Below are 112657 nucleotides of genomic sequence, written 5' to 3' on the forward strand. Positions count from 1 at the left end.
CCCAGTGTGAGAAACAGAGAAAGAAAGATAGAGAGATAGACAGAGAGAGAGATAGACAGAGAGAGAGAGAGAGAGAGACAGACAGAGAGAGAGACAGACAGAGAGAGAGACAGACAGAGAGAGAGATAGACAGAGGAGAGAATGAGAACGCGTAGGAAGGCTTGGAGGTGACCAGAGTCCAGTGAACGAGGCGGCTGAATCCTTGAAGGAGGCTAGGACAAACAGACAGGGAGATGCTGTTGAGTGTTTCCCAGTTGGTGGGGGTGGGGTGGAGAGGATAGGATCGCTGAGCTTTCGGCATGGTTTGGGAGAGGTGGGTGGGAGGGAGGGAAGAATTGCAGAGAGAGACAGGGACGCAGAGAGGGGAATGGAAAGAGTGAGGGTGAGAGAGAGAGGGATGGAAAGAGCAAGAGAGAGAGACAGAGACAAAAAACAGACCAATAAACGAGTGGACAGAGTGAAGTGCTCTATGTACAGTCTCAGCACCCTCTGTTTCTCTCCAGATGAGCTCCGTCAGGAGTCCAGTCACCTCATTCCCATGTCAGGCTGCCCGATGAGGCATGTGCCCGGCCAACAACCCGCAGGCGGGGGGGAGCGGGGACAGCAGGAAGACCTGCAGAGGGTCCTCTTGCCTGTGAGCAAATCCTTGCGTCACACCCCGCCATAGGAGGACACGCGCAGCAAAATCTTCGTCCTGGGAACCATCTGTGCAGCAGAGGCTCTTGTCTCTCGGTCTGCACCCCCCTCCGACAGCACCTCACTGGTAGGTTGGGTGGGGATCCAGATTCCTTCCTCTCCTTTAAAAACAGCAAACATCGAGACATCGGTTGGGTCTTGTCCTCTCCTGAAGTCCCACTCGTCGAGTGCAGTCACAATCTGCATTAAATAAGGAGCCGCGGGTCCGAGCAATTCCAGCTTGGAGCCGGGGTGTGCGTGTATGGGGGGTGGGGTGTTGTGGGGTCCACGCAATGGCCGGGTGTTAACAGAGATGGGTCCAGGTCCCTCCATTACCGCATCCATTGTCGTCTTGTGTGTGTGTGGGGAGAGGGGGCAGGCAGGAGGGAGGGTCCAGGGGGTGGGGCAATGTCAGGGAGATTACAAAAATCACTGGCCGTCCACCTTCGTTTTCTTTGGGACATTGCTGGATTTCCTGCAGAGAAGAGGAGAGATAGTTAGCGAGTAATAACAAGGGACTCAGAGTGAGAGATGTCACTGTCCTGTGTTGCTTGGCAAAAACAGCTGGCAGTGCCATGGATCAGCTCAGTGGACTGGCATGTTGTGGGAGCTTCACTCTGTGTCTGATAGGACAGTATGGAGGAAGCTTCGTTCTGTGTCTAACCCCGGGAGTGTGTGATGGGACAGTGTGGAGGGAGCTTCGTTCTGTGTCTAACCCCGGGAGTGTGTGATGGGACAGTATGGAGGGAGATTCACTCTGTGTCTGACCCCGGGAGTGTGTGATGGGACAGTATGGAGGGAGATTCACTCTGTGTCTGACCCCGGGAGTGTGTGATGGGACAGTATGGAGGGAGCTTCATTCTGTGTCTGACCCCGGGAGTGTGATGGGACAGTGTGGAGGGAGCTTTGTTCTGTGTCTGACCCTGGGAGTGTGTGATGGGACGGTGTGCAGGGAGTTTCGCTCTGTGTCCAACTTGTGTTCCCTTGCCTTGAGAGTGTGAAGTTGGAGTATTTCCTACTGCTAAATTTCATTTTAGTGGGAAGATTTGGAAAGTACAAACCAGTCCAAGTAACCTGTACTCAGGCAGGTCTGTAACAACCAGTTTCTCCCCACCCCCCCCCCCCCCGACAGATGTTAGCTTGGGGTCAAATGTTGTCCAGGACAGAAATATGGAGGGCAGGCCATAAAACCATAAGACACTGGAGCAGAATTAGGCAATACAGCCCATCAAGTCTGTTACACCACCCCATCATGGATGATTTAATAAATCATTATCCCTCTCACACCGATTCTTGTGCCTTCTTTGAGATTCTTACTAATCAAGAACCTGTCAACGTTTGGTTTAAATATACCCAGTGACTTGGCCTCCACAGCCGTCTGTAGCAATGAATCCCACAGATTCACCAGCCTCCTCATCTCCATTCTAAATGGACATCCTTCTATTCTGAGGCTGTGCTTTCTGGTCCCAGGCACCCCTACTATAGGAAACATCCTCTCCATGCCCACTCTAAGCCTTTCAATATTTGACAGGTTTCATTAAGATTCTCATGCACCTCTGCTGCACCCTCTCCAATGCCCACACATCTTTCTTTAGATAAGGAGTCCAAAACTGCTCACAATAAAGCAGTTATAAGGCCTATAAAGTGATTTGGCCCATAGTATCTGTTCCTTATTCTCCACAGATATTGACTCATCCTCAATTTCACTAACCACCCATCTACTTCAGTTCACTTAGATTTCTCAAATCCACCTGGCTTGAAGATACTCGATGAATGGAGGGAGAGAGGGCAGGAGTGAAGACAATGTTCCAGACGTGGCCTCACAAGGGCTCCATACACTCAGTGGCCACTTTATCAGGAACACCTGCTCATTAATACTAATATCTAATCAGCCAATCACGTGGCAGCAACGCAATGCTTTAAAGCACGCAGACACGGTCAAGAGGTTCAGACCAAACATCAGAATGGGGAAGAAATATGATCTAAGTGATTATGACTGTGGAATCATTGTTGGTGCTAGACAGGATGGTTTGAGTATCTAAGAAATTGCCAGTCTCCTGAGATTTTCATGCATAACAATCTCTAGAGTTTACAGAGAATGGTGCGACAAACAAAAAAAAACAACCAGTGAGCGGGAGTTCTGTGGGTGAAAATGCCTTGTTAAAGAGAGATGTCAGAGGAGAATGGCCAGACTGGTTCAAGCTGACAGCAACTTGAATAACCACACATTAAAACAGTGGTGTGTAGAAGAGCATTTGAACACAAAGCTCTTCGAACCTTGAATGGGCTACATCAACAGAATACCGTGACATTCATTGGTCACTTTATTAAGTGTACCGTTTTGAGCTGTATAATAAATCCACTATCATATGGTTTAATGACCTGTCAGGCACCTCAGCAAAGGTTTCCCGGAAGTCTCGAGACATGACAATTACTGGCTGACCCTTTGCCTACTCTGCCAGAGACCGGTCTTCACGATGGCCTTTATGGTACGTTACCAAAGACTTGAGCAAATTTCTACAGCTGTACCATGGAGAATGTTCTAACTGGGTGCATCACTGTCTGGTATGGAGGGGCCATTGCACAGGGTTGGCGAAAGCTATAGCATTGGAGACTCAGCCAGCTCTATCATGGGCACTACCCTCCCCACCTTTGAGAACATCTTCAGAAGGCAGTGCCTGAAGAAGCTGGCATCCACCACCCTGGACCACTTTACCTTAATGCCATTCGGGAGGAGGTACGTGAACCCAAGTGCACACATTCAACATTTTAGGAACAGCTTCTTCCCCTCCGCTATCAACTTTTTGAACTGTCCATGAAGAGAACCCACTACCACACACACACACCCACCACGTATATCCAGTACTGTGCAAAAGTTTTAGGCACATGTAAAAAAATAATTCTGTAAATACTACTATGTATAAAAAGTTTCTAAATATCAAAAAACATGACTATAAAAAGGAAGGCTGTCTGGGATTACCTGGAGAGACAGAAGCAAGCAAGACAGCCAAAGTATACAGAACAACTGTGGAAAATTCTCCAAGATGCTTCAAACAACCTACTGGCCAATTTTCTTATAAAACTGCATAACAGTTTTCTAAGAAAACTGATGGAGTTTTAATGGGAAAGGGTGGTCATACTAAATATTGATTTGATTTAGATTTTTTACTGATTAATGCTCTTTCTAGTAATTTTTTTAATATTTAGAAACTTTCCATTTTATTATTTTTGAAAGCACCTTCACTTTACAGAGTTATTTAATTAGAGAGACAGTGCAGAATGGACCCCTCCAGCCCAGTGGGCCGCGCTGCTCAGCACCCACCCAATGTAACCCCAGCCTAAACACACAGCAATTCACAATGACAATTAACCTACTAACCAGAACATCTTTGGGCAGTGGAAGGAAATCAGAGCACCCAGAGGAAACCCACACGGTCATGGGAAGAGTGTACAAACTTCATACAGCGGGTGCCAGAATTGAACTCCGACGCTCCGAGCTGGAATGGCATCACACTAAATTCGCTATGCTACTGTGGTGCACATACGCACCCAATCCAATCATGACCCAATCTCTGCTGCTACTTAATAAAAGAGACCAGCCTTTTCTTCATGAGAGAGCACTTGAGACAAAGCCCCAGGTGTGGTGCGGCAACCCTACCTCACTGCTCCCTCGGTACAGCACGACCTGGCCCCAGCCTTTGTCAAAACCCCGATCTTTTGACTCTGATGTGAGATGTGGAGGCAGAGATCTTGGCCAAAGGTGACCAGTCCCGCACCCTGTTACACATGCCACGAATACAGAGCTGGTGGGGGTTGGTGGGAGATGTGAGACGGACCCATGTTGGGAGGGCCAACGTGCAGTAGTCCTCAATGACCGCCCACCCAAAGATCTGACCTGTCCTAGGAGGAGGGGAGACAAAAGGAGAAGTGGCAGAAGGGTGATGCTGCTTACATTTCTGGTGAGGTGACTGGCCGTTTCACTGATGGCTTCACTGCTGTTCCATCTTTGTTGATTTCTGGAAGAGTAGAAAGAAGAAAGGATTTAATGAACACTTCAGATTCGAGTGATGGGGAAGGGAGACGAGAGAGAGAGAGAGAGGGGGGGTGGTGGCAGAGAGCGAAGGGGTGGAAAGAAGGAAAAAGGTGGGGGGGGGAAGAGACTGAGGTAGAGATAGATAGATACGAAGATGAAGGAGGGGAAGCTCAGGACAGAGGAACAAGATGGAGAGAGATGTCCATGGGAGGATAGTCACCTTGGAGCCACCTGACTTGCGTGGCGGGTCCGTAGCCTTTCTCGTTCCTGGCTGCTATCCTGAAGATGATGGCCGGCTTTGTGGTGTAGTCGATGTGGGCATTGGAGAGGTTGGCGGTCTGCACCAGGCACGAGGGGTTGGGGCCACAGTAAACCCTCATGAAGGCTAGCTGGGCAGGGCTGCTGGCCTTTAACTCCAGGGTCTGGCTGCTCTGGATGGCCAAGTAAACGGAGTACTCTATGATCTTGCCTGACGTCATGGAGGGAGGCTCCCAAGTCAAGTGCGCACCATCCGGGCTCTGCACAGGAAAGGGGAGATTGGGTTACAGAGTCCCACAAGCACAGGATCCTATCCTGGGACCCTTCCGAGGATACACCCTCTCCTACCCCGCCCATTCAAACATTACCACCTTCCCTCTCTGTCTCATAGAACACAGAACACTACAGCCCGGGAATGAGAAAGGAATAATAAATCAGCCACGATGGAATGGCAGAGCAGACTCACTGGCCCAATTCTGCCTTTACGTCTTTGAGAATGCTTTGAGAAGTATTTGATAGCTCTGGGCCTGTACTCGCTGAGTTTAGAAGAATGAAGAGGGTGTGAGGGAGACCTCATTGAAACCTATTTAATATTGAAAGGCCTACATAGTGTTTCCTTTTGTGGGGGGTAATCTAGGACCAGAGGGCACAGCCTCAGAACAGAGCTGAGGAGGAATTTCTTTAGCCAGAGGGTGGTGAATCGGTGGAATTCATCGCCACAGACAGCCAAGGAGGGCAAGTCAATGGATATATTTTAAGTGGAAGCTGATAAGTGAGAACATCAAAGGTTAGGGGGAGAAGGCAGGAGAGTGAGGGAGATAATAAATCAGCCTTGATGGAATGGTGGAACAGGCTTGATAGGCCAAACAGCCCAATTCTCCTCCTGTTTTATGGATTGCTTCATGTAGATACAGGGCCATGGAGGGAAATGTGGTTCTCTTGTGTGTGTTTTAGTGGATTCTATTCTGTTCCGCCTGAAAAAGGCGAATCTCAAGGTTGTATATGATGTATGTACTTAGATAATAAATTTGAACTTTAAACTGTGCAGGGTAGTAGCAAGTGTTATCACTTGAGTCTAATGGGTTGTCTATCGTTGGGTCCTCAGCTGCCTGTAGAGGACTAACTGGTGTAGAGTGGGCAAGTGGTTGGTGGTTGGGTCTTCTTTCACAGCTGCCCTGTGCGGGGCACAGTGGATGTTGCTCATACGTAGCACAGCTCCCTCTTGAACAGATTTCCTCCAGGTGAATGCAAGGTTGAATTTCTTTGGGCTGATACTGATGCTGTTTTTCAAGCATTTCCTTTGCTGACTGTCCTTCAGCTGGGCGTAAAGGATCTGTGTGGGGAGACGTGACTTAGGCAGCCGAAGGACATGAACATCCATTAGAGTCGGAGTTGCTTTATCGAGGTGGAGATGTTGTTCACGTTGGCCTCCTCCAGTACTCTGGTGTTAGTGTGTCTAATTCCACATGATTCTCAACATTTTCAAGGCTTTCTGGATGCCTACTGTAAGTGGTCCATGATGTTAGGGCGTAGTCTGGAGTTAGGGTATATAACAACTATTAAGTTCAACAGCAGCTATGTGTCAGATTTGAATGTGGAATTTAAAATGCAGCCCTGAACAACAGTTTTCCTAGAGTTGCGGACTGGACCTGATATCAAACCAGACAATGCTAATTAACATTTATTTTGGGTGTCTGGAGTGTGGGTGCAAAGAAGGTGTTAAAATTACACGTAATTCAAAGGAAGCATTGTAGATACATTGTAACTACAGAATTGTCCAGCTGTCGCCTTTGATCTTTAACATATAAAAATGACATGTAATATTGGGCCAAAAGGCTTTTTCCTTTGAAAGTGTCTCATTTTGTTGAATAAAACACTTTTCTATCCACTAGCTTCAGAATTTCTCTGGTGACTTTGTTCACAAAAGAGCACATGATTCAGCTCCATACAGTAACGTAGGAAGGATGACTGCTCTAAAGATGAAAAGCTTTGTTTGGTCTTGGAAGATATTTTTCCCTTAATCTTGCACTGGCTCCACCAGTACTATTTGGGCAGTGGCTGATTTCTGAGTTGAGATCTGCTTCTGAGGAGAGAATGCCATGTGGTCTACATTTTCAAGGGTGATATTGTTGATTTTCATGGAGGGCTGGATAAATGGCTGATATGGGATCTGTTTTTTTTAAATATTCAAAACAAGACCCTGGGTCCTATATACCTTGGCAAAGGCATTCAGGATACATCGGAGGTCTTCTTCAGAGTGTGCTGTGATGCCATTGTCATTTGCATACTGAAACTCCATGACAGTGGTGGTGCTGACTTTGTTCTTGGCCTTGAACCAGTTGAGGTTGAAAGGCCTGCTGTCCATTGCATACATGATTGGGATGCCCTGTTGCAGGTCTTGGCCAACCAGGTGAAGGATGGCAGGAAAAGAGATGGCAAATAGGATGGGCATAATGGCCCTTCAACCATCGACACTAGGGGTTCCTAACCTATTATAAGCCATACATCCCCACCATTAACTGAAGGGTCTGTGGACCCCAGTTTGGGAACCCCTGATCTACACTAATGCCACTTTGTATTGTTGCACTGATCCCACACATTGCTAGGATGTTACAGGAGAGTGTAGAATCGGGGGGGGGGGGTGCAGGGGGAGAGAGAGGGGCAGAGAAATGGGACTCAGAGGGACACACATGCAACCACTAAGGAGCCTATTAAATCTCTCCCCCTCACCCCAAACTTGTGCCCTGCAGTGTGGCATGTCATTAGTTGGGGGATTGAGTTCAAGAGCCACAAGGTAATGTACAAAGCCCTGGTTACACCACACTTTGTGCTATGCTCAGTTCTGGTAGTCTCATTACAGGAAAAATGTGGAAGCTTTACAAAGGGTACAGAGGAGATTAGTCAGGATGCTGTCTTGATTCCAGAGCATATCCTATGAGGAGAGGTTGAGTAGGCTAGGGCTTTTCACTCTTTGGAGCGAAGGAGGACGAGAGGTCCTTTTTAAACACAGAGAGTGGTGAGAGTGTGGAATGCGCTCCCAGTATTACTGATAGAGGCAGATACATTAGGGTGATTTTAGGCACATGGAAGTGGAGGACAATGTAAGGGGGGTTAGATTGATCTTGGAGTAGGTTCAAGAGTTGGCACAATATTGTGGGCCGAAAGGCCTGTTCTGTTCCAGGCACTGGTTCTTGATTCTCCAACCCTGGGGATAAAGACTCTGTGCTTTCACCCAATTTATGACACTTGCTCCGAGAACCCCCCCCACCCCCCCCGACTCCTCCACACTCTTCCTTTTCATCTTCACCTTGCTGATCTTTATGGCACACGGCGCCCCAGGGAACCCCGGCAGGCAGGTCTTGAATGCGGAGATCTCACTGAACGGCCCCCGGCCACAGGCGTTGATGCCCGCCACCCGGAACTTGTAGGCGGTGCCCGGTTGGAGTTCCTGGCGCTTCAGCTGGCTGTAGTCCGGCACCACGTACGGGTCATCCTGCAGACCGGGAGGGAGAGAAGCAGGGGAAGGGACGGGATAGGGCAAGGAAAAGATACCAGCAAGTCGGCTCAGCAGAAAGTGGCACTGGAGCATTTGACTACCTGCACTTCCCCATTTTTCTGCATTTTGTACTGTCTTGATGTACTTATGTATGGAACCACCTTTCTGGATGGCATGCAATAAGATGGTGGCCTAAGGTAGAAGGAGTCAATTTTAGAGAACCTAGCACATTTATTTTTCAACATAGTCCCCTCCTATTTACACACTTAGTCCAGCAGTCGTGGAGCATACGGATCTTGGACGTCCAGAAAGTGCCCACAGCAGGGGTGATTAATAAGTTCATGGCCTAGGGAAGAAGGAGACGAGTTGTACAGCTCTCATTACATGCACATGCAGTTCAACTCTGAGTGATTATGCAGAAAGTTTGAAGTTAATAATTCATCTCTTTCTGCCGCAGGCCACGAACTTATCAATCACCCCTGATGAGTTAACTTCAAACTTTCTGCATAATCACTCAGAGTTGAACTGCACGTGCATGTAACGAGAGCTGTATAACTCATCTCCCTCTACCTTAGGCCACAAACTTATCAATCACCGCTCGTATCTCAGGTACATAGACTCAAGAGCACGACAAGATAGAAACAGGCCCTTCGACCCATCTAACCCATACCAAACTGTTATTCTGCCTAGTCCCATCAACTAAAGCTCTCCATACCCCACCCATACATGTACTCAACCAAACTTCTCTTCAGTGTTCAAATCGAACCCTCATCTATCACTTCTGCCAGTGACTCCTTCCACACTCTCAGCATCTTCTGCGTGAAGAAGTTGCCCCCTCATCTTTTGACTTTAACCTACGGCCTCTCGTTCTAGCTTTACCCAACCTCAGTGGGTAAGGCACTGCAGACTATCTGTACCCCTCCATCATTTTGTATACCTCTATCAAATCTCCCCTCATTCTGCTACACTCCAGGGAATAAGTCTTAACCTATTCAACCTTTCCAAATAACTTAGGTCCTCGCAACACCCTTATAAATTTTCTCTGCACTTTCCCTCTTCCCCCACACCCACTCCTCTTCCACCTCTCCCCCCCACACCCAGTCCTCACCCCCTCTTCCCCCCACACCCAGTCCTTCACCCCTCCCCTCCATACCCTGTCCCACCCCTCTTCCCCTCTCCACTCAACTCATGCCCCTCCCAGCCCAGCGACACTCACGTCTCTGGGAGAGGTGCTGTCAGACGGGAAGTGGTAGTGCGTGACCACCATACTCGTCCCCTTGATCACCCCCACGTCCATCCACTGGTTCTGGTCCTTCTTCACTGGGGGCTTCGGGGCGATGGGGGCCGCATCTGCTTTCTGTAAAATGGGGAAAGATGCAACAGGATTAAACGAGTATGTCAGGCAGCCTCCTCCACAGGCTTACTCTTGAGCCAGCACCCACTCCCCATGGCCATTCCCAGGGAGTGGTGAGAAAACGGGAACCACAGCTTCCGACATTCCCAGCGAGATCAATCAGCACCGGTTTTCCCACTGCACCCTCGGGAAGGAGGGTTCCCTGAGTTACTGTAGTGTTAGGGGAATACACCCCTGCATCCTGGATCATATATACCCAACACTCCTGGTATCCCAGAAACAGATTCCATTCCCACAACCCCCCCTCTTTCCATTGTCCTAAAGACAACAATCTTCAGACAGGGATTCCGGGATGGGTAATATTCACCCCTCCCACTAGGGTTCTGGGTTGGATACTGATTTCCCCTCCCCCTGCCCAAACCCCACTCCCTCAGAGGTCTTGGGCAATGCTACCCATCCCCCACAGGGATTCTGGGAAACGATACTCCCCCCACCCTCGAAGGCCCCGAGAAACACCACCCATCTTCTGTGGATTCCTGGGCAATGCCAGGCTGCCCCCTCCCACGGGGTTCCCGGGAAATGATAATCCCCCAACTGGGGGAGGGGGATCTTGGGTAATGCTACCGTCCTACCCTCATGGGACCCTGGGCACATTGTCATACCCCTCCCACAGGATTTCTGTGCTTCCAACCCCCAAACCTCTTGCGGGTGTCTCAGAAACAGCAGCTGGCCCTCCCCCACAGGGATGGTCCGCAGACAGCTTACCGCTCCAGTGCCCTCGATGCCGTTAGCCACCTCGGTCAGGGCCGCTGCCGCCTGTAGTTTGGCTGGACTGGGCACTGCCGCCGGCTGCGGCGAGGAGAGAGAGCTGGATGGCACCAGGCCTGTGGACAGGAGGGGAGCATCTCAGAGCAGGAGCCTGTGAGGAAAGCATGCAGAGCCCTTCCCACTACCCAACCCACTGTCAGACAGGGCCCCCACGCCCCTACCGCTCTCTGATTCTTAGAGCATGGCCCTTCGGCCCACGGTGTTACCCTGACCTATTCTAGGATAAACCTAACCCTTCCCTCCCATAAAGCCCCCCATTTTTCTATCATCCATGTGCCTTTCTAAGAGCCTCTTGTATGCCCCTAAGGTATCTGCCTCTACCACCACCCCTGGCAGCACATTCCACACACCCACCAACCTGTGTGAAAAAAAAAACACCTGACACCCCCTCGTATACTTTCCTCCAATCTCCTTAAATGGACGTCTTCAAGTATTGGCCATTTTCACCCTGGTGAAAAGGTCTCTGGCTGCCCACTTGATCAGTGCCTCTTATCATCTTGTACACCTCTATCAAGTCACCTCTCATCCTCCTTTGGTCCAAAGAGAAAAGCCCTAGCTTGCTCAACCTATCATGATTCAAAAGGCAACAATCATACCAGTGCCTAAGAAGAATAATGTGAGCTGCCTTAATGACTATCACCCAGTAGCACTCACATCGACAGTGATGAAATGCTTTGAGAGGTTGGTTATGACTAGACTGAACTGCCTCAGCAAGAACCTGGACCCATTGCAATTTGCCCATCGCCACAGTAGGTCAATGGCAGATGCAATCTCATGGCTCTCCACACGGCTTTAGACCACCTTGACAACACAAATACCTACGTCAGGGTGCTGTTCATCAACAATAGCTCAGCATTTAATACCATCATTCCCACAATCCTGACTGAGAAGTTGCAGAACCTGGGCCTCTGTACCTCCCTCTGCGATTGGATCCTCGATTTCCTAACTGGAAGACCACAGTCTGTGCAGATTGCTGATAACATATCCTCCTCGCTGATGATCAACACTGGCGCACCTCAGGGGTGTGTGCTTAGCCCACTGCTCCACTCTCTGTATACACACGACTATGTGGCTAGGCATAGCTCAAATACCATATATAAATTTGCAGACGATACAACCATTGTTAGTAGAATCTCAGGTGGTGACGAGAGGGAGTACAGGAGTGAGATATGCCAACGAGTGCAACAAAAACTTGGCACTCAACGTCTGTAAGACGAAAGAGCTGATAGTGGACTTCAGGAAGGGTGAGACGAAGGGGCACATACCAATCCTCATAGAGGGATCAGAAGTGGAGAGAGTCAGCAGCTTCAAGTTCCTGGATGTCAAGATCTCTGAGGATCTAACCTGGTCCCAACATATTGATATGTTATAAAGAAGACAAGACAGTGGCTATACTTTGTTAGGAGTTTGAAGAGATTTGGCATGTCAACAAATACACTCAAAAACTTCTAAAGTTGTACTGTGGAAAGCATTCTTACAGGCTGCATCACTGTCTGGTATGGAGGGGCTACTGCACAGGACTGAAAGAAGCTGCATAAGGTTGTAAATCTAGTCAGCTCCATTTTGGGCACTAGACTACAAAGTACCCAGGACATCTTCAAAGAGCAGTGTCTCAGAAAGGCAGTGTCCATTATTAAGGACCTCCAGCACCCAGGGCATGCCCTTTTCTCACTGTTACCATCAGGTAGGAGATACTGAAGCCTGAAGGCACACACTCAGCAATTCAGGAACAGCTTCTTCCCCTCTGCCATCCGATTTCTAAAAGGACATTGAAGCTTTGGACACTACTTCACTTTTTTTAATACACAGTATTTCTGTTTTTGTACATTCTTTTAATCTATTCAATATACTTAATTGTTTTACTTGTTTACTTATTATTATTTTTCCCCTCACTGCTAGATTATGTATTGCATTGAACTGCTGCTGTTAAGTTAATAAATTTCACGTCACATGCAAGTTTCTGATTCATAAGATATGCTTTCTAATCCGGGCAGTACCTGGTAAATCTTCTCTGCATTCTCTCTAAAGCTTCCACATCCTTCCAATAACAAGACAACCAGAACTGAATTCAACAAACCAAGTGTGGTCTAACTAGAGTTTTACAGAGCAGCAACATTACCTCATGGCTCTTGAGCTCAATCCCCCTGACTACTGAAGGCCAGCACACCGTACACCTTCTTAACCACTTTGTTAACATGCGCGGCAACTTGGCACAAGCAATCTATGGACATGGGTCCCAAGATCCCTCTGTTCCTCCACACTGTTAAGAATCCTGCCATTAACCCTGTATCGTGTCTTCAAATTCGACCTTCCACGGTGAATCACTTCACACTTTTCTGGGTCGAACTCCATCTGCCACTTCTCAGCCCAGCTCTACATCCTGATGATGTCTTGTTACCCTGCGATTTAGACACCCCATAGCAAAGGAAGAACGACAGGCTTTCTGGTGGGGCACCTGCAGAACGCAGTGCTCCCCTGCTCCTTGGTGTGAGAGCTGGCTGGTTTAGCAGACAGACACAGGGAAATTTAGGGGCGGACACACAAGGTCTGTGACCAGCATCATTCCGCAGGGATTGGTGCTGGTCTCTCTGATATTTGTGATATCGAAAACGTACGAGGGTGGGTTAGTAAGTCTGTGGACAATAGAAAGATTGGCAGAGTCGTGAAATATGAATAGAGTTGTCAAGGGATACAGCAAAGGCTGTACTTTGAGAGGTCAAATAGAAGGACTCTTTAAGGTACTGATAGACAGAAGGACCTTGGGTGCCAAGTACACAGCTCCCTGAAAATGGCTATGGCAGCAGACGGACTAGGAAAGAGCCTTCATAGGTCAGGGTGTTGAGTAAGGAGATTAAAAATTAGTTTTATTTGTCACACATACATTGAAACACAATGAAATGGAATGTTGCATCAAATCAAATTAACAAAAGTGCCAACAAAGCACGCCCACAACTCACTAACCCTAACCTGCATGTGGGAGGAAGTTGGAGCACCCAGAGGAAATCCACACGGTCATGGGAATGTACAAGCTCCTTAGAGGCAGCAGCAAGAATCGAACTCTGATCTTACAACTGGCTGCTGTAAAGAGTCCTGTTAACCGTGCCAGCCTGTGCTACTGTTAGGAAGCCATATGGTCTCGGCCTGAAACGTCGACTGTACCTCTTCCTAGAGATGCTGCCTGGCCTGCTGCGTTCACCAGCAACTTTGATGTGTGTTGCTTGAATTTCCAGCATCTGCAGAATTCCTCGTGTTTGCAGCCTGTGCTACTGTTAGGAAGCCATGGTTTAGTTGTATAATGTGTTGGTTAGACTGCTCTTGGTATTGTGTGCATTTCTGGTTGCCTCATTACGGGAAGCATGTGGCAGCTTTGGAGAGGGCGCAGAAGATGCTCACCAGCCTGGATTAGAGGGCATGAGGTTTGACTATCTTGAGTCAGTTTCTCTGCAGCGGTGGAGACTGAGCTCAGTGATGGGGTGGCATGACAGCACAGCAGTGACTGTAACGTTACTACAGTACCAGCGACCTGCGCTTCAAAGTTCAAAGGACAAAGTGTGTGTACTATATATAACCTTGAAGTTCATTTCCTTACAGGCAGCCACAAAACAAAGAAACCCAATGGAACCCATTTAAAAAAGTAGACCGTCAAACACGAAGTGCAGAAAAACAAAACAAATTGTGCAAACATTAGGTAACTTCACAGCCATAAAGCCAGTCAGAGCCGAATAAACCTCAGGGAGTTGTGAGCTGAACAATGGCCTGTCCTTTGCCTCCCGCCCCGAAACTATGACCTTTTCAATCCAGCCTGGTGCTTCAATCAGCCAAACAACGAGTCGTTCTATGCTCTCAGATCTGGGCCCTGCTGCTTCGATACTCTCTCGAGACCCGCCGCCTCCATTTGGCCGGTAACCGACCTTTCTAATTAGGCCTAGTGGTCAAATCTTGGCTTGTTCATTACCCTGCCACTGTCTCTGAGGAGTTTGTACATTTTCCACGTGACTGTGTGGGTTTGCTCCAAGTACTGCTGTTTCCCACCGCATTCCAAATACATATGGGTTCGGATTAGTAAGTTATATTGATGCCGAAAGTGTGGAATCAGTTGAGGGCTGCCCCCAGCAAAATCCTCAGGCTGTGTTGGTCACTGATGCAAAAACTACGCATTTCACTGTAAGTTGTAATGTACACGTGACATCATGAGGTGTGTGGGTGTCCAGGGAGGGGTCAGCATCCCTGGTGAAGGGGCTTGTCGTGTCCATTTTGGGGCAGCTCACTCACCTTTGGCCCCTACCAAACACTCAGCTCTCACCTGTGGCTCCAAGTGAGAGCGGCGACACCCGGTACACCGCTTCAAACGCCGGGTTAAACCAGGTGAGGGTAGCCCGGTGAGATAGGGACACGCCTGATCTAACATGCAAAGTCAGCTCCAGCGGACTGAGGGGACAAGATCCAACAGCCAGGGAGGCGATTCTGCAATGCCGACAGCAAAGGTGCCTGACAAGAAGTCATGGTCATCTACACACTACTCATCATTGAACCAGGACTTCTGAGGTTGAGAGAGTAGAAATGCCCCAGGACAACGACTTTTCTACTTCTAAAAACTCTCCTCTCCCCTGTCATTGTTAGATAACAACCAACTGCATGCACGACCAGCGCATGCGCACTAAACCAACTTTTTAGTGCACATGCGCCGGTCGTGCATGCAGCCTGGTACAGCCGTTCCGATCTATTCTTACTTTTTAATTTACGTTATTTTTTGTATTTTTTTTCTCATGGTAACACATCGAAGCTGCACCCCCTCTAACATGCTGGTAGAGAGAGGTTTATTTGGGTTTTCTTTAGCGCTGGAAACGGTTACATCCCAACACGCAGGACAGAAGCAAGGTCGCATTGTGTATTCCACGGACCAGCAAAGGCCGGCCGGCTTAGCGAACAGAGCGGTGGACACCCCTGCTGAAATCCGGAGGAAAACACACAGAGGGGGAATTACAAAGCCGAGGAAAGAGGATCGGGTCGAGACAACATAGACTTTTGGAGAAGAGGAGTTCGGTGGGTAATACCGTTCCGGCTGACCGGAAGTGCACTGAGAGTGGTAAGCGTAAAGGAGCTGGGTGCTTACTGTTCTGGCTAACAACGGATGCTGCAATCCGGGGTATATTATGATCGAGGAACGTGTTTACAGACTGGATATTGAACTTTTTACTGTTGGACTTCGGCCACATTCCACCGTGATACAACACTTGGCGGCACGGGAGGTCGTTCCTGCCTGTGGCCATCAAACGTGCAGCTCCTTCCGTGGAGGGTCAGACAGCCTGAGCCAATAGACTGGTCCTGGACTTATTTTCCATCTGGCATAGTTTGCATTTCGGTGTTTGATTGTTGGAGTTTTTTGTATTGCTATATTTATGCTCTATTCTTGGTTGGTGCGGCTGTAATGAAACCAAATTTCCCTCGGGATTAATAAAGTATATCTATCTATCTACATGTGTGACAAATAGAGCTAATCTTAGTCTTTAGATAGGCTGAACTGTCAGAATCCTAGAGTGCAAACACAAGATATTAGAGAAGATCGAGGACGTAGAGGAAGGAGAAGGGAGAGACAGGGATTGCCGTGTCTGGGAGGAATGGTGGGGAGAGAAGCTACTTACTCTCAGTGGTTCCGGGTGACAGGAGGCTGTGCCCGCCCCCTTCGCTGGCCGCACCACCCAGCCCGTTGCTCTCGGCTGCAGGGTCATTGAGGCTGTCAGCTGGGGCCAGGGCCTCCGTGGGGAGCTGGGGCTGGCTCTTGCTGGCCCCCTCCACCAGTGCAGCCAAGTCCTGGTGAGCAAGCACGGCCAATGGAAGTGCTGGTTGCTGGCCTTCGGCCGCCTCGGTGCCCAGCTGTCTCAGGTCCGCCTCGTGAGGCTGCTGTCCTGTCTCCGGCGTGCCCACTGGGTCACTGGTACCTGAGGGCAATGAGGAAAACAGTGGGGACATAAGTCAGTCAGTGATCTCCCCCAATAATCTGCTCGCAACATAGACCAGTGAGGTGATAGGGGGGCTGGGACCCAGGACGGCACCTGGGACGGCGGGGAGACGCAGGGCCGGGACCTGGGCCCACAAACACAGCCAGAAAGAGTCACAGAGACAGTGACAAACACACATAGAACAAGAGGTGGGGTTGACACCACGTACACTGGAACAGCAAGATTGGGACTCCACCCAGCCCTACTGTGACCTACCCATGGCGGCCTGCTGGGCAGCCTGGAGTACGGCTTGCAGGGCTAGAGCCTGCACCTCCTCGGACACGGCAGCCTGCTCTGCTGCCTCGGCTGCTGCTGTCACTGCCAGCTCCTCAGGCGTCAGCCCTGTCAGCTCACCCGGCCCGCTGACCCGCTCTGCCATCAGCTGTGCTGGCGGAGTAAGCTGTTCGGATGATGGCGGCTCCCCCAGAGGTAGGGCCTCTGCTGGGGGGGCTGGGTCTCCACCAGATGGCGCCAGGGACTCCTGCTCTGACGTAGAGGAGGTGGGCTGCTCAGTCGCTGTGGTGACATTAGTTCCCTCCGATATCGAAGGAACATTCTGAAAAAGAAGGGCGGAGAATAAATTATTTAATCAATGCAACCACTAAAAACCTTTATGTGTCTGATTAGCACTGTTCCCTCTAAGCTGCTTGGGTGTGTGGCCACACAATAACTGAAATGCTCACACACACAGTCTTTTATGTAATATTAATATAATTTTGAAATCTATTTAATACAATAGTGAAAAATTCGGTAATTAATTGTATTAATGAATATAATCGATAAATTTTCTAAATAGTAAACATACTGCATTCTTTACTTTGAAACATTTTAGAGCTTAGATGTATTTACGTTGTCAGTGTTTCAAATTGCAACACTGCTACAAATTGTGACAATAAACACAGAATGGAAATTGGTGGCTCATTCTTAATAAACCACGTCCCAATGAACGCTGACGCTGTCCAGTAAAAACATTTTACTTTTGCCATTGTTTTGACTGCCTGACATCATTTACTTGTGTTGGAAGTTATGGTTTGTGTTTGGTTGTTGTGAAAAATTCTATATTCAGACTTTTTATGTAAGTAATCTTTAAAAAAACCATAATCCAACAACAAATTTTAGATTAAAAATTGTTTAGAGCAAGGTTATAATTAATTTCTATAAAATTTTCTGCATGACTGTGGTTATCTTGCTCAAATTATAATTTTTTGACCTGTTAACTTTTTCAAATAATTATTCTTAGTACTCTCAATTAATAATTATTATTATTTTTAGTTTCCCAAGGATGTCAAAAAAAAGCAGAAGAGTTAAATGCTTTGAGGAACAAAGCTCATACAAATTTAAGGTAGAAACACTTTTGCAATTTGTAGATACTTTGCATCAAAAACAGAAAATAAAAATTGGCCATCTTTTACAGCAAGGTACTGGCAATGTTGCATGCATCACTTGTGCCGAAGCGAATGTTGGGGGCAACCAGTATTGGGGGGGAAAAAAGGGAAGAATGGAAGTTAGATGACTTAAAATGACATCTTAACCAGATAACTCATATAGATGCAGTTACTAAATTGCACAGCCAGAAGAAATGTGGAATTTTGCACATGTTAACTGGAACTCCAAAATAGCGTGAAGCAACATTGAAACAAGATGCATGAAAGAAGCATAGTCAAGGTGGTAATAGACAACATTAACTTAGCAATTAAAATTAATTCTTCTATGTATCTTGTGCAAGAAATTCATGCACACATGGTTAAAGATGTAAATACAGCAGAGAGTTGGCCCAGCTAGAACTTTGCCTTTGAATTTATTGAATACCGTTCCCTCTAAGCTCTGTGGATACACAGTAACTGAAATGCTCCTGTGTACATAGCCTGTGTTGTCATGGAGCTGGAATTTTCTTTTATATGTTAATATAATTTTTAAATTATGTGCTAATATAATTTTCAAATCTATGTGAATATAATTGTGAAACAACCTGGAATTAATTGTGTTATGAATACATAAATTTCTAAATAATCAACATACCACAAGCTTTACTTTGAAACAATTCAGGGCTTCAATGCATTTACACTGTCAGTATTTCAAGTTACAACACTGTTACAAATTGTAATAATAGACACAGAATGGAAGTTGGTTGCTCATTGTCAATAAACCGCCGGCCCACTGAACGCCGACGACAAGTTTAACGTTTTGTAAACTTTTAAAGATTTTCTTTTTGGTAGTCTGTGACACCCTTCAACCAATAAGATCAAAACTATGATTTTTCAATTTTCATTCTAATTATTCATATTACACAGTAAAAACATTTAAAGTGCTGGGCAATTTTTAGGCCGTGTAAAATTTTCCTACTCAGAGCATTGGTTGGTCCGTAGTTGTTGAATTTGTAAAGCAAAATTAGAGGGAATGTTGTTGTTGAATGCAACTGATAATGGAAGATTCCAGAAATGTTTTTCATACACTAACTGCTGATGGAAGTACAGATGTTGCTGTACAGAAATGTTCATTTAGTATTTTAAGTTTTGACCAAAAAGTTAAACTTCGTGTTTGTGAATATTTTGTAAGTAACTGCATGTGATGGTATCACTATCGTAGAATCAATAAAAACATTTTTATATCAACACCAATCCTAAAAAAAGGATCTAGCTCTTCATCCCTGATGACAGCAGAGTTTGTCATCATCAAGTCCAAGAAGAGTTTATTCACCAATCATGATATTGAAAAGATGGTGCGTTTATGTCAGACAGGGGGAAATGTTGTGCTTGGAAGATAATGGTATGGCAGCAATTCTTCGACAAGAACTAAAGCATCTGTCTGAGCTACTGTGCGTTGTACATAGGGAAGACCTGGGATTAGATGATGCATGGAAAAGAGTATCAATTATATAGGATATAGAAATACTGTTATGAACAGTGTAGAAAATGTTCAGCAGGTCATTGGTTAAAAAAGGAAAGCTAGGAGAATTAGCTAATGTCAGAGAATGTGATGTGTCACTCAGACCACTAAACAAAGAAAGATGGCTGTCAAGACATTTTGCCACTATTGCTTTAAAGAGGAATTATTAAGTTTTGATCCAGTATTGCAAAACGCAAATTAATGAATGTTTAATGATCCAATCAGCAACTACTGCCTGAAGATTTTAACCAATCCACAATATTAAGTAGAATTAACTGTCCTGAGTGATGTTTTAGAAGATCTGGCTCTTTAAAAATTCCTTCAAAAAAGCTGTGTGAATACAAGTGAAGCACTGCAGTATGCAAAAGCTAAAATTAACAAGTTACGGTCTCTTTATTAGAGGGACACAGCAAAAGATCTGCTTGCATCAATAATTTCTTTATGTTGATACTGCGCTTATTATTCCATTCATTCAACATCTGTCTAATCACTTGGATAATAGACTTCCTGACAATGAGTTATGAGAATGGCAAGCTTTTGACTCTGTTGCTATTTCAAATGCAACTAATTTTTAATTTGGAAAGGAGAGTGTTGTACGACTGACAAAAAAATACTCAGCTATTGTTACAAACTACAACGAAGGCATTGCCTCAAAAATATTGCAGCAATATTGCAATTTCAAATTTGTCGTTTCTAAGAAAGTTATGACCAGTTTACTTAAGACATTGACTGGTATGTCGAATCATGTGCTTAGAAACAAAGAAGTTGGAGAACTGTCAGAGGTAAAAATAAATTAGAGGGATTATTGCCAAACAGCTTAGAGAGAGCTTCACTCTGTGTCTGACCCCAGGAATGTGTGATAAGACAGTGTGGAGGGAGATTCACTCTGTATCTGACTCTGGGAGTGTGTGGTATGGTGCAGAGGGAGGTTCATTCTGTGTGTGACCCAAGGATTGTGTAATAGGACATTGTGGAGGGAGTGTCACTCTGTGTCTGACCCCGGGAGTGTGTGATGGGACGGTGTGGAGTGAGCTTCATGTGCAGTGGGAGCTTCACTCTGTCAGTCTCCTGGGGCACCTGAACAGGATGTAAATGCTTGAAAGTGGGTCTGTCAGTCAGGTATCTGCAGGTTGGGAAGAGGATACTGACACCTTGCTTCCATGTAATGGGACACCGCTCTCCCTCTGAGCCGTTGAGGTAGCGGAGAAACAGACTGGATCACAGGACTTACCGGGATGGAGGGGCCGGGTGTGGGCGTGGACTGGGTGACGGTTGTGTTGGCCCCACTCTGCGCTGCAGACACGGTTGTGGCGGTGTTTGTGGTGCCTGCGGTCGCTGTCTCTCCGTGCACCGTCTCCGGGTGACCCTGGGCATTAGTGGGAGGCGGCTGGACTGGGGTGGTGGAGTTGGGAAGATGATAGGGATGAGGGAAGGGGGAAGGAGAAAAGAGAAGGGAATGAAGTGAGAGAAAGTTGAAGATTCCAACCCATCCGCGCAAACGTTACCCACCCAATGAAAGACCTCAAGGGAGGAGCAAGATGAAGGTGGGAGTGATGCGCAGCAGGAGCAGCAGTATGGAGGAGGGAAGTGTTGAGGACTGTCTTCAAAGGGGGAGGAGATTGAAGGGCTGAGGAGTGCTGAGCGAGGGGCAATGGGGAGGAAGTGCTACACCGCACGATGTCAACGGGGAGGGAGCACCGCGCCGTGGAAGGGGCAGAAGTAAAGAGAGCACCCTGCCCTGGGGGTTGGGGGGGCTTGTTCCAGCAGCTCATGTCACTCTCTGCTCCCCATCACCTCTTTCCATATCTCCCCTCATGTTAGTCATATTCCCCGCTTTCAGACTCTCCTACCCTGGGAGGAAATGCTGGCTATTCACTGTATCTGTGGCCAGCAATGATTTGTTAGCATCTTTCAAGTTGCCCATCAACCTTCTGTGCTCCAGTGTAAACTCCCACAGCCTCTCCAGTCTCTTCTTACAATTCGAGCCCTTTCAGCGAAGACAACACCTTAGTACCAAAGCACAGTACAGGGCCTTCAGCCCATGATGTTGTGCCAAACTTTTAATCTAACCCTTCCGTTCCTCTGTAAACCTTCTTTTTTCTATCATCCATGTGTTTCCTAATTGTCACTATGTACCTGCCTCTATCACTACACCTGGCAGTGCGTTCCACACACCATTAGAAAATCTTATCTCTGGCATTCCTCCAATTACCTTCAAATTATGTTCTCTCATATTAGCCATTTCTGCTCTGGAAAAACGTTTCTGGTTGTCCTCTCTATCTATGCTTCTTATGGCGGGGTGGAGATACGTGGCTACCAAAGGAGATGTAAGGCACTCCTTCCTTCCGCTTGCCTGCAGGTCACCCTTGGGCAAAGTGGTGGATGGTCGTATGAGCAGACGGTGCATATCACACTCCCGGTTATGCGACCACTGACGCCAGGCAGACAATCTCTGAAGAATATTCCCAATGACTGGGGTCACCCGTCTTGTAAAGACGCTGCCCAGGAGACAATGGCAAATCACTTCTGTAGAATGATTCGCCAAGAACAATCATGGCCGTAGATGGGGAGGTGGGCAGCCTTCCCCAGGGCAACAATCCCTTGGCACTTCTCAGGATAAGGACAAACGGAAGACCATGAGGGACTATGTCATATATCGATGACACCTGTATAAAGCCACTTTCATCTCTTTCACTCAACCTTTCTTCGTAGGAAATGCTCTCTAATCCGGGCAGCATCACAGTAAATCTCTTCTGCACCTCTTCTAAAACTTCCACATCCTTCCTACAATATTGCAAGTGTGGACTACCCACAGTTTTATAGATTGCAACGTTACCTTGTGGCTCTTGAACTCGATCCCCTGGCTAATGAAGGGAAATACCATTTTGGTTAGCATTCTTCTCACATCTCCTTAATCTAAGCCTTTTAGTATTCCGTAGGTTGTAATGAGATCTCCCTCTCACCCTTTTGAATTCTATCAAGTATGTGCCATCAAACACTCCTTATATGTCATGTCCTCTCAGGATGTGAAATGTTTCCAAAAGATCACCAGTCTTTCTTCTAAACTCCAAGGAAACCTAATTAGTGTGCGGGCCTTTATTAGCTTGGGGACTGAGGTTTCAGCTCTTGAACTCAACCCTCAATTAAGACTGCCAACACCCTGAGGCATTGGTCAGACTATACGTTGAATATGATGAGCAGTTTTGGGCCCTTTAACTAAGGATCTGCTGCCACTGGAGAGAGTTCAGATAATGATCCTGAGGATTAAAGGGTTAACATGTGAAGAGCGTTTAATACCTATAGGCCTGTAATTGCTGGAGTTTGAAATTCGGGGGTGGGGGGGTGGGGGGGGAGTCACTTAAAACCTACCAACTATTGAAAGTCCTGAATAAAGTGGATGTGGAGAGGATGTTTTCTATAGTGGGGGAGTCTAGAACCAATCGGCAGAATAGAAAGATGTCCCCTTGATACAGAGAAGAGGAGGAACTTCTTCAGCCAGAGAGTTGTGAACTTGTGGAATTCATTGCCACAGACAGCCGTGCAGGCCAAGTCATTGGGTATATTTAAAGTGGAGATTAAAAGATTCTTGATCAGTCAGGGCGATAAACATTACGGGGAGAAGGCAGGAGAATGGGGTTGAGAGGGATAATACATTAGCCATGGTGAAATGGTACAACAGATTTGATGGGCTGAATGGCCTAATTCTGCTCCTATGTCTAATGATCTTATTACAACTTCATAAACACCCTGTGAACTTGCAGGGCGACTCGAGGAATCTATGGACATGAACTTGTGCAACTCTGAGGGGCCAATCTACATGAACTTGTGCAACTCTGAGGGACCTATCTGTGTGGACCTGTGCAACTCTGAAGGATCGATGGACATGGCCTTGTGCCATAAACTGGATGTATGGCTGACAGGACATCCATGGTCTAAATATTGTTTTATAGAGCTGTTACATTCAGAGTACAGGCCCATAGATGTCAAATGGTCCTTGCACGTTAAGCCTTTCATTCCTGGGATTGTTCTTGTGAACTATTCTGTCGACGGCGTTCGACCCACCCATGCCCGCCCTGCGCAGGATATTCAACCCACCCACACCCGTCCCGCCCAGGACGTTCGACCCACCTGCATCCGCCCCGCCCAGGACGTTCGACCCGCCCATGCCCAGGACATTCAACCCTCCCACACCCGCCCCCACCCAGGGCGTTCGACTCACCCATGCCCGCTCCACCCAGGACGTTCAACCCACCCACACCCACTCTATCAAGGACAGCCAAAACATCCACTCTATCCAGGACTTTCAATCCCCCCATACATGGACAGGAAACGTTTGTAGGGAAGCGGCCCAAATGCTGACAAAGGGGATCAGCTCAGACAAGAACCTTGGTCAGCATGGGTGAGTTGGGCTGACGGGCCTGTCTCCGCATGCTGATGTAAGGTAGCTTCCCCTCACACTTGCTCCTCTGCGCCCAGAACTCTGACACGTAACAACGGCAGCGAGCTCCTTACCCTGATTGGTACCAATGTTGGCAGTAACGGTGGTGGCGGTGTTGGTGGTGTTGGTCTCGGAGGTCTCGTGGGGTGGGTTGGAACAGACCAGGGGGACTCCGCTGGCCGTCTGACCCTCCCCCTGGCCAGCCTCTGGCCCCGGCGCCAGGCCGGGCTGCTCGGTGGTGGGCGAGGCCAGGATGGTGACCGGGAGCTCCTGGATGGATGAAGCCTCAACCCCGCTGGGTGCGGCGATGAGTGTGACGCGGGTGGGCTCAGTCGCGGGCTGGAGGCAGAGAGAAAATACTATCAGGTGAGTTTGCCCCAACCACAGGCTGACACTGCGAACGGGCTATGGGGACAAGGGGGTGTCATGGAGACAGCGGAGAGGGTGAGGGTAAGGGATTAAAAATAGTGACAGTGGGGGGGGAGAGGGAGCATTACGACAGGGAAGTAGGGCTGTATGGAGGAAGGGGGAAAGGAAGAGCAGAACTGAATGAGGGAAGGGGATGGAAAGAGGAGTGGAGGGACACAGGTAGGATGGATTCAGCAGGGATTGGGGGTGTGAGGTTAGGCTGGGGGGTGCAGAGCGGATGCAGGGTGGGGCGTGGAGAAGGGGAGGAGGCATGGACACGGAGCAGAGGAGGTGGTGGTGGGGGGGGGTCCTTGAATGACAGAGCCGGGTGACCTTACCTGCATGGAGATGGTGGGTGGGGTGGAGGAGTGGCTTGCCTGCGCGGTAGAGACAGTGATGACGGCAGGGTTGATGAGCTGGCTGGAGAAGCTGCCGACTGTCCCAGACAGGGTGGTGGAACCCACAGCTGGAACTCCCCCCACTGAGCCCGTCACGGTGCCCAGTGTGGTGACGCCTATAGCAGAGAGGGGGTGCGGAGGGAGAGGATCGGAGTGTTAGTTTGGCTGTGGGTAGGCTACCCAGCCCTCTAGAGCCTGATTTATACTTGTGCATACGGGTTATGCCGCAGGCCTGATTAATACTTTTGCGTAGCCCTACGCCGTAGAGAGCATGCGTTGTTGCATCTGCGTCACTCTGCAATTCATTGCCAAAACGCTAGTTGGCAATGGGGTTTCTATACCACTGTTTTGGGTTTCTTCGTGAGAGACATGGACGAAGAAATGCATTTCAAATATTTTCGGATGTCGGCAGGTAGATTTGACGATTTGGTTCATCGTCTCCAACCATTTATTTTGCATCAGTGTGCAGACACGGCGGAGAAAAGCAACCGGAAATGCGTAGGAGGAAATGCGATGCTACCAAGCGGACCAATCACAGTTGTTGCAGTCTGCGGCGCCGTGACGCGCGAGTTACTTTTCTGGGGAGGTGCACGTCACTCTACGGCGTAGGGTATGTGGTACCTACAGTGTAGATTTGACGCAGAAGTATAAATCAGGCTAAACTCTGAAACTGCACACCTTCCCCCACCCCCACACATTGAGAAGCTAGTTGGGCCCCTCGTCTCCGGGATAGAGTGCCTCACAGTCATACAGACAGCAGTTTGATTCCGGCCTCTGGTATTGTGTGAGAGAGTGGCGCTCGCTCGCTCACCCTGTACCTATACTTGAGTGGGTTTCTCTATAGTGATCTGGTCTTCTACCAGCGCTCCCTCCTCGCCGCCCTGTGTCCTCACTGCCCCTCCCACCATGCTGAACCTCACCACCCCTCCCACATGCGGCATATTGAGGCAGTGAGCTGGAGAAAGATCTGCACTTACAACATCCTAACAGATGCAACAGTGAGCCCTTCTGGGCCTCGACATCCTTGGGGGCAGCAGGACATCCATTATTAAACATGCCCTGCTGGATTGAGATGTGTGACACTCCCCCACCCCTTTCCATCACATCCTGGCTCACTTACCTGTGGTTCCCTTCACCACCAATGTGGTGACAGCTGGTTTCACTGCAGACACGGTCACCGGCGTGACCAGTCTCATCCCACTGACCGGGACAGTCCGCAAGATGGTGCTTGGCTGCCCTGGAGCCCCCTTCAATAACACCTGGCAAGAAACAGAAGAGAGACAGGGAAAAATAAAAAATGAGAATGGGTTGACATTTCTGGGGAGTCAGAAGATTGGGGGGTGATCTTATTCATCCCTGGAAGGCATGATGGTGCAATGTTGAGAGTATTGTGTGTTGGCCTTCATTAGTTGGAGGATTGAGTTCAAGAGCCATGAGATAACGCTGCTGCTCTATAAAACTGGTTAGACCATACTTAGAGTATTGTGTTCAGTTCTGGTCACCTCATCCTGGAAGGATGCAGAAGCTTTAGGGAGAGGGTGCAGAGGAGATTTACCAGGATGATGCCTGGATTACAGAGCATGTCCTATGATGATGAACACAAGAGATTCTGCAAATGCAAGAACACACACAAAATGCCAGACAGGCAGTATCTATGGACATGAATTAACAGTCGACATTTTAGGTCAAGACCCTTCGTCAGGACCAGGGACTGAGGATATAAGGGTTGTTTGAACGAGCTAGGGCTTTTCTCTTTGGAGCCAAAGAAGATGAGAGGTGACTTGATAGTTTAAAAGTAAATTTATTTACATACGGCACTGTGCAAAAGTCTTAGGCACATACTTATAGCTCGGGTGCCCAAGACTTTTGCACAGTGCTGTGTTTTTGTACACTACTCTACATGTCTCCATGTACTACCCTGAGATTCATTTACTTGCAGGCATTTGCAGTAGAGCAAAAAAAAATACAATAGACTCAGTGAAAACCTACTCCCAAAGACTGACAAAAAAAACAATGGGCAATAAGACAGATGGAGGGATGGATAGATAATACTGAGAACACAAGTTATAGAGACCTTGAAAATGAGTCTATAGGCTGTGGATTCAGTTCAGTGCTGGGGTGAGTGAAGTTATTGATGCCGGCTCAGGAGGGGTAATAACTGTTCCTGGTGGTGTGGGACCTGAGGCTCTTGTAACTCCTTCCCGATGGCAGCAGTGAGAAGACAGCATGGTCTGGATGGTGGAGTTTTTGATGACGGATGCTGCTTTCTTGTGGCAGCGCTCCCTGTAGATGTGCTCAATGGTGGGAAAGGCTTGGACAGCTCCATTAGTAGTGATAGAGGTATCCAAGATGGTAAGAGGCAGAGATCGAGTGAATAGCCAGAGATTTTTCCCCAGGGCTGAAATGGCTAACCTTTATTAAGATACAATACAGAACAGGCCCTTCGAGCCACACGATCCAGCAATCCCCAGATTTAAACCTAGCCTCATCACAGGACAATCTATAATGACCTATCAACCCACCACGTGATACGTCTTTGGACCATGGGCAGAAATTGAAGCATCCAGAGGAAATCCATGGGTAGAACGTACAGGCAGCGGTGGGAATTTAAGCCGGGCTGCTGGTACTGTAAAGCGCTGCGCTAACCACTACGCTACTGTGAAGAGGTATAATTTTAAAGGTGAGTAAAAGTAGTATAGGGGGAACATCAGAGTTCTTTTTTTAAAAACAGAGTGGTGGTTGCGTGGAACACCCTTCTGGGGGTAGCGGTAAAGGTGGAAACATTATAGAAACTTAAGATACTCTTTGATAGGCACATGGATGAAAGGAACTTGGAGGGCTACGTGGGAGGAAAAGGTTAGATAGACCTTGGAGTAGATTAAAAGGTCGGCGCAACATCATAAGCGAAGGGCCTGTACTGTACTGGAATGATTCCACCAGAGGGGAGAGTAACAGACAAGGAGGCATGGCTTCATAGCAAGGAAAAGGATACCACTGGATCCCTGACTATCTGACCAACAGACTGCCATGAATATTCTCAACATTGGTGCTCCACAAGGTTGCGTCCTCACCCACCACCACCGACACCCCCTCCCACTCTACTCCCTGTATACTTACAACTGCATGGCCAGATTCTGCTCCAAGTTTGCAGACCACACCACTGTAGTACAGACCTTGAAACACTTAACACTCCTCATTCCTTCTTTCTCAGGATCATGCTTGTGATCCTTCTCTGGACCCTCTCCCATGCCAACACATCCTTTCTTAGATAAGGAGCACAAAACTGCTCACAAAACTGCAAGCACAGTCTGACCGATGCCTTATGAAGCCTCAACATTACATCCTTATTTTTCTAGTCTTAGTCCTCTCGAAGTGAATGCTAGTATTGCACTTCAAAGTAAATTCATTGTCAAAGTAAATTAATGTCCCCATATACAACCCTGAGATTCATTCTCTTGCAGGCCTACTTAACAAATCCATAGAATAATAACCGAAATAGAATCAAAAAGACTTAACCAACTTGGGCATTCAACCAGTGTGCAATACAACAAACTGTGCAAATACAAAAAGAAATAATAATAATAATAATAAATAAATAAATAAGTGATAAATATTGAGAACATGAGATGAAGGGTCCTTGAAAGTGAGTCCACTGGTTGTGGGAACATTTCAGTGATGGGGCAAGTGAAGTTATCCCCTTTGTTCAAGAGTCTGATGGTCGAGGGGTAATAACTGTTCCTGAACATGGTGGTGTGGGACCTGAGGCTCCCGTACCTCCATCCTGATGGCAGCAGTGAGAAGAGAGCGTAACCTGGGTGGTGAGGATCCCTGATGATGGATGTTGCCTTCCTGCGATAGCGTTTCATGTAGATGTGCTCAATGGTGGGGCGGGCTTTACCCATGATGGACTGGGCTGTATCCACTACTTTCTGTAGGATTTTTTGTTCCATTCTACTTTACCTTCCTTTGCACAGATTCAACCTGAAAATGATCCTTGGGCAAAGCAGTGATGAAATCTTTTTATTCTACAGGGCGGGTGGGAAGAGCCTGAATCAAAGAGGAAATGGACAAGGAAGCAAGGAAGCGGGGTATGGCTCATCCTTTCGGGGGCTTCCAGTAGGGTAATGGACCAAATGCCCACTCTCTGCAAGCATCAATGACCTCTCGGCCACCTTGATGCAACTCACTGCCCTTCACTGAGCGGAGAACATTCATCGAATGCCAGTTGACTGATCGACGCTTCGCGAGCGCTCTCCCACCACAGCCAGCCCCAACCTCGTCACGGTTCCAGCCGCACTCACTAACCTGGGTCAGCCCCTGTTGGCCCACGCCGCCGGTGATCTTAGGCACGCCGGTGATGATCTTGGCCGGGCTGCCGGTCCCCGGCGTCACTACCTTAGTGGTGAAGATAGTGATTGGCGATTTAATCCCAGTGTTGCTCGTGGCTGGAGAGTTCCGAAAAAAGACAAGCAGCAGACAAAAAGGAGGTTACTCATTTCCAAAGGTGAAGGTAGTAAAGGTAGTAGTGGGGTGGGTGGGGGCAGGATTACCGCAGAGCCAAAACCTGCCACCTTCCATCCATGAACAAACAGGACCAAACCCCGTCCCGGAAGGAGTATAGCACAGGACGTGACCAGAGGAATTTGCCAAAGCCGCAGGCAGGTACACTCGCCCCAGCTAACTGACACAAGGCCGGGGTGGCGAATCTTTTTGACAGTGCGCACCCAGAGTGGTTAGCGCGATGGTTTTACAGAGGGAGCATCCCGGGGTCAATTCCTGCCGCTGTCTGTAAGGAGTTTGCATGTTCCTTCTCAATAACCGTGCAGATTTCCTCCAGGTGCTCCGGTTTCTTCCCACCTTGCAAAGACGTACGGGTTAGTAGGTTATTTGGTCACGTGGGTTTAATTGGGGGGCCTGGGCTCATTGGGTCGGAATGGCCTGATACCATGTGGTATCTACAAATAAAGATAAAAATAAAATTCTCTCGCATGCCATGGTAATTTAGGGGAAAGATTATAATTGATTAATAAATTAGGAACAATAATTCTGGCTCATTTACATGCACTCTTTTATTATTGATAGGAGTACAATAAAAACAGACTGAAATGAAGCCATTCAGAAAACCTGTTCAATAATTATTGATAATGGTCATCAAGCACCACAGCTCAGAAACAGGCTGTTTGGCCCATCTAGTCCAGTGCTGTTATTGTTTCTCTCTGCACCTTGTGGCGCATCGGGCGGCAACCTTGCCGTTTATTTCGCATTGGTCTGTTTTTTTTTTACGAGGCCGAGTTACTAACTCAACACCTAACTCAGCAGGGATGGAAAGCCTGCAAGGGGCAGGCTGGATTCGAACCCGGGACCACTAGCCTTGAAGTCCGGTGCGGATGCCAATTCACCACAAGCCGGCTCCATCTAGTCCACTTCGGACTGCTATTCTGTCCTGTCCCATTGCCCTCCACTCCCATCCATGCACCTATCCAAACTTCTCTTCAATGTTGCAAGTGGAGCCACATCCACCATTTCCACACTCATGCCACCCTCACGTTTCCTTGACACATTTCACCGTTCACCCTTTACCCTTCATCTGGTCCCACCCAGCCTCAGTGGAAAAAGCCTGCTTGCATTTACTCCATCTATATCCTTCATTACTATATATACCTCTATCAAATCTGCACTCATCCCTCTACGCACCTGGCAATAAAGTCCCAACCTATTTCCCTGTAACTCAGGACCTTGGAACTCCATGGACCACCAAGGCTCCTCCCAGAGGCCCCACAGACTTCTCCCAGCAGAGCTCCACTCCCTGGTGGTCAGAGTCATTCACCAGCAGGTAGGTGGGATAGAGAGCAGTGACCCATTCAAAGAGAGGTCCTGCCCATTCAAAGCAGAAACACCCCCCCCCCACCACCCCGGCCCAACTGCCATTACCTGCAGCACCCTGCTGAGCCATCAGGGCCGAGACGGGGATGGTCTTGATAATGGTGGTGGTGCCGGGCTTAGTGGCAGTGCTGGGCGAGACACTGCTGATGCCCAGGAGGGTGGGCTTGCCAGCTGCCGCCCCAGCTGCCTGCGACGTGGTGATGATGGTGGTGGGCTTGCCGTCTGCCGACGTCACTAACTTCAGGATGGTGGCTCCTGGGGGCAGCGGGCCTTTCGTCTGCGCCAAGGAAACAAAGGACACGAAGAAACAGAAGGTTAGAAGTGACTGGGAGGCACATGCCATGGGGCAGAGGCAGCTAAGTGGACATTTTGGCCATGGTGTCCATGTCACTGGTGCAGTGCTATAGGGAGGGAGCATCACACTGTGGGAGAGAAGGTGAGGAGGGAGAGGAGGGCGCACCATGAGAAGGGGAGAAAGGAGAGAGCACTGAGAGAAAGGGGGAAAGAGGAGAGAAGGAGCGCTGCAGGAAGAGCAGACTGGAGGGAAAGCTGCGGTTGAGACAGCAAGGAGGGAGCGCCACACTGTGGGACGGGCGGTAAGGAGGGAGTGTGGCGGGAGGAGCAGTAATGTGTTGAGTAGCACATCAAGGGCAGATCTATTAACAGACGTGGATATGCACTCACCTGTATGTACTGCGTGACAGGGTTCGTGGTCGCCTGACCTGTGACCACTCCTGACTGAACCGGTTTTGTCTGCACTAGGGAGACCACCTTCCCCAGGCTGGAGATCTGGAGGGCAGGAGCAGTGTGGAAAAATGGGCAGGGCGGCGGTGGTGGGGGAAGGGAATAGAAACACACATCAGGTGAAAATGTTAGCAACAACCCCAGAGCTCAAAAAGTACAATGTCATTAAAAACACAGGCATTTTGTTACCTTTGGCGCTTGGTCAAATACCAGGAGCAACAAACAAATCTGTTTGAGGAAAGGCTTCGAGCTGAACATAGTGGAAAGCTCCTCCTCCCTCTACAGATTCTGCCCAACCCACTGAGCTCTGTTAACAAAATCAGCCAACTCCATCATGGCACCAGTTTCCCCAACAACGAGGACAACTCGAAAAGGCAATGCCTCACAAAGGTGGCATCCATCATCAAGGACCCCCACCACCCAGGACATGCCCTCTTCTCATTGCTACCATAAGGGGAGGTACAGGAGCCTGTAGACACACCCTCAATGTTTCAGGAACAGCTTTCTGAATAGACATTGAACCCATGAAAACCAATTCATTATTTCTTTACTCTTTTTTCACTAATTATTTAATTTTATATGTAACGCATACACACAGTGGCCAATGCAAACACCCAATCAGCCAATCACGTGGCAGCAACTCAAAATGTAAAAGCATGCAGACACGGTCAAGAGGTTCAGTTGTCGTGCAGACCAAATGTCAGAATGTGGAAGAAACGTGATCTAAGTGACTTTGACTGGGGAATGATTGTTGGCACCTATGGGGTGGTTTGAGAATCTCAGAAACTGTTATATGTGAAAATTCCAGCAGATCAGCAGCCTCTAGAGCTAACTGCCAACAACAAAAAAAAATCCAATGAGTGGTAGTTCTGTGGGAGAAAATGCCTGGTTAATGAGAGAGGTCAGAGGAGAATGGCCAGACTGGATCAAGCTGAAGGGAAGGTGACAGTAACTCAACTAACCACGTTACAACAGAGATGTGCAGAAGAGCATCTCTGAATGTACATCACATTGAACCTTGAAATAGATGATCTACAACAGCAGAAGACCACAAACACAAGGAATTCTGCAGATGCTGGAAATTCAAGCAACACACATCAAAGTTGCTGGTGAACGCAGCAGGCCAGGCAGCATCTCTAGGAAGAGGTCGACTGTACCTCTTCCTAGAGATGCTGCCTGGCCTGCTGCGTTCACCAGCAACTTTGAGCAGAAGACCACACTGGGTTCCACTCCTTCACCTAATAAAAGTGGCCAATGAGTGTATTTTACCATACACTAGAGTCAAAAGGTCACACAGCACAACTGCAAAGAAACAGGCCCTTTGGCCTATCTAAGTTTTCTGCCTAGCCCATCTATTTGCACTTGGACTTTAGCTCTCCACACTTCTCTCATCCATGTACCTATCCAAACCTTCTCTTACATGTTGAAGTTAGATCCACCATTTCCACACTCTGAGTGAAGTAGTTCTCCTCATGCTCCCAGTAAGCATTTCGCTTTTCATCTGCGACCTCTAGCTCTAGTCTCACATAACCCTATCTTGCACTGACTCTACTTATACCCCTGATAATTTTGTGCACCTTTATCGAACCTCCCCTCATTCTCCTAACCCACTCAACCTTTCGTTATAACTCAGGTCTGCAAGTCCCCTCAACATCTTTATATATTTTCTCTGTACTTTTTTGATATCTTTCCTTGAGGTAGGTGACCAAAACTGCACACAATATTTCAAATTTAGCCTCACCAACATCTTATACAATTTTAACATATGAAGGCCAATGTGTCAAAATCTCTTTACAACCTTATGTGACACCATTTTCAAGGAATTATGGATCTGTACTCCCAGATACCTCTGTTCTACATTACTCAGTGCCCCACCACTCACCGTGCAAAAGCCCCCTGGTTTGTCCTCCCAAAGTGCAACACTTCACACTTGTCTGCATTAAATTCTATCTGCCACGTTCAGCCCATTTTCCCAGCAGGTCCAGATCACTTGGCAAGCTTTGATAGCCAACCTTGCTGTCCGCGATACCCCCCAATCTTGATGTCATCGCAAATTTGCGGATCCAGTTTGCCACATTGTCATCCAGATCACTGATTAAAGACGACAAAGTAGAGCTGACCCAGCACTCCACTAGTCAGTGAGGCAACCATCCACTGACACTTTCTGGTTTCTCCTGCTGGGACAATGTTGAATCCAATTGACTACTTCATCCTGAATGCCAGCAATTGAACCTTCTGGACCAGCCTGTCAAACGGGACTTTGTCTATGTGGACTTCAGCAAGACCGTTGACAATGTCCACCATCTTCTTTTCATCAGTTATACAAGATTAGTTAGACATGACCTGCCACACACAAAGCCAAGCTGACTATCCCTAGTCAGGTCCTGCTTTTTCAAATACTGTATATATCCTGTCACATTACTTGGATTAATGGAATATGCATGGATGACATGCAGAGCAAAGTTTTCCCACTGAATCTCAGTGCATGTGACCATTTAAGTCTGCTCTGCCATTCCATTACAGCTGATTAGTACCACTCTCAACTCCAGTTTCTTGCCTTGTCCCTGTAACCTTTGACACCTTTACCAATTATGAACCTGTCAATCTCCGCTTTAAATAAACTAAATGACTCGGCCTCCACATCCCACAAATTCACCACCTTATGGCCAAAGACGTTCCTCCTCATCTCTGTTCTAAAGGAACGCCCTTCTATTCTGAGGCTGCCCCCTCTGATCCTAGACTCATCCACCATAGGAAACATCCTTTCCACATCCACTCTACCTAGGCCTCCCACCCCGGATAGTCTCTCTTCTCCCCCACTTCCATCAGATCAAAGATAGCACGTACCACCAGCTTCTAGCCCGCAGTTGTCAGACTCGTGAATGATAAATTATACCCTTGGCCTCACAATCTACCTCATTATGATCTTGCACTTGAATATTTACCTGCACTTTCTCTGCAGCTGTTACACTTTATTCTGCGTTCTGTTATTCTTTACCTCGTACTACATCAATGCACTGTGTATGGTCTGTATGAATTCCTGTATCTTTGACCCTTGTTCCACCTCTGTCCTCTCCCCTTGCCCCCATCATCCTCTCACAACCCTTCCCGCACTCATTACTTCTATCCCTTCCTCCCTCTACTGGCCATCTCCTCACACAGTCCTTGTGCCATCCCTCTGCCCCGCACCGTGCCACTGAATCGCCCCCAGCATCTGCCTTCTTTTAGTGGCAACATTTAGCTCACTGCTGGCAGTGGTTTAGGATGAAACTCAGAGCAGGCGGGAGGGAGAAGGGGGAGAAATGGACACAGATGGGGCGGTGAGAGGGGGAAAGAGAGACAGGAGATGGGGATGGGAGGGGGTGGGGTGGGGGAGAGGGAGCATGTGCGACAGAGAGGGAAGGGGAGAGGGGGGACAGAGAGGGGGGTAGAGAGAGAGAGAGAGGGGGGAGAGAGAGAGAGGGGGAGAGAGAGAGAGGGGGGAGAGAGAGAGAGAGGGGGGAGAGAGAGAGAGGGGGGAGAGAGAGAGAGGGGGGAGAGAGGGGGGTGGAGAGAGAGAGAGAGGGGGGGTGGAGAGAGAGAGAGGGGGGCGGAGAGAGAGGGGGGCGGAGAGAGAGGGGGGGCGGAGAGAGAGGGGGGGCGGAGAGAGAGGGGGGCGGAGAGAGAGGGGGGCGGAGAGAGAGGGGGGGCGGAGAGAGAGGGGGGCGGAGAGAGAGGGGGCGGAGAGAGAGGGGGCGGAGAGAGAGGGGGCGGAGAGAGAGGGGGCGGAGAGAGAGGGGGGCGGAGAGAGAGGGGGGCGGAGAGAGAGGGGGGCGGAGAGAGAGGGGGGCGGAGAGAGAGGGGGGCGGAGAGAGAGGGGGCGGAGAGAGAGGGGGCGGAGAGAGAGGGGGCGGAGAGAGAGGGGGGCGGAGAGAGAGGGGGGCGGAGAGAGAGGGGGGCGGAGAGAGAGGGGGGCGGAGAGAGAGCGAGTGACAGAGAGAGAGCAGGCGAGCTTGACAGCAAGAGAGAGAGTGCACGAGTGACAGAGAATGCGGGCATGACGGCGAGACGGAGAGACAGCGAGATAGAGTGCACGCGCATCAGCGAGATAGAGGGCGCACGCAACGGCCAGAACAAGAGAGAGCGAGCACGTGTATTACAGAGAGAGAGAGAGAGAGAGCACGCGCTAGAAAGACAGAGAGCGAGAGAGCGTGCGACAGCCAGAGCGAGAGAGAGGGAGCACACAAGTGCGACAGCGAAGGACAGAGTGGGTGAGCACAACAGCGAGAGAGCGCGTGCGTGAGAGAGGGAGCGAGAGTGCGTGCAATGGGGAGAGCAAGGGAGAAAGTGCGTGCGCAAGGGTAAGGTCTACGGAGAAAGCGTGCGACAGCGAGGGAGAGGAAGAGAGCGTGCGAGAGCAAGAAGGAGCATGACACCAAGAGACAGTGCACGACAGACAGCAAAATAAAACCCACGTGCAACTGCGACAAACAGTGCCAGCGAGAGTGAGCGTGTGCTACAGAAAGAGAGAGAGAGAGCACAAGCATGACACCAAGAAACAGCGCGTGACAGAGACAGCTCGACACCAAGAGAGCGTGCACACAACAGAGCAAGCAAGACAGCAAGATAGAGCGCGCGCGGAACTGTGAGCAAGAGCCAGAGCGACACAGAGTGCGTGCGACAGCCAGAGCGAGAGAGAACGTGAGAGCAAGAGAGAGAGCGCGCATGCTACAGGCAGCAAGAGAGCCCGCGCTACAGAGACAGAGAGCATGAGAGAGAGAGAGAGAGAGTGCACGCTACAGAGGGGGACAGCCAGAACGAGAGTGCAAGAGCCAGAGCAAGAGAGAGCGCGTGCGACAGAGAGAGCGAGAGATAAGAGAGCGCGTTACAGCTAGAGTGACAGAGAACGTGAGCGAAGCCAGCGAGAGGGGGAGAGCGCAAGTGTGATAGCGAGAGGGAGCGGGAGTAAAAGAGTGCGAGTGCGTGAGAGAGACAGAGACAGAGACAGAGAGAGAGAGAGAATGAAAATGAATGCATGACAGTGAGAGCGAGCACGAGTATGACACCAAGACAAAGTGCACAACAGGGAGCAAGCAAGACAGCAAGATAGAGCAAGCGTGACTGCAAGTGACAGCCACAGCGAGACCGCAACGCGAGAGTGAGAGAGAGAGAGCGCGAGCCAGAGCAAGAGAGAGAGTGTGAGAGAGAACGCGCAGGTGCTAGAGAGAGAGAGAAAGTGCGTGCTACAGAGAGGGAGAGAGTGCGCGTCAAAGGGGGAGTGAGAGAGTGCATGAGAGCCAGAGCAACAGAGAAAGAGTGCGCGCTACAGAGAGGGAGAGAGCAAGAGAGCGCGTGACAGCCAGAGCGAGAGCCAGAACAATAGAGAGAGTGAGAGAGCGTAAGCACACGCTGGAGAGAGAAAGCGCATGCTACAGAGAGGGAGCGAGAGAGCGTGCGCGACAGCCAGAGCGAGAGATAGAGAGCGCGCCACAGCTAGAGTGAAAGAGAGCGTGAGTGAAGCTAGCGACGGGGGAGAGCACGAGTGCGATACCGAGAGTGGGAGTGAGAGAGCGCGAGCATGCAACAGAGAGAGAGAGCGCAACTGTGACAGACAGCACGAGCGCAACAGCCAGAGTGAGAGAAAACGTGACAGCAAGAGAGAGACAGAGTGTGCGAGAGCGAGAGAGAGAGAGAGAGAGAGAGAGCGCACACTACAGAGGTAGAGAGAGTGCGCGCGCATGCTACAGAGGGAGAGAATGAGAGGGGGAGAGTGCGAGCACAACTGCGACAGAACGAGAGGGTGTGCGCGACAGCCAGAGCAAGAACATGAGAGCGTGCGTGCGAGCGCTACAAAAACAGAGCGGCGACAGAGCAAGAGAGTGAGAGAGGGAGCGCGTGCGACAGACAGAGCAAGAGGAAGCGAGAGAGCGCATGCATGCTACAGAAAGCAAGAGAGAGTTCAACAGACAGAGACTGAGAGTTCGAGAGAGAGAGAGCGTGCGCATGCACAAGAGGGAGTTCGACAGATAGGGAGGGAGAGCAAGAGTTCGACAGACAGGGAGGGAGAGCAAGAATTCGACAGACAGGGAGGGAGAGCAAGAGTTCGACAGACAGGGAGGGAGAGCCAGTTCGACAGACAGGGAGGGAGAGAGAGCAAGAGAGAGTTCGACAGACAGGGAGGGACAGAGAGTTCATCAGACAGAGAGGGAGAGAGTTCGACAGACACAGAGGGAGCGCGTGACAGAGTGAGGGAGAGGGAGCGCGAGCGCGATGGCCAGAGCAAGAGAGCGAGAGGGCGCGTGCTAGAGATAGTGTGAGAGAGCATGGCAGAGACAGCAAGAAAGCGAGAGAGAGAATGAGAGCTAGAGCGCATGTGCTGGAGAGAGCACGCTAGAGAAAAAGTGTGAGAGCGAGACAGTACGACAGAGAGCAAGAGAGAGTTCGATAGAGAGCGAGATAGAGAGAGAGACAGAGAGAGAGAGAGAGACAGAGAGAGACAGAGAGATAGAGAGACAGACAGCGTGACAGTGGGAGAGAGTGTGCGAGCGTTACACCAAGACAGCACACGAGAGAGCGCGCGAGAGTGAGCTAAGCAGCGACAGAGCGCGCGACAGTCAGAGCGAGAGAGAGAGAGAGAGAGAGAGAGAGAGAGAGTGGGTGAGTACAACGAAGAGAGAGAGGGAGCGGGTGAGTGCGACAGCGAGAAGCCAGCAGGGGAAAGCAGGACGGAGAGAGTGGGCGCGTGCGATGGCGAGGGGCGGGGGGGGGTCGCAGGGGGAGAGAGAGGGGCAGAGAGAAAGATAGAGAAAGAGTTACCAGGGCACTGCTACCGGTCATGGAGATGGGGCTCTTCACCAGGGTGATGGTTTTGGTGACCCCTGCCACCACCGTTGTCACCACCTGGGCCTGCTGTGCCACCGTTACCGTGCCCGACTTGTGGACCGTGATTATTGGCCTCATGGGGGAGGCGGTGGTGCCCGAAGTTCCCACCTGCGCTGCTGCCGACTTCAGCATCCGTGTGGCTGGGTTGCTCACCTGCGAGGAGGAGGGAAAGCAGCTTAGTGTGGGCTGAATGATGCACTAGATTAAAGACGTGGTACAAATGGGCAATGGCTCACACTGACACCACACACCCATACTCACACGCAGACACACACAACCCCACTCAGATACGCACACACCTCCATGCACCCACACTGAGCAACAATGTGTGTTCCTCCCTCTCTCTCTCACACTCACACACGGAAACAATGTCCCTATTGCCCTCTAACACGTAGGTACCCTCTCTCATACACACGCACACATACACACAGGGTCTCCCTCTCTCTTGCACTCACACACAGGAATAATGTCCCTCTTGCTCTCAGACACACACACACACACACACACACACACATACACACGAGGACGGAAGGAGGGACGGACTGGGACAGAGACACCACCAACACAAGTCCACCTACCATAACGGGAGAGGAAGACATCTTGACGGTAGTGGGCAGAGTGGATGCGGGGGCCACGGCCACTGTTTTGATTGTGGTGGAACCAGGGACCCCCAGCACGGTGGAGATGGTGGTGGGTGAGATCTTCTGCGTGGCCGCGGCTGCAGCAGCCAAAGCCGCCATCCCACTCATCTGTGTACTGCCGCCTATCGTCTGCTGTGGGAGGAGGGAGGGAGGGGAGTGGTGCAGGGGAGGGGGGAGGGAGATGGGGAGGGGTGGGGGGAAGGAGGTAGGGGAGGGTGCGGGGGAGGGGAGCGCGGTGGGGGAAGGGAGGGGAGCAAGAGGAGGGGTGGGGAAGGGGAGCGGTGGGGGGGCAGGAGGTAGGGGAGGGGTGGGGAGAGGAAGGGGAGGGGTGGGGGTGGGGGAGGGGGAGGAGTGGGGGTTAGGCAGGGAGAGGGAAGGGACGGGAGGAGGAAAGGTGGGGGGAGGGAGGGGAGGGAAGCAGTGAGGGGGGGAGCGGTGGAGGCGGGGGAGGAAAAAGAAACCATTTGTCGTTCAGTGGAGAATGGGGAGATGTATCCCTCAAAACAGTGCGGGAAGTGAGGTATCAGAGGTTTGCGCACACACTCAGACACATGTACACACAAACTCACACATACACACAGACTCACACATACACAAACACGCACAAACATCCAGAGACAGACTGGGGGTTGGGAAGAGACTGAGCGCAGATAGATGGGGGTGTGGGGTGGGGTTGTTGTGGGTGTGAACTGGGTCTCCCTCGGGCAGCTTTGTGACATCCCGCAGCGGTGAGGACAGCGGACACACAGACAGCAGGACTTACCACGTTTTGGGTTCCCTGCGCAGACACAACCATCCGGACCCCCGTAGATAAGGTGGTGGCGGGGGTGGGCGGCCTGACCTGCGGCCCTGCCTGACGCACCGTGATCAGGGATGTACCACTAGTCAGCACGGCTGCGGACTGTGGGGAGGCCACGCGGAGCACAGCCGGCGTTCCTGTTAAGAAGGGAGGAAGGGCAGAGGGAAGGAGAGGAGACAGAGTTTAAGAGCGGGAGGGAAATTATAGATGTGGTGACACCACCCTACCCCATTCATCCTCCATAACGCAAGCTACACCCTTCGCCCTGGTGTTTCTGTCACACACTCCCATGTTTGTCTATTACCAAGTACCCGTGCATTCTGGTCCTCTCACCTGGTGACCCAGGACTGACCGCCTAACAACTCCACATCTCTGTTGCTACCCTGACCGATTTAAAATTCGGTTACTTCCCCCTGCCCCAGCACCCAGCACGTCACCCCACTGCAACGCCAACCTCCTAGATTAAGGTACCAGTACTATCCCTGTATTACTTGCTTATTACATCCCCTGGGAAATGGGCCGATTGCACACCTCAAATCAAGGTCCCAGTGAAATCTCTTCTTTACAAACCCAGAATACAAAAGCATTACAAACCTTATGAACCCTTAGTACAGGCCCATTACAACACCCACCACCCAGACCAGGAGCCTGTTACAAGCCGCCCCACGTAGCACAGACAGCGGACTCACCTGGTGCCCGGACAGCAGTGGCGCTGCCCAGTAGAGTCTGGGATGGAGCCAGGGTGGCAGCAGCCAGAGACGAGCTGGGTGCTGGCACCCCGGGCTGCTGGGCAGGTGGAGCAGGGGCCGCCGAGGCAGGGGCCGGACTCTTCGGCTGCCCGGCGGGGACGGAAGGGAGGGGCTGCGGGGCAGGGGAGGCGGCAGCAGCCGCCGGGAGGTCATATTTCTGCAGCTGCAGGAGGTAGGAGTCGGCCGTCGGCACCGAACCCCAGCTCACTTCCAGTGAGTTGGTGTTGGCCCGGACCAGCTGTACCCGAGAAGGAGCTGGCGGTCGCTCTGCCGAGAGAGAAAAAGAGAGAGAGAGTCAGGGGGAGTGGGATTTATCTGGAATTAGGGTCACCACTCGATAGAGGTAACCCACAGCCAATCCTCCTTGTCAGGTTCGTGCACAGGTCTCCTGTGTGCTACCTACCTAACACCACTAACTACCAACCCAACAGCATAGATTCATACTGCACTAACTAACTACACTCGCCTCCCCCAACATGTTTGGATTAGTCAGGGCAAAGGTTACAGGGAGAAGGCACGAAAATGGGGTTGAGAAGGATAATAAATCAACCATGATGGAATGGCGGAGCAGATAGACCCAATTCTGGTTTTACGTCATGGTCTTTCTCCCCCTCATTCCTTATATACCTCACCCCACAAAATTAGGTCCTTTGGCCCAATTCCTCAAGGCCGACCAAGATGCCTTCCCGGTCACAATGAAAATTTCGATCCCACTCATGTTGACTTTTTTTTTGTTCGCAAGAATCTTCAGAGTTACATTAGGTTGTATAATGGAGAGGGGGGGCTTTGAAATTCCAAAAGAGGTAGCGTTGGGGGGGGGGTGGGAATTATGGTCACATTTGCAATTCAATAGCTTTCAATAGGTACATCTAATGTCAGAGAAATGTATACAATATATATCGTGAAGTTCTTTTTCTTCGCAAACATCCATGAAAACAGAGGAGTGCCCCAAAGAGTGAATGAGTTAAATGTTAGAACCCCAAAGCCCCTCCCATACATAACCAGCAGCAAAGCAACGATAAAAGCATCTGCACCCTCCACCGAGCACTCAAGCATGCAGTAAAGCATCAATAAAGCCACAGACTTGTAGTACCCCAAAGACTACTCATTCACCAAGTAATTCGACATACCACAGGCTCTCTCTCTCTTCCCAATAAGAGTAAAAGAGGTGTCCCCATTTCACTTGTGGGGAAGAGCAGGACTTGGTGAATAAACTAAGACAGGGCAACCCCCTGAGGCAGGGAAAGTGCCTGTTCCCATGGGGAGGAGTCGGGCTGACAGCAGAGAGGGCTCAAGGAACTGTAAAGTGGAGCAGGGAGAATGCTGCCGCCTCATGGCTCCAGATAGCGGGTTCGATTCTGACCTTTGGTTTGCTCTCACGTACGGGGTTAATTAACCGTTGAAAAGTGCCCGCCAAGTCTGCCCCCGCGTCTGTCCTGCTGTGTCCGCACCCCCCACTCCAACGTTTCCACAACCTCTGCTCCCCCAGTGTGCCTATCTGTGCTAGAGTCTGAATGGGAATGTGGGGTGAATGAAAGGGGGACCAGACCTTTGTCAGTGCTGAGTGAGCCAGATGCCCAACTGAACAGGATTTTCAAATAATCAGATACCGGAAGAGTTGTAAGAGTCAGAGTCATACAACACGGAAACAGGCACTTCAGCCAATGCCCACCGAAATGCCCTTTTAAACTATCGCCATTCCTCCTGCAGATGGCCCAATTCCCTCTGAACTCTGAACCTGAAATGTCAACGGTTCCTTTCCCTCCACAGTCGCCATTCAACCTGCTGAGCTCCTACATCAGCCCTTCGGTCCAACAACCTGACCCGGCAACCCACAGAATCCTGTATTGTGTTGGGGGATGGGGGAAGAAATGGGGAGGGATGAGACCCCTGCATTGAGGGACATGTGTGACTAGCAAACCCTGAGAGGGAGGTGGGGGACCCCGCTAAGGCTGTGAGGAGGCAGAGAAAGACAGCCCCCTCACCCCTTGGCCAGAAGGTGACAGGGAGACGCCTCCACACCTCTTTCTTCACCTGCTCTGTTGTATTTGTTCCTTCACCCCATCCCGCAGCTTCACTTCGCTCGCATCCCCTCCCATTTCTTGGAAGGCAACGTGGAGGGGGTTAGGGAGGGAGTTCTGGAGCTCAGGTTCCAGTCAACTGAAGATACACCAGTTTATAGCGATGGGACATGGAGGAACAGAGCGATCCTGGGAGAGGCTCGGACAGAGAGGGCCTCACTCCAATCCCTTCTCTTCTCTCCATGTGGGAAGAACTTCAGAAGGTGGCTTGTCTAGCTTCCCTCTCCCAGGTCCCAATACACGGGTTTCCCACCTTTTCCGCACCCCTCCCGATGGCGGGGGGTGGGGGAGGGTCAACTCCCCCTCTATTCTAGGGGGGAGGCTCACCACTCCAATACAGTAGTCTCCCCTCTTAGCCCCCAATTCAGATGGTTTCCCCTCTTCCCATCCCTTAAACACAGACAGAGAGGGAGTGAGAACCAACCTCACCTCAGACAGCCATCCAGTTGAGACAAGTAGCCATGTTAAAAAGCAGAGACATGGAGGAAAGGACACTACAGAATGGAAACCGGCCCTTTAGCCTATCAGTCCCTCCTGTTTTAATGCCAATCATCCTCCAACCAATTTCATTGTTGCTCATACCCCACACACAGCCTAGATTATACCCCTCACCCACACATGGGGGTGGGGGAGAGAATTTACTGCAGTCAATTAACCCACGTTGTGCGTGGGAGGAAAACACACACACACAGAAGACGGGATCGAAACAGAGTCGCTGGAACTGTGAGGTATCATCCCTTAGAACCAGAGAGGGGTAGAGGTGGAGGGGGTTGGAAGTGGACAGGCAGATTATACATGGGAGATGAGTGAGAGGGAAGATTGGATAAGGTGAAGAGTGAAGTTGGAAACGGAGGCTGGCTCGAGATGGGAGTGGGGGTGGAGGTTGGACAGAAACAGGAGGGAGAAAGTCAAAGAGGAACAAAGTTGAGCAAACATCAGCTCCACCCTACCTGTCTCCAGGTACCAGAGATCTTTACAGCATACTTGATTGTTCCAGGCTTTTCGATATCCGTCCCGGCCACTCCAGATGTACAGCCTGGAATTCACAGCCACTGAGCAGTGCCCTGCCCGCGCCCGGGGTAAGTTGTCCTCCTGCGTCTCCATGATGACCGGCTCCCATGTCATCGTGTCTGGCGCAGGAGGTGAGGGGAGAGGTCCGTTAGTCACGCTTGTGCATGCTCTGGGTGTCCAATCGAGGGAGCTGTTTCCCCTCCCTCCCACCACACCACCACTCCAACCTCCCATCAGGGTGCGCATGGCAAGATCCCGCAGGCAGCAATGAAGCAATGACAGGGTGAGGGGTGGCAGCAGCAGAGAAATTGGGACAGGTGTGATGGCTTCGGGGAATTGGATGTCAGAGGTGTCTGCCCTTAGAGTATTATACACAGTTTTAGTCACCATGCTGTAGGAATGCAGTTAATAAGCCGGTAAGAGTTCATTCATTACGTGCCATGTCGTAAGACGTGGCCGATCGTGATCTTTCCATAACATGATAGGTCTTGGCAAATTCTTCAACAGAAGTGATTTGCTATTCCCTTTTTCTGGGCAGTGTCTTTACAAGAAGGATGACCCCCAGCCATTATCAATACTCTTCAGAGATTGTCTGCCTGCCTTCAGCAGTTGCATAAACAGGGCATGTGATATGAACCAACCGCTCCCATGGCTTCATGTGACCCTGATCGGGGAGGCTAAGCAGGTGCTACACCTTGCCCCAGGGTGAACTGCAGGGTAGTGGAGGAAGGAGCACCTTACGACTCCTTCAGCAGAGCTGTAGTTCCACCCCGCCACCAAGGAAAGAGTGGAGAGGAGATTTACAAGGTTGTTGCAGAGACTCAAGGAATTTAGTTACAGAGCGAGGTTGGGACTTTATTCCATGAAGCACAGGAGACGGATGGCTGATCTTACAGAGTCGTATAAAATCACAGAGGACAGAGATAGGCTGAGGTTTAGGTGGGTGGGGGAGGGTTCTGATTGGTCAAGGGGATGGGGGAGCAAGTTTTGGGGGAGTTGAAGGGAGAGGTGGGAGAGGAAGTTGAGGGGTTGAACGGGAAGATTGGGAGGGGGCTAAGAGGGGAGTGAGAATGAAGGAATTGAAGGGGGATGCGGGAGGAGGCTGAGAGGATGAGTGAGCGATGGGGGAGGTTGGAGGTGGTTGAGGGGACTGAGAGAAGGGCAAAGTTGAAGGGGAGGTGAGGAGTGGTTTGAGGGGGGAGATTGGAGTGCTTAAGAGGGATGAGAGGGGAGCGAGCTTGTAAGGACAGTGGAGAGGGGTTTGAGGGGAGAGTGGGAGGAGGGGGAATGAGGGGGCTGAGGAGGGAGGAATGAGAGTTGAGGGATGAGTTTGAAGGGGAAGTGGGAAGAGGGGTAAAGGGGTTGGGAGAGGGCAGCAGGGTCATAGGTGTGAGGTTCTGGGGAGAGGGATGACTGGTAAGTGTGGTGGGGAAGGCTTGCGGTACCTACCCAGATTGAGACTGGCCAGTGTGTTGGTACACTTCCACTCCTTCTCGTGCGTGGCCACCTTCACGTCATCCATGACGAGAGGCACCCAACCGCCAAACACGTACATCCTGGGGGAGGGAGAGGTATTGTTATACAGAGGCACCCAACCGCCAAACACATACATCTTGGGGGAGGGAGAGAGGTATCATTGGAGATCCCTGCCACTCAGCCCACAATCTCTTTGACCCACTACCATCAGGGAGGATGTACAGGAGCATCAGGACTAGGACGGCCAGACTGGGTAACAGCTTCTTCCCTCAGGCCATGAGACTAATGAACACCCTACCACCACCAAGTCTCATCACTAGGACAGTGAGCTGTTTACTGTGCATTTTTAATTATATTTTGCTAATTTATTTATAGTATAATATTTTGGACACGTGTTGTGTGTGACACATGTTTTGTGGGTGCACTGTGGTCTGGAGGATCATTGCTTCATTTGTTTGTACACATATACAATGAGAGGATGATAATCTTAAACTTGAACTACAAGCTGGCAGGAAATGGGTGAGACCAGGTGAGGGGAAGCCGAGTTGACACATAACACCTTCGCTCCACCCAGCGCAAAAGGAAGGATTTCCGTTGGTGCTGTTTTCAAATCGACTTCCCATTCTGTATTGTCAGTACACAGCCTCCTCTACTGCCACGATGAGGCCACTCTCAGATAGTGGTCTGTGGTCCGTGAAACGTTTTTTTTCGTTTGGTTGTACATCTGTACAGACAGATGACTATAACCTTGATCTTGAATGTGGCAAGTGCACGTGTGACCGATTGATCGCACAGTGAATCGGTTGGGCCTCCTATGCGTGGAGGGCTCTCTCCCGTTACGCACAGACTTCCTAAGTGCGCACATTTTAGTCTCGACAGACCGGGTTTGTAGGTCCGCACCATAAACTGCCCAACGTGTACAGTGGCTGATGCCTCTTAGTAAAAGCAGCTAATCCTAATGATCTGTTGTCATTCGGACTCCCCGCATGACACCACAGTAGCGTAGCAGTTAGCATGATGCTATTACGGCTCGGTGAGTTCAACTCCGGTGTCACCTGGAAAGAGTCCTCCTCGTGGAACGCGTGGGCTCTCCACGGATGCTCCAGTTTGTACACACTCCCCAAAGGTGTACCAGTAGGTTAACCAGTCATTGCAAATTGTCCTGTGATTAAGTTCGGGTTAGATCAGGGGTTGCTGGGTAGCACACTTCAAAGGGCTAGAAGGGCCTACTTCATGCTACATCTCCTAAAAAAAAGATCATACTCTACAACTGTAACAGTGCAAAGTTGAAATAAATTTATAATTGAGGTACATATATGTCACCATATACTACCCTGAGATTCATTTTCTTGTAGGCAGGGTAGACACAAAAAAACCACAGAATTAATAAAAAATTACACACAAGACAAGCAACCCATGTGCAAAAGACAAGCTGCAAATACAAAAAAAAAGAAATAAATAAGCAATAGTGAGAACATGAGATGAAGTGTCCTTGAACTTTAACCCACAGTTGTGGGAACAGTTCAGTGTTGGAGTGAGTGAAGTTATCCCTTCTGGTTCAAGAGCACGATGGTTGAGGGGTAGAATTAAGTCTGCCAAGTCCTTCAGGTGATGATAAAATTGCACGTAACAGGATGGGAAAAGCACAAGCAAGACCAGATAAATAGGGAAACAATTAGAGGAAGTGTAAAGGGGTACGTGAGCATTATCTGAATCAGATGAACTCAGCGGGAGAGGAAGGAAAGTTGCAATGAGTCTTTTTCCTAGTTAGTATCCAAGTTTAAGGAGATTCGGTCGGTTTGCTGCACTGAGGAACTGCTGAAGATGTGCAGTGGAACACATTCTAATTGGTTGCATCACAGGCTGGTATTCAAACTCCAATGCACAGAATCACAAGAATCAGATTTGGTCTATTATTGTCACATGTACTGAGATACAGTGAAAAGCTTGTCTTGCATACTGTTCATACAGATCAGGTCATTACACAGAGCGCTGAGGCAGAACAAGGTAAAATACAAACCATGTGGAATAAAGTGCAACAGCTACAGAGAAACAGAAAGAAATGGACTGCAGGGTCACAATAAGGTGCAAGATCTCGTGAGGTCAAGAGGCCATCTTTTTGTACTTAGGAACTATTAAGAGATTGATAACAACAGGGAAGAAGCTGGGACGTGCTTTCAGGCTTTTGTAGCCTTTGTCCGATAGAAGAGCAGAGAAGAGAGAATGCCCAGGGTGGGTACAATCTTTGATTATGCTGAGATAGTGAGAATTATTGACAGGGTCTATGGAGGGGAGGCTGGTTTCTGTGATGTGCTGCGCTGTGTCCACAACTCTATGCGGTTTCTTGCCGTCACGAGCACAGCAGCTGCCGTACCAAACCATTATGCATCCAGATAAGATGTTTTGTATGGAGCATCGATAAAATGTGATAAGGAATGACGAAGACATGCCAGGTTTCTTTAGTTTCCCAAGGAAGTGGAGGCGTCTGTAAGATTTCCTCACTGCGATGGCGATGTGCTTGGATTAGGACAGGGTATTGGTGATGCTCACTCCTAGAAAGTTGAGCTCTCAACCTTCTCAGCAACACTGATGTGGACAAGAGCATGTGCACCGTCCCCCTTCCTGAAGGCAATGAACTGCTCTTTGGTTTTGTTGCGATTGAGGAAAAGGTTGTCATCAAGACACCACGTCACCAAGCTCTCTAGCTCTCCTGTAGTCCAGCTCATTGTTATTTGAGATACAGCCCACTGCAGTGGTACCATCTGCAAACTTGTAGAATTGAATTGTCATTATACATAGGCACAATGAAACTCTGTTTGGCTTCCTCTCAGGCAATTAAATAAAGCGGTAGATCGAAACAAGACAGTAATAGAAAAACAGTATTAAATAGATAAGTAGCAGAAAATAAGTTGCAGCAGCACCAGAATATACAGTAATGCACAAAGTGCTGTTAGTGCAAGGACTTGAGTGCTTGTGTGTGTGTGTGCTCACAGTTTCAGTCATTGTTCTGTGGGAGTGCTGTGATGGAGGCCACAGCTCTGGGATAGAAGCTGTTCCTCAGTCTGTTCGTTCTGGCTTTTAGTGTCCTGAACCTTTTGCTGGACGGCAGTGGGTCAAACAGGGAGTGGCCGGGGTGTGTGGTGTCTCTGGTTATGCTGATTGCTTTCCTCCTGAGTCTGCTGGAATAGATGGTGTCCAGTCCTGGGAGCTCCATCCTGACAATTCGCTGGGCTGCCTTCACCACTCGATGCAGGTCTTGTCGCTCAGAGGCTGTGCAGCTGGCATACCACACGGTGGCGCTGTTGGTCAGGATGGTTTCAATTGTGCTTCTGTAGAAGTTAAGCAACAGCTTTTGTGGGAGTTTGGCCTGTTTCAGCTTTCTGAGGAAGAAGAGTCTTTGTTGTGCCTTTTTTACAGGCAGCGAGGTGTTGGTGGTCCATGTCAGCTGTTTTGACAACAGGGGTTCCCAACCATGAACCATGAACCCCTCGGTTAACTGTAAGGCTCCATGGCAGCTGTTGTAGCTAGAGTGAGAGGAGAATCTGGCCATGCAGTCTGACTATAGAGGGAGTAGAGTTGGGCGGGGGGAGGGGGAGGTTGAGGACGCAATATTATGGAGCACCAGCGTTGAGAATAATCATGGCTGAGGTGCTGCTGCCTATCCTGACCGACTGGTCAGGAAGTTGAGAGTGTTGCACGCAGCCAATTCGCAGGACCAACTCTCCAAGTGGGCATCTGCCAGAAGCACCATCTCAGATAGGTGACATCCCTCATTCATCAACAGCTTCACGCCAAATGTCATTAGACTCCTGAGAAAGAAGAGGTTTCCGAGCTTTCACGGCCGTAGTTTCCACGTGGTTGGACCAGAACTGGTCATCGGTAATGTTCACTGTCTGGGCCATGCCATGTTCTCATTGCTACCATCAGGAAGGAGAAAGAGGAAACTAAAGACCCACACTTCAGGATTCAATGACAGCATCTTCCCACTGCCACCTAGTTGTCGAACAGACCTGAAAAACCCTAACCCTACCTGGGCCTACATTTCCCTCAACCAGCACTAAAGTCATTACATTTAGTTTTATTCTGTCAATAGCGGGGCAGGGGGTTTCTAGGACCAGAAGGGACAGCCTCCAGATACAACATCCATTTTAGAACAGAGACGAGAAGAATATCTTTCAGTGCTGAATCTGTAGTTCATTGCCACAAGTGGCTGTGGAGGCCAAATCATTACATATACTTTGAGCAGAGGTTGACAGGAACAATAAATCAGCCATGATGGAATGGTGGAGCAGCTTGATGGGTCGTATGGCCTAATGCTAATTCTATGCCTTATGGTCATGTAAACCATTTCTAATTTAAATTACTTTATTTAATTTGGGTCGTCATCAGAAGTGGAAAGAATGAGCAATTTCAAGTTCCTGGGCATCAGCATCTGAGGATCTATTGTAGGTCCAATACATCACAGTAGACAGTTACAAAGAAAGCACAACAGCAGCTATATTTCATTCGGAGTTTGAGGAGAGTTGGTGTATCACCAAAGACACTCATAAATTTCTACAGGTTACTGTGGAGAGCTTTCTAACTGGCTGCATCACTGTTACACTGTATGGGGGAGGTGGGGGTGCAGGGCACTGCACAGGGTCGAAATAAGCTGCAGAAAGCTGTGAACTCAGTCAGCTCCATCATGGGCACTAGCCTCTGCAGCATCCAGGACAGATTCAAGGAGTGATGCCCCAAAAAGGCAGCATCCATGATTAAATACCCCCATCACCAGGGAAGGAGGTACAGGAGCCTGAAGGAACACACTCAACGATTCAGGAAAGGCTTTGACCCCTCCACCATCAAATTTCTGAATGGACAATGAGCCCATGAATACTTCTTCACTACTTTTTTTGCACTAGACATTTAACTATTTTATATATATATATATTTACTATGCATTACATTGTACTGCTTTTGCAGAAACAACAAATTTCAGCACATATGCCAGCAACATTAAGCCCAATTCTAATTTGAGTTGGTAATGCACTGTGCTGCTGATGCAAAAAGCTAATTTTCATGACGTTTATACCCTGGGTATGAATGCCGACAACAATAAACATGGAACTTGAACCAATGCAGGGTTCTGAATCAAACTTATCAAAGCCTGGTACAACCTCAGAAAGATTTTCTTATCCTTCCAGTGAACCAGCAACTCACCGCCTTCTGGATTGTTGGGGGGGGGGGGGAGTGTTAGATTACACTGCTAATTGTTATTTCCTTAGCAGCTTAACATATTACTTGCTAGTGTTTTTTTAATATAACTATGTATCTACGTGTAACTGTTTAGTATATGGTGGCAGGGTGGAGCTAGGTCTCTGCCAAAGGAAGAGTGTAAGGTGCTCCTTCCCTCCGCTAATCTGTAGGTCATCCTCAAGCAAGATGCAGCACCTACTTAGCACCCCCCCCCCACCACACTATGGTCACGTGAAGCCATGGGAGCAGGTGGTGGACGGTCGTATGAGCAGCCAGTATATATCACAAGTCCTGGTTACGCGACCACTGACGCCAGGCACTCTCTAAAGAGTATTGAAACGGCTGGAGAAAGATTTGCCAAGAACATTCACGGTCATGGAAAGACCATAATCGTCCACGTTATACAACACGGCACATAACAAACCGTTCAGTATGTTTCCCAGTGGTCACAGAATGTATACGCAGTTGTTCAGCGTGCCCCCTAGTGGTTACATTTGTATGATTCTGGAAAGCTCTGAAAGCTTCTCTGGAGCTGCATTATTTGAATATGATTGACTTTACAACTTTCTGAAGCTTATTTCGATACTGCGCAGTAGCCACCTCTTCCCCCCACCCAAACCAGATGGTGATACAGCCAGTTAGAATGCCCTGCACAGCATATCTGTAGGAATTTGCGAGTGTCTTTGGTGATATACCAAAACTCCTCAAACTCCTAATGAAATATAGCCACTGTCGTGTCTTCTTTGTAACTGCATTGATATGTTGTTTAACTTTGTTCCATTAATGTTTAATAAAACAACTGTGAAGCTACAGGTTTTGTGCCTCTTTCCTAATTTCTAAAAGAAACTTGGATTAAAAACATCAGAATCTAGCAGGCGTTATCTCCCCTTCACAAAACAATAATCACTACTCTCCCCGCACCCCCTGCAAACAGGGAGCCACGGTGCCTCTCTGAGCCGTGCTGCGTGGACTGAGCAGGAGAATGGGTAGGCTCCCGGAAGGCCACACACACACACACAGAGTTCAAGAGAGCATCTACGGAGCAGAATAAACTGTCAACGTTACGGGTCAAGACTCTTCATCAGGACTGGAAAGGAAGGAGATTAGAAGCCAGAATAAGGCGGTGTGGGGAGATGGGCAGGGCATGAGGACAGGGAAGCAGATGGGTAACAAGGTGGAGAATGAAAAACGATAGGGTGGCAATTACTGGAAGTTTTAAAAAAAGGAGAAAAAAAATTGATGTTCATGCCATCAGGTTGGAAGCAACCCTCTCACCATTTTTCTACTTTCACTTCCCACTGGTTTGCTACATCATTCCTTTTCTCCCATGGTCCACTCTCCTCTCCTATCAGATTCACTCTTCTTCAGCCCTTTACCTCTTCCACTTATCCCCTCCCAGCTTCTTTCCTCATCACTCTTTCCCCCATCCTAACCTGCCAGCTTGTACTCCCTCCTTTCACACCACACCCCTCCCCACATTATATTCCGGCTTCTACTCTCTCCCTTTCCAGTCCTGATAAAAGGTCTCGGCCCAAAACACAACTGTTTAGAAGCTACCTGACCTGCTGAATTCCTCCAGCATTTTGGATCATAGAACAGAGAACAGTACAGGCCCTTCAGCCCATGATGGTGTGCTGACCTTTAAACTACTCCAAGATCAATCTAACTCTTCCTTCCAACATAGCCGTCCATTTTTCTTTTATCCACCTACCTGTCAAAGATATTCTTTTTTTTGGCTTGTGCCTGCGTGTGTGAGAACCTGTGCGTGCGTCCGTGATTATGTCTTTTTCATGGCTTTTACAAGGTGCGGAGCGAGCGAGAGAGAGACTGTGTGGCGTGCCACTCCTCACATAGACATTTCGCAGTATTTTTCCCTTTACTTTACGAGGTCGAGTTGCGATCTCGACACTGAACCCAGCACGGATGGAAAGCATACTCAGGAGCGGACCTGACTGGTTTCCAACCCGGGAACCTCCGTTCCCGGATCCAGCCATGTCATTGAGCCACCAGCTGGCCCTCAAGGATATTCTTAAATGCTCCTAAAGTACCTGCCTCTACCACCACCCCTACCAGTCAATGAACTTACCATACTGTATAAAGAACTCACCTTGGGCATCTCCCGTGTACTTTCCTCAAATCACCTTAAAACTATCCCTCCTTGTATTAGCCATTGCCACTCTGGGAAAAGATCTCTGGCTGTCCACTCGATCTATGCCTCTCATCACCTTGTACACCTCTTAGTCACCTCATCCTCCATCACTCCAGAGAGAAAAGCCCTAGTTCGCTCAACTTGACCTCATAGCAACACACACACACTCACACAAAATGCTGGAAGAACTCAGCAGGCCAGGCAGCATCTATAGAAAAGAGTAAACAGTCATCGTTTCAGGCCGATACCCTTCAACAGAACTGGTAAACTTAGTGCTTGAATTTTCAGAATCTGCAGAATTTCTCATTTGTGATTGACCTCATAGCAAATGCTCTCCAATCCAGGCAGCAGTCTTGCAAATCTCCTTTGCTCCTTCTCTAGAACTTCCACATCCTTCTTATAATAAGGCAACCAGAACTGGACACAATATTCAAAGTGTGGTCTAACCAGAGCTGGAGCATTATCTCTTGGATCTTGAACCGGATCCCCTGAACAATGAAGAGGAAACACACCATGCACCTTCTTAGCAACCTTCAGTTTGAGTTTTGTGAGTGTTGCTCAGGGTTTCCAGGATCTGCAGGATATTTCGTGTACCTGAAGGGTTGCTTGTCAGAAAGCAGCGACAGAGAGCAAGGAGGATGTAGAAAGAACAACCAAGAGGAATGGGGCAGAAAGATATGAGGGGCATTTGATGACTCAGTGGAGTTCGGAATGATTGGCGGAGGGGTAGAGGAATCTCACTGAAATGTACAGAAAGCACAGGAAAAGGACGAAGGAGAGTCTGGGACAAAGGGCACAGCCTCAGAATAAAGTGATCTCTTTTTAGAAGAGAAATGAGGAAGAATTTCTTCAGTCAGACTATGGTGAATCTGTGGAATTCGTTACCACAGATGTTATGGAGACCAAACCACTGGTGTGACAAAGGTAAACCACTGGTGTGACAAAGGTAAAGATGGATAGCTTCTTGATTGGCAAGAGGGGTAAATAGGACTAAAAACTGATAGAATGGCAGAGCAGACTTGATGGGCCCAATGGCTCAATTCTCTTCATTTTGTTCACTAACAATGGACTGCAGCACGCGAGAACGAGTAGAATAACTTACTTGTTGCCGATGGTGGTGGCCGAATGCAAACTGCGGGGGAGCGGAGAGACACCATTCACATTTGGCTTGTCCCACGTCAGGGTGTCTGCAAGAGGGAGGTTTAACGGTTCCACTGAGATTGCGATCTGTGCCAAGTCTGCACTCACCATCCTTCCTGCCCTCTTCGATTACACAATGGAGTACCCACGGCCATGACATAGTGCCAGGGTCAGGTACAGGGTGAAGCTCCCTCCACACTGTCCCATCAAACACTCCCAGGGTCAGGCACAGGGTGAAACTCCCTCCACACCGTCCCATCACACATTTCCAGTGTCAGACCCAGAGTGAAGCTCCCTCCACACCGTCCCATCACGCATTTCCAGTGTCAGACCCAGAGTGAAGCTCCCTCCACACCGTCCCATCACACATTTCCAGTGTCAGACCCAGAGTGAAGCTCCCTCCACACCGTCCCATCACGCATTTCCAGTGTCAGACCCAGAGTGAAGCTCCCTCCACACCGTCCCATCACACATTTCCAGTGTCAGACCCAGAGTGAAGCTCCCTACACACCGTCCCATCACACACTCCCAGGGTCAGACAGGATAAAATTCCATCTACACTATCTCATCACACACTTCAGGGTCAGACAGAGAGCGAAGATCCCTCTACAGCACCGCATCATACACTCCCGGGGTCAGCCACAGAGTAAAGTTCCTTTCTCACAGTCCTATCACTCAATCCCATCATCATCAAAATTGGTGCAATGCACCTGGGTGAAGGTGATGCATAACCCCAAACCCCCCCCTCACCCCCAGACCCAAGAAGGCAGAGTGGCAAGGAATAAAACCCACTGGGATCTTACCAATGTCCAGGGTCCAGAGGTCACCGAGACGACAGCCACTCATTCCTCCATAGATGATCAGCCTGGAGTTTTTTGAGTCTTTGTCAGTGTAGATGACAGCCGTGTGGGACTCCCGTGGCGGAGGCAGCACCCCATAGGTGATGGGGTTGTCCCAGCTCACCACCCCCGATCCTGGCCTCAGCTCCAGAACATAAACGTCATTCAAATATCTGGGTGAGGTGGGAGAAATTGGAATAATCAGGAAAAGGAGAGAGAAACACACACACACACACACACACACACACACACACACACAATACGTTCAGAGATGCTTGGAGAATGGAAACAGAGAGACTTTACCAAGGTACATTTGGTAGAAACTTGTGACGCGGACACGGTGACGAGTCCACACCGACTGACAGTGATCTATTCACCAACACTGGGTCCACAGTCTCCTGCAGCTCGTGCCTGCTAACCGTCGACACTGTGATGGGGGAGTTGGAGTGGGGAACAGTACGAGGGTGAGGAGGCAAGTTGGAGGGTGGGCAGGACAATCTTCAGTGGGACAGGATAGTGCAGAGGGTACAGACCTCACTGGGTCAGGATGGAGGGGGAGGGGGATAAAGAGCAGCCAGAATGCTTCCAGAACCTGCACTCTTCCCCTTCTTCGTATAGGTCTCTGGCCCTGTCTCTGAGACCGCCTCCCTCCATAACACTCCCTCACCATCTCTGTAACCCCCTCTAGTCCTTACACCCTTCCATCTCTATGAACCTCTCTGGTCCCTACTCTCCTCCCCATCTCTGTGACCCTACCCTCTAATACACTCCTCACCATCTCTATAACCCTTCCCAGCCCCCACACCCCTCCCCATTTGTAACCACCAGAACCCTCTTGGATCTCAGTTCTCCTCCATCTCAAACCTTGGGATCACGGACACCAGGGCCTTCAGCTGTCCGGGCTCTGGGACGGAGCTCACTCCATACCTCACACCCACACTCACTACACTGAAGACCACCCACCCCTGAGAATGTGCTTCGTGTTATCTGGTATTCTTGTAGATTTCAAAGATGTGCATTTCAGAAGAATAACTACACACACAAAATTCTGGAGGAACTCTGCAAGTCAGGTAGCATCTATGGAGAGGAATAATTTATTTTATTTGAAGTTTCAGACCATAATTCTTCATTGGGGCTGGAATGGGAGGGGCAGAAGCCAGAATAAGGTGGTAGGGGTGAAAGGGGAGGAGCACAAGGCAGCAGGTGATAGGTGAGGAGGGTGGTGGAGGGGGTGCTGTTTGTCTATTATTCTGTCTCAGATGAAGATCAGGCCACATCTTATGAGTAATAATGCAGAAAACCAGGTAATTGCAAAGGGTTCACAAAATTTTTTCTTGCAATTGTATGTCATGAAATTTGTTTTTTCTGCAACAGCAGTACCGTGCAATACATATAATTGCTACAGTGCTGTGCAAAAGTCTAAATCCTGGCTTATACTTCTGCATCAACGCGTTGCCGTAAGGTCTGCGTCGTTGCAAACCCTGCCCCATGCGACAGCTTGCGTTGCTGCGACGCGCACCTCTCCCCAAATGTAACCGCGCGTCACGGCAACCCAGAATGCAACAACTGTGACTGGTCCGCCTGGTAGCATCGCTGATCATCCTACGCTGCAATAGCTTCCCATTGGGTGACTGAAGGGCGGGGAAGGAACTCTGGCTGCAATGCTTTCCATAAAGCTTTACAGACCCCTGAAATTATGGTGGACACATTTCACACGAAAAAAGACGCTCGCTTTAAACTTGTTTACCCCGAGACTACCATGACCATGAAACCTTGCGTGGGCAGGTGAGTGCGCATGCGTGACGTGCGCGAATTGCCGAGCGACGCAGACACAACAACGCACAAGTATAGATGCTCACAACGCACGTAGGCCACTTGCATAGGTTACGGCGTCCAGTTAACGCAGAAGTATAAACCAGGCTTAAGGCACTGTCGTTAATAAAATATAATTCAACTGGGAATGTGAAGGTGTGTAGAACCTGCCCCCTCCGGCAGTCTTACCGTGGAATGTTGTTTTTGGGGTCCTCGCTGTCGTTGGCCAGACCCCCAAATAGGTAGCACTTATTTCCCACCAGGGAAAAGCTGTGGCCCAAGCGTGGGCACGGCAGAGACCCGTTCTTGGGGGGTTTGGGCTTGAGCTTCTTCCACTCCCACCGGCTCGCCTGCACAACGAGAAGAGCAGAGACACACAAGATCCTGGAGATGCTGGAACACTTTCACGATGCACACAAAATGTTGAAGGAACTCAGCAGGTCAGGCAGCAGCTGTGGAGGGGAATGAACAGTCGACATTTCGGGCCGAGACCCTTCTTCAGGACTGGAAAGGAAGCGGGTAGAAATCAGATTCCGGTCTTAATGAAGAGTCTCGGTCCTGTTCAGTCTTCTCCACAGATGCTGCCTGACCTGCTGAGTTCCTCCATGTGTTACAATACTCAAAAGTGTTGGTGAGAGGATGCAGGAAGGGATCAGAGAGAAAGCAAGGGGAATATTAATTCAGAAACACGGAGAGGAAGGAAGAAAGGTGAGAATGTTAAGCAACAAAACGTGAAGTCAGCAGGCAGATGCCATCGCTCCATGAACACCCTAACCCCTGCCCGTACCTGCAACTCGTAGAGGTCGTTGCTGTACTTTCCATACTCCACCATCCCCCCGAAGACCAGCAGGCGGGTACCATCGCAAACAAAGCCGTAGGCAGCGCACCCCGGGGGGATATCTCCTCGCACTGCGGGGATGAACCACTGGTTTGTTGCTACAGACCAAGAACAAAGGGAGGAGAGGGTTACGACACAGAGGTTACATTCGGAGCAAGCCACCTCCCAACCCAGACAAGAGGCTGCGCTGGACGAAACAGGAGCAGAGGAGTAGGCAGCACAGAGGCATTGTGTCAGAAGGTGTGGGGTGAGAGGGAGCTACTCTGTCAGGAGAGAAAAAATTTAAAGGGATGACACCCTTGGAGGGGATGTACTGAGGGAGTGCCAAACTGTCAGCAGGAAAGATTTAAGAGAACATCACTCCAAACAGACAGGACTTAAGGGAATACTACACTGCCAGAGGAAACCCTCTATTTCATTTTTTCTTGTTAACATTTACAGAACATCAAATGTTATGGCACAGTACAGGCCCTTCGGCTCACAACATTGTGCCAAGCATTTAACCTGCTCCAAGATCAATCTAATCCTTCCCTCCTACATTGCCCTCCAATCTGCCTCTACTACCCCGGCAGTGTGATCCACGCACCCACCAATATCTGTGTAACCTACTTCTGACATCCCTCCAATCACCTTACAAGTATGCCCCTTTGTATTAAACACTGCTGCCCTGGGGAGAAATGTCCCTTATCACCTTGTCACTTCTCATCCTCCTTCCATCCAAAGAGACAGATCCTTAAATTACTCAACCTATCCTCATAAGATTTGCTCTTTAATCCAGTCAGCACCCTGGTAAATCTCCTCCGCACCTTTTCTAAAACTTCCACATCCTTCCTATAATGAGGCGATCAGAACTGAACATGATGCTCCAAATGTGGTCTACCAGAGTTTTACAGAGCTGCAACATTACCTCGTGACTCTTAAAACTCAATCCCCTAAGAAAGCCCAACACACCATACGTCTCCTTAACCACCCTAACAAACTTCATGGCAGCTTTGACGGTTCTACGTGAATCACTTCTCACTTTACCTGGTTAAACTCCACCTGCCACTTCTCAGCCCAACTCTGCATCCAGTCTATGTCCTACAACAATCTTCTACACCATCCAAAACCCCACCCACCAACCTTTTTCTCAAGACGGCTGGAAGATAAGAGCAAGAACATACTATCGAGGCTTTATAAGAAGCAGGTCACACCGCATTTGGAATATTGTAAAGGCAAAAGTGCCAAACACCTTTTGCATGTCGCCACTTTCAGAACACTATACACTTGTAACTCTAGATCTCTCTGTCCTCTAACTCAGGGTCCCCAACCTTTCTTTCCGGAGGTTTAATATCGACAATATTCTTGCGGACCAGCTGGCCGGGGGGGGGGGGCCCCAGTTCAAGTAGGGTTAAACTCACCTGAACATGTCTTTTACTGTTAGAGTTGCCAACTTTCTCACTCCCAAATAAGGGACAAAAGTAGCAGTCAAATCCCGGGACACTTTACCCCAGAAAAGACTACCATGACCATGAAACCTTGCGCGGGCACCTGTGTGCGCATGTGTGTACGTGCCAAATTTTTTCCCCCACAGATCGGTTCTGCCTTCATCTTCCCGACTATACTGTATATACATTATTTCTACTTTATATAGGCTATGTACTTATCATATCCTTCCTGCTTTTACTATATGTTAGTGTTATTTTCGGTTTTGTGTGTTATTTGGTATGATTTGGTAGGTTATTTTTTGGGTCTGGGAACACTCAAATATAAATTAATGGTAATTGCTTCTTCGCTTTACGCCATTTCGGCACGAAAGGTTTCATAGGAACGCTCTACATTAGCGGGGGAAATACAGGACAAGGGCGGTCCCGTATGGGACAAACCAATTTAGCCCAATATACGGGATGTCCTGGCAAATACGGGACAGTTGGCAACCCTATGTTCAAGTTCAACAGTGCGTGACAGGGAATGAGGAAAGGTGCAGCTGACTCATATCATTTCCTCGTGGCCCGGTATCACATGCTTTGCGGCCCGGTGGCTGGGGACCGCTGCTCTATCACTCTCCAGTGCTCTGCAATTTACCTCGCAACACCTGCCCTCGTTTAAGTTTGCCAAAATGAAGCATTAGAATTTCTTCAAAATGAAGGGCAGGCAAAGTCCACCCTTCCAAAGTCTGCAACTACCAAATTCCTTGGAACTTAAAGAGAATTAGGGCAATCTTATAAAAATGTTTAAATTATGAGAGGTGTAGCTGAGGTGGACAGCAAGTCTTTTCCCAGGGCAAAAGAGTCCAAAACTTTAGAGTGAGAGGGGAAAGATTAAAAAGGACCCAAAAGGAAGAGGGTTGTAAACTCAGCCTTCCCACCATCAAGGAGCGAAGCGTTGAAAAGACAGCAACATTCATTAAAGACCCCCACTACCCAGGACATCCGCTCTTCTCATTGCTACCAACACAAAAGAGATGGAGGAGCCTGAAGAGACACACTCAATGTTTTAGGAACAGCTTCTTTCCCTCTGCCATATTTCTGAACCAATGAACATTACCTCACTGTTTTTTGCTTTCTTTTCACATTACTTACTTTTTTAATACTATTTTCTCATTATGCTATAGTATATTGTGTGTATTGCACTGTACTGCTGCCGCAAAACAGCATATTTTACAACAAACAGTACGTCAGTGATAATAAATCTGATTCTAACTCTCTTTCTCAGAGAGGGAGTGAAGAGTATGCAGAACAAGCAGCATTTATGAAGCACTTGGATAAAGAGCAAAGATTCTTAAAGGTTAGCTTTATTAGCCACACATACAGTAAATGCGTCGTTTGTGTCAACAAACGCAGTCCCAAGATTGCACTGGGGCCGGACCACTTCCAGCACCATGCCGCACGCACTAACCCTAACCTGTGGGTCCTTGGAATGACAGAGGAGACTGGACCACTCAAAGGAATCCAACGTGGCCATGGGGAGAAGGTACAAACTCCTTGCAGGCAGCGGTGGAAAACCCCAATTGGGGATTGTCGGCATTGCAAAGCAGCACACTACTGTATGAATGGATGGGTCTGAGAGGGATATAGGCCGAATGCAGGATGTTGACACTAAATGGTTCAACATGGACTGGTTGGGCCGAAAGGCCTGCACTCCTGTTGAGTTGTTCTATTACTCACACTTGTCAAAGTAAAACTCCACCTGCCATTCCTCGCCCCACATCTCAAAATGAACTTCAGAACAGGGCCAGTTAGAAGCTCACATTTGGGATGGCACAGTGATCACCAGAAAGCCATTACAGCAAGTTCAATTCCTGCCAGAGTGTGATAAGTTTGTACGCTCTCTCTGTGTCCATGTGGGCTTCATTTGGGTGATCCAGCTTCCTCCCACCTTCCAAAGACGTGCGGTTCAGTAGGTTAATTAGACATATGGGTGTAACTGGGTGTTGCCGGCTTGTTGGACAGGAAGGGCCTATTATCATGCTGTATATCTAAAACAAAATGAAAAATAAGACATCATCATCTAAGAGGAACAGAGGGAATTCTTTTTGCTGGCAAGGACAATATTGACCCCTCTACCAAAAACAATTTGGCAAAACTGCTCTCTTCTCATTGCTACCATCATCGAGGTGGTATAGGAGCCTGAAGGCACACATTCAAAGTTCAAAGTAAATTTTAGTATCAAAGTACATTTTATGTTACCATATACAAGTATGACATTCAATTTCTTGTGGGTACTGGGTAAATCTATAGAATAGTAACTATACAGGTTCAATGAAAGATCAACCAGAGAGTAGAAGACAACAAATTGTGCAAATCCAAATATAAATAAATAGCAATAAATAATGAGAACATGAGACAATGAGATAGAGTCCTTAAATTGAGATCTTTAGTTGTAGGACACATCTCAATGATGGGGCAAGTGAGTGTGGTTTTCCCCTTTTATTCAAGAGCCTGATGGTTGAGGTGTAGTAACTGTTCTTGAGCTTAGTGGTGCGAGTTCCGATGCTCTTGTACCTTCTACCTGATGGCAGCAGTGAGAGAAGAGCATGGCTTGGGTGGTAGGGACCTCTGATGATAGATGCTGCTTTCCTACGATAGCATTCCATGTAGACATGCTCAATGGTTGGGAGGTCTTTACCTGTGATGTACTGGGCCGAATCCACTACTTTTTGAAGTATTTTCCCATTCAAAAGGTATAGGTGTTTCCATACCAGGCTGTGATGCAGCCAGTAAATATACCCTCCACTATACATCTCCAGAAGTTTGTCAATGTTTTAGATGTCAACAATTCAGGAACAGTTTTTTTCCCTCTGCCATCAGATTTCTGAATGGACATTGAACCCACTTCATATCTCCAGTGGCAACAGGATCGACCCTGACCTCTTGTTCTTTGAGGGTGGAGCTTGCACATGTGGGCCACATTTCAAAGTCAAAGCACAAAGTACATACATGTTACCATACACATTACAGTAGTGGTCACCAACCTTTTTAAGCCCAAGATCCCCTACCTCGACCTCAGTGAAAGGTAAGATCTACCTACTAAATTGTTCAGAGAAAAAACAGCTCAGATTGTACTGCCAATTTGAGGCCTTTTATTTGGGCTAATTGTATTTGAATTACACAAAATACTTCTGTCAAACTTCAAACTTTCAAATTAATTCAAACAAGAAAACACTAACTATCATATCTTTAACAATATTAAATACTTCACACCTTTAATTCTAAGTTTCATTATTTAATTTTATTTGAACACGAAAAATAAATGAATAAAAATTGACTGTTGCACTCAGTGTAATGACTGGGGCTGAATACTTATTGCTAGTTCCCTGAAATTTGGCTCATAACTACAGACAGCCTGACTGAGACAGTCTGTGAGGTGTCTGTCCGTAAGACAGCTCCTGTACTTAGATTTAATAATTTTTTATCTGTGAAAATGCATAGATAAGTTGACCCGAAGTAGGCACTGGACTGCGCATTGCTGGGGCCCCATCAGTAGTAATTGCCACCAGTTTATGAATGGGGTTGTCATTTTCACAGACATATTTTTTAAACTCATTGTAAATATCCTCACTTCCCGTTCTCTCCTTTAATTGCAAAAGAGTGAGAAAGCCCTCCTTTGTTGTAAAATCCTGGAAAGTCATTCTGACAAATACAACAAGCTAAGCTGTTTGCATTACATCCCGGGATTCATCGAATTGTAGTGAAAAATATCCACGTCCTCTGACGGTGACTCTACCCTCCTTGTCACTGTTGCAGGGCCAAGCGGTATATTATGATTGCGGTTGTGATGTTGTTTTTGTTTTTAAAGTCATTAAAAACAGTCTCTGCGATAATGGCAATTGCTTCCTTGAATAAACCGCCATCTGTAAAAGGCTTCTTGTGTTTAGCCAAAAGGTGACTTACACAAAATAATGCTTCAATAGCAGCCTTATTTTGAGCAGCATGTTTTGTGAAAAATGATTGCTGAGACTTCAACCCCGATTTCAGCTCCTCAACTTTCCAGGCACGAATTGCGCTCTTTGTGGGGTAGATGTCTTTAAATTTCTGGTGGTTGGTGTTGTGGTGCTGCTCCAGATTCCCTCTTTTAGTCAGTGCTTGTGTTTGGTGGCACAACATACGTACACGCTTGCCTTTCACCAAGGTAAACAGAAATTCCTCTTCCCATTCTGGATGGAATTTGTACGGTTCCACCTTCTTTTGTGGAGGCTCCACCATGCTATCAGGATATCACGAGCGAGTGCCGTATATTGATGTTTGCGACAGTCTGTACTCCTATCCAGTGGTCCCCAACCTAAATGTCGGCCCAGATCAGGGGCGACGCAGTCGGTAATTGTCTCACCTAATTAATTAGCTTGTTTATTTCGGCTCTTTTTCTTAAAGATGTGCTGGATGCGTTCCGACTACCGCTGTACTCTTCGCGGCCCGGTGGTTGGGGACCACTGCATAGCTAATTTAATTGGTCACTTTGATGCAGCACAAGCTACGTAGAAAATGCAGTTCACGGCGGGGGTGCTACACACATGCGCACGGGGCAGAAAGAACTAAAACCCCGCAACCCGGAAACAATCTCTCTTTACAAACAGCTTTGTAGTAAAAGTATTGCTATATTACCATTATCCTAATTAGTATTACTTATTTTTATAATGCTCACATTATAACAGTATTTGTGTATTTATTTTTGACTTTTTTCAGGAAATCTACTGGGAAAGTCTTAAAGATCGACCGGTCGATCGCGATCGACGGGTTGGCTACCCCTACATTACACACTGGTTAATTGGGACCAATTAGCCAAATCTTCATGGAAATCATTAAAAAGACAAATTGAGTAACAAATTATGCATTTAAATGAAATACAAACAAATAAGAACACTATCAATACTACTACAGTACTATAAAACTGCGTTAGTTCCTAATAGTTATTGACGGTAGAATTCATCCAGTGTATGCTGCCACGTTCTTGATTGATGGTAAATGAACAAAATCAGCGCAGACATTTAGGGCAGGTAATAGACTGCCTACGTACAATGCTATCAACAACTGCATCCTCCAAATCCTCACTTTCTTACAACATTCAAGCTGATTCCTTTTAACTACAAAGAATTTGAAGGTTCTTACTTGAAAAGGTGTATTAGTTTCATTTTCACTCACGGCTGTTTCAGGTTCACTCAGGCTGTTCAAGCCTGAACACTTGAAACCGCTGTGACTAATATAGTTCTAAATTGTCTTACTGCTAATATCACGCCAACGATCAGTGACAAAAAATAATCACTGCTTTTTGAACACAGACACATGCAACTGATGCTATTAAAAAACTATTAAGTACAATGCAGTGTCTAAGAGCCATACAAGTGCACACGACTGACACTAGCTGGAAGCTATTTGGAAACAGACCCTTTTCCCAAGTGGCAAAGGTGACCAAAATAAACGAAGAGAATCTCAGCTTTTTGAAAAAAATTAGTTTTGGCTTTTTTTAAAGAGCTGTCCCAAATAAACAGCTGCCCCAATTAACCATTGACCCAATTAACCGGAATCTACTGTACCATCTTGAGATTCATCTTCTTGCAGGTATTTATAGGAAAATAGATACATACAATAGAACTTATGAAAAACTAAACAATTAATGTGCAAAAGACAAACTGCAAATAAAAACAATGCTGATAAGACTGAGGTGGTGAGGTGGCCAAAGGAGGTGTAAGGTGCTCCTTCCCTCTGCTAGACTGCAGATCACCCTTGGGCAAGGTGTAGCACCTGCTTAGCCTCCCCCCACCCCCAATCAGGGTCATGTGAAGCTATGGGAGGAGGTGATGGATGATCATATGAGCAGCCGGTACATATCGCAAGTCCTGGTTATGTGACCTCTGACGCCAGGCAGACGATCTCTGAAGAGTCTAGAAAATGGCTGGGGTCACCCATCTTGTAAAGACACTGCCCAGAAGGCGGCAAAAATTGCCAAGAACAAACATGGTCATGGAAAGACCATGATTGTCCAAGTCGTACTCATCAACTCCTAGCACACACCCTTCTACAGCTCCCCACTCCCCTGTGACTTCCAACACAGAGGCATTTCCTACAGTGGCCGCTCATGACCACTGTTCACTTCCTTGCCTTCAGCCACCATCTGGCAGTGAGGGAGGTTGCTTCTCTGGGGCGAAGAGCAGTGCTGGGCAAGGGCTTTCAAAGTTCACAGACCTCTGGCCTGTGGCCTGGGGTGGGGAGGTGGGGAGTCTGCAACTCATAACTTCGTGGACTGCAAGATAGTTCAACCAACTCACTATCATCCCCCCCCCCGCCCCCAATTAAGATCATAATCATAATACCATGAGACTTGGGAGCAGAATTAGGTCATTTGGCCCAATGAGACTGCTCCACTATTTTATCATGGTTGATTTATTATCTCTCTCTACCTCATTCTCCTGCCTTTGCCTCATAACCTTTGACATCCTGTGGCAATGAATTCCAGAGATTCATCACCTTTAGGCTAAAGAAATTCCGCCTCATCTCTGTTCTAAACGGACGCCTTTTTATCCTTAATCTATGCCCTCTGGTCCTAGACCATAGGAAGCACGCTCTCCACATCCACTCTATCTTGGCCTTTCAATATTCGATAGGTTTTAATGAGATTCACCCCCCCCCACCTCATTCTTCTAAATCCTTGCATTCTTCCTGGGATAAGTAAATAGGGGATATTGATGAGACCGCTCTGGAATATATGAAATGAATAGTCTGAAGCAGTGTTGAGTAGGGTTACGGTGGCCGGAGCCCTGAGCTCTCTGTGAGTCCACTGGGGAAGCTGAAACCCAAAGTCTGTGAACCTGCGAGCCTACGGGAGTCTGAGAAAGCCCATCCTGGGGCTGGAGGACTGTATCTGCATGGGTGGATGGGAGGGAGGAACCAGGCATGATTTGCAGTTCCAACTTGTTCTTTGCTGTTTTGCCGAACATTGTGGGCATGCTATGTCAGCACAGACGCCACCAGCAATTTCACCGCACGTTTCGATGTGGTGCTGGTGGTTGTTATTCATATCCAATAACGATAGGACACCTGCACGGGAGAGTTTATAAAGTGGAAAAGCCGTCCAAGTGGATGTGGAAAGCATGGGGCAGTTCCACACTCTCGACCTTGGAAGTCCATGTCTGGCGGTACAAGTAGTCGTCGTACCTGGGGTCATCCTTGGTTGCAGTGGATGACCATGACTTCTGTGCTTCGTCGTGCCCTACACTCTCCACAAGCATAGCAGAACCTCCTTCCCGTCCGTTAGATCTCACAGTAGAGATCATCCACCAAGTCCAATGGCTAGGACTTCACACGCTACAACAGTCACCCTCACCTGGCTCCCAAATAGAGTGTGGCCGCTGTTACGTGCAGTTACTGGGAACCACAGGTGAGAGCTGAGAGTCCGGTGGGGACCAAAGGTGAGTGACCTGCCTCGACAGGACACGGCATCAGAAAAGCAGGGAGACCAAAACTAAATATAATGTTGATTTTCATTTTCCTTTTTTTTTGTGTATCACATTTACATTGAATCACAGTGAAATATGTTACTCGAGTTTTTGATATTTAGGTAGTCAGTGTGGTTGTGGGGGCGGGCAGTCGGTCTCAGGGTCTCATTGTTACTCATTCATGGGTCCAGATGCAGCATCCACACTCGGACTACCAGACTCAAGGATAGTTACTTTCGCCAAGCAGCAAGGCTGATCAACACCTCCACACCCCCCCAACTACCACTACTTTGTCATTTCCTGTCAGAGTCACCTTATGTACAAACACTCCTGTGCCTAGCATTACTTAATGGACATACAATCAATGTATATAAGCTATCTTATGTACTTATATTTATTGTGATTTATTATTGCATTCTTTGTCTTATCATGTTGTTTCTGTGCTGCATTGGATTTGGAATAATAATTATTTTGTTCTCCTTTACATTTGTGTACAGGAAATGACATTAAACAATCTTAATGTTTTGCGTTTCATGGTGATGCTGAGTAAGGTTACTGAAAGGCATTTGAGGAGCAAACCTTCTGCTGCACTGTCATAGTGAAACAGCTGAAGAGTTCAAACAATGTGTATTTTTGGTTACTGCCCCTTCCTCTGGACAGCTGCCAGCTGCACTGAATGCAGATGGAGAGACACAGGGGCCAGCTGCACTCATCCCCCACCACCCCATCCAGCTCCAGAGTAACCCATCAGTGTACATTCCCGCTCACTGCACACACACACCTCCCCCCGCCCCCCCCCACCAAGAATAGCCACAGGGACTGGCACCATATTGAACTGATGCTGAGCATCCCAAGTAACATCACAGAACATACAGGCACCAGCATAGTACCGACACTTCAGCCCACAGGGTGTTGCTGAACTTTTAACCTACTCCAAGATCAATCTAACCCTTCCCTCCTACATATCCCTCCATTTTTCTAACATCCACGTGACCATGTAGGACTTTCTTAAAATGTCCCTAATGTATCCTGGGAGCGCATTCCAGCCACCTATCGCTCAATATATATATTTTAAAAATTATCTCTGACATTCCTCCTAATCAATTTAAGATTATGCCTGCTGGTATTAACTACTTCCGTCTTGGAGAGAAAGTCTCCGGCTGTCCACTCGATCTATGTCTCTTATCATCTTGCAGCCTTTATCAATTATCTCTCATCCTCCTTTGCCCCAAAGAGAAAAGCCCGAGCTTGCTCAACCTTAAGGCAGAAGTTGATAGATCCTTGATTAATCAGGGCATGAAGGGATACGCGGGGGATGGTGGGAGATTGGAACTGAGAGAAAAGAAGGATCAGCCATAATGAAATGGCAGAGCAGACTCAATGGGCTAAATGCCCTAATTCTGTTCCTACATCTTATGGTGCTATGGTCTCATAAGACATGGTCTGTAATCCAGGTAGCATCCTGGTAAATCTCCTCTTCACCCTCTCTAAAGCTTCTGCATCCTTCCTACAATGAGTCGACCAGAACTGAACACAATACTCCAGCTTTCAACATGTACCCCATCATGTCCCCTTTGAGAAACAGGCCCTTCAGCCCAACTCATGCTTGCCCACCTGAGTGAGAGCCACTCGCCTCTAAACCAGGGGTTGCTTATTTGTCAGTGTTGGGAACCCCTGGTCTAAACCCTTCCTATCAATGTACCTGTCCAAGAGCCTTGTCAATGCTGCAATTGATTTTTCTTTTTGTGTCAGATGTACTGAGGTACAGTCTTGTCTTGTTGTGGGAAGAGCTGAAGATGGCACCAGATGTTTTTGCGGACCTGGGCAACATTTTCGAGTTCATCTGCAAAATAGTTTCAATGCTCTCATGACTCTTCTTCCCTTTTCAAGGTAGCTGGGGTCCTGTCAGAGTCCATGATCTACAGCTGCGCTCAGACTACCTTCTTCATGGGTGCTGGGTTCTTGTTCTTGGAATTCGCCGAGCGGCCTGGAGTTTTGCTATCTTCCAGGAGCGGCTTCGAAGACCTGCACCTTCCGGGTGCGACCCTGTGGGCTACCCGACTCCTCTCCTGTGTCATCGACTGAAGTGTTGCGGGAGATCAAAACAGCAAGACAGCAGGTGCAGTTGTCGGACACTTCTGCACTCGAGTGACCTCTCTCTTGCTCGAATGTGAGAGTCTAATAATTCTCAAGTCAAGGGAACTCGAATAAGCGGCACTGCAGACTGTAACATCGAAACAGTGACCTGTTGGCCTCCCCTCTTGCTGTGACAGGAGCGGTATCGCTCTCTCCTTCATTAGAGAGAGGGGATCTGTTGAGATGCCGAGTGTCAGGATGGGAAGTAGTTTATGATGGACTCTAGATCATGGTATCCGGTGGTAGTCCGGGGGTGAGGGGGCTGATGCTTTTTCAGGTTGTGCACTGTATTCTCTGACATTAAATTGAATGTCAATACACAAAATGCTGCAGGAACTCAGCGAGTCTGGCAGCAACTATGGAGGGGAATTAAAAATATCAACTGCTTATTTCCCCTCCATAGACGCTGACCGACTTGCCGAGTTCTGGGTCTTACATACTGTTCCATACAGATCATATTATTACAAGGAGCACTGAGGTGATGAAGTATGTAAAAGGGTCAACACTTCGTTAAACAATAGCAGCCTGTTTTTCTGAAAGAAACCGCTGATGATCAACAGATGTGCTAATTTTGTTATTCAACGCTGAGCAATATTTCTTTTTGAAGGTAGGCAGCTAGGGTTTCAGGATGCTTATCTCTTTGTGCAGTCATGCGTAGAGATAGGACAGCTCCAGTCTGTTTTGTGTATTAGGCCATTATGCCTATTCTGTAATTTGTCTCTAGGTACTGTCAAGCAACAGATAAGTCTGACTCCAGTTTGGTATGTGTGGGGAGTATCTGAACGACTACATCCATTCTGTATGGGGAATTGTGAGTTCGGGTGGATCGGGAAAGAACAGTCACAGACAGACTGTTCCTGTTTGAGCGACTAACTGAGTAAGCCCCGGGTGCTTTGAATAAAGAGTTTGTATTTATACACAGTCTCTGAGTGACTTTATCCGGATTCGACTTCCACAGAGGTAGAACAAAGTAATAAAATAATAAAATAACAGAATGCAGAATAAAGTGTAACAGCTACAGAGATAGTGCAGTGCAAATAGACAATAAATTACAAGATCATAACAAGGTAGATAGGGAGGCCATGGATCCACATATCGCTCCAGGGAATCAGTCAATACAGTGGGGTAGAAGCTGTCCTTGAGCCTGGTGGTACATGCTTTCAGGGTCTTGTATATTCTACTTTATCAGAGGGGTGAAGAAAATATGACTGGGGTGTCACTAAGTCATAGAGTACTACAGCACAGAAACAGAACCTTCAGCCCATCTAGACCACACCAAACTATTATTCTGTCTCATCCCATCAACATGTACCTCGACCATAACCCTGCACACCACTCCCATCTAGGGAAGGTACTGTGCCAAAGTCTGAGGCACCCTAGATTTTTTAATAAAAATTTCAGTTTAGATGAGTATTTGCTGTCTTCTGCATTAAGTGTAGCAGTAGAAAAGAGCAAATTTTAGATCTCCAATCATTTTCCAAAAAAATTAAATGTTAGAGCAATGCTTGTATTTCATTAAGTAGCATTAAGTAATAGACCACTTTTCATTTCATTACTTTTGAAAGCACCTTCACTTTACTGTGCGAAAGTCTTGGGTACATGCAAAATAAAATTCTGTACTGTAGTTATCGAAAGTTCTCTTAAATATTACTATTGAACCCGCATCCACCACTTCCGCAGGCAGCTCGTTCCACACTGACCATCCTCTGAGTGAAGAAGTTCCCCCTCTTGTTCCCTTTAAACATTTCACCCATCACCCTTAACCCGTGACCTCTAGTTCTATCACACCCAACCTCAGGGAGAAAAACACCTGTTTTCATTTACCCCATCTATACCCCTCATAATTTTGAATACTCCTATTCAATCTTCCCACATTTTCCTACGCTCCAAGGAATCAAGTCCTCAACTATTCAACCTTTCTGAGGGGGGAGGTTTTTGATCCTGGCTGTTTTACCAAGGTGGATTATAAGGTCAAGCTCCACCTTATCATACTAGGGAGTCAATAGCTATTACTGCTTTCTTTGAAAGCTTGTTCGATATCCTCACCATGCTGTGAATGGAAGAACTTGCCCTGCACGCCCTCTTAAATTTCTCCCTTCTCCCTCTCTCAGATGGCAGGAGATTGAATAACAATGATACGAGAGCACCGTAGACATCGAGAGTTGTAGGTTGTCTCCACGTCCAGTTGTTGAGTCCCAATGATGTGCTGAGGTGTCCTAATGACCCGTTGGAGTGCTTTGTGATCTGCTTTGCTTCAGCTAGAGCACCACACTTTCATTCTGTATGTCAATACGCCCTTTATCGCACATCGATAAATTTGACAGGCAATCTTTGGAATAAATTAGCTCCCCCTTAGTACAAGTAGTATAGTTGCTTTTGTACCTTCTCTACAATTGAGGTTGTATTGACGGACCAGCAGAGTTTCTCAGTGATGGTCATCCCCAAAAACTTGAAACTGAAGACCATTTCCATTAACGAATTATGGGGCTTGTTTGAAATCTCTTGCCTTCCTGAAGTCACTTAATCATTTCTTTTGTCTTCTTGATGTTGAGTGATCGGTTGTGGTTCCTGCACCAATTGGATAATTTCTGATATCTCAAATTATACAGTGCCATAAACATCTTCTGTGGATCTTCTCTGCACGCTGTCCACCCTCAACGCCGCAAAAACAAAGGAGCTGGTTGTGGACTATAGGAGGAATGGAAATAGGCTAGCCCCTATTGACCTCAATGGATCTGGGGTTGAGAGGGTGAACAGCTTTAAGCTTCTCAGCATAAACATCACTGAAGATCTCTCATGGTCTGTACATACCGGCTGTATGGTGAAAAAGGCACAACAGTGCCTCTTTCACCTCAGACGGTTGAAGAAGTTTGGCATGGGCCACAAATCCTAGAACTTTCTACAGGGACACAATTGAGAACATCCTGACTGGCTGCATCACTGCCTGGTATGGGAACTGTACCTCCCTCAATCGCATGACTCTGCAGAGAGTGGTGCGGACAGCCCAGCACATCTGTAGATGTGAACCTCCCACTATTCAGGACGTTTACAAAGACAGGTGTGTTAAAAGGGCCCTAAGGATCATTGGGGACCCGAGTCACCCCAACCACAAACTGTTCCAGCTGCTACCATCTGGCAAATGGTATTGCACCATAAAAGCCAGGACCCACAGGCTCTGGGACAGCTTCTTCCACCAGGCCATCAGACTGCTTAATTCATGCTGACACAACTGCATTTCTATGCTATATTGACTATTCTGTTGTATGTACTATTTATAGTAATTTACTATATATTGCACATTTAAATGGAGATGTAACGTAAAAATTCTTACTCATGTATATGAAGGATGTAATAAAGTCAATTCAATTCAATTCCTAGAGTGGACGTGGAGAGGATGCTTCCATTAGTAGCAGAATCTAGGATCTGAGGGAAAGCCTCGGAATAAAGGCACATACCTTTAGAACTGAGATGAGCAGGAATTCCCTCAGCCAGAGGGAGGTGAACCTGTGGAATTCGTTGGCATGGAGAGTTATGGAGGATACGTTACTGAGAGCTTTTAAGGCAGAGACTGATGGATGAGGAGGTTTAGGGCTACAGGGAGAATGGTGTTCAAAAGAAGAAAAAAAATCCACCACAATTGAATAGCACAGCAGATTCAATGGGCTGAATGGCCTTGCTCTGCTTCTGCTCCTTACAATGTCATATACCATACATAAAAGTACAAGAGTTTCCAATTTAAAAGATCTGGGGCGCGAGATGGTTGAGCTCCAGGGAGCGTGCTGCTGGTGAGTCAGCTCCCGTGTTTACTGTTCAACAACATCGAGCCCGTTCATACATTATGTGCCGTGTCGCACGGCCGTGATTGTTCTTGGCAATCTTTTCTACAGCAGTGCTTTGCTGTTGCCTTCTGCTGGGCAGTGTCTTTACAAGACGGGCAACCCCAGGCATAATCAGAGCTTGTCTGCCTGACGGCAGTGGTTACATAACCAGGACTTGTGATCTGGACCGGCTGCTCATATGATTACCCACCACCTGGTCCCATGGCTACACGTGACCCTGATCGGGGGCTAAGCAGGTGCTACACCTTGCCCAGAAGTGACCTGCCGGCTAACGGAGGGAAGGAGCACCTTTGGAAATGTATCTCCATCCCGCCATCCAAGCGGACTGCACTGTTGCCTCTCAGCTCAGAGCACTGCAACAGACGCCTTCAGCCCACCCAGCCCATGCCGACTATGACCACCCATATCATTAGCACTCAGCGTAATGTTATTGTCATGCCAGTGAACCGCTGCCTGTGAAGGGTTTGTACGGAATGAGCTGACAGAGGCTGTGACAAAGGCAGGTTTACAGGCATTAGGACAGGAGAGGTTTGGAGGGCAAGAAGCCGAATGCAGGCAACTGGGAAGATGCTGTGGTTGGCATGTACGAGTTGGGCTGAAGGACCTGCTTCCATGCTGTGTGACTGGCTAAAAAAAAATCATCTAACACCCGCTTTGAACACCACAGCCCTCGAAGATCAGTGCAAGCGCCATCATCTCCCAAAGGCAGAGCTTTGCCATGGGAGCTCGCCCAGCCAGCCGCTCCATGACACGTCAACACTGCTGTGCCGTCCCTCAAGCCACCCTTACCAAGGTTGGGTGACCAAGTACCAATCAAAGTAAGGGTGGGTGCCACAGCTTAAAAAGGAAATTGGGAAGAGGGAGGTGAGGTTCAGCGATTCAGCAGAAAAAAATTTCTCCCCCAGCATGGAGTTTGCTTGAGAGATATTTCTGAACTGGGGGAGAACAGAGTAGGCAAGACAAGGGTGGTGGGGGAAGTGGGGACATAGTTTCCATCACTTCCAACAGGAGGTGGTGAAAGAGACTGCAGGACACAGCAGGAAGTGGTCAGCACGCAAAGCAGGAGATGCCAGTCCCCAACAATGCCAACTACTTGCCCCAGCCCCGATCAGATTTTGCCCCTGGGTTCTAGAATCAGTTTACACCAGAGATAGAGGCTTAGTGCTTGGGGACCTGCCATTGTCGAGTCCAGAGTCTGAGGCCTAGTGTTCGATGCCAGGATTGAATTGGAAGTCTGGAAGTTGAGGCCTGTTGGCCAATGATTCAGAGTCTGAATCTCTGCGAGTCTGCTGCGGTAGTTGAAAGCCCAATGTCTGCGTCAGAATCTGAGCCAACTGGAGGCCGAAGGTGGCCTGCCTTGGGGTTACAGGGCTGTGTATGTGGGTGGGTGGGAGGGGGAAACAGGGCTCATTTTGCTGCTGTTATGTCATAGCCTGCTGTGTGCTGAGCACTGGGGGCATGCTATGTTGTCACTGGAATACCTGCGGGCTGCTCCAGGACAGCATAAGGCACTGTCACAGGAAAGCAGCATCCATCATTAGGGACCCCTATCACCCAGGTCATGCTCTCTTCTTGCTACTGCCATTAGGTAGAAGGTACAAGAACCTCAGGACTCACACCACTGGGTTAAGGAACAGTTATTACTCCTCAATCATCAAGGCCTTGAAGCAAAGGCGATAACTTCATTCCACTTCACTTGCCCCATCATTCAAATGTTCCCTCAACCAATGGACTCACTTTCAAGGACGCTTCATCTTATAATCTTGATATTTATTGTTTATTTATTTATTATTTTTGTATGTGCACAGTTTGATGTCTTTTGCAAACTGGTTGTACACCCGATGGTGCGGTCTTTCATTGATTCTGTTATGGTTATTGGATTTATTGAGCATGTTCGCAGGAAAATGAATCTCACGATTGTATATAATGACATTTGTAGTTGGATAATAAATTTACTTTAAACTTGAGTTTTGCAGTTGTACCAAGCCTTAGAATGAACCAGGGCTGGATCAGGCTCCCTATACTGCAGCTCTGTCAGTAACAAGTCTGTCCAGATACAGTTCCGGAATGATCCCTTTTAGCACGGCTTCCAATGACATGGGAATGCAAGCAAAGCCAAGTACGAGTCCTGTACTCAGTCCCTTGATAAAGGCCAAAATGGGGCACCACAATAACACAGCAGTTACTATGACGCTGCCATAGCTTGGGACATACAGGAGTTCGGAGTTCAATTTTGTGTGTGTTGCTCTGGGTTTCCAGCATCTGCGTTTTGTTCCTTCACTGATATACTGATCCCAGCGTCCGATGCCTCGAAACCGACCCATTATTCTTACTTCCCGCTTCATCTGTCAGCCAATTCTCATTCTGTGCCAATACATCACCACCCCAACAGTTTACACTGCTAATTTTACCCTACCCATAAAACTTTACCAAGGTTTTTCCAAAGTCAGAGCACACCACACCCACAGTCATCCCCTTATCTGCTCTACAAGCTGCATCCAAGAAAGATACTCCAGGAAGTTAGCCGAACACCATTTCCCTTCCAGAGATCCATGCGGAAGGTGTCCAGTCCCACTGACATTTTCCAAGTTTCCGTTCTTATCCTCTGGTATTTCCCAACTATGAAAGGGAAGTCTACAGTTTCCTGCTTTCTCTCTCTTTCTCATTTTAAATACAGGAGGATGTTTGCTGCTACCCCATATGCAGAACAACACTCAGTGGCCACTTTATCAGGTGCACCTGTACAACAGCTCGTTAATGCAAATATCTAATCAGACAATCACGTGGCAGCAACTCAGTGCATAAAAGCATGCATACATGGTCATGTTCAGTTGTTCAGACCACACACCAGAATGGGGGAAGAAATGGGACCCAAGTGACTCTGACCGCGGAATGATGTTGGTACCAGGCGGGGTACCTGCAGTTCTACCTCCTCCCGTCATCAGATGATACACATACATCAGGTTCAAGGACAACTTCTACCCTGCTGTTATAAGACTATTCAACAGTTTCCTAATAGGATAAAAGACTCATCAACTCTTAATCGACATGTTATGATCTTGCACCTTATTGCCTGCCTGCACTATCCCTGTAGCTGTGACACTATTCTGCAGTTGTTTTTGCCTTGTACGATCTCAATGCACTGTTGTAATGAAATTATCTGTGTGGCCGGCGAGCAAAACAAAGTTCTTCACTGTACCTGGGTACATGTGACAAAAATAAACCAATTAACAATAAACCCAATGTTACTGCTTCTTCCTTTCATATGCTGGGATACAAATGATCAGATTCAAGATTGTTTAATGTCATTTCCAGTACACAAGTACAAAGAACAAAATAATTGTTACTTCGTGTCCAATTAGGCACAAAAATACAATTAAAAGTATGAATAATTTCAAGTTTCATTTAATATCAGAGCTATGTATACAATATACATCCTGAAATTCTTGTTCTTTAGACATCCACGAAAACAGAAGTGCCCCAAAAGAATGAGTGACAGTAAAAATATTAGAATCCCAAAGTCCCCCCACCACACACACAAGCAGCAGCAAAGCGATGACCCTTCCCCTCCCTCACTTTATCCCAAAAAAAAGCATCCACACCCTCCACCCACCAAGCAATTGCAAACCCCCCAAGAAAGACCACGATCTGAACAAACATTGTTCACCCAACAATTCACATACCACAGGCTCTCTCACAATACATAATATACAGAGGAGCCATGTAACTGTTCTCAATCTGACCTGTATTCTCTGCTGTGGGGTTTATTATGGTAACTAGTCACAGTGGGGATGTAGTAAAAGCAGGGGGGGAGGGACAAGTTACATTTTCTTGCTTATTTCGTTGCTGTTTGTAGCTCGGAACCAGCAGAGGTCACTTTTGCTGACCACTGAGTTAACACAAATTAATGCTTAATTGCATGCTTGTTGATAAAGGATTGGAGCAATCATTGGAGTCATGGGCACGTCACACAAGTATTACAGTCTGTACAGTTGCAGGCAAATGGCAATTTTTAAAATTTTGGTACAAGATAGTTTATATACATAGATTAATTGTACGTCCATAAAGTGACACCGGATTGAGGAGTGCCTTACTTAAGTTGACTGACAAGAATTGATAAAGTAGTGGTGGTTGGGGGTGTGGAGGGGTGGGTTACTGGGTGGTGGTGTTAATCAGCCCTACTGCTTGGGGAAAGTAACTGTCTTTGAGTCTGGTGCTCCTGGTGTGGATGCTACGTAGCCTCCTCCCTGATGGGAGTGTGACCAACAGTCCATGAGCAGGGTGGGTGGAATCCTTCATGATGTTACTGGCCCTTTTCCGGCACTGAAAGAGCTTAGGAGGATTAATGACATCTAACGGCAAGTCCTTTGCTTGCATCTTCAGAAACAGCTCTATTTCCATCTTTAACATCTCGATTTTTCCCTTTCAGGGTTCTTTTGAAGACCCTGACCTGGAGTTACACGCTGACCGTGGTTCTTTGCGGGAATGGGACCCACTCTTGGGGTTTCACGACTGGCTGTGATTTGGCATGCCAAAGGCTCAGCTCACCTTCGGAGGTCTGAGATTTTATGGTTCTGGAAACAGGGGTGGGGGTGAAATCAGAGGTCGGTGTCCAGGCAGATTGGTGTGTCGTGTGAGATGGAAGACCTAAGGCTGTGTGCTCAGAGACCTGAGATCTTTGGGCACAGAGCTCAGAAAAAGCAGCGCAACGGACTTTTAACGTCGTAAACCAGCGAGTTGTTTGTTATGTCTCCCCTCTTGCTGTGAAACAGAGACAACTCTTTCTCCCTTATTAGGGGGAGAGAGAGAGAGCCTGTGGTATGTCGAATACTGGGTAAAACGCGAAGTCTTTGGGGTAACTGCAAGTCTGTGTCTTCGCTGTTGCTTTGCTCACACGAGTGCTCAGTGGCGGATGCTGATGCTTTCTTTTGCCAGTGGGGAGAGGGAGGATCGTTGCTTGCTTACGTGCAGGGGTGAAAGGAGCTGGTGGTGGGGGGGGGGGGACTTTGGGGTTCTAACATTTAACTGTCATACATTCTTCGGGGACACTCCTCTGTTTTCGTGGATAGTTGTGAATAAAAAGCATTTCAGGATGTATATTGTATACATTTCTCTGACATTAAATATACCTTTGAAACCTTTCTGTATGTATGTATGTCCTGTGGGCAGGCTGGTGTCAGTGATGCACTGGGCAGTTTTGACTACCCATTGTAGAGCCTTCATGTCTGCCACAGTGCAGTTTCTATACCATACAATGATACAGCACGTTAGAAAGCTCTCTACTGCACATCTGTATGATGCGAGTATGGAAGTGCGAAGTCCAGCTCTCTTCAGCCTCAGAAAGTAGAGGCATTGGTGAGCTTTTGATTGTGTAGAATGTATTCTGGGACCATGAGAGCAGTGCACTGCCAAGAGTTTGAAACTGCTCGTAGTCTCCACTGCTGAGCTGCCAATGTAGAGAGGGGTGCGAGTGGAGCCCATCTGTGATTTAATACTATTAAATTCTCTAAATCTAATACCATTTCACTTTAGTTCTTTAACATATCTGTAAAGAAATGTACAGCCTCAAATACACTTAAATCAGAATCAGGTTTATTATCACCAGCATGGGACATGAAATTTGTTAACTTAGCAGCAACAGTTCAATGCAATACATAATCTACCAGAGAGAGAAAAAAAATTTAAAAAAAAATTAAAAAATCAATTATGTATATTGAATCAATCTTAAAAACATGCAAAAACAGAAATACTGTTTTAAAGAGTGAGGTAGTGTCCAAAGATTCAAAGTCCATTTAGGAATCAGATGGCAGAGTGGAAGAAGCTGTTCCTGAATCACTGAGTATGTGCCTTCAGGCTTCTGTACCTCCTACCTGATGAGAAAAGGGCATGCCCTGGGTGCTGGAGGTCTTTAATAAAGGACGCTGCCTTTCTGAGACACTGCTCCCTAAAGATGTCCTGGGTACTTTGCAGGCTAGTACCCAAGATGGAGCTGACTAGATTTATAATCCTATGTAGCTTCTTTTGGTCCTGTGCAGTAGCCCCTCCATACCAGACAGTGATGCAGCCTGTCAGAAATCTCTCCACGGTACAACTATAGAAGTTTTTGAGTGTACTTGTTGACATGCCAAATCTCTTCAAACTCCTAATAAAGTATAGCACTACCATTTCCCATTTGAGACGTCCCCTGAGCTCCAGCTGTTGCACTCACCCCCTGGGTGCTGATACAACTCGGAAGAAAGCACCCCAGCAACTCTAGTTGCAAGAGACTTGGAACATCGCCAAATCTCTCCAGATGCTCTGTGGACAGCATTCTGAATGGTTGCATCACCATCTGATATGGAGGCTTGAATGCACAGGACTGCAAAAGGCTGTAAAACAGGGTTTCCCATCCATTTTTTATGCTTCTACTGTAAGGGCTGTACACTCAGTCAGCTCCACGATGGGCACAACCATCTCCAAGTGATGCCTCAAGAAGGTGGCATCCATCATGAAGGGCCTTCACCAACCAAGACATGCCCTCTTCTCATTACCAGCATCAGGGAGCTGACAGGAGCCTGAAGACCTACACTCAAGATTCTAAACCTGCTCGCCCCGAAATGGGTCGTCAATACTGTACACTCAGTCCATACTCCACTATATGAAATACGAGGCAGTTTACTATGGGGAATCACTCTGGCCTCTTTATCAGATGCAGAAGTGGAACCCAGTGTGGTCTTCTGCGGCTGTAGCCCATCCACGTTGAGGTTCGAAATGTTATACATTCAGAGATCCTCTTCTGCACAACTTGTTGAAACATGTGGTTATTCGAGTTACCATCGCCTTTCCGTCAACTTGAACCAGTCTGGCCATATTTCTCTTCTTATCTGCCTCTGGTGCCTGCACCCCCAACTCCTTCCCTTTCTCCCATGGTCCACTCTCCTCTCTTATTCCTTCTTCTTCAGTCCTTCACCTTTCACATCCCAGGTTCTTACCATCTGCCTTCCCCCTCTCACCTGGTCTCATCTATCACCTGCCAGACTGTAACTCCTTAACCCCTTCCCCTCACCTCATTCCAGCTCCTTTCCAGTACTGATGAAGGGTCTCCATCCAAATGTCAACTGTTTACAAGACCATAACTTATAGGAACAGAATAAGGCCGTTTGGTCCACCAAGTCTTCTCCGCCATTTCATCATGGCTGATCCAATTTTTCCTCTCAGCCCCAATCTCTTGCCTTCTCCCCATATCCCTTCACGCCCTGACCAATCAAGAATATATCAACTTCTGCCTCAAATACACATAAAGACTTAGCTTCCACAATTGCCTGTGGCAAATAATTCCACAGATTCACCACTCTCTGGCTAAAGAAATCCCTCATCTGTTTCAAAAGGGCGCTCCCCTATTCTGAGGTGGTGTCCTCTGGTCTTAAGACTCTCCAATCGTAGGGAACTGTGCAAATACTAAAAGAAAGAAATAAGCAAATAAGCAAGCAATAAATATCGAGAATGGGAGATGAAGAATCCTTAAAAGTGAGTCCATCAGTTGTGGGAACATTTTAATGACGGGATAAGTGAAGTTGAACATTTTGGTTCAGAAGCCTGATGGTTGAGGGGTAGAACCTGTTCCTGAACCTGGTGGTGAGAGTCCTGAGGCTCCTGTACCTTCTTCCTGATGGCAGTAGCGAGAAGAGAGCATGGCCTGGATAGTAGGAATCCCTGATGATGGTTGCTGCTTTCCTAGGACAATGCTCCATGGAAATGTGCTCATTTGTGGGGAGGAGAGATTCACCCATGATGACTGGGCCGTATCCACCACTTTTTGTAGTATTTTCCATTCAAGGACATTGGTGATTCCATGTCAGGCTATGATGCAGCCATTCAATATATTCTCCACCACACATCTACAGAATGTTGTCAAAGTTCTAGAGTGTCATGCCAAATCTTCGCAAACCCCGAAAGAAGTGGAGCTGCTGCCATGCTTTCTTCACAATGGCACTTACATACTGGGCCCTGGACGAGTCCTCCGAAGTAATAAACTGACCATCTCCATCTCTGATCCTCCCACGAGGACTGCTTTAGACCTATAATTTCCTTCTCCTGAAGTCAATAGTCATCTCTCTGGTCTTGCTGACTTTGAGTAAGAAGAGGTTGTCATAATGACACCGCTGTACCAGATTTTCAATCTCCCTTCAATATGCTGATTCATCAACACCTTCGCTTTGGCCTACAACACTGCTATCGTCAGCAAACTTGAATATGGAATCGAAGCAGTGTTTAGCCACACAGTCGCAAGAGCAGGGGGCTAAGCAACAGCCTCGTGGCACATCTGTGCTGATGGAGGTCGTAGAGGAGATATTGATGCCCACTTGTCCCCCAGTCAGTTATATTGGCTTTGGAGCAGATATAAACCAGCTCTATCGCACTGTTGTAAGACTCCTGAGAATACCCCTCATTTGTTGATGATAATCTGCTCATCTTCCAATCTTTCTCCTGTGGCCCGTTCACGTTACTTACAAGCACTGCACTGTCTCTGTAACTATATTCAGGCACCAGGCAAGTGTAGCAGCGCAGTCACTTTACATTGCCAGCCATCAAATGTTGGGGTTCGATTCCCACTTCCGTCTGCAAGTCTGTACATTCACCCCGTGGATATCCCCGAGGTGCTCGGTTTCCTCCCTCATTCCTAAGGTGTACAGGTTAGGGCTAATGAGTTGTGGGCGTGCTATGATGGTGCTGGAAGCAGAACAAATACGAATGGTTAATAGGAGTGGGGCACAACTTCAAGGTGATTGGCAGAGCTTAGGAGGATGATGGCACCTAATGGCGACTCCTTTGCTTGCATTTTCAGAATCAGTTCTATTCCCATCTTTGATGTCTTTTTTTTTCCCTTTCAAGGTTCTTTTGAAGACACTGACCTGGAGTTACATGCTGGCTTTGGTTCTTTGCGGAAATGGGAAGTGCCTCACTAGCCGCTTTTCCATATGCCAAGGATGCGGCCTGGAAGACTGGGCCAGTGCCGCCACCTGATGTGTTGTGGGAGTACACAGAAGATCGAAAGCAGCAAGCCGGCTGCGTGCCCAGAGACCTGAGATCTTTGGGCACAGAGCTCGGGAAAAGCGACACAACAGACTTTCAACACCATAAATCAGCGAGTTATTTGTTATGTCTCCCTTCTCGCTGTGAAGCCAGACACATCTTTTTCCCTTATTGGGGAGATGAGAGAGAGAACCTGTGGCATGTTGAATTACCAGGTGAACAAGTAGCCTTTGGGGTACTGCAAGACTTTACTGATGCTTTGCTGCACGATAAGTACTTGGTGGGTGGGTGGTGCCGATGCTTTTTTCACTGGTGGGGGAGGCGGGTCATTGCTTTGCTGCTGCTTATGCGTGGGAGGGGGGAACTGGGGGGGTGGCTTTGGGGTTCTAACATTTAACTGTCATTCATTCTTTGGGGCACTCCTCTGTTTTTGTGAATGTTTGCGAAGAAAAAGAATTTCATGACGTATATTGTACACATTTCTCTGACATTAAATGTACCTATTGAAAAGTATTGGGGAATAGAGTCAAAGAAAAGTACAGCACAGAAATAGGCCCTTCGGCCATCTACTCTGTGCTGAACCATTTAAACTGCATTGTCCTGCACTGGGACAATACCCTATCATCCATGTACTTCACTTAAACGTTAAAATCGAGCTTGCATGCACCACTTGTGCTGGCAGTTCGTTCCATGCTTCACAACTTACGAGTGAAGATGTCACTCAGAGGTCATCAGAGGCAAGTTTTTTTTAAAAAAGCAGGAATGCTCTGCTAGGGATGGTGGTAGAGGCAGATACATTAGGGGCATTTAGAGACTCTTACACACCGAGGATAGAAAAATGGAGGGCTATGTGGGAGGGAAGGGCTAGATTGATCTTGGAGTAGGTTATAACATTGGTACGTTGTGGGCGGACAGATCTGTACTGGGCTTTACTGTTGTGTTCTGTGATCTGTGACACGTGCAGGTTGCACAACCCTCGGACTGTGTTGGTCATTGATGCATAACAAAACATTTCACTGTATGCCAAGATGTTTTGATGTACACATAATTTCTTTTTAAAAACAGCTGTGCGACCAACTATTGCTCTGAGAAGGAAATTTTTACACGGCCTGAGAAGGGTGGGACACATTTTATTTTGGCAATACAGCGCAGAGTAGGACCTCCTGGCCCCTCACAAACCCAATTAACCGTAGCCTAATCACAGGACAATTTACAATGACCATTTAACCTACCCAGTATAACTGTGGGAGGAAACTGGAGGACCTGAAGAGAACCCACACATTCCACGGGGAGAACGTACAGAGACTGCTTACAGACGGCACTGGAACTGAACTCCGAATGCCCCGAGCTCTAATAGCGTCGTGCTAAACACTATGGTACCAGGGCACCCATTACCATGGCAGCTAATCTTTCTCTTTTAACCATAATACAATCTTCTGCATTCTGAATTCCTTATTACTACCTCAATGTACTTACAAAATTATATGCCTGGGTGGCAGGAAAATCAAATCTTCTCAGTGCATGTGGCCACCACACTAGTCACCAACTCGCTTATTAGTTCCAGTTGAAATAAAGTGACGACTTGCTGGCAGCATACACAACTATTAACTATTTTATTACTCATACTTTTTCTGTACAAAGATCACTGAGATCAATAGCCCGTAACCTCCCTTTTGGTGCTGAGCTTTTGAACCACCTGTATGTCCTGGTTTTTTTTGCAATGTGAACTGAAGTCGAGGTGCTACAGGACAGTTGCAGTGTGACATCTAGGGACCAAACCATGGTGGCGGTGGCCAAGAGGGAGCAAATGCTTGGCTGCAGGAACAGACTAAGAGGTGATTTGCAGCAGCAGAACCAAGGTGAGACAGTTTTGAGGGAGCTGGGCCTGCCCACGAGAGAAAGGAACAAGCCAATGTTTAATCAATTTAAGTGCCAGGCCAGATTGTAAAGGTTAGATATGGGCCGAATCGAGGTGGCAGGTCCTGGGCCCAAGAACATAATGAAGCAGCAGGGCCAGGTCCAAGAGCGAGGAACGACCCAGTGTTTAGCTGATTTAAACACGAGGCCAGATTGAAAAGGTCAGGGTGTCAGAGCCAAAGGTAAGGGACAGGCCAGTGTTCAGCTCACTGATCATGAGGTTTACTTGTCTCTGCATTGAACTGAGGCTGTGACCTGCAAATAACAGGCTCCTGATTCAACTGTGACTAGCTTTATGGCTATGGACCCACTTTTGTGAACTTCAGATCTGAATGTTATTTGCTTACTTTTATTGTTTACACGATTTGCTTCCCCCCCCACCCCCGCACATTGGGTGTTTGACTTTCTCCTTTTTTAATGGATTCTATGGCTTTCTTTGTTTTGTGGCTGCCTGTAAGGAGACAACTCTTAAGGTTGTATGTAGCACACATAATTTGATAATAAATGTACTCTGAGCCAGTTTATATAACTCAGTCATGAGCATTGATTGATAGGCAGTGGGCACTGAATACCAGAGAACTGGAGATATTGGGAATGGTGAGCCAATTAATTTACCAGGCTAGCTTCAGAGGTGCAAGCTTTGGAGAGGGTGCAGAAGAGATTCACCAGGATGCTGCCGGGATTTGAGAGCACTGTCTAATCAGGAGGCTGGAGAAATGTGGACTGTTCTGAGGCTGACAGAAAGTTTTAGAGAAATACAGTAAAGTTGCTTTACACCACCAGTGACTGGGGTTTAATTCCTGCCACCTGTCAGTGACTGCATGGGATTCTTCCCATATTCCAAAGACATCCAAGTTAATAAGGGTTAGCCCTCCCCACCGTTAAGCACATTTACCAAGAGTGCTGTCGCAGGAAAGTAGAATCCATCATCAGGGGCCCCCACCACCCCATGCCCTCTTCTCGCTGATGACATCAGGATGAAGGTACAGGAGCCTCAGGTCCCACACCACCAGGTTCAGGAAGAGTTATTACCCTGCAACCATCTGGCTCCTGAACCAGTGTGGATAACTTCACTCACCTCAACTCTGAACTGATTCCATAACCTACTTTCAAGGACTCTTCATGTTCTCAGTATTTATTATGTGTTTTTTTTTAACTGTATTTGCAGAGTTTGTCTTTCTTTTGCATATTTGTCAGTCGGTGTGTAATTTCAATTGATTCTCTTGTACTTCTTTGGTCTACTGTGAATGCCCGCAAGAAAGTGAATCACAGGGTTGTATATGGTGACATGTACCTAATTTGATAATAAACTTTGAACTTTTGCCGAGTTGTCATTAGAAGCCTGGCAACACTTGCGATCTGCCCCAGCACATCCTGGAATTGTGCTGGTCCGATGAAGCACACAGTAAAGCACGTTGCTTGCGTCAATGTCCGGGTGACAAATCAAGATAATCTCTTTAAAATAGATAAGGTAGATCTTTCCCAGGAGTAGAAACATTAAACACTGGAGGATATGGATTTAAAGCAAAAGTGCACGGGACAATTTTCTGATAAACAGGTTTCTGAAATGTACTACTTAAGAGTTACTGGCAGAAGCAGACATGATAGCGTCACTTGAGAGGCACTGAGACAGGCATGTGAAGATGTCACAGTATTGACAGTCCTAGATAGACTGGATGTGGAGAGAATGTTTCCTACACAGGGAGGAGTCCAGAACCAGAGGGAACAGCCTTAGCATAAAGGACGCCCCTTCAGAACAGAGATGAAGAAGAATCTCACTAACCAGAGGATGGCGAGTCTGTGGAATTCATTGCCACGGACGATTGTGGAGGCCAAGTCATTGGGTGTATTGAAAGTGGAGGTTGATAAGTTCTTGATTAGTGAGGGCATTAAAGGTTACAGGGAGAATGCATGAGAATGGGGTTGAGAGGAATAATAAATCAGGCATAACCAAATGATACCTCCAAGAGGATCTCAACTTTGGAGGCTTGCGTGCCTCAATAGCCTGGAGAGCTATGTTGGCTGGAGTCAGGGCTTTATGCTTTAATTCTTGTTATGGTCACCCATGCCAAACAGGTCAAAGGATAAAGGACAAATTAAAGTCCTCCAGGTTTGAGCCTCAGCTCAGGGCCTATAACCCTGTCTGGTATAACAAAACTGTTACGGAAATTGCAATGAAAAATTCTTCTACATCTGCATGCAACAGTATCCCCAGTACAGTAGTGAAAACCGAAATGAAGCCACTGGCACAACGAAAGAGGCCCTGAACACTGCCAGAGAAGGAGGACCTTCATTGCTGCTTAAATGCCAACATCATGGCAGGACAGACCTCAATGGACTGAATTAGCTAATTCTGCTCCTATGTCTTATGGTCCAAATTTCAATGAATGAACTTGAATTTCAGAGAAATAGAAAAAATACAGCTGACCTTCACGATGAATTGGGAAATCTGCTGAATTGTCAACATATGGCATCCTTTAATGGTGGCAACCTGACCTGACCAAGTCTAGGAATGTACATGGCTCCAGACCCACACGTGCTGTGCCCTCTGAAGGCAGGGAGCAAACTTCTTGACTGCACCGTTATCGTCCCCACACCGCATCACATCGCCTTCACCTTGCCCAGAGCAATCAGGGACAGGAAATAAATGCTGATGTTGACAACCACATCCAGACTCTGACCTGGCTTGTTTTCCAGCTGCTGCCACACAGTTTCTAGGTTTGACACTGTCTAACCACCAGACTCAAGGACAGCTCCTGTAAGACTACTGAACAGACCTCGTGACGAATAAAGCTAATTTTTACTACACATGTACAGCACTATGCAAAAGAGTTAGGCACCATTATATAGCTAGGATGCCCAAGACTTTTCCACAGTACTGCATTTGTCAACTTGGAGATTCGTAATCTGGAGGGAGAAAATAGCGATGGCTGAGTGCCATGGGAGGGATGTGGGACAGGTGGCAGAGGAGTGCCAGGGTCGGGGAGGGGGAGTTGGCATGGGTTCAGACACATCCAGCCCTTATAAATCAGGTAAGGTGTCATTCGATTCCAAACAATTGGTTTGCTGATCATTACAAGAAAGTCTCTCTGGTGCTTCCCGCTCCCCCTCCTCTCCCTGTCCCCTTCCCTTTTCTCCTTTTCCCCACCGTGACTCCCCTCCCCCTGACAACATCACTAATCGAGAACCTATCAACCTCTGCTTTAAATATACCCAATGACTTGGCCTCCACAGCAGTCTGTGACAATGAATTCCACAGATTCACCACCCTCTGCCTAAAGCAATTCCTCCTCATCTCTAGTTGTAAAGGGATGTCATCCTATTCTGAGGCTGTGCCCTCTGGCCCCAGACTCTCTCACTAGGCACTTCAATGAGAAATTCCCCTCATTCCTCTAAACTCCAGCGAGTACAGGCACACAGGTATCAAATGCTTCTCGTACATTAACCCTTTCATTCCTGGAATCATTCTAGTTAACCTCCTCTGGGCCCTCTCTAATGCTAGCACTGAAAATTACAAAGATGTTTATTTATTTATTGATTGATTTAGCAATACAGCACGGAGTAGGCCCTTCTGTCCCTTTGAGCCACACCACCCCAGTAAGGCCCAACAAACCCAATTAACCCTATCCTAATCACGGGACAATTCATAATCACCAATTAACCAACCCAGTACGTCTTTGGACTATGGGAGGAAAACGGGGGACCCAGAGAAAACTCACGCGTTCCACAGGGCTGGTATACAGCCAGTCCTTACAGAACGGCAACACAATTGAACTCCGGATTCCAGAATGCCTCCAGCTGTAATAGTTTCACTATTATGGCTATGATATTTCAATAATCATTTTACTAAATTCCAAAGAATCAATTTCTAGCCAATCCTGACTGCACAAACGTTTCTTTCTATGAATTAGCCAAGCAAATCTCTTTTGGACTACAGGCGCCCCCCGCTTTTCGAACGTTCGCTTTACAAAACCTCACTGTTATGAAAGACCTACATTAGTTCCCTGTTTTCGCTAACAGAAGGTGTTTTCACTGTTACGAAAAAATCAGCGCGCGAATAAAAGGCAGCACGCTCCCCAAGCAGCCAAGCTCCTCCCCCGGATTCGAAACGGCATTCTAGCGGCATTGCTTAAACACGTGCCTGTGAGCAGCCGTTAGCAAGATGAGTTCTAAGGTATCGGAAAAGCCTAAAAGAACTCGTAAGGGTGTTGCACATAGTGTAAAACTAGACATAATTAAGCCTTTCGATCGTAGTGAACGAAGTAAGGACAAAGAGAGTTTGGCTTGTGGAAGCTGATGAAGATGAAGTTGAAGAGGTTTGGCATCCCATGACCAAGAACTGATAGATGAAGAGCTGATGCAATTGGAAGAGGAAAGGATAACAATTGAAACCGAATGCAGTAGCGAATGGACTGAAAGTGAAGTCATCCAGGAACTGAACGTGAAGCAACTGCGTGAGATTTTTGCTGCAATGATGAAGTACGACTTTAATTTTGAAAGGGTACGTCGGTTTAGGGCATATTTGCAAAGAACTGTATGATAGAAAAATGCGCGAGGCTAGCAGTCAAGCATACTGTTGTTTTTCAAGTCTTCCACATCAGCCACAGCTGACAACGAACCTCGACCTTTGACATCAAGGCAGGCAGACCTAGAAGAAGATGACCTGCCTGCCCTGATCGACAATGAGATGACACCTCCGTGTCTCACCAGCCCAGTGGTCCCAACCTCCGGGCCACAGACAGATACCGATTCGCGGAGAACGCAGCGGTAGCCGGGAGGCACCCAGCACGTCTTTTAAAAAAAAACACGAAATAAACAAGCTAATTAATTAGGTGCCGCCCAGCACGTAATTAATTAGCTTGTATGTTTCGGCTTTTTGCTTAAGATGTGCTGATTGCGTCCTGGCTACCGCTGTACTCCTGCATGCTTCGCGGATCGGTATTGGTTCGCTGCCCAGAGGGTGGGGACCACTGCACCACCCCAACCTCCGACGACTCAGCCTAACACACCATCATCAGTGTGCTCGGCGCTGTCTTCCCGATTCCGGTAAGTGATACTACACTGTACATACATTATTTCTACTTTATATAGGCTGTGTATTTTTATGTGTTATTTGGTATGATTTGGCAGCTTCATAGCTTAAAGATTACTGGAGAGAGTGTTTTGCCAAGAGCGCTTGCGTGAGATTTTTGCTACGGAGAACAATGCAGGCAATCGTTGTAGAGAAGTATTTCTAATTTATATAGCCTGTGTATTTATCATATCATTCCTGTTTTTACTATATGTTACTGTTATTTTAGGTTTTGTGTGTTATTTGGCATGATTTAGTAGGTTATTTTTGGGTCTGCGAACGCTCACAGATTTTTCCCATATAAATAAATGGTAAATGCTTCTTCGCTTTACGACATTCTGGCTTACGAACTGTTTCAGAGGAACGCTGTACCTTCGGATGGCGGGGGAAACCTGTATCTATTCTTACATGAGAAGACCAAAACCGTACACAGATGTAGTTCACTAACAACCGTGCAACTGTTGCTGGGCTTGACGCCCTGAGTTACAGGGAAAGGTTGAATAGATCAGGTGTTATTCTCTGGAGTGCAGAAGATTGAAAGGAGATTTGATAGAGGTATACAAAATTATGAGGGGTATAGATAGGGTAAATGCAAGCAGGCTTTTTCCACTTGGGTGAGACTAGAACTAGAGGTCAAAAGGTTTAGGGTGAAAGGTGAAATATGTGTAACTGCTTCACTCAGAGGGTTGTGTGAGTGTGGAACGAGCTCAAAGGTTCAAAGTACAATATTATCAACGTACGCAGTCTACAATCCTGAGATTTGTCTTCCCACAGTCACAAAACAAAAAAAAAATACAAAATCAAGAGTCCAGGCATATTCGGTTCAGCTCATCCCAATCTAGCTCTTCATTGCTTCTCATCCGCAGGTCACCCTGATCAAAAGAGCCCAAATCAGCAAAAATAAATAAATAAGGAGCAACCAGAAACTAGAAACACGTCATAACGTGCGCCACGGATCCAGGACTCCAGCGCAATCCTCAGGCAGCATCAAGCGAGAGGGAGAGACCACAAGAACACCAGTAGTCGATGTGCGTTCAAAGGCAACACTTAGGGAAATTAGGATGAGTGCATGGATGGGAGGGGCGTGGAGAGCTATGGTTCGAATGCAAGTAAGATAGATTTAGACCTAATAACTGATCTCATTATGGCCCTGAGGCCAGCTGGTGGTGTAGTGCAGTGGTCCCCAAACGCCAGGCCGCAAAGCATGTGCTACCAGGCCGCGAGGAAATGATATGATTTGGCGATATGAGTCAGCTGCACCTTTCCTCATTCCCTATCACGCCCACTGTTGAACCTGAACACATGCGAGGACATTACGCACGCGTCATCCACGTCAGCACGGGAAGAAGATCAACTCCTCAAGCTTGCAAAGGACGGTGGGCTGAAAAGCATGTTTGACATAACATCTCTGCTGGCATTCTGGATCAAAGTCAAGGCTAAATATCCTGAGAAAGCCACGAAAGCACTGAAAACACTGCTTCCATTTCCAAAATATCTCTGCGAAGTGGGGTTTTCTGCAATGAATGCAACGAAAACTAAATTGCGAAATAGACTGGACATAAGGAACCTCCTTCGAGTATCGCTGTCTCCCATCACCCCTCGACAGGACCGTCTTGTTGCAGGAAAACAAGCCCAGGGCTCCCACTGATTCAGCAATATTGGTGTGTTGCAATGATTTTATATGTTCATACGGGGAAAATATGTGCTGTGTGTTTAATATCCAAACGTCACTTAAAATGTTATGATGCTATTGACCTACAAGTGGCTTATAATTGACTTATCTCAATATTCATGCAAGGAAAATATGCGCTGTGTTTAATATTAAATTCATTAGATAAACCCTTTTAGAAACGAAATTGAGTGTATTTGCCACTTATAGTTGACTTATCACCTATATTCCGGTCGTGATTAACATCCCGCCCCCTAGGGTTGCCAACTGTTCCGTATTAGCCGGGACATCCCGTATATTGGGCTAAATTGGTTTGCCCATACGGGACCGCCTTTGTCCCATATTTCCCCCACTAAGGTACAGCGTTCCTATGAAACCTTTCATGCCGAAATGACATAAAGCGGAGAAGCAATTACCATTAATTTATATGGGAAAAATTTTTTGAGCATTCCCAGACCCAAAAAAAAACCTGCCAAATAACACATAGAACTTAAAATAACACTAACATATAGTAAAAGTAGGAATGATATGATAAATACACAGCCTACATAAAGTAGAAATAATGTATGTACAGTGTAGTTTCACTGAACAGAATTGCCTAAAATGATTTGTAGAAAAAAAAATCAGCACGTACATGCATACGCACGTCACGCATGCGCACACAGGTGCCCGCACAAGGCTTCATGGTCATGGTAGTCTTTCTCGGGGTAAGCACAAGTGTCCCGTATTTGACTGCTACTCTTGTCCGTTGGCAACCCTACCCACCCCCCAGGTCGGCCGGTCCCACAAGAGTATTGTAATATTAAACCAGTCTGCAGTGCAAAAAAGGTTGGGGACCCCTGGCATAGAGGCATCAGCGCTGGACTTCGGAGCGAAGGCTCCCGAGTTCGAATCCAGTTGGCTCCCCTGGCACGCTTTCCATCTGTGCTGGGTTGAGTGCCGAGCTAGCATCTCAACCTTGTTAAAACAGAAATTGCCTGCTACAGAAACATCAGCAGCAAAAAGTTGATGGCCTATACTCTCTCATGAGTTTAAAAGGCAATCTCCTTTTCCTTTTTATGGCCTTGCACGTTATTGTCTATATGCACTCTCTCTGTTACTGTAGCACTAGGCCTTTAGTAATTCTGTGCATTTTATCCGTGAAAATCCCTTTCTCGCCACTCCTTAAGTCAACTTAAACGTGCTCAGCAATCATAAGCTTCGGCTTTGTACCTCTGAGCCCGGAGGCCATGAATTCAAACACAAAATAAAGACTATGGCCACAATATGGGGGGGGGGGGGTTGTGGGGCATTACTTTTCCCTTACACAACCTCATCGAACTGAAGTGTGAGATGAGCTGTATGGATGGAGCGCAAAGTAAAGTTACTTTGCACCCCCTCACCAGAAAAGGGATCACTGGATGAGTCAATAACAGGGAATATTAAGAGACAGAGCACTACAGAAACAGGCCCTTCAGCCCATCTAGTCCATGCCAAACTGTAATTCTGTCTCATCCCATTGACCCACACCTGGACCATATCCCTTCATACCCCTCCCATCCATGCACTGATCCAAACTCTTCATAAATCTGGGGTCCACAGCCCCCTCAGTTAATGGAAGGGGTCCTTGGCATAAAAAAGGTTGGGAACCCCTGTCTTAACCGTTGCAATCGAGCCCACATCCACTACTTCTGCAGGCAGTTTGTTCCACACTCACACTACCCTCCGAGAAGAGGTTCCTGCACCGCCCCCCCCCCCCCCCCAGGATCTCCTCAAATACTATTTGATGAGCCAGCATTCCATTTAGATATACAGGACCTCACACATCCGGGCAGTCCTCAGTATCCAGTTCAAGGTCTCATGCAAAAGTCAGCCAGGAATCCAGAAGAACAATAACTTGGCCTCAGGCACACGATAAACACAGAGGGACAGTTCTACTACTGCAGCAAGTTCTCTGCCTCCATGACAAAAAAGGCAAAATTATTTACAAAAACAAATGCTGCAGAAACCAACAATCACTGGGCATTTTTGAGACACACCGTGAAACAGGCTCTTCCGGCCCAGCCAGCCACACCACCCAGCACCCACACTAGCCTAATCACAGGACACGATCATCAGAGACCCCCACCAGCCAGGACATGCTCTCCTCTCGCTGCTGCCGTCAGGAAGGTACAACAAGCCTTAGGACTCCCACTACAAGGTTCAGGAACAGTTATTACCCCTCAACCATCAGGCTCTTGAACAAAGCGGATAACTTTACTTGTCCCCATCACCAAAATGTTCCCACAATCAATGGACTCACTTCCGAGGACTCATCTCATATTCTCAATATTTATTGCTTATTTGTGCGCCTGAAACGTTGACTGCACTTTTTTTTTACATAGATGCTGCCTGGCCTGCTGAGTTCCTCCAGCATTGTGTGTGTGTTGCTCAGACTTCCAGCATCTGCAGATTTTCTCTTGTTTGTTATTTATTTATTGTTATTTCTTTATTTTTGTATTTGCATAGTTTGTTGTCTTCTGTACTCTCGTTGAAAGCCCAAGTTTGGCAGCCGTTCACTGATTGTTATAGTTATTCTATAGATCTGTTGAGTATGGGACAAGAAAATTAATCTGAAGGTTATATACGGTGACATATATGTACTTTGATAATAAAATCTACTTTGAACCACTCAACATACTAACCGTTATGTCTTTGGACTGTGGGAGGAAACTTATGCACTGACAAGGAGAACATACACGCTCCTTACAGACTGAGATGGAACTGAACTGGGAACTCGAGAAGACTCCGAGCAGTAATAGCACCTCGTTAACCGCTAAGCTACTGCGGCTCTGTAACAGAGAAACCACATTACAGAGAGACAAATCAATTGCAATGTAGCAGGTTGGGAGATCAAGCATTCATCCTTTACTGCATGAGAGGTCCGTTCAAGAGTCTGATAAGAGCAGGACAGAACCTAGTGGAACAAGCAGAGGCTTTAATTGGCTGCATCCCAATCAACACCTCTATGTAGACACAGCACTACACTACACCCTCTATACTTCACACACTCCCAGGGTCATCAGGCAGAGAGAAACTCCCTCCACACCGTCCCATCGCACACTCCCGGGGTCAGACACAGAGTGAAACTCCCTCCACACCGTCCCATCACACACTCCCGGGGTCAGACACAGGGTGAAGCTCCCTCCACACCATCCCATCGCACACTCCCGGGGTCAGACACAGGGTGAAGCTCCCTCCACACCATCCCATCGCACACTCCCAGGGTCAGACACAGGGTGAAGCTCCCTCCACACCGTCCCATCACACACTCCCGGGGTCAGACACAGAGTGAAGCTCCCTCTGCACCATCCCATCACACACTCCCGGGGTCAGACACAGAGTGAAGCTCCCTCTGCACCATCCCATCACACACTCCCGGGGTCAGACACAGGGTGAAGCTCCCTCCACACCATCCCATCGCACACTCCCGGGGTCAGACACAGGGTGAAGCTCCCTCCACACCATCCCATCGCACACTCCCAGGGTCAGACACAGAGTGAAGCTCCCTCCACACCATCCCATCGCACACCCCCGGGGTCAGACACAGAGTGAAACTCCCTCCACACCGTCCCATCACACACTCCCGGGGTCAGACACAGGGTGAAGCTCCCTCCACACCATCCCATCGCACACTCCCAGGGTCAGACACAGAGTGAAGCTCCCTCCACACCATCCCATCGCACACCCCCGGGGTCAGACACAGGGTGAAGCTCCCTCCACACCGTCCCATCACTCTCCTCTGCACTGTCTCACTACACACTCCCAGGATCAGAATCAGGTCTATGATGTTGTGAAGTTTGCTGTTTTGTGACAGCAGCACAAAGCAAGAGGTAAGAGTGGCATAGTAGCGTCTTGGTTAGCACATTGCTTTACAGTACAAACAACCCGGGTTCAACTCCCACTGCTGTCTGTAAGGAGTTCATATGTTCTCCTTGTGACTGTGTCCGTTTCCTCTGGGTGCTCCAGTTCCTCCCACATTCCAAAGACTACCGATTGGTCGATTAATTGGTCACTGCAAATTGTCCTGTGATTAGCCTAGGATAAACCGGGAGATCGCTCAGCGAAGCAGCTCACAGGGACAGTAGGGCATATTCTGCGCTGTTTCTCAATAAATAAAATTAAAAATTACTGAGTTAGATAAAAATAAACAGCAAAAAAAAAATTACAAGGTAGTACTGATGGACCACCAGAAATCTAACAAGAGAGGGGATGATAAAACTGAGTGGCATCTTCTAGCTCCTGTACCTCCTCCCTAGTGATGGCTACAAGAACGGGGTATTTACTGGCAGAACCTCCGATGGTGAGAAGGAGGTGTACAGCAGTGAGATACAGTCAGTAGCCACTTTATTAGGCATCTCCTGTGTCAAATAAAGTGGCCACTGAGTGTATGGCTGTAGTCTTCTGCTGCTGTAGCCCATCCACTTGAAGTTTCAACACGTTGTGTATTCAGAGATGCTCTTCTGCACACCACTGCTGAAAGGCATGGTTCTTTGAGTTTCTGTCAGCTCGAACTGGTATGGCCATTCTCCTCTGACTGCTCATTAACGTGGCGTTTTCACTCACAGAAGTGCTGCTCGCTGGATTTTTTGTTTATCTTTTTGATTTCTGCATCATTCTCTATAAACTCCAGAAACAATTGTGTCAAACTACCCTGTCTGGCACCAACAATCAGATATTTGCATTAACAATCAGATGTACAAAGTATATACGTTACCCTAAGATTCATTTTCTTGCAGGCATTTACTCTTTACCTAACAAAGGGGCCACTGAGTGTAGATCAGTGTCGCAGCCACAACCTCAGACCTGAAGGCACTGATTGTGAATTTCAGGAAGAGGAAGCCGGGAGAACACACACCAGTCCTCATTAAAGAGTAATGGTGGAAAAAGTGAGCAACCTTTAAGACACACAAGTGGTGATACTTCATCAGGAGTTTGAGGAGATATGGCGTGTCATCAGAGTTTCGCAAATTTCTGCATCATCCCATCACACACTCCTGAAGTCAGACACAAAGCGAAGCTCCCTCCACACTATCCCATCATACGCTCCTGGAGTCAGACACAGTGGAGAGCTCTCTCCATACGTCCCATCACGCACTCCCAGAGTCAGAGACAGAACAAAGCTCTATCCACACTGTCCCATCACACACTGCTAGGGTCAGACACAGAGTGAAGTTCCCTTCACACTGTCACATCATACACTCCTGGAGTCAGACAATACTCTCATTGACACCTACAATACTGTCCAGAGATGTAGGGAAGAGGTACCTGTCTGGAGTTCCTGCTCCAATTCTGAGCCCTTGTTCATTGCCCAGCCAAGCCAAGGCGGTCAGTATATCCATTTGGGTGAAAGGCTGAAGGTCTTCTTATGCGGTTGTGCTTCACTTGTACACTGAGGACCTGGAGTGGAGGGTGCTGCATAGAGCAAGGCCCTGTAATTGTATGTGTTCCGCCTGCCTGTCACTTCTAGGGGCTGGAAGTAACCGAGTACTATATGTGCAAGGCTGCAGCCCCTACTCATGTATCTGCACAGGCTGCTCCTCACTTTCTGGTTGCGTTTTAGCCCAGTCCTCATCTTTGGTCATCCAGTATGGAGGAAGTAAACTTACTCCTAGGATTGGCCAAAGATGGGTTCTGGAAGCAAGCAGCGGAGGACTTGGGCCAGAATGGCTGCCTGGCATGTCTGTGTCCAGTTAACCCTGGAGAAAGAACATACAGTGTCTGTGGGACCATGGAGCTGTTTGGGGACCACTGGGCACCACAGGTGATGAACACAGTAACTAACACAGATGAGATCAGGGTGGCAACATGTTAGTTTAGACTGTGACACCACTGTTACTATCTCTGCTGTTACTGTTGATTTTGATTCAGTTTCACTTATCACATTTACATCAAAATAGTTCACTTTCGCTTTCGCATTAACAACCAACAACTCAAGGATGATAAACCCGAGAATGAAAGGGTTAACATACGACAAACATTTGTGACTCACTAGAGTTTAGAAGAATGGGGGGTGGGGAGAGATAACTCATTGAAACCCATCAAATATTGAAGACTTAGAGTGGATGTAGAGAGGATTTTTCCTGTAGTGAGTTCAGGACCTCAGAATATAACAGGATTCCCAACCTGAGGCCCAAGGACCCCCCGGTTAATGGTAGGAGCCCATGGCATAAGAAAGATTGGGAACCCCCAGAATAGAAGGACATTCTTTTAGCACTGAGATGACGAGGAATTTCTTTAGCCAGAGAGTGGTGAATCTGTGGAATTCATTGCCTCAGATGGCTGTGGAGGCCAAGTCATTGGCGAGATTTAATGCAGAGGTTGATGGGTTCTCAGTTAGTAAGGGTATCAAAAGTTGCTGGGAGAAGGCAGGAGAATGGGATTGAGAGGGATAATAAATCAGCCATGATGGAATGACAACACTCATTGGACTAAATGGCCTAATTCTGGCTTCTGGTCTATGTGCTGGGGGTAGCCTACAATTGCCACCATACATTCCCACGCCAACACCACGTGCCCACAAGCAGCAACAAAACAAGCCCTCTGCCTCCCTCCCATCTACACAGCTATAGTACTGTAGAAATTGCAAAAAAAAATGTCTTTGTATAAACAAAAGGCACTCAACAGCCAAAATCCCCATCAGCAGTTAATGACTCGGTCGATTGGGACAAGATTGATTCCGAAATTGGAGGTGCAAACGGACTGGGGAGTCCCTGTGCAGGATTCCCTAAAGGTTAAATTCAAAGTTCAAAGTATGTTTGCATTATACAACCTTGAGATTCGTCTCCTTACAGGCAGCCACAAAACAAAGAGACCTCAGAAGAACCCATAACAAAAAGACCATCCAAAACCCAATGTGCAGAGAAAAAGAAACAAATTGTGCAAACTAAAAAAGTAAGCAAATATCATTCAGAACGAAAATGAGTCCTCAGATAAAAAGCCTGAAGCAGGCCACAGCCTCAGTTCAACCCAATCAGTGGCAAGGAAGGAAGGCAAATGCAATGTTAGCCTTTATTATGAGAAAGTGTACTATAAAAGTAAGGATGTAATGCTAAGCCTTTATAAGCCATTGTCAGACCTCCCTCTGAGTATTTGAACAGCTTTGGGCCAATGCCGGCATTGGAGAGAGCCCAAAGGAGGTTCATGAGAATGGATCCCAGGACTGAAAGGATTCAGGTACGGGCTGTTTGATGGCTCTGGGCCTGTACTCGCTGGAGTTTAGAAGAATGAGGGAGGATCTCATTGAAACCTACTGAATATTGAAAGGGCCAGTTAAGAGTGGGCATGGAGAGGATATTTCTTGTAGTGGTGGGGGGGGGGGGAGTTAGGACAATAGGACAGAACCTCAGAATAGAAGGATGCCCCTTTGGAACAGAGATGAGGAGAAATTTCTTTAGCCAGAGGGTGGTGAATTAATTGCCACAGACTGACATGGAGGCCAAGTCATTGGGTATATTTAAAGTGGAGGTTGCTAGGTTCCTGATTAGTCAGGGCATCAATGGTTATGGGGAGAAGGTAAAAAAAAAATGGGATTGAGAAGGATAACAAGTCAGCCATGATGGAATGATAGAGTAGACACAATGGGCCGATTGGCCTAATTCTGTTCCTATATCGTATGGACCCAGGTGACATTGTGCTTTGCTTCAGACCGCATATCCACAGTATCCTGCGTATTCATACTGTGTTAACATGACACTCACTCCACGTTTCTCCTAACCCTCAGACACAGTTTCTCTTCCCTCCCCCCAGCCACTCTTCTGTGGTCAGAGTCTTATTTTGTGCTGGTGTTCATGACCTCTGGGCTCATAGCTTACAGTAGCTGAGAGGGTTTTAAGAGGACTTAAGAGTGGAGAGAGGTGAAAGGGATTTTCAGAATTTATGGGATACAATGGTCAGAATTGTTAATGGCACTTTAAAAGCCTTGCCATCTCATTGCCTTAGAAAATAAAGGATTCTGAAAGAGGGTTTGCTCCTGCGCAGATACCTCCACTGAATGGGGACAGGCACTTGGAAGAGATTTAATCCATACTGACACAATAACTCGAATGGTTCCCATTCAACACAGGAGCCTTTATTTCTCTCCCCCCCGCCCCCCCATGGCTGTGTCCTTATACCCTTCTCTGTACGCCCATGACTGTCACCACAAACAGCTCCAATCTGCAAATTAAATTTACAGATGGTACTACATTGATTGGCCTTATCTCAAATAATACTGAGGCAGCCGACAGAGGAGTCATCACTCTGACACAGCGGTGTCAAGAAAACTTCTCCCTCAATGTCGCAAAAACAAAGGAGCTGGTTGCGGACTACAGGAGGAACGGAGACAGACTCACCCCTATTGACATCAATGGATCTGGGGTTGAGCCGGTGAACAACTTTAGGTCCCTCAGTATACACAGCACCCAGGATCTCACTTGGTCTGTACATACTGGCTATGTGGTGAAAAAGCACAACAGTGCCTCTTTCACCTCAGATGGTTGAAGAAGTTCGGCATGAATTCCTAAATCCTCAGGACTTTCTACAGGGGCACAATTGAGCGCATCCTGACTGGCTGCATCACAGCCTGGTATAGGAACTGTACTTCCCTCAATCGCAGGACTCTGCAGAGAGTGGTGCGAAAAGCCCAGCGCATCTGTGGACGTGAACTTCCACTATTCATGGCATTTGCAGCGAAAGGTGCGAAAAAAGGGCTCGAAGGATCATTGGGGACCCGACTCACCCCAACCATAAACTGTTCCAGCTGCTACCATCTGGGAAACAGAAACACAGCATTAAAGCCAGGACCAACAGGCTCTGAGACAGCTTCTTCCACCAGGCCATCAGACTGATAATTGTATTTCTAAGCTATATACAACAGAACAGTCAATATCTTACTGTACTTGCAATTTATTACAAATTACAATAATCTGTAAATTGCACAGATGGAGACATAAAGGACGTATGTGAAGGGTGTAAGAAATAAAGTCAACTCATTCATTCAATCCTGCACTGTAAAACAAAAGATCCTAAACCATGGCAACAAATCATCTCTTATTCAATCCAATAAGGAAAAAGTCACAAATTAAAAATTAAAAATGGATTACATTTTAACAGAGGAACTCAGAAACCTTTGAAGTGCCATCAACATGCCACATGAAATTTGCAAATTTTATTCTAAACTTGCAGGTTTGCCATTAAGCAAACTTAGTATGCTCAAAATGAAATTAAAAATACAAATTAAAATCTTTTTTCCATTAATGAAAGCTGCAACCTTTAAGAGTACCATCAATGATTTTTTCAAACAAATTAGAACTGCAGTTTCTTGAATTTAGAAAACCACCGAGATTATTCCCTACATCAATGCAAATTGAAATTAGAATTTTCAATTTACAATTAAAATGCTATTGTGCATATATAGAAACAACATAGTTTAAACGTTATTTAAAATTCAGTTAAAATTTCCATTCTGAGTAATATCACACGTGTATATACAAGAGCATTAGAAGTGCAATTAAAAATGCTAAATTGCAAGGAGATGAATCTCCCGCAAATAAATACAAGAAAGAAAGAGATCATTTGGACCGACGATTGCAAATGAGACTATAGAAAAAAGGAGATTCGAAGTGATAGCGTAAACTCGAAATGCAAAGTGCAAAGCTGCTCAGAGGCAGCAGTGTGGGATGCACTGGGTGCAAATGTAATTTTGTGAAGGTTGAGGGAACGGAGGGTGGAGTGAGAAAGAGCAGGAGAGAGAGGGGGGAATTGTCTAAAGCAGCAGTTTGGCGCCAGAGCCGCTGCTGTGGCGGCCGCCATCTTGTCTGACATGACGTCACCGCCCTCCCCCCTCCCCGCAAAAAACAAGCCAGGCCTCACTACCCGGTTCAAACCAAAGCCGAGGGACGGTGCAGGAGGCGGAAGGCGAGGAGGGAACCGGCAGCCTCCCTCCAACCAGCGGCTGTCGCGTTAAAAAGGACGGCGCCGGTTTATTTACCTCAGCTTTCTCCCGGCCAGCCAACCAACCACCACCCCCCCAACCGGGACGGCACTCCTCCCCCTCCCCGCTCCTCACCTGTGTTGTAAACGTGCAGCTCGTCAACGATGCCCTCATTGCCGCCGCCGAACACCACCATCAGCTCCTTGATGGCGACAGCCCGGTGTCCGTGCCGGGGCCGCGGCACCGGACCGCTCGAGCCCGAGACGCGCTTCCACTTCAGCATGGAGGCGGCCATCTTCCGCCGGCGGCGCGCACGCGCGAGGGGGGAGGGGGAGGGGGAAAGGGGGCGGGGTTTCATCTCCCTCCGCCGCGCCCCCTTCCCCCCAATGTCACTCGACAAGGCTGGCCACGCCCACCAATCCCACTCCCTGTTGGCCACGCCCACTACGTTCAGATCTGGATGCGGAAGCGCCGCCTCTGCTCTTTTCCAGAGAGGCTGCCCGACCTGCTGTGTGTGGCTTGGATTTCCAGCATCCGCACATTTTCCCTTGTTTGTGACTACATTCAGATTCACCAGAATCAGGTTTCAAGTTGTTTTGTGGCAGCAGTACACAATAATACCTATAAATTAGAATAAAATGTATAGATATTTCGTTCGTTATGTGCCATGTAATATGATGTGGGCGATCATAGTCTTTCCATGACCATATCTGTACTTGACAAATCTTTCAACAGAGGTGGTTTACCATTGCCTTCTTCTGGGCAGTGTCTACAGGACAGGTGACCCCAACCATTGTCAATACTCTTCAGAGATTGTCTGCCTGGTGTCAGTGGTCACATAACCAGGACTTGTGATTTGCAACAGCGGCTCATATGACCACCTACCCCTGTAGCTTCACGTGACCCTGATTGGCGGGCGAAGCAGGTGCGACACCTTGCCCAAGGGTGACCTGCAGGTTAGCAAAGGGAAGGAGCATCTTATATCTCCTTTGGTAGAGATATATCTCCACCCTATTATATATATTTCTAAATACTTAACACAGAAAAGTGCATCATTTGCATTATAACCTACACAGCAGAAGTTTGTGCTGGGGTCAGCCCACAAGTGTTACCTCATATTCCACCTCCCCTCCCCCCACATAGCCTGCTTGTAAATCTCGGCAAAACAACACAACCAGCAACAACAACAGCCTCCCTTGCCCTTCACCCACCCAAGCCCCTCACTTTCTGATCAAAGTAGCAGTGCAAACATTCAAATCAAGTAGGATGCTCTCTGAACGGGTTGTCTATTTGTGGGTCTTCAAGTGGCTGTAGAGGCCAAGCTGGGATTTAGTGCATTCCCTTACTGGAGGACGCTGTAGACATCATCTCTCCCGGGAACTCACAAGCCGCTCAACCGTGACAAGGTGACAATATGTAGAGAAGTTGTCACCATACGCTAAGTTGAGATTCATTTTTCTGCATGCATTTACCAGTATAAAAGACATTCAATAGAATGTCTGAAACAATAGGCTGGCAAACAAAGTACAAAAGAAAAAAAACACAGTACAACTAATAATAAAAAGCAATTATGTTTTGCAAATAATAGTGAACATGGCCTTGAAAGTGAGTCTGTCGATCCATGAATCAGTAGTGTTGAGTGAAGTTAGTCACACTGGTTCAGGAGCCTGATGGTTTAAGGGTAATAACTGTTCCTGAACTTGGTGCTGTGGAACCTAAGGCTGCTGGTAATAGCGAGAAGAGAACATGGCGTGGACGGCAGTGGTCCTTGATGATGGATGCTGCTTTCCAAGCCGTACAAATTTGCAAAAACTTGAAGGATCAGCACTGGTGCATCACAGGGCTGTGTGCATAGCTCCCTGTTTTCCTCATTTTTTTACCTATGGTTGCATGGTTCAGTACAGCTCCAATGTCCCAAACTACCTGCACTCAAGCACATTTAGATACAGAAAGCTGCCGGGAAAAATCATGAAGGATTCCACCCACCCTGCTGATGGGCAGTTCCAATTCAAGATTGTTTTGTGTCATTTCCTGTACACACGTGTAAAATGCAACAAAATAATTTTTACTTTGGATCCAATGCAGCACAAAAGAAATCACAGAAGATAAAGAACATAATGATAATCAATAAATACACGGGATAGCTGATATACACAGATTGACTATGTGAGTAAAGTGACCCTAGGCTGTCGATAAGGTGACTGACAGGACATAATAGTGGTGGAGTTAGTAGTTGGAGGTGTCGATCAGCCTTACTTCTTGGGGAAAGTAACTGTTGGCGTGGATGCTCCGTAGCCTCCTCCCTAATGGGAGTGGGACAGACGGTCCAGGAGCAGGGTGGGTGGGACCCTTCATGGCGTTTCCCGGCAGCTTTCTGTATCTACAACAAGTTGAGCGCAGGTAGGTGGGGGCCAGTGACATCACCGAGGGCGGTGTGAACTGATTGGGGCGGGGCCACGTCAGTCATTCCCGCTGGCGGAGCCCTGCTCACTCATAGGCTCAGCGTTATCTTGACCACGCCCACTACTTCAGGTGGGGCGGGACCATCAGAGTTAGCTACGCCCACCAACCGATGGCTTGTCGTCACGCCCCCCAACAAATTGCTAGTAAACCCCGCTCACAAGCCCAACGGGCAAGCACCCACCTCCCCAGATTCGTTTAAACGCGATGGTGGGGCGGTGGGGTAATAATGTACAAAAAAATATTCCCCGCAGGTCCAGGGCCGGCAGTCTGGGACCGGGCATGCGTCATTAATCTGTAGCTATGGCAACGGTTCCCGCATCCGGCTTGAGCCACAGTCACGAGAGATGAAATGCACCCGTTGCAGGTTTATATTCGATGCGAACATTTCCTTCCCTCACTGGGGCGGGAACCGCCTTCTTGCTGCCCCGGCAGTTTGGAGGGGCGGATGTTACGTCACAGCAGCCGGCGTGCGGACGGACTCCGAGGGAGTTCCCATGGCAACCAGGAACTGCACCCCCTTCTCCTTTGGTTCTCTGCATGGTTCTAATGCACTTCATAACGATCAACGATGTTTAATCATCGCTGATGCACCAGAATATTAACGGATTTGTTTTATTTAGGATGGAGAATGGTAAAAGAAATGAAGCTTAAAGTCCTGCCAAAGCGTCGCACTGATTGGTCGATTCCGACGAGCGAGGTACTGTCAATCAAAGGCCGCAAACCCCGCCCCGGATCCCGGCCTGCGCACAAAGCGGCCGTTGTCCGGCAGCCTTACTGCGGTGTCATATACTCCACATGGCGCCCAGCGACCACCAACCGTGGGCGAGCCCAGCTATGGACCTGCAGAGCGTGTTTGTATCGCTCCTAAAGGATCCGTGGCACCTCACGTCCTCACCGAAGGCCCGTCTCCATAGCAACGGCGCTGTCGCCTTGGCGACCGCGGACCGCTGCTGGAGTAGGAGCCAATCACGGCCCAGTCGTCACTTCCGGCCATCGGCAACTGTAACCACTGCTACTGAAGCGGGGAAGATGGAGGGGGGGACCGGGACGGGACGGGCTCGGGAATGGGAATGGGAATGGAGGGAGTCAGCGGGATGGGAACGCGTGAAAAGGAAGGAGGAGGTCACGCAGACAAGGAGGGAATAATGGCGAAGGGCTCCCTCCATCACATTCTGACTGGACAATGAACCCGTGAGCACTGCCTCACTGTCCTTTTGTTCCTTTTATCTAGATGGAGAAGTGAATCAGTTTAGGAAAATCAAGACAAGGGTGTGTTTTCTCCCCCGATTTATTTAATGTGTACACGGAAACAATATTACAAAAAATAAGAGACATCTTGGGAATCAAAGTTGGCGGTGAAAACTTTGTACTTTATTGTCGCCAAACAATTGATACTAGAACGTACAATCATCACAGCGATATTTGATTCTGCGCTTCCCGCTCCCGGGATTACAAATCGATATTTTTAAATTTTAAATTATAAATCATAAGTAGAAAATATAAAAATGGGAAGTAAGGTAGTGCAAAAAAACCGAGAAGCAGGTCCGGGTATTTGGAGGGTACGGCCCAGATCCGGGTCAGGATCCGTTCAGCAGTCTTATCACAGTTGGAAAGAAGCTGTTCCCAAATCTGGCCGTACTAGTCTTCAAGCTCCTGCGCTTTCTCCCGGAGGGAAGAGGGACGAAAAGTGTGTTGGCTGGGTGGGTTGTGTCCTTGATTATAATTTCAGATATGCAGATGACACTGTGTTAATTGCAAGTACGGAGGAAGAACTACAAAATTTAATTGATATAGTTGTTGAAGAAAGTGCAAAAATGGGTCTATCTATCAATTGCAAAAAGACAGAATGTATGGTGATATCCAAAAAGAAAGAGAATCCTATCTGCAGGCTGAGAATAAATGGGGAAGACATAAAACAAGTACAGAACCTTTGCTACTTAGGAAGCTGGGTGACATCAGATGGCAGGTGTGACTTGGACATCAAAAGAAGAATAGGGATGGCAAAAGACACCTTTATTACGAGAATGAAGAGTATACTGACCAATACTAAACTAGGCATGACAACCCGCCTCAGAGCACTGAAATGTTATGTTTATCCAGTTATGTTATATGGCTCAGAATGTTGGACAATATCTAGTAACATGAGGAAACGAATTGAAGCAGCAGAGATGTGGTTTTTGAGGAGGATGCAAAGAATATCATGGACAAAACGAATATCTAACGAGGATGTCATGAACAGAGCAAACACAAAAAGAGAAATAATGTATGAGATCATGAAAAGGCAACATGACTTCATTGGACATGTGATTAGGAAAGAGGAGTTAGAATGCATGGTAATTATGGGAAAGATTGAGGGGAAGAAAGCAAGAGGAAGACACAAATGATGATGGAGACAGCAGCCAGAGAACTGGAAATGAATACCAATGAATTGATCCACTTGACCTGAACCACATTAACAAATTTCATGACATATGCCAGTGATATTAACCCCCTCTCCATGCCCACCCAGTCTCTGGTCCCCCTCTCTCTCAGACCCCAAAGGCACTCCCTGATCTGTAGTGCTCAGAAGACACCCCCCACCAATTCCCCCAGAAATGAGGGAGGGTTTTCAATGGTAATTGGACTGGTTGGGTCATCACCGACTGTTGTTGGCTCCCCCACCCACCCAACCACCTCAGTCTGTGGCAGCCAATGGAGGCAGATTGTGAAAGGGTTGGGGGGTGGGGGTTTCTGTTAGAATCCCTTGCTGCTCTTCCTCCCCCCATTGCCCTGAGGGCCATTAGCACAGTGAGTAAAGCTCCCAACCTCCCACGCCCATTTGCCCTCCGGCAGACCCAGCAGGACCCAGCACATCCCCACAAATGACATAGTCATAGTCATAGTCATACTTTATTGATCCTGGAGGAAATTGGTTTTCGTTACAGTTGCACCATAAATAATAAATAGTAATAAAACCATAAATAGTTAAATAGTAATATGTCAATTATGCCAGGAAATAAGTCCAGGACCAGGGATAAATCTGCTGACTTGAAGGTGGGGGGGGGGGGCGGGGGAAGGTGGAGAGAATTTTCCAAAGATTCGGTCTCACTCCTCTACTGTGTGGATGTGTGAGTATACCTGCGTCTCTTTGTACGTCTGTGTTTGTGTTTGGAGTGTCGTGTTTTTATGCGTATGTCTGTGTTTGTTGTGTGTGTGTCTCTGTAAGTGTGCCTGTGTTTGTGTCTGTGCATATATGTGTACGTGTACATCTCTACCTGTGCCTCTGCGTGGGTCTCCTGGGACAGAAGGAATCCCACATTCCCCACCCTGGAATCTGAGCCAAGATGCAGGGAACCAGATCACAGCAACGGTGGAATCTCAATGCGGTTCACGCCCAGAGTCTTAATAACAGCAACAAAAGCTCTTGTAGTCTGTGGGTGGGAGTGGGTAGAGCTGCTGTCTCATTGTGCTAGAGAAGCAGGTTCAATTCCAAACTCTGCCATTGTGTGTGTGTTTCCCTGTGACCCTGTCGAATCTCCCCCCACCCACTCAGATTCTCCAGTTTCATCACATGTCCCAACAATGTGCAAGGTCAGTGGTTTAGGCGGCCATGGTGACTTGTCCCCACTCCCCAAAAGAAGGAACAGGAGTCTCGGGACTCACACCACCAGGTTCAGGAACAGTTATTACACCTCAACCATCAGGCTGTTGAACCAGAGGGGATAAGTTCACTTGTCCCATCCCTGAACTGTTCCACAAACCTATGGACTCGTCATCTCAGGTTCTCAATATTTATTGCTTACAGGTGGCGGGGTGGGGATACGTCTCTACCAAAGGAAGTGTAAGGTTATGTGAACACTGACACCAGGCAGATAATCTCTGAAGAGTATTGATAATGGCTGGAGTCACTCGTCTTGTAAAGTCACTGCCCAGAAGAAGGTGATGGCAAACCACTTCTGTAGAAAAATTTGCCAGGAACAGTCACAGTCACATGATCGCCTGCGTCATACAACACGGCACATGATTATGATGTCATACGACACAGCACATAATGATGATGATGAAAATTTATTGCTATTCTTTCTTTTTGCATTTGCACACTGGTTGAAAAAAAATCTTTCATTGATTCTACTCTGGTTATGTATTTATTTATTGAAATACAGTGTGGAGTCGGCCTTTCCAGCCCTATGAGCCATCAAGCAACCCCCTGGGTTTAACGCTAGCCTAATCACAGGACAGTTTACGATGACCAACTAACCTGCCAACCTGTACTTCTTTGGACTGTGGGAGGAAACCGGAGCACCCGGAGAAATCCACGCGGTCACGGGGAGAAAGTACAAACTCTTCTTGAACAGTGGCGGGAATATTATTATATGGATTTATTGAGTATGCCCACATGAAAACGAATCTCAGGGTGGTATATGGTGACGTATTTGTACTTTGATAATAAAATTACTTTGAGCTTTGCCTGTTGGCGATGGGTAGTTGACAGATGTAAAATAGTTGGTTTATGTCTGAAACAGGATATCAGTTTATGTATCAGAGAAGCTTTCCAGGCCACCATGAAGATCATTTCATCACATCAGTGCTTTGAGGTGTGCCAGCTGGTGGCGCAGTGGCATCAGCGGCGGACTTCAGAGTGAAGGTTCCCGAGTTCGAATCCAGCCGGCTTCCTTGCACGATTTCCATCTGTGCTGGGTTGAGCGTCGAGCTAGCAACTCGGCCTCGTAAAAATAAGAAAGCCTGCTAAAAAAACGCAGCCATGATGGCATCCCGATGACTCCACTGGGAGTTAAGGGCTTTCTTCTTCTTCTTCAGTGCTTTAAGGAAGCACAAAGTAAAACCATAAGTCAAGTCAGGTTTATTGCCATTTAACTATATACGCTTATACCATCAAGCGAGACGACATTTCTCCAGAAATGTAAAGCACAGTAGTACACGTAACACACAATAACTTAGGAAAGTAAGAATTAAAACTACAAATGAATTATGCACAGATAAACAAAGTAAAAGGCATTAATTAAATACAGTATTGTAGGGCACAGTACAAATTATCCGGTGACACTTCGACTGCGATGCGGCAGGGAGTTCAGAATCCTGAGCAAAGAAACTGTTTTCGTCTTTCTGCATCGGAGTCTCCTGCCTGAGAGTAGAAAGTCAAAGGGGATGCTGGATGGATGGCGGGGGGTGGGCACAGGGAGGAATCCTTGATAATACTAAGGGCCCTGCCTACACAGATTCAGGTTTACAAACAGAGGCAATGTGTAGTGAGACTCCTAGCAAGGAGAGGCTGATGACTGGGCAACATTGCAGTCAACAGGATGAGATGCAGTGTAAAAGGTGGACAAAATCAAAAAAGGTGAACCCAGGGCCAAAGGTGTTATATTTGAATGCACGCAGAATACAGAATAAGGTCGATGAACTTGTAGCACAGATACAGATTGGTATGATGTCGTAGGCAGCACTGAATCATGGCTGGGAGCTTAATCTGCAAGCCATTAACATTGTATCGATAGGACAGGTGGGAAGGCGGGAGGGAGTGGCGTGGCTCTGTTGGTAAAAATAAAATTAAACTATTAGAATGAGGTGACACAGGGTCGGAAGGTGTTGTGGATAGAGCTAAGGAACTGCAACGTTAAAAAGACCCTAATGGGAACTCTATACAGACCCCCAAACAGTAGTAAGGATGTGGTCTACAAGTTCCAACGGGAGATAGAAAATGCATGCCAAAAGGGCAATGTTACAATAGTCATGGGGGATTCCAATATGCAGGTAGATTAGGAAAATCAGATTGGTGCAGAAGTCCACGGAGGGAATTTCTAGAATGCCTACAAGATGGCTTCTTGGAACAGGTCATGTTTGGGCCCAAAAGGGGATCAGCTATTCTGACTGGATGCTGTCCAATGACCCAGAATTGATTGGAGAGCTTAAGGTCAAAGAACCCTGAGGGGAAAATGATCACAATGTGATCGACATCACTCCGAAATTTGAGAAGGAGAAGCTAAAGCCAGATGTATCAGTATTACAGTGGAGTAAAGGGAATTAGGGAGACACAAGAGAGGAGCTGGCCAGAATTAATTGAAAAGGAATACTGGCAGGGATGATGGCAGAGTAGCAGTGGCTGGAATTTCTGGAATAAATTTGGAAAGTACCAGTTATATAAATCCCAAAGAGGATAGAAGTATTCTAAAAAGACAAAACCATGGGAAGTCAAAGCCAATATAAAAGCCAAAGAGAGGGCATATATTAGAGCAAAACTTAGTGGGCAATTAGAGGATTGGGAAGCCTTTAAAAACCAACAGAAGGCAACTGAAAAGGCATTGAGAAAGTAAAGATGGAATACGAACGTAAGCTATCCAATAGTATTAAAGAGGGTACCAAAAGTTTCTTCAGATACATAAAGTGTAAAGGAGAGGTCAGACTGCTGGAAAACGATGCTGGAAAGGTCGTAATGGGGGACAGGAATGGCAGACAAACTGATTAAGAATTTTGCATCAGTCTTCACAGTAGAAGATACCAGCGGTATGGTGGAAGTTCCAGATGTCAGTGATCATGAAGTGTGTGAAGTTACCATGACTGGAGAGAAGATTCTCAGGAAACTGAAAGGTCTGAAGGTAGACAGGTCACCTGGACCAGCTGGTGTCCATCTCGGGGTTCTGAAAGAGGTGGCGGAAAAGATTATGTAGTAATGATTTTCAAGAATTCCTAGATTCTGGAAAGGTTCTGGAAGACCGGAAAATTGCAAATGTCACTCCACTCTTCAAGAAGGGAGAGAAGCAGAAGAAAGGAAATTATAGGCCAGTTACTCTGACTTCAGTGGTTGGGAAGATTAGATGCTGTAGTCGATTTTTAAGGAAGAGGCACATGATAAAATAGGCTGTAGTCACCATGGTTTCCTCAAGGGGAAATCTTGCCTGACAAATCTGTTGGAATTCTTTAAAGAAATAAGAGGCAGGATAGACAAAGGAGAATCGGTTGATGTTGTGTACTTTCAGGAGGTCTTTGACAAGGTGCCACACATGAGGCTGCTTAACAAACTACGAGCCCATGGTATTACAGGAAAGGTTCTAGCATAGATAAAGCAGTGGCTGAGCGGCAGGAGGTAAAAGTGGGAATAAAGGGAGCCTTTTCTGGTTGGTGTTCAACGGGGGTCTGTGTTAGGACTGATTCTTTTTATATTACGTGTCAATTATTTGGATGATGGAATTGATGGCTTTGTTGCAAAGTTTGCAGATGATACAAAGATAGCTGGAGGGGTAGGCAGCTTTGAGGACACAGGGATGCTACAGAAGGACAGACAGATTAGGGGAATGGGCAAAGAAATGGCAGATGGAATACAGTGTCATGGTCATGCACTTTGGTGGAAGAAATGAAAGAGTTAACTGTTTTCTAAATGGTGAGAAAATACAAAAATCTGAGACACAAAGGAATTCGGGGGCCCTTATGCAGAATTCCCCGAAGGTTAATTTGTGGGTTGAGTCAGTGGTGAGAAAGGCAAATGCAATGTTAGCATTCATTTCAAGAGGACTAGAATATAAAAGCAAGGATGTAATGTTGAGAGTTTATAAAGCACTGGCAGGGTCTCACTTGCAATATTGTGAAAAGTTTAGGGCCACTTACCTTAGAAATGTTGTACTGAAACTGGAGAGGGTTCAAAGGAGGTTCACAAAAATGATTCCAGGATTAAACAGCTTGTCATATGAAGAGCATTTGATGGCCCTGGGCCCGTATTCACTGAAACTCGGAAGATTTCCTTCATCGAAACCTATTAAATGGTGAAAGGCCTTGATGGAGTGGACGTGGAGAGGATGTTTCCTACGGTGGGAGCATCTGAGACCAGAGGACACAGCCTCAAAATAGAGGGCTGTCCTTTTAGAACAGAGATGAGGAGGAATTTCTTTAGCCGGTGAGTGGTAAATCTATGGAATTCGTTGCCACAGGCAGCTGTGGAGGCCAAGTCTTTTTGTATACTTAAAGCAGAGGTCAATAGATTCCTGATTGGTCAGGGCATGAAGGGATACGGGGGGAAGGCAGGAGACTGGGGCTGAGAGGAAAATTAGATCAGCCATGATGAAATGGCAGAGCAGACTCGATGGGCCAAATGTCCTAATTTTGCTCCTATATCTTATGGTACACAGCACTCCTGGTAAATGTCCCTGATGGATGGTAGGAGACCCCTATGATCCCCTCAGCCATTCTAACAGTCTTTTGTAGGGACTTAACAAAATAAAGTGTAACATCTAAAGAGAAAGTGCAGTGCAGATAGATAATAAGGCGCAAGGTCACGACGAGGTAGATTGTGAGGTCAAGTATCCAATTTATCATACAAGGGAACCACTGAATTGTCCGATAACAGTGAAGTAGAAGCTGTCCTTGAGCCAAGCTTTCTGGGTTTTGTATCCTCTGCCTGATGGGAGAGAGTGAGAAGTGAGAATGCCTGGGGGGAGGGGGGGTCTTTGGCATTTTTTTCTTGAGACAGTGATAAGTGTAGACACAGGCTGGATTCTGAAATGTGCTAAGCTGTGTCTACACTCTGTCTAGTTTCTTGCGGGTACGGGAGAGTAATTGCTGTACCAAACCGCGATGCATCTGAATAGGATGCTCCCTATGCACCCTCGTCATCATCATGGGCTGTGTCGTGTGACGTGGGCTATCATGGTCTTCCATCTGATTATTTTCTCTTTCCGTGACCACGACTGCTCTTGGCAAATTTTCCTTCAGAAGTGGTTTGCCATTGCCACCTTCTGGGCAGTGTCTTTACAAGATGAGTAACCCCCAACCATTATCAATAATGAGATATCGTCTGCCTGGTGTCAGTGGTCACTTAACCAGGACTTGTGATCTGCACTGGCTGCTCGTACAACCATCCACCACCTGCTCCCGTGGCTCCACGTGACCCTGACCAGGGAGGGTGGGCAAAGCAGGTGCTACAACTCGCCCAAGGGTGACTTACACCTCCATTGGTAGAAACATGCATCCACTCCAGCACCCACGCCTATGGTGCAGCAATAACAATTGGTGAGGGTCGACAGGGACATGCCAAATAGCTTCCTGAGAAACTAGAGGCATTGGTGAGCTTTCTTTGTCATGGAGTCTCCGTGGTTGGACCAGGAGAGGCTTTTGGCGATGTTCACACCCGCAAAGCTGAAGCCCACCCACCCTGAGTGACTGTATTGGAGTGTGATATCAGATTTCAGTTTAGCGGATAACTCTGTCTGAGAGGTTTCCAGTTCCTGGCCGTCAACATCTCTGAAGATCTAACCTGCGCCCAACGTATTGGTGCAATTACAAAGAAGACGTGACCGCGGTTGTATTAGGAGCTTGAGAAGATTTGGTTCACCACCGAAGACTCTCAGAAATTCCTGCAGGTGGAGAGCATTCTGACCAGCTGCATCACCGTCTGGTATGGAGGGACCACTGCACAGGAACAGAGGGTTGCAAACTCAGCCAGCTCCACAGGCATCAGCCTCTCCAGCATTGAGGACATCTTCAGCAGGTGATGACTCCAAAAGGCAGCATCCATCATTAAGGACCCTCATAAGCCAACACTTCCACATTATAACCATCAAGAGAGCAGGTACAGGAGCCTAAAGAGACACACCCAACGATTTAGGAATAGTTTCTTCCCCTCTGCCATCAGATTTCAGAATGGACAATGAACACCACCACACTATTTTTGCACTACTTGTTTAATTTTTATATATTTCTTATTGTGATTTATAGTATTTTATGCCTTGCACTGTACTGCTGCTGCAAAACAACAAATTTCACAACATCCGTCAGTGATGATAAACTTGATTCTGATTTTGAACTTTGTTGAGTATTCAGGCACCTTCCACTCTCTGTGTAAAATCAAACTTGCCCCGCACATCTCCTTTGAACTGTTCCCTGCTCACCTGAAATGCATGCCCTCTGGCATTAGATATATCGGCCTTTTGGAAAAAGATACTGGCTCTCTAACTATGCCTCTCATAATTTTATACAACCCTCTCAGTGGGGCTTGTACACCAAATTGGTGCATTGGCAAACTCCGCTAACAACCAATTGATTCACCGGTGGGAAGGCCACCCTTCATGATCAATATACGTCTCGGGTCAGAGTGATTTAGGGTTCAACCAAACAGGAATGTCCGGATGTTGTGATTAAAAGAATCTTGATTTGTGTGAATGCTGCGTAAATATTGCCCGTACACAATTATCGGTAGCCCAGAAATGACAGATCGTAAAATTATAAAGAAAGTGTATTTATCTTTTCGACTTTATCAAACACTTAACAGAGAAAGATTTAAAAAAAGGTATCCATTGGTCTTGCGAGGCCATGGATCTGCGCCTGGTAAGTCTTCACTCTCCAGGGCCCAGGCCTGGGCAAGTTTGTAAGGAAGACCAGCAGTTGCCCATGCTGCAAGTCTCCCCTCTCCACGACACCGATGTTGTCCAAGGGATGGGCATTAGGACCCGTACAGCTTGGCACCAGTGTCGTCGCAGAGCAATGTGTGATTAAGTGCCTTGCTCAAGGACACAACACGTTGCCTCGGCTGGGGCTCGAACTCACGACCTTCTGGTTGCTAGTCCAATGCCTTAACCACTTGGAGAAAGATGAAAGGGCATTTAAATGCTAGAGCTTATTTCTGTAGTGGCTGGGAGGAGCTTTACTCACAGCGCTGAATTCTCCTCACCAACCACAGGTAGAACTTCCCTTCTT

General features: G+C 47.5%; 1 protein-coding gene across 3 annotated transcripts; it reads right to left on the minus strand.

Annotated features, from left to right (window-relative positions):
* Positions 1 to 327: 327 nt before the first annotated feature.
* Positions 328 to 99834, minus strand: hcfc1b (host cell factor C1b). Of its 3 annotated transcripts, none has more exons than XM_063034692.1 (26): positions 99650 to 99834; positions 56981 to 57129; positions 56383 to 56543; positions 54346 to 54554; positions 53505 to 53589; positions 44992 to 45098; positions 43482 to 43661; positions 40391 to 40717; positions 39666 to 39838; positions 38840 to 39031; positions 38196 to 38414; positions 31341 to 31445; positions 30705 to 30933; positions 29079 to 29218; positions 25894 to 26032; positions 24714 to 24889; positions 24042 to 24306; positions 20761 to 20921; positions 16860 to 17199; positions 16287 to 16583; positions 10582 to 10700; positions 9679 to 9819; positions 8274 to 8459; positions 4929 to 5226; positions 4628 to 4691; positions 328 to 1150 (listed from the first exon to the last, which is right to left on the minus strand). In XM_063034692.1, exons 1-26 carry the CDS (start codon positions 99807 to 99809, stop codon positions 1105 to 1107), a joined length of 4668 nt encoding a protein of 1555 aa, XP_062890762.1. In that variant the 5' UTR covers positions 99810 to 99834; the 3' UTR covers positions 328 to 1104. The 3 variants fall into 3 exon arrangements, with proteins under 3 accessions (XP_062890762.1, XP_062890761.1, XP_062890763.1); XM_063034691.1 differs by having other exon boundaries at positions 38840 to 39034; XM_063034693.1 differs by lacking the exon at positions 38840 to 39031.
* Between the last annotated feature and the right edge of the window lie 12823 nt (positions 99835 to 112657).

Source organism: Mobula hypostoma, chromosome 28 (genome assembly GCF_963921235.1).
Source record: "Mobula hypostoma chromosome 28, sMobHyp1.1, whole genome shotgun sequence".
NCBI lineage: Eukaryota > Metazoa > Chordata > Chondrichthyes > Myliobatiformes > Myliobatidae > Mobula > Mobula hypostoma.

Coding starts and splice junctions, on each gene's coding strand:
- hcfc1b (XM_063034691.1), bottom strand. CDS start 99,809: ATGGCCGCCTCCATGCTGAAGTGGAAGCGCGTCTCGGGCTCGAGCGGT. Junction 20,922..24,041: donor CAACATTGGTACCAATCAGG/GTAAGGAGCTCG, acceptor CCACCACCCCAG/TCCAGCCGCCTCCCACTAAT. Junction 8,460..9,678: donor ACAGCACCTCTCCCAGAGAC/GTGAGTGTCGCT, acceptor CCCGGTCTGCAG/GATGACCCGTACGTGGTGCC.